Consider the following 113,693-nt stretch of genomic DNA (forward strand, 5'->3'; position numbering starts at 1 on the left):
CACACCGGGGTCCCCCAGCGGGACCACCGCCCAGGCGGTTCACACACCGATGGCCCATGGCTGCTGGGGACAGCGCTGGGACACCAAGGCACAGCACGGCCAGAGCTGTGCGGCTGCCAGGAACACGCTGCTCTGATCCCTCGCAGACCCGAAATCCCACCTGGCACCGTGCCGGGCTGCTGGGGGTATTTTAAGACCTGGGATTTAAATGGCAGATGGGTGCGGGCAGCACCAACACCCGCAGGAGCGTGCAGGCTGATGGCCTCTCCCCTGACACTGCTCACCGGGTCCTCCTGTCCCCCCCGTCCCCCCCGAACCGTGGCACAGCTGTGCAAATGCCCAACACTGCTGGATGTGGCAAAGCCCTGGTCACAGCCCCAGGAGGGGACAGGGATGACAACTGCCAGCTGAGCACTGGGTGGGTGCACTCCTCCCTGGGGTGCTGGCCTGAGGTTCGCCCCCCGCCCCCGCGCTTGCCCACCCACCTGCCCCCCCAGGGCCGGGGGCTCCTCCAGGCGCTGCTGCAGGTCGTGTTTCTCAGCTGACAGGGTTTCCACGAGCTGGTTGCTGGCAGCCAGCTCTCGGGTCAGCTCTTCGATCCTCCTGAGAGGGAGGAAAGGGGAGGGGATGCTCAGGCACTGGGATGGCCCCAGGGTGGCACTGGGGACAGCTGTGGGGAGCAATCTCTGGGGCAAAGCAGGGCGGCCTCAGGGCTGCTCCCCCTTCCCCACAGCCCAGCTCTCTCCCCTTGGGGTGAACTCCTCCGACCCCCGCCGTGGATGCCCACAGCCCCCTGGCCCTGCACAGCATAAGCCCCTTGGTAGTCCCCAGGTGGGGCACAGGGCACAGGCTGGCAGCACAGAGGGGACAGGTCCTGGCCACCCACCTCTGGGCCATGGCACTGCAACTGTCATCACTCCTGTCTTGCTCCTTCATCCTCGCAGCTTCCTTCAGCTTCCCTGCCAGCTCCTGGCATCGCTCCGCCTCGGCTCTGGCCAGCGCTGTGGCCTGCTCAGCCTCACTCCGTGCCAGCCTGGCCTCCTGCGTGGCAGTGGCGTGAGTCCCCAGACATTGGCCCCTGGCCCCCACCCTGGTCCCCACCACCCCCAGGCTCACCTCCTGCAGGAGCTGGATCTTGTTCTCCAGGAGCTCGTAGACATGCTCCGACTCCCGCTGTCGCTCTTCATACTGCTGCTGGAGCGCTGCCTGATGGCGGGTTGTCTGGTTCTCCGCAGCCACCCTGCCAGGCACAGCACGGCACGGAACGGCATGGCGTGACATGGCAAAGCATGGCACAGCATGGCGTGGCACAGCACGATGAGGTACAGCATGGTGAGGCCATGGCGTAGCATCTCACATGACATGGCGTGGCATGGCACTGCACAGTATTGCACAGCATGCTAAGGCATGGCATGGCACGTGACATGGCATAGCACGGCACAGTATGGCATGGTATGGCACAGCATGGCACAGCATGGCATGGCATGGCTTGGCAGGGTGCAGCGTGTCATGGCATGGCAGAGCATGGCCTCCCTTTGCAAAAGCACCCACTCCAAACCAGCTGGGCTGGGCGAGCTGTGCCATCCTGGGTTCCCCCAGCCCAGCTCCCCCCATGCCATGGGTGCTGCTTCTGCAGGACCCCCAGCCACGGTGTACTGTAACCTCCCAGTGCCGCTGCCCTGGGGACACAGCTCCTTGGCAACACTGGGTCACACTCAAGGTCTGAACCACCAAAGTAGTCCCCACATGCTCCCAAAACCAGCCCCCACCCCCCAGCTGCCATGCCCCTGCCCCCCCTGCCCAGCGGTGCCCCACTGCAGGACACCCACGCCACGGCCCCCGGGCACAGTGCTGCCCATCACCGCCAAACAGGTGCTGCCCTTTATTTTTGGCTGGCGCCAGGGCTGTAAGAGGAGCCCCGCGGGTGCCCAGCCCCATTGCAAACCCCTCCAGCCCCATTGCAAATCCCTTCGCTGCCCGCTGTGGGCAGGGTGCAGGCAGACAACCCCCATCCCCTGTGCAAGCACCGCAGACGGTGCATGGCTGCCACGTCCGCCCCAGAGTGAGGCGCTTGGCTGGCCCCACTCACCATGTGTTGTCCAGGGCTTGTTGCTTCTCCTGCAGCTCCCGCTTCAGGCTCTCCACCTCCACCTTCAGCTCAATGTTCTGTGGGGCAGGAGGGAGGTGGGCAGGATGCCCTCATGCTTGCCCAGACCCCCCAGTGCCACTGCCCATGGGAATGCATCAGAAGTGACATGGGGGTTCCCCACCCCACAGCAGGGCTTTGGGTGCTCCTGGCACTGAGTGGTGTTCTAGCCTGCCAGTGCTGGGACAGGGTGTATCCGCTCCGTCTGTCTGCACCCAAACTGGCACCACCACCCACCCCAGGCACCCCACCGGGCTGGGGACGCCCTCCCCGACCCTTTCCCCACTCCTGTCAAAGGCAGCAAGGGGCAAACTCCCACACAGCAGGTCCCCCAGCCCCAGTGCCGTGCCTGATGCCCTTCCTGGCATCCTGACCAGCTGCACTCCCCTGGCCTCATCCCTTCCCAGCAAAGAGAAAAAAAGAGAAAAACCCTGTCGGGCACCCATCCCTGTCCCCCATGGGCGCTCACCCGCCGGTAGACATCGTCCCGGCTGCCCTCGCCCTTCTGCTGGACGCGCTCCTCCAGAAAGTAGATGCGGAGCTTGAGGCTGAAATTCTCCTTCTTGAGGTCGTTGAGGTGCTGGGAGAGCGTGCGGTACCCGTTAGCCATGGCCGGCACTCCATGGGGGGTGCATCCCGGCACCCCTCACATGGCGCCGCCGGGGACACGGCCCAGGGTCCCTGCCCGCCTGCAGCTCCCACCGCTGGCCCTGCCACGGCCCCTTTCCTTTTTTTTTTTTTTTTTTTTTTGCCTCCCGGAGCTATTTGAGGAATCGCTGGAGCGGGGACAGGCGGGTGGTGAAACCCGAGCCCCGGCGGCCCCCGCGCCTCAGCCAGGAGGGCGGCGAGGGGGAGCGCGGCAGCCGGGGGCGGGGGCTGAGCCCCCTCTCCCCGTCCCACCGCCCTCTGCCCCGCGTCCCCCCTCCTGCCCTCCGCACCCCACTGGTGCACCCAGGGGATCCGGCATGTGTCCTGCGAACACCCCGGCGGGGCTGGTGGGGTCCTGGCGGTGCCACGGTGGGGTCCCAGCACCCCGCAGTCTCACCTGCTCGAAGTCCCGCAGGGTCTGCGTCTGGGCAAGGGGACCCATCTCCAGGTCCCGGAGGAGACACGTTTGCACCAAGGGGCCAGGCTGAGCCCCCGGGGGGCCATGGGACCCCCCCGGCTCAGCTGGCGTGGGGTCCTCGTCGCCCTCACCCCACGGCCTGTCTTGGGAAGCTGGGAGGGAGCGAGGGCAAGCGGCAGTCAGAGGAGCAAAGCAGCTGCTCCACACGCTGCCTGCCTCCGAGATGTCACCGGGAGGGACACCGGGACACCTCGGGGCCCGGCGAGCGCCGGCTCACCCTCGGCAGGGCACGGGAACAGGGTGTGCGGGGTACAGAGGGGCTCTTGGGGTGTCTTACCCGCCATGCAGCTGGCTCCGGGGAGCACGGCTGGCCCGTCGCCGCTGCAAGGGTCCCTGCGGAGAGGAGCACACGGCCGTGTCACACACGGCATCAGGGGGCCAGCCCCAGGGGCGCAGGGGGGCGTCCGTGCGCGCTGGGGGTGCCTCTGTGTGCTCCTGCAGCCGGGAGGCGTCTGCTCTAAGTGCAAAGACACAAGGCCCTGGGGGCCGTGCAGATGGCGGAGCCCCCTTAGGAGCACTTTAGCCCCATTAGCAGCCCTGGCAGGGCCACCTGAGCCCCCCCCGCGGGGAGGGGGTCTGGGTGCTGGCAGCGAGCAGGGGCTGCCTAAGGCAGGGCTGGTCCCAGCCGCTCTCCGAGGGGCCCAGTGCCTCCGTGCTGTCACAGCTCACCAGCTCCCCACCGCAGCTGCAACCAGGTTTATTTTCAGCTGAGAAGCGTGAGTCATTTCATGATTTAAAATAAAGAGGAAAAAAACCCAACAACCCACAAATAAAAAAAAACCTCAGATTTTTTTCCTTTAAATTAAAAAAAATATCGAAATACTTATTTACTAGTCTCAGTATGACAGCTTTTTAGTGGCATCCCATGAGCAGGGAGATGGGCACTCGGCCCCAGTGCCACAGTGGGCACAGTGCCCTGCCCACATGCATAAGGCTGAGCCCCAACGGCCCCAGAGGGCTAGCGCGTTCCTGTGGCACAGGCCATGGCAAGGCCCCTGGGGACATGTCCCCAGAGCTGGGCACACCACACCAGCACCCTTCAGGCAGGGGACACAGCACTGCCAGCCTGGGAGGGAGCAGAGGGTGGCAGCCACATGTTGCCACAGCCCCTGCAGCATCATGAGGGGAAACTGAGGCACAATGGCTTTAAACACACCAGCGCTGGCCAGGCATGGCCCTGTGCCCTGGCGGGCATCACAACCAGCATGATACCCAGAAGCACGGTACGTGGAGGCACAGCACCTGGAAGCGTGGTGCCCAGATGTGCAGTACCAGAGCTGCAGTACCCAGGAGCACAGTACCCAGAGGCACGATACCCAGAGGCACCCAGAGGTACAATAACCAGAAGCATGATGCCTGAGGAGACCCGATACCAGAGGCACAACACCCAAGGAGGCGTGATCTCTGGGGGCATGACACACCAGGAGGATCGACACCCAGCGGTGCGATACCCAGAGACAAAACATCCAAGAAGCCATGATACCCGGACTCAAGATGCACAAGGATGCACAATACTCAGGGAAGCACAGTATCCAGCAGCACGATATCCCAAGGCATGATATGCCAGGAAGCAAAATATCCAAAGAAACACAATACCCAGTGACATGACATCAAAGGAGGCATGACACCCAGAAGCATAACACCCAGAGACACAGCAATCAAGCAGGCATGACAGCCAAACGCCTGATGCCTGAGGAGAAGTGATACCCAGAGGCACAATACCCACGGGGACATAGTACAATACCTAAGGAGGTGCGATAGCCGGGGGTGCAACACTCAGGGAGGGCAATACCAGAGGAAGCACAAGACCCAAGGAGATTTAACACCTGGAGGGGTGATACCCAGACAGGAGGGTGACCAACCCCTGCAGCTCCAGCACCATGAGGGTTCCTCAGGGCCACCCCAAGGCAGAGCCAGCGTGGCATTGTGGCTGGCTATGGGCTCTGTGGTCAGCAAGCAGAGCACCTGGTTTCCCACAGCCCAACCAGCACACCCCAACACCAGGACTGAGAACCCCATGCCATGCCATGGGGACACTGGGACCAGCAGGAGCCCTGGGCTCTGCCGCAGCCAGAACCGGCTGGGCTGGGTGGAGGCTCCCCCCTCCCCATCCATGTGCCCAACACTGGGAATTTGTTTGCTGCGAAGAGGAGGCCACCGCAGTGCTGCTGGGGCTGCAGGAGGACAAGAGCCCTTTCATGCCGGCCATGCCACCCCGGGGCGTGGAGCAGAGCCACCGGCACAACGGAGCCAGAGAGGGGCACAGCCCTGGGGCCCCCCACCTGCTGGGCAGCACTTCCCACCCCAGTGTAGCACCAAGCCCTGGCATGAGGGGTGCCACGCGGCCCTGACTCAGAGCAGCCGCTGACTCACAGCATCTCCGTAGCATTGCACCAGGGCCACCACAGCTGCCTGCCGGCACCAGCACCCCAGGTGCCACCAGAGAGAGGGGAGAACGCAGAGGGGGCTACCAGGACCCTGACATGTGGCTGTGTGAAGGTGACCGCTGCCCCATGGGAGAGCATCCCCAAAGCGCCCAGCACCTCTCAATGCAAAACCAGCAACTCACCTCCTGCTACTGGATCACCTCCTGGACAGACAGATGGACAGAGGGATGGACGGCAGCCCCGTGCTCAACCACAGCCACTCCAGATGCCAGCGACTGTCTCCGGGCTGGCAGAGGGGCTGTGGCGAGGGCCAGGCGAGGCCAGGGCGAGCGCAGCAGCTCGGAGCCGGGATGCCGAGCGTGGCACAGCCTGGCTCCCCACTGACTCGTCGGCACAAATGTTTCAGCAGGGGCTGAGTTCCGCCACGGGGGAGGTGGAGCTGGGGACAGCCGGCCACGACCGCGGCGGCCGCCTGTGTGCCTGGGCGTTTGTGCATGGCGCACGGCGCACGGCACACGGCACGGCCACCCGCCACCCGCTCGCACGCAGGGCACGGCAACAAGGTCTCCATTGAGCGTGGCGGGATGGGGGGAGCCGGGGGCCGGCATTACCCACACTCCTGGCGAGGCCGGCTCCCGGCACAGCACCGCACGCGTGGCAGCCGGCACGGCTCCCGGGGCCCAGCAGCCCTGGCTGGGTGCCGGGACAAATGGTCTGGCCGGTGGCTCAGGCTGGAATTGGGGATGGGCAGACTCAGGGGAAGAGCAGGGAGGATGCAAACAGGGCTGGGGAGATGGGGCAAGCCAAGCGCCCCACGCCAGCACCCCAAACCACAGCCCTTCCCTCAGGGCCACCCTTGGCCCAGCACCTCCCAGCAAAACCCACCTGCCTGGTGCCCAAAGGAGAGCCCAGCACTGGTGCTGGTCCCAGCCCGGCCCCACAGGACCCTACAGCTCCAGCCTTCTCACTTGGCACAGCACACACCGCCCTGGCACCCCCAGCTCCTCATGGCACGGGGCAGCGAACACCCGTGTGCCCCCAATGCTGGACGAGGGACATTTGTTCCCTTCCTGCACACCGGCAGCTCCCCCAAAACCCCTGCCTGGATGCCCAGCAGCACTCCTGGGCTTGCCCGGCGTGGGCCCCAGCAAGCGGCCAGCCCGACTGGAAAGAGGGTGTCCCATAGCCCTGCCACCAGCACCAACCCTTGGGACGCAGCAGCAGGCGGGGGACACCCAAGGGGCATTGGGCTTGGGACAGGCAGCGTCCGGCCCCGCACAGCCCCGAGGGAACACGCCCGCATCCCACCCGCTTCCCGCCCACATCCCACCCGCATCCCGCCGCACGGCTGCCGGTTGGTACCTGGGCCTCAACCTGCCGCAGCATCGCCACAGCCCAGCGTGGGCACACGCAGCCCCCACGGGGGTCCCGGGCCCACGGACATCGCGACCCGCATCACTCACGGACAATCCCGACCCGCATCACTCACGGACACCCGCACCCACGGGTGACACCTGCACCCACGGGTGACACACACGCACGGACACGCTCCTCACCTCCGCCGCGGGGCTCGCATCCTGCCCCGCCGGGCACCGCCGCACCGGGCCGGGCAGCACCGGGCCGGGCACCGGCGGCACCGGGCGGCACCGGGCCGAGCCGGCGGGTCTCCGCAGGCGCTGCCGGGCCGCCCCAGCGTGCGCCGGGGGGACGGCTCTGCGGCACCGGCCGGCTCCGCCCGCCGCTGCATCTCCTCCTCCTCCTCCCTGCCTCCATCCTTCATCTATCCCTGCCTCCTTCCATCCTTCCTTACCTCCCTCCCTCCCTCCCTCCCTCCTTCTGACCCTCCCTCCTTCCTCCCCCACGCCGTCCCTCCCTCTGTCCCTTCCCCACTCCATCCATCCACCCCCCTCGCTCCCTCTCTCCATCTCCCCAGTCTGCCCCCCCCCGCCTCCAGCAGCCGGACTGTCCCCCAGGAACGATCCTCGATCCCTCCCTGGCACCCCCTAATCCTTCCTCCAACCTCACAGTCACTCCAAAAGACACCCCCCCACCCCCCCACCCCCAATTAGCCATGATCCCCCATAGCACCCCCAGCCATCCATCCTAACAGCCCAGTTGCCCGCTGTCCTCCTTATCATCCTCCAGCACCCTGATATTTCTTGGATGCCTCCATCCCAGCCTGATAACCCTAATCCCCTTTGTCACCCCCAGAGTCCCGTGAGCCCCCTGGGTACCCTTCCAGCCCCACAACACCCTCACTTGCTCTTTAATATTCCATGACTTCCCAGTCCTCCCCTGGGACATCCCTATCACCCTCGATCCCCCTTGAGCCCACCATCACCCTAACCCACCTTGAAAACCCACCATCTCAACCTAACAGCCCCTGTGTCCCCCACCCTTGCCTCTCCTTTGCCACTCCTCATCCCAACCCCAAGAGCCCCAGTCCCCTTTGACCCCCCTAACTCCTTTCCCTGCTTGATACCTCAGTCCCAGTGCTGCCCCTGCCCTCTCCCCCAGCCCCATCTACTCTGCAGGCACCCTCCTCACACACACCACTCCCCCATTGCCTGGCCTCACTCTCCTCCATCCTGCACCCACAGCCCTTCAGCCAGCTGTCCCCTGTGGGCTCCCACAGCTGCCACCAAGCAGAGCCTGTCCAGGAGCCTGGTGCTAACGGAGTCAGCAGCGGGGTGCTGTGTCCCCATAACCCCCACACTCCATCCTGGTCGTGGCTCATCAGCCACCACGACCCATTGCCCCCCCAGCACCCATCCCACTGGCCCTGTCAGCTTTGGGGTCCCCTCTAGCCAAGGGGCCCTTCCTGGGCACACAGGCTGGGACCAGACCCAAGTCTCTCTGTCTGGCTCTCTTGGAGGACCAGGAGTGGGGGGATACATGCCTGCCAGCACTGCCACCCCGCCAGCACCCCCCGCATCCCAGCAGGCCCCCGGCAAGGGACAGGGTGCCAGGGTGCCATGGTGCTGTGGGACCGTGCTTCTGGTGCTGCTCCCCAGGAGAGGGCACCAGCCGGCCGGGAAAAGCTGGCACATATGATGCTGCCGCAGTGGTGGCTTGGCTACGTGTGGCCCCCACACGAGTGGGCTGCAGGCAGGGGAGAGGGGTCATGGAGCGTCCAGAGGCGTTGGGCAAACCCAGGCCGTGCCGGCACGGGGAGTAGGGTGCTGGGCTGCTGGGTCGGCAGGCACCTTGAGCAAGGTCTTCGTGGTTAACGGAGATCGGGGCTGGCAGCAGGGCTGTGCCAAGGGCTGCGGGGCTGTGATCCAGCCACAGCACATTCCACAGCGTGGGGGCCCCCAGCCCATGCCACACTCGAGGCTGTGGAAAGGGAGCTCTGTCCCTGTCCCTGGGTCACACAGCACCACTGAAGGGCCGTTTCGGGACCTCGCTGAAGATTTCACCAGCTGCTGCCCTTGACCGCGTCACTCGCCCTGTGTCAGCTGCCCTGGACTTTCCCCACTCTGGCGTCACGGTTGTTCCCTGGCTGTGGCTGCAGCGTATGTAGCACCAGGGTATAGGTGGTGCCAGGGTGTACATTGCACTGGCCTATGTGGTGCTGGGGTGTTATTAGCGATGAGCTCTCCCACCTTGGCCATGCTGCCTATGGCGAGGGCAGCCATGCCAGCCACCTCCTGGCTGCTGGGGCAGGTCCTTCACTTGAGCTCTGCTGGGTTTAACAGCCTCTGGGACCACCCCAGGTCTCACACAGGGCAGTTTGGTCCAGGCCTGCTGCTTGGGACGTGCACAGCCTGGGGAAGGGCTCAGTCCTGTCAGGACCTTGCTTGGGAGCACTGTGTCCCTGCTGGCCACCCCCAGCACATGGATAGCAGTCAGCAAGGAAGGGCCAGATCCTGGTTCCCCCATGGGCAGGACCTGGGGTTCATCTGGCCCAGCTGTGCTGTGAGGGTTTGGCCCCATGAGCAAGGGGACACCCTCCATCCCTTGCCATCCACCATGCTGGGTTGTGCCTGGCTCCGGGGTGGCCCCACACTGTTCCCTCTAAAGGACCAGCACTTTCCCTCTCGAGGTCACTGGACACAGCCATGTGGCTCTTGCCCCATCGAGGGCGTCTGCTGGGTGGCTCCCGTGCACCCCACGTCATTGGGAGCCAGTGGCCAGGGCTGGCCCTATGTCCCCAGTCCCTTATCGGGGGCATTGCTCAACAGCAAGTGCGATGTCGGGGGTGGGCAGAGGCCATGGCACTGCCTCTGGGCTGTGGGGTCCGGGGAATCCCCATTCCTGGGTGAGCTGGGAGGGTATAGCCAGGCTCACCATGGGCTGGGGGCCAGCCTACTGCCCTGCCAGCAGCACCCCCAGCTTTGGAGAAAGCCACCCGCACCACCGTGGCTGCTGCCACCACCGTTCCCCTCCTGCCTCGCCGTGCTGCGACGCCCTGGGCGGGGAAACTGAGGCACGGCCGGGGTGCGCGGAGCTGGGGACACGCTGCCCCCCGCTCCCCCCGGCTTCGTGGCTCCCTGGCCCGGGGGCAGCGGGGTCCTGCCGGGACACCCCCTCCCCTCGCTTTGCGACTGTTGGGGAGCCCGGCTCAGCCTTGGCCCCTCTCCCCTCCGCCTGCTCCCTCTCTCCCTCCCTCCGGGGGTTGGGGGTGGGGGTGGTGGTGGGGGGGGGGGCGGGCGGGCTGGGGCGGGGAGGGGAAGGGAAGGAGGTGGGATTATGGAGACGGGACCCAATGAGCCCGAAAAACGTGCCCGGCTCGCAGCCCTTTTAGCGCGGCGGGCGGGCGGCAGCAGCCTCCCGGCGGCGTGCGGAGAGAGCCGGCACCCCCGCCCCGTCCCGTCCCGTCCCGTCCAGTGCCGTCCGGTGCCGTCCCCCGCCATGGCGCTGGGGAAGCTGCAGAAGGTGCTGATCAGCGACAGCCTGGACCCCTGCTGCCGGGAGATCCTGCAGGCCGGCGGCCTCCGGGTGCAGGAGAAGCCCGGCCTGAGCAAGGAGGAGCTGCTGCGGGAGATTCGGGTGAGCGGGGCGCAGCCAGGCTGCACCCACGGGGGGGTGGGGGCGTGAGGGGGCGCCGCTGGGAACGGCCTGTCCCGGGAGGCAGCGGACCCCCTTCGGCCAGGGGGGCCGGTCCCCGCCTCCCGTCTGATGCAAGAGCGCGGCCGGTTTCGCACGATCCCAGCCCCCGGCAGCGGCTGTCCCCAACCCGCCACCCACCCCCACCCCCGGGACCACCACCCCGGTCCCACCCGCCGTGTCTGTGCCCCCCGACCCAGGACTGCGATGGGCTCATCGTCCGCTCGGCCACCAAAGTCACGGCCGACGTGCTGGAGGCAGCGGAGAGGCTGCAGGTGGTGGGCAGAGCCGGCACCGGCGTGGACAACGTGGATGTGGAGGCGGCCACCAGGAAGGGTGTCCTGGTCATGAAGTAAGAGAAGGAGCACGGGGGGACATCCCTGCCTGCTTTCCTGGGGAGACACGGGAGGCTTCAGCAGGGTGCCCTCCCACCCATGGCACCCCCTGGCACCACCCTGTGGGCCTCCATCCCCACGGGGTACAGGTCCCCAGTGACACCACTCTCCATCCACAGCACACCCACTGGGAACAGCCTCAGTGCCGCCGAGCTCACCTGTGGGATGATCCTGTGCTTGGCCAGGTGAGCGTGGGGCAAGATGGGGGGGGATGGATGTGCACCCCATGGCCCCCTGCCCCCGCGCTGACTGCAGCCTCCCCTTTCAGGCAGATCCCGCAGGCAGCTGCCTCCATGAAGGAGGGCAAGTGGGACCGTAAGAAGGTAGGAGGCGGGTGCAGCACCCTGGGCAGGACAGGGCTGTGGGTGCCCGTGTGGGGTGCACTCGCTCACTCTCTGCCTTGCACCCTAGTACATGGGCATGGAGCTGAATGGGAAGACGCTGGGTGTGCTGGGGCTGGGGCGCATCGGCAGGGAGGTGGCCACCCGCATGCAGGCTTTCGGCATGAAGGTAAGGAGCCAGGGCAGGGAGGAGCGATGGAGAGTGGGGAACCCCCTGGCCCGGCCACAAGCATCATGCTAGGCTGCAGGAGCGAGCACCCGCTCTGCCTCAGACCATAGGCTACGACCCCATCATCACGCCCGAAACCTCAGCTGCCTTCGGTGTGGAGCAGCTGCCGCTGGAGCAGATCTGGCCCCGCTGTGACTTCATCACAGTGCACACACCGCTGCTGCCCTCCACCAAAGGTACAGGGTGGGCACTGGCGCAGGGGTATTTGGGGAGAGGAGGGACAGCCCCCCGCTACTCACAGCACTCCCTCCACAGGGCTCCTGAACGACAGCACCTTTGCCAAGTGCCGCCGTGGCGTGCAGGTGGTCAACTGCGCCCGTGGCGGCATCGTGGACGAGGGCGCGCTGCTGCGGGCGCTGCAGTCGGGGCAGTGCGGCGGGGCCGCCCTCGACGTCTTCACGCAGGTAAGCAGGGCCACAGGGACACCCTGAGCTCGGCTTTGGCTTAGCATCACCTTAACTCTGCCCAAGCCAGGCCATGGCAGCCCTGCAAAGCCTGCGGGACTGGGGTGAGCACAGCCCTGCCCCAGCTCCCCTCCTTGCAAGGGAAGAGGGGGTAAATGCCCCCCTGGGCTCCTGGGTGGGTGCGGGGGGCTGACAGCGGGATGGGGCTGTGTTGGCAGGAGCCCCCGAGGGACCGCGACCTGGTGAACCACCCCAACGTCATTTGCTGCCCACACCTGGGCGCCAGCACGCGGGAGGCGCAGAGCCGCTGTGGCAAGGAGATCGCCGTGCAGATCGTGGACATGGCCACGGGGAAGGGGCTGGCCGGCGTAGTGAGTCCCCCCACTGGGCACCTGACCTCCATGCCTCAGTTTCCCTGTTTGTAAAACATGGATGCGTTGGGAGCAACCCTGCGCACTCGCTGGTGGGTTCTCATCGCTCACCCCACTCCTCTTCACAGGTCAACGGGCAGGCTCTCAGCAAGGCTTTCGCACCCCAGACCAAGCCCTGGATCACCCTGGCCAGGGCCCTGGGCACGGTGCTGCGCGCAGCGGGCAAGCAAGCCCAGGGCAGCGTGCAGGTCTGCACCCTAGGTGAGCTGGGCAGGCTGCACCCCGTGTCTTGCTGCAGGGACCCCGATGGGTGGGCAGTGCAGCAGGGACTCACCAGGCTGGGCAGGTGGGAGGAGGGATGGACAGAAGGGTGGTTGATGGTGGGATGGGAGGATGATGGGAAAATGGGAGCGTCGGGGTATGGATGGGTGTATGGATGGGCGGGTGGAAGGACCAGCTCCAGGTTGGCTGCTTCAGTGCAAGGCAGGCCTCTCTGCTGCTGGCCCATCCATTCTCTGCCTCCTCCCTGTGCCCCAGGGACACCCCTGCGGGAGGCCGGGAGCTACCTGACGCCCGCCGTAGCTGCGGGCATGCTGGCTGGAGGGGCGCAGAAGGAGGTGACCCTGGTGAATGCCCTGCTGCTGGCCCAGGAGGCTGGGCTGAAGGTGTGTGGACAACTGGGTCTCCATGCATTAGCCTGGCACACCCAGACCCCATCCTTCCCGGGGATGCTCTGTGGGGCTGCTAATGCAGATCTCAGGCTGGGGGGCATTCCCTGCGGTGGCTTCTGAGGACACCCCCATGCCCTGCCACGTGCAGGACCTGGGTGCTGAGAGCTGCATCTCTCTGGCAGGTCACAACCACCCACGGCGATGTGGCCCCCGAGCCCGACAGCAGCACCGGCGTGCTGCAGGTGTCCCTGCAAGGCACCCCACACCGGGTGGTGGGGACAGTGCAGGGCAGCACCCCAGTGCTGCAGGAGCTCAATGGGGCCACCTTCAAGCAGCCAGCCCCACTGGCTGGCCCCCTCCTCATCTACAGAGCCAAAGCCTCCGAGCCCAGCACACTACCCACGCTCACCGGTGAGCTCCCACATCACCCCCGAGCAGGGGCTGCAGCCTGGAGGGACCCCGCATCCACCTCGGAGCCAAGCCCCTGCTGCAGCAGGGAGGGGGCAGATGTTGCATGGAGAGACAGGGATGGGGAGGCTTTGGCAAGGGGTTAGGGGCTTGAAGCAAAGGACTTGGGGTGGGGGAAAGGAATGACATTGTAAACCTTTTGAAGGGTGTTGAGGTGGGCAGAGCCCTGCTACCCACTGGGTGCTGGGGTGGGGGTGCAGCCTGCAGCCCCTAACACCTTTCCTCCTCTTCAGGGCTGCTGGGGAAGGCAGGGGTCCAGCTCCAGTCCTACCACAGCTCTGGCACGGTGGCGGGGGAGCAGTGGAGTGTCGTGGGGCTCTCGGCACCCCTGTCTGACCTCGGAGAGCTGAAGTCACGGGTCACGGAGGTCTTCCAGCTCCACCTGTAAACCCTGAGTGCCAGCAAGGATTCTCCCCATGGCCGCAGCACCCGGACTCCCTCCAGCCATGGGAGGATTGCACCTGGCTGCCCCCAGCCCCCATGCTGGGCTTGGGGTGGCCCCGTGCTCAATAAAGGGCCCAGGAGGAGAGAGCGTGTGATGCCTTGTCTCTGCAGTCCCTTGTCCTCAACCCCAGAGCTCCTTCAGGCTCTGTCCCTCCTGCCCCCCAGCCCCTCCGGCCCCGCTGCTGTTTGCTCAAGGGTACAAAGTGCTCTGCAGCTGCTGTGGCCCCGCCAAGGTCCCATCCGGCCATGGTCCCTTGCCAGGACACGGCCCAGAGAGCAGGCAGTGCTCCAATGGGGGCTGAGCCCTCCCATGAGCCCCTGCATTGCCTGCCCCATTCTGCCCCTGGGTATTCCCAAGGGGATGTTTCAATTTACCAACGTCACGGGGAAAATGGCATCTTGCCACCCCCAAGCTGGAGACTGGCGAGCTGGGGTTTACTTGGCTCCCTCAAAATGTCAGGGCACTCTCCCACCCTGGGGAAACAGGGGTACTGAGGCACATGTCCAACAGGACAGGCAGCTGTGTAGGGTGCCCATGGAATAAGTCCCCTAAGGGGCTGTGATCCAGCCCACAGGTGGTTGAGGGAAGGGCCCCGGGGCCGGAGGGGACCACTCGTGACCAGGAGCCAAAGCTGGGCTGCAGCCCCCTCTCATCCGCGCCTTTATTCCCCCATGCCAACCAGGCTCATGCAGGAAGTGCCACTGTCTCCACCAGCTCCAGGGCCTCAAGTGCCACCAGCCACTTCCCAGCCATCCAAGGTGAGGTTATCCGTGGAAGCCAGCCCCGGATTTGGGGATGAGCAGGGATGCCGGCAGGGAGTAGAGCATCCCCCTCCCTAGGGCTCACCGCTCTGGTCCCCCCTAGATGGGCTTCCTGGCATATTCCCGGCGGTACTTGTCATCCACCCGTGTCAGGTACCAGGTGCCGGGGAAGAGATCCGCCTGGGAGCCATGGGGAGCGTGGTCGGCTGCGAGGAGAGGGCAGTGATGCTCAGCAGGGCTGTGAGGTGCCAGTAGGAGGGTGTCGCATACCCCCAGCCCCACTCACCCAAGTGATGGGTTTCCTCCCGCCGCTTCATGATTTCGGCGAAGTCCTGCGGGGCCACGCGCTTGCGGGCATCCAGGCGAGCCGGCAGGTCAGCCAGGCTGGAAACCAGCTTGTCCAGGGGCGAGCCTGGTGGCAGGGATCCCCCAAGTGAGACAGCACCGCCGGTGGCCCTGGCCCTGCAGCCCCAAGCCCCCCTCTCCCGTGGGGCTCACCTGGGGCCGCATCCTGCGAGACGCGGAGGGAGAACATGCTGGCGGCCAGCCCCGAGCCATAAGAGAAGGCACCAATCCGGGAGCCAGCCAGGTCCCGTGCGGAGGACCTGTGGTGAGGGGTTAGGGGGGTTAGAGGGGATTTGGGGCTGGAGGGGGATGCAGGGCAGTGGGGCCAGTGTAGGGGGCTGCCTCCTGCCCCCTTCACAGGTGGAGGGGTCCTGGGACTCAGGGCCGTGTTGCTGAGGGTGCATGGCCCTGGAGTGCGGGGGTGCTGGGGAGCCCCAGGACAAGGCTTTTGTCCGTGCCCCCTGGTGCCTGGCCATTCCCATGGCTCCTTTGCCGTGGGGTCAGCCATTCTGCCAGGCATGACAACGGGGTTTTCATCCTCCTGGCGCTGACAGAAGGGCTTTATGCGCTGGCCCAGCTCCAGCGAGCTGGGGTGAAAAAGTTGTCAGGGAGATGGCACGGAGTGGGACACATCCATGCTGGGGATTATGTGCAATGAAAGTGTCAGGTCTCTGCTGGGGGGGGGCTGGGGGTATGAGTGTTGGTGCCTGTCCCCACAGCCAGCCAGGCCAGGGCCTGCCCTCCCCAAAATGACCTCCCCACCCCAAGCCAGCTCTCTGGGGGACTCACTGTGCCAGGAGGGAGGCCAGGCAGCCGTACATGGACGGTGTGTACATGTTGCCGTTACGGGAGGAGAGGAGCAGGGAGGGCTTGGTCTTCTGGTTGAAGATCTCCTGGCTGGCTGCCTGGAATGCCTTCTCCACCTCCTTGCTGGTGTAGGTGTCCTCCAGCTTCACGCCGCTGCCCAGAGAGAGTCCGGCTTGAACCCCACATGGGCCCATCCCTGGCTGGGATGGGGGATGGGGGACATGGCACGGGGACCCACCGAAAGGACTGCAGTCCCTTGTAGAGGCCAGCGGCCGTGTCGGGGTTGGGAGAGGCCAAGAAGTCATTCAGCAGCAGCCGCCCCACTGACTTCTGCACCAGCTTGCAGAAAGGTGTGTGGAAGATGACAAACTTGAAGTCATCAAGGGTGAAGGGCCTCTGGACTCCGGCTGGAAGGCAATGTGGGGCCGTCAGCATCTGGTAGGATTGCACGGGCACCCCAGGGGTGCCACCGCTTACCCTGCTGCCACTGGCTCTCCGCCTTTCGGCGGTACACGGCGTAGCAGCGGTCCAGCGCCCGCAGGTAGCACTGGATGGAGAGCTGCCCGTCCACCACTGGGTACTCAGAGGCCAGATCTGGCTTGTAGAAGTCATAGGCGTGCTCCATGTGGGTTCCTCGCAGGCCTGCGGGCACAGGGAGAGCCAGCTGTTGGGGAGCGTTGAGGGGTACCAGCTGGATGGTAAGCACCCACGGGTGCTGCCTGCTATGCCAGTACCAGCATCCACCAGCCTCCCTGGGTCACTCCATGGTGCCCACAGGGATGATGCCAGCCAGGGTCTTGGCGTACTCAGCACCGGGCAGTCACCAGGGCTGGCAGAGCCAGTGCTGCTAGAGCTGAGCAGCTCTGTCCGGGGCTGGGACATGGATGTATGGCCCCCAGGGTCAGCACCCACCAGCTCGCCATTCCCAGGATCTCACGACACCAACCTCTCTCCAGCACCAGCGGGGCATTGGGTCCCACCAGCATGGCGATGGCACCGGCACCTCCCGTGGGCCGCGCATTCCCCGTGGCGTAGACGGCGATGTCCCCACACACCACCACAGCGTAGCGACCTGGAGGAGGACAGGGGTGGTCAGCAGGGCCGTCAGTGGGTGGGAGCCCCCATCCCATGGTCCTCGTGTACACCCATCCCCATGCCAGCAGATGTCACGGACAAGGTGGGCAAGAAACAGGGGTGCTGGAGAGCCTGGAGGTGCAGTAGCTCCCTTTAAGGCTTGCCAGAGCATCTCTGGGCTTCAGGCCACCTCCTGCCTCCTTCCCCCATCCCATGGCACCCACCCAACACCCAGGCCCCCCAACCCCACGGCACAGTCCCTGCCCACACCCACCATCCCAGGCGCTGGACTCCACCCAGGCAGCGGCGTTGAAGAGCGAGGCCGTTCCCCCATAGCAGGCGTTGGTGGTGTCGATGCCTTCCACGTCAGTGTTGCCCGAGTCACGGAAAAGCTGCATGAGGACGGTTTTGACGGCCTTGGACTTGTCAATGACGGTCTCAGTGCCCACCTCCAGGCGGCCGATGGCATCCCAGGAGAGGCGCCCGCGCTCCACCAGCCGCTGCACCACCGTCAGGCACAGGGAGTTGATGTCCTCGTGGGCGGCGCAGAAGCCCATCTGCTGCTGGCCCAAGCCCCGCGTGTACTTGCCGGCCTCCACACCATCGTACTGCTCCAGCTCCTCCTGTTCCACATACTGGGCAGGGAAGTACACCTCCAGTGCCAGGATGCCCACGTCCTTGGGCCAGGTGCCTGTCCCAGCAGCGCTGGAGAGGCTGCAGGGCAGAGGGAGCAGCGACAGTCCTGTGGTGGCCCTGAGCTTCAGGGACAGGCGGTGGCCCCAGGGAAATGCCACCAGCAAGCACCCCAGGCTGTGAGCACCCCAAATCCCTGCTGGTTCCCTGTGCCTGGCAGTGCTGCGGGGAGGAGGGAGAGCATCCTCTTCCTCAGCAAGCACTGCCAGCTCCCCAACCCCCCTCCGCCCGGGTTATGCTTCCACCCCACCGGATCTGTGTGGGTGCTCACCATGCCCTCTGCATGGCCATGGGGTGCTGGGCTGCCCGGGGTGCCTGCTCCGGCCCCAGTGGTGCCCGCCTCACCCCCCAGCAGCGCGCGGCACGGCCAACCAAACGCAGCATCTTCGCTTCGGCCGCTGCACAAGCGGAGGGTCGGACGGTGGGACGGACAGCGGGATGGACCTTGCGCGGTCCTTTTATAAACTACGCGGGTGGCGCAGCACAGCCCTCACGGCCCTTATCAGCGTGCCGGACCCCGGCGCTCAAAGGTCACCAAGCGCCAGCCAACGCGACAGGGACAGCGGAGCAAGTGCTGGCTTTGGAGGGGGGAACTTGCAAGACGTCTCTCTCTTGTGCCCCAAAGCCTGGGGATGCACCCAGCTGGAGCTGCGGCTGAGCGGGATGGGCTCTCCTGCAGCCCCGGCTCCCCATGCCGTGGGGTGGCAACAGCTCCAGTGACCACGGCTCTCCGGCACGGCTGCGGTCACAGCGCGGTGTGAGAGGTGCTGTGTGGCCTCCCCGACTGCCCCCGCGGTCCTGGGGAGGGAGCAGAGGGCAGCCAGGGCTTTGGTGCCAGCACCATCCATGCTGCCCGGGTTGTGGCCCACCTCCGTCATGTGCTGTGGCTCCGGGGGGGAGGAAAAACCCGTGAGCTGAGTGAGGGCAGAGCCATCTTCAAAACAGCAGAGCAAACAGCCACGTGATGCCTGTGGCAACACGGCGGTGACACAAGAAGGGACCTTTGGTCCCAGTGCTGCTGTCAACATGTCCACGGGGCAGCATCGCAGCTCCTGGGCCCCTGTGGAGCTGTCTGCACCCCAGGGGGGGTACCCATCCCTACGCCTGCACACCCATGACAGCTCCCATCCCCACCCACATCAGTGCCCCAGGTGTCCTCCATGCCTGCATCCTGGGGACACTCCTGTCCCCCGCACCTGCACGCCAGAGACTCCTGTCCCATTTGGCACCAGAGGGCTGGGGATGAGCAAACATGAATGCCTGGCTGGGAGAGCCACCAGCCCCACGGCTCCTGGAGACTCACACCGAAACGGCTCCACCAGCACCAGCAGCGCAGATGCCCTCAGAAGATGGACGCTTGGGGAGCTGCAGCAGCGCCTACCTCTCCTTTGTCTGGACCAGCCCATGGCCTTGCACCAGCACCAAGCTCACACAGCACTTGCATGCTTCTTTTTTTATAGATGTATTTTTAGGAGTTAGGGGGAGAGGTGCAGAGGTGGCAAGGGAGGAGCACTGCCAGCATGGGGTCCCCCATGGGCCCAGGGGCTGTGCTCAGTGGGAGGGGGTGAAATTGAACTTGCAGATGAAGTGATGCTTCTGGGTGCAGTTGGCACTGGACCACATGGTGAAGTCTGACGGAGAGATGAGACAGGGGTTGGTGGGGGCCATGGCAAGGACAGGGGCACCAGCTCTGCCCACTGCAGCCCAGCAGGGGGGACAGGACCCGGAGGAGGGGGGGGGGGGGGGGGGGGGAGGGGGGACAGGACCCCGAGGAGGAGGGGGGGGGGGGGTGGGGGGAATGCCAGGTGAGACTGAGCGCTGGAGGTGGACGTGGGATCCAGGGACTCACCGCTGAGGTGGGTGAGCATGCCGCAGGTCCCTCCATGGGCACTGTTCCCAGCCAGCCCAGTGGCGATGCTGTATTTGTCCCCAGTCGCCCACTGCCAGGCCCGGTTCTGTGCAGGGAGAGGAGGGGTCAGAGGCACGGCCCCACTGCCCCCCAGCCCTCCACCGCCCCCCTGCCTCACCTTGTGCCCGTAGTGGAGGCCAAACCAGACGGGCTGCACGCGCTGGTAGTAGGAGATGACCTTCTTCAGGGTGGCCGCCTCCCGGGGCTCATCCACCCAGGCCAGGTGGCCATCAGCATGGCTGGCCTGGCACTGACTCTGTGGGGAGAGCCGTCAGTGCCGGGGCACCCCCAGGAGATGGGGGGTGTCCCCAGCCACCTGCATACCCCAGCAGGCTTACCTCGGCCTCATCCCAGCTCCGGAGCTGACGGAAGTACTTGAAGCAGCTGAGCTTGTAGTAGGACCAGCCCTTGGGGCAGTAGTTTATGTACCAGGCACCTGCGAAGGGACAGGCACAGGGAGGGATGGGGCACAACCGGTGCTGCCGGCCAGAGAGGAGTGTGGCTCCCTCCCGGCCCCGCTGCGAAAGCAGATGCCCCTGAGCCATGGGACTCACCAGCCGGCTGCAGGAGCCCCACGCAGCCCAGCAGCAGGAGGGTGAGTCTGGCCGCTGCCACCATCCTCCTTGCTCCTGGAAGCATTCCCTGTAAGAGCTCGGGGGGTCACACCAGGTCCCTCAGGGACAGAGGATGCCACCTGTGCCTGGGGGGTGCAAACCCACCCTGCTGTGGACTGAATCCGGCCGCTTTTGGTCAGCTGGAGGAGATGGCAGCCCTGGGGGCTGTGCTTCCCTCTCCCCTCCCTGGCACAGGTCACCCCCGTGCTCGCACCCCATCCCCCAAGCACTGCTCAGGGATCCCTGGCCCACACTGGCAGTGGGGTGTCCCAGCCCACCAGTCCCAGCCTCTGTGGGAGGCATCTGGGTGAGCCAAGCTGCTCTGCGGGGATATGGGGAGAGCGCTGGCACGGGTACGGGTGGAGGGACCCCTGCCCTGCCCTGGCATCGGCCAGCACAGCGATGGCGCAGGCACAGCCAGGGCCGGTGGAGCTGCAGGGACTACGTGCACAGCATCGCTTTCACCCGCCAAGCTCGTAGCCCTGCCAGACCCAGGCTGGGGAAGCAAACCGGCCACATCAGCGCAGTTCCCCTTTATCCGAGCTAATCCCTGGGCACCGGAGCCGATTTGCAGACTCAGATCGTCTTCCCCTCAAAGAAGCAGCGACAAAAGTCGATGTGGGGCTGAAAATTGCATCATTGCAGCCTGCCCCATCCAGCAAGGGCAGCGCTCAGCTCTCCTCGGAGCTGCCAGGGCTGGGACCTGCTCCTCCTCGCCCACAAGCCACCTCAGAGCATCCTGAGGCCCCAGCCGCCCCGTGGGGGTTCCCTTTCCCACCTGCTGTCCGGAGATCCAGAGGAATAACGGCTTCTTGTAGGTCATCGTGAAAGGAGAGGAGCTGCCCTTTATACCCCGCTGCTCACCAGCATCAGTGTTTGCCCAGCTCAGGTGATTCCCACCATAAAAATCTTACTGCTGTGTCCCCTTCATCCCCCCCACTTTGCTGGAAAGCTGCCCAGATCTCTGCTCTGTTTGCATTCAATGTTTCTCCAGAAAAGACAGGAAGAACCTCTCCTAGTTGGTCAATAAACCCCCTGCAATTAGCGTTAATTAATAACACAGACACAAACGCGACCTCGCAGCAGCGAGCAGCCTGGCATCGGGCAGAGATGCCCGCTGGCCCAGCCCTGGCTGGCCCAGGGGCTGGTGCGGGGGGGAGCCCCAGGGGAGGCTGCCCTGATCGCGGCCGGAGCATCCCTGTGGCGAGTGGCCGGGCCGTGGGTACCACCCGCTGGCGTTGCCGTGTCCCTGGCCGAGGGATGGCACCCGGCCGGGCCCCGCGCCCTGCCCAGCTCTGCTATGCGTCACCCACACACCGCCCTTGTTTGAACTGCCTGGGGACATTCGTCAGCTGGATGTGGGACCAGGGCATGTGGGAACAGCCTGCGGCCGGGGGCTGGCGGGCACCATCAGATAGCGGTGGGGGTGCCCAGGCCCCACGCCCAGCAGTGACGCAGGACGTCGTCAGTCTGCGTCCCTCCGGGAGGAAGGAGCATGTCCTGCAGCAGCAGCCCCCCACCGCCCCTGCCCCATGTGGCAGACCTGCAGCCCTGGCCCTTGGGAGGCTGCTCCTGGCACCGAGCCGCAGAGGAGGGCTGCCCCCAGCCCCAGCAGCCGGAGTTCTTTGGTGCAGTTGGGGACAGCCTGCTCCATCACAGTCCTCACTCCTCACCCCAGCGTGTCCTCCTGCACCTGTGGAAGGAGGCTGAAGCTCATCTACCCTACTGCTTCGACCATGCTGCTCGGGAGCAGCGCTTCGCTGGCTCCAAACATACCAAAGCAGCTTTGAAAGCTTTTCCTGCTGCCTGTCCCGTGGCCTCCTGCAAAGCTGCCAGCTCCTGCCCAGTGCCCTCCTGCTGCTGGCTACAGCCAATGCCCATCTCTCCTTCCCTCAGCCCTCTCAAAGGCCCTTGGAGGAGGCCACTGGGAGCTATGCAGGAGGCAGCTACCCATGGAGGATCCAGCCCCAGAGCGGAGCCCCACTTCCCCCAGCATGGAGGGCTTGTAGCTAGCTGAAGCTGTTACTTCAGGCTCACTCAAGCCTTGACCCCAGAGATCTTCCACGGCTCCTTTGTGGCAGCTTTTACCAAAACGCGCAGCCAGCGAGTGCTGCTACACCCACAGGGAGCAGCTCCACACCAGCGTGCAGAGGCAGGTTTGGCTTTTGCCCTGGGGAGGGAGGAGGATCAAACCCGTCTCCTTCGCCCACACAGCTGGGATATGGCTGCTGCTGCTCCTTCCCAACACTTCTCAAGGCTCAGCCAGCTTGCTAGGCACCCTCCGGGACCAAAGGGTAAAGCCTTCTTGTGTCCAAACACAGCTGCTGCCTGCTATCATTTCTCCTGGTAAAAACCCCAGCTTACACAGGGGATGAGCCACTCTGACTTTCCCCACTCAGAAAACCCTCCAAACACAGCAACTCCCGAGAAGACGCTACCCTCGTTTTACAAAAAAACAGGAAAATGTTCCCCAAAGGAGCCTGAGGCTACTCCATTATTCCTTGGTCAGATAAGGGATGCTCCAGCTCCCTGCCTGGCTGGTTCAGTTAGGCTTATTTGGATGCAACACAAGTCTTCACAAGCCCCTCGTCACCCTGGGCAGGGGAAGAGGCATGCGCCGTCCCCAAGGAGACGCAGTTTCAAGTCTCAGCCTGAGCACTCGCAAACTCGCTGCAGCTGCAGAGACACAGCAGAGCTCGCTAAACTTTGGCACAGATGTTCAACCTGTGGGAGAACATGGATGAAAGCTTCCCGGAGGTTTGTACTTGCCAAGCTGGCTCTACTAGAAGGTAAAGGAGCTGCACTGTTTGAATACTAAACCCTTAAAATGCCCCAAGCAGCTTTATTTCTGCTAAGCACCATAATTCAGCTACTGGCTTCATCTGAGAGCTGGAAACCAGCCAGGTGAGCACTAGTGCAGACCAAGGCTGCAGTGGCACCTCCTTGCTCAAAACCCAGGAAGGCAGCCATTGTCAATTTGTTGTCTAATTGTTCAAGCCAAACTTTTCCAGTCTGAAAACAGCACAGAGGAGCGATGATTCCCTGTTTCAGAGGCTGGAGAATCACGCATCTTCATGGGTCAGCTGCCCAGGCAAAGCCAGGGAGGCAGCCTCAGCTCCAGGGATGAGGGTCCTCCTCCCAGCTGGAAGAACAGCGAACAGCCCAGAGAAGCAAGCAGGACCTAAAAGGGCAAAGGAATCCAGCTCCACTAACCACTGCCTGACCCACAACCCTTCTAAAAGCCACACAAAAGCCTGAGCCCTTCTCTAGCTCCCAGACTCCCAGGCAAGCGAGAGCTCTTATTCAAAGCATCTCAAAAAGGCCCCATCCCGGTCCCTCCCTGTCCTTCCCAGTATACCCAGCTGCTTGTCTACCAATGTCCTCATTCTCAGCTAACCAAGAGACCCAGAATCCTCCTGCTACACCCAAGCCAGGCTGCTTTCAGCTCCCAGGCACAGCTCCCTTGGATGGAGCTGAGCGGTGAGGTTCATGCACTGCTGAGTCACAGCACAGAGCACCCTCGATCCCCAAAAGCTCTCTCCTGACACAGGTTGCGGAGGCCCCGACGAGCCCTCCCTTGCCAGGGGTCCGAACAGCTATTGAACACCAATGATTCACTTGCAATCCAGTGGCTCTGCTGCGATAGCTGGGAAGACTCAGCTCCTTGCTGGAGCTGAACTTGGCAAGAGATGCAAAGAATAATAAGAAGGGCTTCTACAGCTATGTCAACCAGAAAAGGAAGGTCAAAGAAAGTGTACTCCCACGGTAAGTAAGGCTGGCAAGCTGGTAACAACGGATGAGGAGAAGCCTGAGATACTCAAATTTTTGGCCTCAGTCTTCACTGGCAGTCTCTCTTCTCACACCTCTCAAGTGGATGGGCCACAAGACAGGGACCAGGGGAGCAAAGTCCCTCCCACTGTAAGAGAAGATCAGGTTCGTGACCACCTGAGGAACCTGAACATACATAAGTCTATGGGGCCTGATGAGATGCATCCCAGAGTCTTGAGGGAATTGGCTGAGGCAGTTGCCAAGGCACTCTCCATGATATTTGAAAAGGCATGGCAGTCAGGTGAAGTCCCTGGTGACTGGAAAAAGGGAAATATTGCACTCATTTTTAAAAAGGGTAGAAAGGAGGACCCTGTGGACCTGTCAGCCTCACCTCTGTGCCTGGAAGATCATGGAACTGATCCTCCTAGAAGCTCTGCTAAGTCACATGGAGGGCAGGGAGGTGATTTAGGACAGCCAGCATGGCTTCACCAAGGGCAAGTCCTGCCTGACCAACTCTATGATGGAGTGACTACATCAGTTGACATCAGAAGAGCTACCAATATCTATGTGGATTTCTGTAAGGCCTTTGACATGGTCCCCCACAACATCCTTTTCTCTAAGCTGAAAAGATACAGATTTGATGGGTTTGCTATTCAGTGGGTAAGGAATTGGTTGGATGGTGGCATCCAGAGGGTAGTGGTCAACAGCTCAATGTCCAGATGGAGATCAGTGACAAGTGGTGTCCCTTGGGGGTCCGCACTGGGACCAGTGCTGTTTACTATCTTCATCAACAACACAGACAGTGGGATCGAGGACACCCTCAGCAAGTCTGCCGATGACACCAAGCTGAGTGGTGCTGTTGACACGCCTGAGGGACGGGATGCCATCCAGAGGGATCTGGACAAGCTTGAGAATTGGGCCTGTGCAAACCTCATGAGGTTCAACAAGGCCAAGTGCAAGGTCCTGCACCTGGGTCGGGGCAATCCCCAATATCAATACAGGCTGGGGGATGAGGGGATTTGGATCAGCCTGCCGAGAAGGGCTTGGGTGTACTGCTGGACAAAAAGCTGAATATGAGCCAGCAACGTGTGCTCGCAGCCGAGAAGACCAACCATGTCCTGGGCTGCATCAAGAGAAGCGTGGCCAACAGGTCGAGGGAGGTGATTCTCCCCCTCTACTCTGCTCTGGTGAGACCCCACCTGCAGTGCTGCATCCAGCTCTGGGGCCCCCAGCACAAGACAGACAGGGACCTGCTCGAGTGGGTCCACAGGAGGGTCATGAAGATGATCAGGGGGCTGGAGCACCTCCCCTGTGAGGACAGGCTGAGAGAGTTGGGGTTGTTCAGCCTGGAGAAGAGAAGGCTCCAGGGAGACCTTATAGCGGCCTTCCAGTACTTCAAGGGGGCCTATGAGAAAGATGGGGGCAATCTTTTTAGCAGGGCCTGTTGCAAGAGGACAAGGACTAATGGTTTTAAACTAAAAGAGGGCAGATTTAGACTGGATATAAGGAAGAAATTTTTTACAGTGAGGGTGGTGAAACACTGCCACAGAGAGGTGGTAGAAGCCCCATCCCTGGAAACATTCGAGGTCAGGTTGGACGGGGCTCTGAGCAACCTGATCCAGCTAAAGATGTCCCTGCTCACTGCAGGGGGGCTGGACTAGATGGCCTTTAAAAGGTCCCTTCCAACCCAAACTATTTGTGATTCTAAGATACGACAAATGAAAACAGCAGCACACAGACGCCGGGCACATACTCTTTATTTTGGGGATAAAAATTGCTTATACATTTTGCAGAAACTATTTTCATAAAAGACCTTTATAAAAAATGTAAAAATAAGCAAATATTTTCCATTATTAATATAGGAAAATGCTGCTGTGTGAATGGTTACTCTACAACTTATGAGATAAAATACCACCTTAAGGAGATATTATCTTTACAAGTAGTTAAAAAAAAAAAAAAAAAAAGGCAGAGGGCCATCGTATTAACATGCCAGGCATGAAACTGGCTTCATTCCACAGAAAGCACTCATCTTGTAAAAGGTAGCCACATATATAAAAAGGCACTTGGTTATTTGGGGCTAACAAGGCAAAGCCCTTTGTTTCTTTAGCATCGATGTAGCAACACTTCATTATTTGCAGTGAAACACGTACCTGGACAGACCTCCAGGAGCTAGTAGGCTCCTGCCTGGACATCTGAGTCGGCTGCAGCTAAACTTCACAGGACACACTGCAGCGAGCACGCCGGGGAACGCTGTGTGCGTCGTAAAAAGCAGTAACTTCAGAATTAAAAACTTCAGCCCAAAACGATGGCCCCGGGAACCAGCTCCTCCTGAGGCCCTGCCTTCATGTACCACTGAGTCAAATCGAAATAAAAAGCTTTTACTCTTGATTAGAATGGAAACAAACATTGGAGAAAATACTGTACACGGTAGGATGCTGAATGGCCACTGCTCAGAGGGGAGCGGCCTTCTCTGTCCTTTGGCGGCAGCCGACAGCCCCGATCTCTTTGGAACACGTGTCTGCAGGGTTCCCCCGAAGAGGTAGGAGCAAACCATCCCCAGAAATGTTCACTTCGGCTGTTGACTGGTTCAGAGCCCTCCAAGGAAGCATTGCTCTTGCAGACAAAGCACGAAGAGCGGCTGCTTGTCTAAGGTCAGCGGCAGCTGGCTTCTGTAACTCCAAAAATATCGGGGGAGCTGCAGTACAAATGGCACTATTGTCCCACAGAGCACGTGGGGCACCTCAGTTGGAAAATCTCGATACAGGCTGAAGCTGAGAGCAGAGGACAGCCCCAAACCTGTTAACCAAACTGCATCAGGCAACAGTTTCTGAGCTATTTGGTCGGCTGCTTAAGTCCAGCTCCTGGCTTCAGGCACGCTGCTGCTGCTGGAAGCCTGCCCGGGCGTCAGTGCTGCAGCCTCCTTGTTGGGAGGGGAAGACAAGGCAGCCCTGCCCCAGGGCTGGAGCAAAAGGGACACTTTTCAAAGGGCTGGATGCCATGGCTGATGCAGAAGGACACACACTGAACATGTAACGACATCCTCAACACTTCTTGATAATACCATGAAGAGGCAGCATATGGTATCTGGGGGAGAGGACACACAGCCACTCTTGGATGGAGGAGAGGGGAGTACCATGCAAGAACGCTAGGAGCTTGTGTTACCAGGTTTTGAAACACCTGTGCTCATCCCAAGAGTTTCCCAAAAGGCCTGTATCAGCTGCAGGGCATCTCTTCCGGCACGGGAGCCCGTGAAGGCGGTGACAGACACACCTGGCAGGACAGGGGCATGGGGAGGGTAGTGTGTCAAAATGGTCAGGTGTGTCTTGGGGAAGACATACAACACGGGAGAGATGTACCTACTGTCCATCACAGGGGAAAGACCAGGTCAGACCAGCGTCTTCAGGAGGGGGGGAAAAAAATACTTAAGAGAAGACTATATGTGTGTATATAACCTCATAATACCCGGGGGGCAGGCAGTGAGAATGCTAAGGGGTTAGTGGGTTTGTACAAGGCAAAGGCTCTTGAAAAGGAAAGGGTGAAGCTGCGTGACAGAAAGTGTCACTTGACCTGCAGGTGTTTGGGAAGTCCAGCTCACTTGCCGAGCAAGGGCAGCCACGGGAAGGAGGGGTCTAGGAATGTGGTTGCAGCTCTGAGCTGTGTCAAGACAAGGCAACTTGAACTCCAGGAGAACGAGCAGAAGGTGCTTCAGAGAGAGGTTACGTGGGTAACAAAATAAGGATACAAAGCTGGTTTTGGCTAAATTTCTGGAGAAACGACCATGAGATGCATTAAGCTGAAGAGCTGTCTCCCCAGAGAAATGGTGGAACGTATTTAAAAGCAGACTGGAGAATCCAGTGCAGACAGCAATCACACCCAAGGCGCATGGGAGTTGGTTAGAAGTGACCCAGCTGGTCTTCTCCACCACCAGCTTCTACAGTTCTCTGTTTAGCATAAAAGCATACAAGCCTACAGCGACCACAGTCCCTCCAAGGGAAGAACAGCCTGGGCTCATTAAGACTCTTGGATACTATAATGGTTCTTCATTTCCATCCTGGAAGACCTTCATGAGTTCTGGAGTCTGCTTTTATCGGGCTTCACCTTGGCCAGCCTTCAGGCGTACACCTGCATGTTGTTCCGCTGCTGCTCTGTCATGTGAGCGGCCGCCGGCCCACGCTGGTTGTTACCGGGACTGGTTGCCACATCAGACCAGTCAGAGGCAGAGTGTGGGGAGGAGCTTGACCACTGGTCTGGAGATTCGGGCGACGGAGTCAGGTATGGGTGCTCCCCTTGTAAGTGCCGGTTGTGGCTAGGAGTCCGTTCTGTGGCCGAGGAGTAGCAGCTGTGCTGTGACGGAGGCGTGGGGTACTTCCCCATCGAGCTCTGGAACTGGTGGTAGGCTGGGAGGACCGTCTGAGCCACCTGCCCATCCTGCTGAGGAATGGCAGCCATGGAGAACGAGGCGCTTGGCAGCTGAGCTAAATCTGGTATCTGGTACATGGAGCTAAGAGGACCAGCCATATTCTGAGCACAGTTTGACTGGGCCTGCTGTGGCAGTGCTTGCTGGTTTATGCCACCCTTGGGAACCAGCTGGAAAGTCATGATAGGGGGCAGAGACTCCCTGGACACTCCCATGTGCTTTGTATCTGCTTGAACCAAACCACTCTGCTGAGCAACACTGGGATGGGAATGCATCACCTGCGGCACCATGCCAAACATCTCATTGTACTGGGACTCGTTCACCTCCATACGGTTCATCCACTCGGTGGACACGTTGGCTGGCCGGAGCCTGCCAAGCCCGCTGTTAGGAGGGGTGGTTCTGTGCTGTGAAAGCAGCTGGCTGACGGACGGGAGCACGGTGCTGGATCCACGTCCTAAGGGCTGCATCTCGTGGAGGCTGGAGAAAGACATCGTGTGCGCAGTCTGCACCGACGGAGCAGTCAGCAGCGAGCTGGGCGACGAGTGTAATACCCCCGGAGACGGCATCACAGGAGACGACGTTGGTTCGGATGCAAAAGCATGGGGCGATTCTAGGGAATCAACTGGTGACAGGGTCACTGAGCTCTCTGAAAACTGCCCTTTGCTCTCACTGAGGGACTTCTTCCTTCTCCTCTTTGCATCTTTGGTGAGGTTTGTGGGCACGATGCCTTTGGCATTCGGTTTTCGTGACTTCTTGCTTAACGAAGCATGCTTCAGATTGAGGAAGGACCTATTTGGGCCACAAATGACTGGGGAGAGGGCGGAGTTCAGCATGGCGCCGGGGTGCCCAGCGGGGCTGTGCGCCACGTTGTACTCGTTGAGAAGCTGCACTATGTCATGGTGCATCCGGTCCTGGGCCACATCTCGGGGCAGGCGGTCCATGTGGTCCGTGATGTCTCGATTGGCAAAATGCTCCAGCAAAATTTTTGCTGCTTCGAAACTGCCTTCCCGAGCGGCAAGGAAGAGCGGTGTCTCTTCCTGAAAATGCAGAGAATAAGTATTTTAGCGGCTTCGCTGTGGGGGAACTGACTTGCAGCTAACAATCCCTTAACGGTGCAGCAACACCTAGAAGCACTGTTTAATGCACTGTTGCATTAATTGTCTCCAAGAACAAGCCACACTGAGAGGTGCCCATTGAAAAAGGCAGATTACAGGAGACTATTTCATACACGGCAGTGGAGCACATAGGCTAAACCACCCACCAGAAGTGCACTATTCTGCCATGGGCCCTTGAAGGAACTGCGAAAGCACCTGGTACCTTTCTCCCATTGCCCCCTATGAAGGGCTAAAATAGCCCAGGAAAGAACTGCAGCTTGCCGGTAGCTCCAAAATCACTTGAGCAATACATAATAATCCAAAAAAGAAACCCCAGGCAGAGGAAAGAAATCAAGAATCAAAAACTAACAGTGAAGCTACAGGAGGTCTGCACAGTGCAGACTGTCTCTCAAATAAAAGGGCTTCTCCCCCATATCCACCCTGCGTTGAGATCGCTGGAAACATGACAGGACGTGACTGCTGCTGTGCTGCCAGATCTGCTCTCTGCTAACTGGAATCCAGTTGCTTGACACCCGCAGCACTTCACCCTGGTGCTCTCACACACCACTGGCTGTGCATTGCATTCCTTTTCCGCAAGAAAGGCAGGACAGCATTGATGCCCAGGACTTGGCCCAACAAGGAAGAGAACTGCTCTCCCATACCAGAAATCCTACAAGACATCCAGCACTTGGGTAGAGTTCCAGTCACAGCCAGGAAGGCCTGCACTGAGCACCCAGTTTAGAAAATCTGAACTTACTTCACTACCAACAGTGAAGAGATGCTTTGAGTTAGGAAGCACAGCCATGCTGAGCGCACCCAAACTGTACCTTGTTATCCTGCATGTCTCTGTTGGCTCCATTTTTCAGCAGCACTAGTGTTGCTTCCACGTTGTTGACAGCAGCAGCCCAGTGAAGAGCAGATTTACCTGCAGGGAAACCCAACAGCTTCAGTAACAAACTGAGGAGCTATTTGCTAAAGCACCAAGATGGACAGAGTGCACTGACGGAAAAAAGCAACTGCAGTGAAGCTCACAGCATGTGAACATGTCCTGAAGTCATGTTTACACTTTGGAAATCACCACACTGTGCCACACCCCTATGTTACCAACATGCAATGGGACCTTCAGCATTTGCTCTGGGATTTTTTTATTTTTATTTTTTTAAATAACCTGTGCAGAGAGACATGTCTGCAGTCTAGAAAATCCCAGCATACCCAACCCCATATTTCTTTTGCTTCTTTTCCAGGACTGTCTAACCAAGCCACTGTGCAGCAGCCTGCAGTTTATTACTTCCACAGGAGAGCCTGTGTCTGATTTAGCTACAGAATTTATGAGCAGCCCACACTCTGGGAGGGCAGAAGCCCACCCCTCCTTGCTTGCATCATGACAAATATTTGCCCAGCCCAGTAAGTCGTGTACACGTTACCGTGGTCATCTACAGCGTTCACGTCCGCCTGGCAGTTAATTAGCTCGGCCACCATTCCTTCCACAGCCAGACGTGCGGCCAGAATTAACGGGGTTGTTCCATCATTCATCCGAGCGTCCAAGTCCGTCACTCTGTTACGGATCAGGATCTGGACAACAGGGGAAGACAGACTTTTTTTCAATACCGCTGCAGACCACAACTGAGGATTTCGCAGAGACTCAGGAGAAACTTCATAAGGAAAAAGCAGCCTGAGCACTGAAACGCAAGGACCCACATAATAGATGACAGAGGCAAACAAATGACAGAGGCAAACGGACCAAATAAACACATGCCAGATGATCCATGTGTGCTGAGCTCTTCAAGCTATGAGTACCTGAGGAAACTGGATGTAAAACGGAGTTTTCCCTAGTCATCACACTGTGGAGAGCATGAGAGCAAGGCTGTGAGTGAAAAGAGCACAGCTTGGGCAGGCTCATGTAGTTACAGAGCACAGCTACTCTAAAAGGGTTGCTGTACCTGGAAGACACCCTGGGCATCAGCAGCTACAGCCGCGTGCAGGGGAGTCCGTCCCATGTTGTCCCGTGCATTAGCATCCGCACCAGCATCCAGCAAACGTTTTGCAGCATCTGCCCTTGAGTAACGGGCTGCTAAGTGCAGCGCCATCTCCCCTGTGCGGTCTGTTTGGGCCTGCAGGTTGGCGCCTTGATAGATCAAATCTGTTATTATATTTGCTGAGGAATCTTCTGCATCCTCATCATCCTCGCTGATATCAGAGCTGCCCACACGCAGAGATGCCAACATAAGTGGAGTACATCCATCTGCAACAGAAGAGATGATCTCATAGTAACCTGATGGTGACAGTAAAGGAAAGGAAACCCTCTCACAATCCTCTCCCCTCGAGCACCTACAGCTATAGACAATCCCTCCAGTCACTTTAACCCAGCCCTCTTCTCTTATCTTAAAGCCCAAGAGAGTTAGCGAATTGTTTTCCTTCCAAGCAGGACTTCAATACCTACTGCAACCCCAACAGAACTTAGATAGTTCTCAAATAAGTAAGGTCATCAAAAACCTAAAAAAAGTGGAAAACTTCCTCAAAATGTAAAGGCTAGCTAAATTCCTAGAGAGAAGCAAAGGCTATAAAAATCAAAGACTTCAGATGACTAAGTATAACGATTCATGTGGATGTTCTAATCACATACCTGGGGAAAAGAAACAATTGACAGAGAAAAATCAGTGGACAACTAGCCACCGATTATTGGTGGTATTTTGCAGATATTAACCTGAAATGAAATGCAGACAAAAGCTTTCATATCTATTACACACCAAAGTCTTCACTAAAAGGACCCTGAAGCTGTGACAGTCAAGCACTCAAAGCTGAAAAATGCCCCAGGATGACTGCCTGAACCAACCTCATCTTGCTTTTAGTAACGTCCATGACCAGATCCCTAAATGAACTGATCAAGCACACTTGGTACTTTCACAGAAGTACACCAGATAGGAAGGGACCATGGAACAGGACCTAACCCAGTATCATTCACTGGTGTACCAGCAGCATCCTACACATGCATAATGCCTTATTCCCCACGCACCCCTCCATCACAGCATGGACTGCCCAGGGATATAAACTGCTGGAAGTCTCACACAGTTTGAGTGCTTTGGAAGATACTGGACTCGTGTCTCTCCACAAGTCTCCAGTGATGGGACACATCCACAAAGGCTGAATTCACATTCATCCAACCAGGATCCTTGCATCGCCACTGGAAGTAGAAAGGCTCCTCCAAGCCCCTAATCTACCTTAGTTCCTCCCTTGGATGAACCTCCCTCTCTCTCTGCTGATCAGAGAGGGGGGTCCAGAAAAACTAGCTCATGCTGCTGATTCTTCACCCTTGTTAATAACCCCCCTTGATGCAATGTAATTAAGATTTAAAACATCTCCACATATTTTCAGCAACTCATCAAATGCCAAGTGCTTCAGTTTCAGCAGACTCTGGATGTTACAAGATATTCACTACCTAAAACCAAAGACTTCAACTGTAGACGCTAATGCTTGCTCACTGATTTTATTGCTTTACTCCACACACATCAAAGGCATCAAGAAAGTAATGGGAGTAAGATGAGAGCAGGAGTGAACCACTCTGTGCTAAGCACCCCACTGGAGCTCTGCAAAGGTGAACACAAATTTCTCACCAGCAGAAATTCAAGACAATCTTTCAGCAACTGCCTGATTTATTCCACAAACAGGGGACCTTCCTGGACCCTACGGACAACAGCTTCCCTGCCCACACAACTTGCAATCTACAGTGCACGACCTGTACCGAATGAAGTGCATGAGCCCTGCAGAAAGCCACATGGCAGAATTAGGATTCTGTGCAGATAATCAAGGCGATGATCTCCTATTGAAAGTCATACACAGAGCTCTAATGCCCTGCTCCCATTTCTCATCTTCTGATCACCTAGCTTTCCTGACTCTCTATTTTAGGGCAGTTCCAAAACTTTCTAGAAATCTCTCATTCTACCAGAGGGAACAGTGTCGAGCACTGCAGCAATGAGGGCCGTGGCCTCCAGGTCCGCTCCCCAGCCAGGCTGGCAGCAGCAGCATGCCCGCTCCTCCTAGTGGCCCACAATCACAGGACACACAGGCTTTCCCCCAGCTACTTTCTCAGGATTTGTTGGACGGCAGCGAAGCGTTGACATATGGGCCTGGGTTCAGTTCCAAGATCCAGTCCCGTCTATAGACCCTCTTGCCTGTTGTCCAAGGCTATACCTCCCTTTGTGCTCCTCCCTCCCACTGCTGGCTCTGCTTCCTTGTCCCAAATGAATACTTCTCAGTATTCAAGTCAGGCTGTGGTCTCCTCCGCACTGCCCCGACACAAAGAGCCGAGACACGGAGCACAGAAAGGAGCTTTCCTTTTCTCCAGCACCGCAGCCCTGGGAAAACCACTCACAGGAAAGGTCCTGCTTGCTCAATCACTGCAGTTGTCCGGGACAGATCATGCTTAGCTGCTCTACAGGGACACAGCTATAGTATGCGTTAAATCCTTGGAAAAAATAGCCGCCACCCTCCAAAAAGTCTCTCAGGTATGTGCAGCTTTTCAGAGCTTTGTAAGTTGGCCACACATGGGTAGTTTTATGAGGCTAGCGAAAAGCACACCCAGCTAGATCATGACAATTAAGTGCTTGATGGACTACCAGAAAAAAAGCTGTGGACACAATGTCTTTTTTCCTCCTTCCAGCTTGTTCTCTGAAATAGCTGGAAAAGAACCCAAAAGGATCCAGCTGGAGGCAGACACACGGCATGGAAAATTCCAGTTTGAACCACCGAAGTTTTAGTAACTGAAAAAGAGGGGCTTATAATAGGGACAGTTCACCAGTTTTAATTATAGGTGGTGTTACCAGTTATGCCTATAATTGCATTACCCTGGTTACACACTCACAATAACTCCAGTGAAAAGAATGTCCTCACCACTCTGGGGGACACAGAAAGAACAGCATGGGCAGACAAAGGTGACAGCAGCATTTTATAAAAACTCTTCTGTTTGCTGTCTTTCAAGAAGACGGCCCCTGAGTAAATCTAAAACTCGGAGCGAGATGGAAAAGCCAAAAGTTCACCGGATAGGCACAAGTGAAGGACTCATACAGACACAATATACTGAAAGCTGGGACGTAAAGAACCCACTGGCAAAGTCTCTAGGCAATCCTTCTGTAGGAGACTGGTCCTCTTAGATTCCCCTAAACTCGAGAGACTGCAGAAGGTGCTGGATTAAGAGAGGGAACAACCCCCCAGTACACAGAGACATTTCGCCTTGCCTCTCCTCTCTCTGGTAAACATCTCTACTGTTCTCCTGCCACCTGGACCTGTGGCCAGGATCTAACTCATCCAGCTTCACATGGCTCCAGCCCAGACACCTGCACCCAAGTCAGTCAGCCTCAACACCCTTTGTAACTAGGGGCAGCAAAGCACTACTGGAGTGTGAGCCATCTAGTCTTCAGGAGAATTCTCTTTGAGACAGAGATGAACTGCCTCTCAGAAATGCCTATTTCTTCCCTCTGTCTGCCTGCAAAGGAAGAGGAAGATGACCAGGGCAGATGAACAGCTACATTAACTGTGGGAATCCTACCCCTCCTTACCAACCCATTACTCTAACACTTCTCAGACTTTTAAAACGATTTCTTCCCCTGACAGTAACTCAGCTGCTTGCTTCTGATGCCACAGAGGGGGATAGCTTAGAGCAGCTTGCTGCAAGCTTCACAGTTACATCTGAATGGCAGGAAAGCAACTCACAGGTCAGTATTATTCCATTGCTATTGTTGGACAAAGCTTTGGGTGAACGTGAAAATAAGCAGTCTGAAGTCTTAAGAACATTACTGCTTGCACTTGGAAAGCTTTTAGCCCACCACACAACTAGAAGCTTCAATAGGGGAGATAAAGAAAAGCTTAAGTTTGGCAGAAACTGATGGTTTATGTTCTCACACTCTTTACACAGAAATCCCTCCTTCCCTGTGCTTTGCATTTAGGAGAGCTAACGGGTCAATGAGCAGAAAAGACAATAGAAGGGAACTGAGAGAACGGGTCCAGTCACCATTAAATTGCATGAAAATATTCCCACAAAATCCAGTAAAAAGCAGTTGCAGCAATATCATCAAAATCACCTCTCCGCATATGAACAAGCGCCATGCTTGCAGCTCTTCCAACCAGGATAAAGTTCTTGGTCAACATTCTCCTCTCAGACACAGGAATCAATTATTACCAGATGACCCACCCAGTCCCTCACCAGGTTACGCAGCGTTAGCGCTATACTTAAAAAAAAGCAGCAGAGCAGTCTTACTGCGTCTAGTCATTGGAGAAAGAGAGCAAGCCTGTGTGTGTGTGTGCAAGAAGTCTCCTTCAAAGTTCACACTTGTGTTACAAATTCAATCAGTTGATCGCTGTAAGCTGAGTATGTAAATCAGTGAACGAAAAAAATCATTAACAAGCTTGCTACATTGCTGCTCTGTTCCAGCACATCTGTTCCCGATGTCTCACACTGCTAATCAGGCTATACTATCTGCCAGAAGTCATCTTACTCAGGGAAAGGCCATCCTTGCTTCCACCGCAGATAACAGACACCTCAGGTATAAACCCTGTTAAATTGGTCCTTAGTGAAGTCTGCCACAAATCTCTGCAGTGATACAGCTGGAGAAGCTGAGGGTTATTTCCAGCACAGCCATGCATTCCAAATTTTGGTCACAATGACATTCTGACAGTATCTTTTAGGCACACACTGTTACAAAGGAGATCCTATGGCTGTAGGTCCTACAGGTGCTCACTAAGTGAACTCTTTTTCTCCTGGTTACGTGATATTCCATGTGCTACAGACCATGATCCAATCTCTCCAGCTTTCTTTTCTGGAGTGCACATGAGTGCTCCTTGAGTACCACAAAAATTCTGCTGGTGTTCCTGTACACTCCACATAATTTTTAAACATTGGCAGTCATCAGAGACAGGGGAGGTTGGTGGCTGGCTGGCAGAACACATGGACACCCAAGGGGACTGACCTGGCCCTCTGACATTGACATCCAGAACATCCACTTCTTGATCTGCTTGAGGTGGTGTAAGGGCTAGTGATGTGCTCCCACAGATGTCTGCTGCCTCCAAGTGCTGCTGTGTCCACTGGCGCTGATCTATCTGTTCATCACCTCCTGGGAGCAAGGCTTGATCCTCAGCCTGAGCACAGGGAATAAGCAGTTGCTTCAAAATGCTCATCAAATGGTAAAAGACACCGAAAGTTCCTGGGGTTTTCTTAGTTTTGTTGGGGTTTTTTGGTTTGGGGTTTTTGGTTTGGGTTTCTTTTTTTTTTTTATTTTAAGCTAATGACAGTCTCCATTTACCTCTGCTTGGCATTCTCAGCTTTCACACTCCCACCATACATTACCAGGCCTGAACCGCAAGACATTACACTACCATTAACCTTCTCTTCCGTTTGATGCAGCAGGGCCTGGGTAGGGAGGGGACACTGAACAGAAGTTACCTGGTTTCTCTACTGGCTGCAGTGGCAGTGTTAACCTGAGGCTTTGCTCCTCAGATATCATTACTTATTTATTACAAATCCTAAGCAAAGGGACAATTTTGAGCAAGGGGCATACTCTGGAATCTAACGCAGCCGTTTTCCTCACTAGCAGTTTCAGTTTCAGGTGATATTCAAGTCTTGGAGCAACTTACCTTTGCTCTCTTTGGCTGAGGTCCACCATCGCCTGCCCAGTGTTCAGTTGGTCCAGAATCAGCCAGGTTACCCTCTGGTATCTGGACTGACAGATTTCTAACAAACAAGGAGAACACATCACTTTGCAGGCTGACCAGGTGCTACTATTGCTACTTACACTAGCCTGCAGAGAGTAAGGATGGGATGCTTTTGTGTTTGGTAGCTTGCAAACAGAGAGACCAAGAAATTAGAGATCTCAGGCAGCCAACAGTGGCATTAAACACATTTAGAACTGCACACTCGGTTAATTCAGTGGAAAGCCAAAACCGCATAAATGGGATTCTTCTTCTGAAACTTTGCATTATTTCTGACTCTAACACATTGAGCTAGATGTATTAAAAATTCATTGTCACCTATCCACGTAAAAATGTCTCGCCTATTCCAGAAGGAAATTACGCAAACAGCATCAAACTGCTGAAATAAACAGAGTGTCAGAAAACCAAACATAACAAAGAGACCAGATTCCTTACTAGCACTTTATAGATTACAGCTAATTAAAGTTCTTCTGTCCAAAACAGATCTATTAAAGTTTAGGGAAATAGCCTAAGAAGTTCTAGCTTAAAAGGCAGCTTTCTCTATGGAGTCAAGTGCCTTTAATGAAAGATTTATACACCACATTCTCAAAATCCTCTAACACACTAGTAAACACATTGTCAGCGGCCTAAACGCAAACTTACTTGAGCCCAACAGCATCTTCCCCAACTGGCTCTCTGCGCTTATGATTACTGGGATCCCTGCGCAGAATAAAGCCCTCCGGGAGCCACAGCGAACCATGCTTGCGCTTACGCTTTGCCATCATCACACCCAAGAGAAGGATTAAGAGGATGATCAAAGCTGCCACAGCAAGTAGGTAAAGCAACTGGGTCTTCGGTGGTAACAAGGGTTCACCTAAAAATTCCAGTTAAAATACAACGAGATTAACAAAGTAGAGGCAACGATCTTCAATCTACATTCTTACTCCTCCCCACACAGAGCGTACTGTCTCTATACTGTGATGCATTTAGAGCACAGGGTTGAGGAAGTTTAGGCTCTGCTGCAACTGCTGTAAGAATACACCCTATCTTTCTGGCTTCCCTTGATCTTGTTTCTCAAAATATTTTTTAGAGTATATGACTGCTGAACTGAAGATCTTGCTCCTTCCTCCAGAGTCCTGCTGAACGAAGACAGCCACCCTGAATCAGTGTAGAGAGCGCTGATCTAGACAAAAACATGAGCACGACCCAACCAGGAATAGCGATATTACCAATCTAGCACGAGGTTGCAGCTGAGCCTCAGACTGAGGGATAGGGGAGCAGAAACCAAAGGGATTACATATAGCTAAAGGAGAAAACATCTGGGAGATCGAGGAATGCCCCCCACTCTTTCTCTCTAATGGCACCTCTTTTCATTTAATTCATGGCTTGGAGCACATGAATGGTTTTTAACGCAGACAAGATCACTGCAGTGTGTAGCACTCTGCTGCATCACATGAGAGACTACTGTTTCTACAGGTATTAAAATGACTGGGCTCCAAACTTAAATGCCCTGCCTTACTAACCAGACATCCCCTCAGAACAGAACAAGCATATTGCACATACATACTTCTACAACTGGGGATGAATAGGTTTGCTTCCAGAAACCATACAAACAGTGAGACATATGAAGATGATGATCAATAATCTGAGCATGAATTTTGCAAACCCAAGTTTGATGACTGCCTTCCTCCACAAGCAATTTTCCCTCTGCAATTACGTACTTTGGACAGACACGAAAGGATAGGGCAACATGCCCTTGATGGCCTGAGCAGCTAAGAGTGCTGCAGCAGCTTCTGTGTTCTGAAAGCATTGCTCCGAATCCTCTGCACACTGACGGTTGTCAATCTCCAGAAATACCCTGGTGCTGCAGAGACACAGTAAGAGGGCACAGAAGTCAGTCACAGAAACTTTTGCCAAAGCACAAGGTCAAACTGCAGCCTTTTAAGTTAACCTTTCCACCCCAGCACTGAATTTGGCAGTTGCAATAGCTTTACATTTCCCCATGAAAAACCAGACTACAGCCCTAAAAGGTCCAGAATGCCCCAGACACCTACAAGCAAGAGCTACCAGCACAGCAAGGCCAGAGGAACACAAAGGCATCCACTCACCCAATGACCTCTTGCTCTAGTTCTCTGCGCTTGCGAATGACCACAAGCGATCGTCGACTCCGTGCTGCTGATTTCTCCCCATAGTACGGGAACACCATGGGGTTTCCCTGGGAGTCCAGCTTGATCCTCAGATTGGTGTGCAGGAGAGTTCCCAAAGTGCGCAGGAAGCTGCGAACATCACCCAGCAGCTCGTCAGGGGGCATCAAGACCACAATAATTAGGGTCCCTTCTGCCAACTTCTCAGCTTTGTCACCAGCACAGTCCAGTCCATCCCAGCCACACTCCTCACTATTACAGCCCTGGTCACAGCGGCCATCAGCGTAGTGATCTGCACAATACTTGTCATACCTAGAACAGTGAAAGGGTTACAGGCAGCATATAGGACATACACATTGGGTGCAGTACACCCACAGCCTAGCAAGGCCTTACACTCTTCATAATCATTTGAGGTAAAATAACACTTATATTCAAAATATAAGGAGAAGAAATAAAACCCCGAGATAAGCTTGCCATCTGGCAGAGCGGAAGGAGGAAGCACAGAACACCCTAAGAACAAGTGGTTCAATTCTGGTACCACTGGAACAGAACTGCTTGTTCTGTTTCCTAAGACAAAGCTGTAACACCTCCTGCCTCACCAAGAATCATCACAGCAAAGCTGTAGCATTTACCACAAATAACTGAAGAGAAAGAAGTGCCACAACAAACAAGCTGAAAAACACATTCAGAGGCAGCAAATATATCTGGGATAAAAATACAGGTATTGCTGCTACGGAGTGAAATTCAGGACAGGAGGCAGCACTACTAAAATCTAGTACAAGGTGAAATGCCTCCTATTTAAATTTCCACAGAAAGCAGGGCACGTCCATCAAGCCAGTTAACACACCACCATTGCTCAGGCTATCAACTTTGTTCATAGCATACAAATTCCAGAACTTCTTTCCAAAAACAGACGAAAAGTACACAAAGCAGCAGAAACTCCTTGATGCCAAACTTTCAGCAAGAGCAAGGACCAGCAACAGAAACAACGGAAGAGATGGGAGCAGCAGGCATGAAGCACACCAACTACTGAAAGCGCTAGCAGGACATCTATTAGTGACACAGAGAAACCACTCTCAGGATCAAGCCTTACTTGCACGTTTTGCTGTTTTGCTGACATTCAAAGTTGTCAAACAGGCACTCGGGTGTGTTGCAGAACTCATCACACTGTCCATTGAAAAGCATCCAGCAGCGCAACGAAGAGGAGCAGTTGGCCCAAGGATCTTCCATTGTCAGGGAGCAGTCGCCTCCATCCCACTGGCAGGCATGAGTGTTACAGTCTTCATCACAATAGCCATCTTTTGCTTTTTCCGCACACTGGGAATCCAAACATCCTTGGGGCTCTGGGCTGAAAGTTACAGGCTGTTCACACTGGCTGCCTTGGGTGTGAACAGGGCACTGACAATAATAGTAAGGAGGCTGAGAATGAGGGTGGCAGCTTCCACCATTCTGGCAGGGGGCACTGGCACAACCCGTGTTTGTCTGGCATTCCTCTCCCACAGACAGCTTGGGGCAATAGCACCGCGGACCAGAAGATGTCTGGATGCACTGCTCCCCTTTCTTGCATTTCACTTGTCCACAAGTACTGTGGCTGCTGAACTCACATTTTGCTCCAGAATAACCCTATAGAGGGGAAAAAAAAAAGCAAAACAACCAGGCTCATAAACTTATTCCTCAATGCCCTGAGGGCTGGAGGCAAGGTGTCACGTGCAAACCCCTTCTCCCCCATAATTCCTCTAGCCTCATGGCAGGAGCCATGATTTTCTGGATCTAGCCTCGGGGATAAACTAGGAACTCACAAGGCTCCGTTACATTTTGAAATGGACTTAGAAGACCCAAGAACAAGGGGAATCTTGCAGTGAGCACAGAGAACACAGGACAGCAAAAAACCTGTCAAAATTTAATGTTAGGTTTAAGACAGAAAAGCCAGCTATCCTGCCTGAACAGCAGAACTGGCTGGGGTAACAAGAGGCAGCATCACTCTCCTAGAGCACCTGGAAGTCCTGGGTTTCCCAGCAAAGTAGATAAACTAAAGGATGTGGGCAGAGACTGTCCAAGAACACAGCTTTGCATGTAATACAGAAAAGATAACCTTCACCTACAGCGGACCAGTGAAGCCAACGAGACTGTGGCCAGAGAACACTACAGCTGAGGCAGGCAACCCAGTTCCAAGATACTGTGCTTACCGGAGGACACTGGCAGATGAACCCATCTGGCATATTGCTGGCAACAGCACAGGTACCTCCATTCTGACAAGGCTTCCGGGGACACACATCGATTACACTCTCACAGTGACGACCTGAGATGTAGACACATGGGGAGAAGAGAGCAGAGAAATATGTGTGTGTGGGCACATCAAAAAGCCATCACAAAACTAAACACTTCAATGAAAAGCCAACGAGCTGAACGCTCCAGTGAGACCTTCCCCTCAGAACAGGCAGAGAACATCTCTCCAAATAATACATGCTCTCTAAGTAGCTGCCTAAGTAGTGGTAGAGGAAAACACAACCCCAGAATCCACAGGGTGTATTTGGAGACAGCCCATCTTGTCTGCCTCGGAAGGCACAACCCTAGAATCCACAGGGTGCATTTGGAGACAGCCCATCTTGTCTGCCTCCTCAAGAATGCATGCAACCCAGCATGAAGACAGAATTTGCTGCTGTCACCCTCAAGTCAGCCAAGCACAGAGGCCAAAGGTGCTGTACCCCATCATCAATTTGGGGGTTCCTACGATTTCTTTACTTTTTGAGAGATGCTCAATGAGTCCAAAGGCAACTAACCATGAATGAACAACCCTCAGGACTAGAGGCAACATGAGTGAACAGGATAAGCAAGTGGACTCTCCTCAGATTGATCAGCTCGACAGAGGTCTTAGCGCACTGACTAGCATTTGCAGCAGTTCCCAGACTCAAACTCTGACAGCAGACTTTAAAAAGATGAGGATGACCTAAGCATGACTTGGACCCCCTAGGAACACATTAATAGAAGTCTCCACACATGTGCAGCCGAGACTGCTCACAGACAGGAGCAGACAGGGCAGGATGGCCCACGGAGTCCTGGCACCCTATCAGTCACAAACCACAGCAAAGCCACCCCGCCCCCTCCCAGGCAGAAGGGTCAATGTGGAATGCACACAAGACGAACAGCCAGAGGAAGAAGCATGCTCCCCCTCTGTGCCTAACATTTCCAGACAGATTTCATGTCTGAGACACAGCAGCTCCTCCTGCTCCTCCTAGGGTGCAGCAGGTCTGCTGCAAGTTCCAGCAACCCTTCCACGAGAGCCAGAAGCAGCATGAGGCATAATTCATAAAAGCAAGCTTGACAGATGGGCTTAAATATAAATCTATCTGATGAGCCGCGCTGGTGTCCCACTAGCTAGCCTGGCTCCACTTCCCTCATACGACGCTTTTAGGAACTTCTTTTGTCTGTCTAGGTAATGCATTCAAAAACTACTACATGAACAGTTCAAATGTATGTCTTTGTGATTTCTTCGCATCTGACAATCACAAATTTAGCGGCAAATCACAGCATCTTTAAATTTAAAAAAAAAACCAAGTAAAAACTTCTGGTAAAGCATGCAGAGAAGGTCATTGGTAAGCAGGGAAAGCGAAAGGTTTTAACAAAGGAAAACTCAATACATAATAAGTTACACTGACATGGAAACTGGAAAGCTGAAAGTTAAGACACATCTGGAGACTATTAGCCCAAACTCATGCCCAGTGGGAGGCAGAAAGCAGAACAGCAGCAATGCTAACAAAGAAGAGATCTAGAGAGAGTGAGACATAAGTTTGCGCAGTGTGAAATTCTTGCAACGTTGTGATTCAAAGTTGGATTGTGGAAGGATCACATCACTAAGCTAGGAATGTACAGTTTGTCTCTGCATAGAATATTCCATCCTGACCACATCACCAATGTAAGGAAGAAAGGGAGCGAGGAGTAGAAAAGGAGGCCAAAAGCTAATTATGGATACTATGACACTGATTTACAGAGAAAATCCGTATGCTGCTTTTCAAAAGGAAAAGCCATGGAGAAGCTGACATGTGAACAGTCACTTCCAACATTAGAAATGTGAAATTACGAAGGAGAGAAAAGTATCACAGAAAAAAAATCCTGGCAGCCAAGTGTCTCAGGAGATTCCTTTGTCTGAGACAGCTCTGGAAGCCAAATTTCTTAGAAGGTTTAAATGAAAGATCGGTTTAAAAACTGAGAGATGGTGTAGGGAAACAATCAGATATTGTAAAGGGAAGTGACTAGATAACATGACTGCCAGAAAGGGAAAGAATGACCATTTTTCAAGATATTACTCTGAAATTGGAAGCATGTTTATAACTACGCACCAGTAAAAGCACTACGACAGATGCACGTGTAATCATTTATCAGCTGAACACAGTCCAAACTTCCACGAGGGTTACAAGGACTAGATAGGCACTCGTTGATATCACCCTCGCATCGCTCGCCTGCGAAGCCTGGGAGACAAATACAGCTGTAGCCCCCGATCTGGTCAATACACTGCCCTCCATTAAAGCAGCGAGGTACTCCTGAGTCTGAAACACAGTCATCGACGTTCTCCTCACAGATACGGCCTGTCAAGACAGTAAAAAGTAACAACGTGAGGATACGGTTTCATGGCCTCATTTCCTACACTGCTCATCAAGTTTTAAGACCATGTCACACACAGTCCCCGATACAAACAGGTAAAGATCCCAGCTCAACGCAATCCATACCCCGTGCAGACAGACAGCCTCAGACCAGACCTAGGGAGCATGTGTTTTAGATCCAGGCTGTTCTCAATGGTAGGTCATACTGGTATTTAGCAGCTTTCATACTTGACTTAATTTAAGGGCATAATTAAAAACACGAAAAGAAAACAAAACCAAAAAAGATGCACTCATTTTAGCTCTGCGACTGAACATAGCCAGAGAGCCCTGTGCTGCCCTTGCAGCGAGGCTGCGAGCTTCCCACCATTCATTTAACTTGGTGGTTATCCTGAAACTTGGCAAACAGCATTTGCAGCAGCATCATTAAAACAAGCAATAACACACCAACACAAAGGCAACTGGGATAACACACAGATTGCTGGCCAGCACGCCATTCCTGCAGTTTGACTTCTGGGGTCCTACAGTAACCTCTCAGCACTGGCTGAGGATGGCAGTTTCTCCCGCTCGCTATGGGGTCCCCTTTCAAGAGACAATGTCTGGTACTGGTTCTGCCTTCACTGCACAGTGTAACAGATGAAATGGGATAGAGAGGGTAAGTTGAGCAAGGAGTTTTGTTTGTTAATACAGTTGATTCATCTGGAGCAAATAAAAGTCATTCACCTAAACATGGAGGATGCTTACACTGTCATCAGCAAAGTATCCATTTCAAACTGGGCCAGGAACAAAAGCTAAGTCTTAATATCATAAGTAAGTGTATTAATTTTCTCTAATTCCTTTCATTTACAAAAAAAAAAATTGTCATATCGAAAAGGTAATTAATCTCAACAAATAAAACTGAAGAATTAAAAGCAGTACATTCAGAATCTCTGAAAGGAGGGTGAGTGCTTTAGTACAACACAAATTCTGGCAATGCAGTAACTGATACATAAATACACACTTTGATGCAGAGACATAAGATGCAACTTTTTTTTTTTTTTTTTTTAAATTGGAGGACCAAATTAAGAACAATACATGAAGAATTACTAATGCAATGATTTAAAATGAAATAAACACTTATCCAGACTGAGGAGGTGTGCTGACAGCCACACAAAAGTGAATGAACTGGTAATATGCATAGGGAAGAGGCAAATACATCAGATTCTTTTATAATTTTACTTAAATTTACTGCATGAACCAAGAATTTAGTTCTATCTGACACACATCTGGAGATTTTGCCTACATTGAGATGACACACTTCAGAAAGAAAAAGTAAGTTCAGAGGAATGTAAAATCTTTAAGTGTCTTGAGAAATAAACTTAAGGAAAAAAGTCAAGTGAGAAAGCATTCACTGATGGGTTAAAATGTGCAGTTCTGAATATTTTCAAAGGTAGAAGTCAGGGCCATCAGGTCAGATATAACAGGGAAATGGAAGGTTAGGTTTCAGGAAAAAGGACGTTAAACAGGCTGTGGAATCATACTTAATGAAAACCACCATTATGTAGCTGTGGGCTTTTTTTTTTTTAAAAAAAAAGAGCTTTTAATAAAAGAGCTCAAATTTGCTGAAATAATTTAAGCTAGCCTAGAGGCACTGAACTACTTTTCCACAAAAGACTCCAGGACAGAGGACAATGCAGGGCTAAAATTTAAACAAGTAAAGGACACTGGAAATTATGCAAGAACTAAGCAAGTTTTCTGTATATTTCATAGCATCTTGGCAAAAAAGAAGCCTTGGATTTACTATATCAAAACAGATAGGGTTGGGAGAGTCCGTAATGGTAATCACATCCATCCCCCTTGCCAAAGATGGATCATACATTCCCAAAGGACACTGTTATGACCTATTCCTTTAAAAATAAAAAAAAAATTTAAAAAATAAAAAAAAAGCAGCATTTATTTTTAAAGAGCAAATATGTATCTCAAGGGATTCAGTGCACTTTGGGAACATTCTTCAAAGAAAACAACACATTCCCTTTAGACTCTGCGTCATGAAACCAGTAGTCAGAAAGGAAAATTCACTCTTGTGACATTCACTTAATTGCTGAGCTTCATACCCCGAGTTCCTGGTGGACAGGAGCACTTGAAATGATTAACGAGGTCTATACATGTTCCTCCGTTCTGGCAGGGCTGAAACTGGCACTCGTCCACTTCATATTCGCAGTTGACACCCTGGTATCCAGGAACACACTGCCAGTATAAAGGTAAATGTGAATAATCTTCTCATAACAGATACATCAGTAGACATCAGAGAAAGGCTAACACAGACAAAAGGAGCCCTCCGTAGGACACATTATGACTGCCTTTGCAGCTATACAACCACACGTGATTTCAAGGGCTGCACAGCCAGCCAGCTGAAGCACACAACTTAACCATGCGACTGCTCAACAGCACACTGCATGTTTGAGTCTGAGTGACTTTATTCCTGCAAAATACAGCAACCAAATCCTGACACCCTTTAGCACTGGGACTGGCTTAGTAGTTTTGACTTAAGGTTTACATAAAACTCATCCTTTCCTTCTGGGCATGAGCTTCCAAGGTGCTCTACCATTCTGAAAAAGCTTAGGAAGGTTGCTATCCCATCATTTCACAGTCTACGCTGCTCTCTGCATCAGCTGTAGAAAAGAGAAGGCAGTGGAAGGCATCTCCCGCCCTGAAAAGCAAGGGATACTTTGCCCATCCAAGAGGGAGAATAGAACATTCCTTTAATGCATTCTAGATACATTCTAATATAAACCACACCTTGTGCAAAAAAATCTTTCAAGATAAGAACACCATCTCCAAAGAGGCAAGGAGTTCAAATGCCCATCACCCACACCTCCTTACCATCACACCCCTAATTCAGTCTTAAAAGCCTCTCAGGAGCACTGCTTCTGCCACAGCTAAATTAAAAATTCTTTCCAGGTGCAGGTTGGTTTTAATCCCTCTTTGAAGCTACCCTACCACTTGCATGTGTTTCTGATTTCTTTTGGTTCCTTTGCATTACAATGCTCTAAATATTTAGACCTCTTCCTACTAAACCACCATGCATTACCTCGCACTGGTATCCACCCAGGTGATCCCGGCAGGTAGCACCATTCTGGCAGGGGCTGGAGTCACACTCATCCAGCTGCACCTCACAGTAACTGCCAGTGTAACCCACCTGGCACTGACAGTGGTGCGTGTTTCCAACATTGAGGCAATGACCAGAGTGCTGGCACAACTGGTCTACTGGGACACCTGAAACAAAATTAGATGAAGTGACCAAACACGTAAAACACACTTGCCACCAGTGCTGGTAGCTCAGCCAGGAATGAATATAGCTAGGCCCAACAAATTGAAAAGTTGAAACTCAAAAATTTGAAGAGTTACTCTTTAAATTACGGTAGGTCAGAACCACAGCTGGCTTCCAAACGAAGTCATTGCTCTGTCCCCTTTGGATCATCAGCATCAACACTGGCACGAAGCATTTGCATTGCTGTATTATTTTACTGCTGGCTGGTGAATACACATCTGAAGTACTACTGTTGCAGTACAAAGGTTCAACATTTGTACCTAGAATGTCTGCAAAAGGTACGGGAGCTTGACACCCTTCTCCTTTGACACTGAATCTGCTTGTTTGGATTTCCTGGACTGAAAATAGCATGACACTGTTCATCAGCCTGGGCTACAAGACACCTTCCAGGAAGAAATTCACTTGTAAACCGAATCTTTCGCACGTACATCATCTGAAGCAGGAAATTACTACTTTGGGGGGGCCATGGTATTACCTATATAGCTAAATAGTGCACTCAGTAGCCAGCATTCTTTGCGAAAATACTTATCATGAGTTACAAGATGCCTTTCTTGTACAAGAACAACATGTCTTAAACCTGGCCTGCCTGGGATTTAGCAGACAGGCAAAAATAGCTGATGTATTTTCCAAAAAGGCAGTCCACATAAAACCATATTACTGAAACTTTGAGACTTCATAAAATATTTAATTCTTCTTTTCTAGTATTTTTATGGTAGAAGCTAGCTTCTTATGTCAGGGAGAATCAAGAAAGCTTTGACTCCCAAATACAACCTTGCAGAGTTTTTTAGCTTAGAAGTGATCATGATCGACCACCTAGAGGCAAAGCTCTCTGTGATTTCCAATGCATGCCGTGTTCACAGGCATATGGAGAAAGGAGGTGCAGATGAACGATGCATGGGGAAATGTTTTCAGTTAAAGCACAGAGAATGCTTATTTACCCCTCTGTGAAGCTGCCACTTGACATGAGACATTGGGCACATCACAGTAAGCACCAGTCCAGCCAGACGGACAGACGCATCGAGTTTGGGCTCCGTTCTGGACGCACGTGCCTTTATTCTTACAGGGAGACTTGCTGCACAGATCCACAAGCGCCTGGAGAGAAAAAAAACCCACAACATGACATAGGGCAAGCACAGTAAGAGACACTACTCAGAGTACAAGTTCAAGAAGCAAAGAAAGGAAGCTCTGCAAAACTGTTTCCATGTAGCACTGGGAAGAAAGGGACAGTACTTCCCAAGCTTAAGCCAGGTGCTTCACTAACAGTCTCAAGAGCTTGTACGCCTGGCAAAGTGCAAATGCACAGAGAAGTAAACCCCAGATGGCAGCATCATTTCAAAAGTAAGCTGATCCTCACACCTCGCTATGCAGAGCAATCTTTGGCTGGCTGCGCCTGAGAAAATTCAGTTTCATCTCAAACTAGGCTTCTAGTGCCCCACTAGTAGGAGGCTTCCAGCTATCAACAGTAAGAAATGCCCTTTCTTCTCCCAAACTCACCCCCACTTGACTGCTTTTTGAGGATGACAGATGTGTTCCACATTTTGATCTTTGCATTTCCTTTCTGTCATTAGCTCACCATACCCGCTTTTGGCCCCATTTGCTCTAGTATGGTCTCTCTGAGTTTTCTTCTGAGATTCAACTGGTTTCTGAACTGAAGATGGGCCAAAGTATACTGCTTTTCTTGAGTCCTTATATAAAAACCCAGTTTCCAAACAGAGACTAAAAGTCAGTAAATCATCATATGAAAGTGCAGTGAGGACCCAAAATAACTCTGACCTAATATAAACCAGCCACTAACCATCATTTCCTTTTTGAGCACTTAGTCTTCAAAGTAATACTGCTATTTGATTGATTTCAAGCTGACTTGAGGGAAGGATGAGGTTTTTAAAGCGAGTAGTACTGAACTTTGGCTGTAAAATGCAATTTCAATTGCAGAAAGTTCTGCTTTTCAGATGCAAACTGTCTCCTCACAAAGATTAAAGTAGAAAAATCTGTGCTTTCACAAGCAACCAAAAAGAAACTTGGAATTAAGTTTTATCACATGTAGTTGAGCGTGAAGAAGAAAAACGCCAAGCCTCTTGCTTCTGCATTTGTAATGAGCTGCTGACTGTTTTACATGCAAATTCTATAACTTATGAATCATTGTCTGATTTTGTGCTGCTTATTTAGCTTTGCTAATTAGGTCAAGCTAGTTTACCACTAAGACAAGAACTACAGTGTAGCTGTAATCTATAAATCTCTCCAATATAGCTTTGAATAGTACTTATAAATTTAGAAAGTTCTGATTCCTTGTATAAAGTGAGTAAGACATTGTGATCAAACTTCTCTGAAGATAAAGAAGACTTTCTGAGAATCCACAACATTTAATTTGGGCACAGGAACGTTAATTCTTTTCTCAAGTGAAAACAAAGCAAACATAACAGAAGAGGAACTACTGAACTTCACAGTACTTTACGATCACTCTCAATGCTAATTCTCCCAATGAGGTTTAAGCGGTGTGCTCAGAATGCATAATCAGGGTAGCAGAGGGTTGGTTTTTTATATCACTTCATTACTTTGCATTCACTTCCTCCATTAGCAATACCTAGAAGCAGACCTGACAATTTAATGTCTAGCAATACACTTCTGGAAAAGCACTTCCCCCACTGCCACTAAAATGCTTCTTCTAACACCCACTGCTTTACAAAGACACATTGGCACGAAAGACAGTCGCAAAATTCTTACAGAACTGTAGTGTTTTTCAGTAGTTTAAGAAATTAACTTTTTTTGGTTTAAATGGACGCACTCAGACTGCTTATGAAGGAAGCTGATATATTGTTTACTGTTCCAAAGCCAGAAATAGTCTCAAATCATTCTTGCTGTTTTGATAAGCATAGAATACCAAGAAAAAAACCTCTGATTTGAAAAATTAAATCAACATTCTGTTTCCACTGTGATATGCCAAGTTTAAAGTTTTAAATAGGTACTAGTCAGTCATTTACAGTACGGGTTTGCAGGTCCTATGCTCGACTATGGAAAACTGTAAATTGCCTGAACTTAAGTGTGCAAGTGAGGCTAGAGCTTTTTCTTGAGGTTGTGAACAGCACAATCACATCAGTTACCGCCCCAAAATATTTTCTGTCTTCTTAGGAAAAAAAAAATCTACAATCAACCTGGAATAACTACACCTCCCTATAAAAAAATAAACTAGTTAAATCAAGGTCTTACTAATCAGACTGATATTCTGCTTTTTGTTTCGTGTGTGTGTTGTGGTTTTTTTAACACAGGACTCTGCCTCCAGTCAGGACAACTTTATGCTTCAAACAAAATGCAGCCATTTCCAAAGCTAACAGCTGTTTTTCATTTAAGAGGAAAACTAATCTAGAAACTTCCAACGACACCTGTCCTCATAAATAACCAAGCATCTTTCTCTTCCTTGCAAACATTTTTGATTTCCAGAGTTCTGAACAGGGACACCTGCTCTGCCAGAGGTGCTGGATTTATGTCTCCCTGGGCTAACGGGCCAACCACCTCTTACCAGAACTGAAGGAACAAGACCTCTGCCACGTTTGGCACCTCACATCTAACTCGGTCACTCCTGCTGCTGGACAGTTCGTTCAACAGTGCCCTGTGCAAAACAGGCAAGCAAACATCACCCACCTTACAGTTCTTCCCAGTATAACCCAAAGGACATATACATCGGTATGTGCCCAGGCTGTCCACGCAAGAGCCTTTGTTCAGGCAAGGGTGTGAATCGCACTCATTAATTTCGGTGAGGCAGAAGGGTCCTGTAAACCCCACTGGACACTGGCAAGTAAAGGAATTGATCCCATCCACACAAGTACCTCCATTGAAACAGGAGCTGCAAGAGAGCAAGAACAAAGCACGACTGAGACAAAATGCAGTTAGCTCACAGCCAAAACAGCACGTAAATATTACTGAAATGAGAGAGAAAACCAGATTACAGGATCTTCTGACCACTGGTAAGTTCCTGCTAAAGAAGCATAAATCAGATAACAGCAATTCAAGGGGACTCCAGTTCACCCTCCAGCTCACTGTCTTTTACCTTGGCAGGCGAAGAAGGTAAAGCAGGTTTCAATGAGTCATTACCAATGGAGGTAACATTTAATGAAATCTTCCCAGCTTCAATGTGACCACAAACAGTACTGTAGCAGGTAGGCGTGTGGCTTGCTCAAACTGATAAATTTTATACAGATTTTATTACAAATTACAATTGTATTACAAATTATGAGAAACAAAACAATTTGCCTTTTTTTTTAAAGCTTCAAAGGAGTCACAGGTATGTTTTCTCAAGGAAAAAGTTCACATAACATGCAAAACACAAGGATGTTTTTCATTGAAATCATGTGGAAATATTGGTATTGCTAAATCTTTTCCTCCTCTTCTCATGAGAACCTGAAGCCCTTGATTTGTAAAACTACTCCCTGGCAGAATTCAGATCAAAGATATTAACCCCCCTCCCCCCAATCTTCTGGTCATAAGAAATTCTGCCAGATTAGGTGTCCTATGGAGAAGGACTGGGAAAGTTAGAAGAACACTCCTCATGCAAAACTGACTCCTTTTTCCTTCTTAAAAAATGCCTGCCAGGAAGCTCCTGCTCCTCTGAAAATAACCCTAGATCAAACTCAAGATGACCAGTTTGATAAAGCACTAGAAACAAATTCATGCTTGTTACCTGTTTTGTGCACTGGCAAAGGATACTTCCAGGAGAGAAGTCACTGACTCATCTCCTTGGACTTCTAGTGCAAGTTTTAAGCATCTAAATTCTGGCTGTAATTACAGCAGAGATGTCAACATTAACCTATTTATCAGAGATGTAGGCTGAATTCTGTTTTGCAGGGAGCAGAAACTACTGTTTACATTCATGGCAAAACAAGGAAGAGAAGACAGAAGAACTGTCAATCACTTGGCACATTTCACTGAAATCAGGTACTCATCTCCAAAAGGAGATAGCACTCTCTCATAGGTGGCTTCTCACACAAGACACAGAAGAATTATTTGAATTGAATTCAAATTAGCCAACCATCACGGTGCTCTTAAGTATAGCTCAGTAAATTTTGGTTGAGAAGGTGTGACTGGTTTAGCTTGGCAGAGCGTTGAAAATTGCTACATCCTTCATTCATACCTGCAAGACTGGTTTCTGTCCTGACTGATAACAAAAACAAAAACAGGATGAACCTCAACTAAGAACCAGGCATTCTGCTAAAACAGCCAACATACTTCACTTGATTAAACAACTGTTGTGCAAATTAAACACGCCCTCATCAGTGACACAATCCTGTTCTTAAGCAAAAGATGTTAAAATACTTCCTCCCCCACAAATGCAATTTTATAAAAGATAAGAAAGAACTTTTCTTTGTGTGCAGAAAACACATGAGAATACCAAAAGCTTTGCATTTAGGCACCTTATTTGTTTCTGGTAACTAGACTAGAACAGACTGGTTTTCAATTTTTTTCTAACCATTTTGAGCTTCATTAGAAATTGTTTCCATTTGAGAATCTGAACCTACTTACATCAGTCCTAACAAAGCTTAAAATAAATACGCAGGCAGATGATGGAACAGGGGGTTAACTCTCAAAGAGCTTTTAAACTACCAAGTGAACCATTTATATAAGGACTGGCTGTTGAGCATTTTAACTCAGTTCCACACCTCTCCCTTAGAATGACCTCAGGTTTTATCTCAACACTGCTAAACCACATCCACTTTGTGAGCATTAAAAGATCTCTGGTGATTAAACCTTTCCACTACAGAATTTGCGGATTTAGTGTTCTTCCAATTTTTGCAGCTTTTGTATTCTCAACACAGTAACTGTTCATAACCAGTCACTTATTTCCCATCCTCTATATGACAGTGGTCTTATAAAAACATAAATTATGTTTTAATAAGCTAGCATCTATTACTGTCTTAACATTTGTTAAACACTGTCATATTCCTCCTATAATGGAGCCAAGCTTCTAATTAGTTGTGCAAGTTGAAGACCAACTTTGGCAGGCAACTGTCTCAGCTGGTATCCCGCACAAGGTAAGCCAGTTTTCTTTGCACGAATCACAAGTAGGCCTCAGTGACAAAAGGCAGGAAAACGGATTCTCATCGTTAAAAACTGCTCCTCAGTAGGACTGACTCCAAGCCACAAGCACACACTGTGTGGCTCCTTAGCGCAGCAGCACCATGAAGTCAGCTCACCTCTCGGTGCATTCATCAATATTGTTCTCGCAGTTGGTTCCCTCAAACCCAGGCTGACACTTGCACGTGTAGCTGTTGACGTAGTGGGTGCACGTGCCTCCATTCCTGCATGGTTCGCTCAGACATTCATTGGTATCTGTTTGACATTTATCTCCATGAAATCCAGGTAGGCAGATGCATGAGAAAGAGTTTATCCCATCCACACATGAAGCTCCGTTTTGGCAGGGATCTAAGACAGAAGCATTACAATAAGCGTTAAATTGGGTAACAGTCAAACACCAGGCCTAGAGTAGTAGCTTTTAGGAAAAAAAGCATCACATAGCCCAGAGTGTGACAGACTACTGACAAGTTTTTCTGAGCCCCTTTATGGAAGAGAGAATTGCAAAGCATTATCAATAATGAATTCAGAAGAAGGTGTGGATCAAGACCAAGCTTCAGGGCCTAAAGGCTTCTTTGCTGGGAATTGTTCAACCAAAACCAACAAAACCAGACCCAAACGTCTCTGGTTTAAAATTCAAACTCGGCTTTTTTTTTTGACAAATGCCTGCTGATAAAGACAATGCAAACAGCACAGCTGTTTCTTCTTCCTTACCAAGTCTTACGAATTCGTAAGAGAACTTGGCCTGTTCTCTCTTTTCCAGACGCGGCTCAACACACCAGAGAACTTGTGTGCTTAATTTTAAGCATGAAAGCAGTTCAGTCAAATCAAATGCACATGAGTATATTAGCGTACATATATGAGCACTTATGCATTACTGAGCACTTAGCATTTTTCCTGGTATCAAAAGCTGATTGGGGAAAGGCTAGCAGAAAAGCTCACAAATTCATACACCACCTTGGATTCTTCTCACTTCTGCATTTCTTCACATTTTCTTATCCCTACCATGGTCTTGCTACTTGTGTATCACCATTTTTTGGTCTAAGCCACCCCCTGCTACAGTATTCCTTCTACTTCCACATGTACCAATCTGCCTGAAAGACCTCTGCTATTCAGTAGTTTCTTCCTGCTTTTCTCCTTCCACTTTCGGATTTAAGACCCACATTCCTCTGTTGGACACTGCCTTTGAAGCCAGATTCCTTTTCTACTCTGCATTCCTTAGACCAAAAGCCTACATATATGAAGGTAGGGAAGGAAATTAGGAGGGGAGAGGAAAAGGGGAGACAGGAAGGGGGATGAAAAAAAGGTTACAGAGCATCTTTTTTAACCTATGATTATCTTTAAGTATTACTAAAATACAAACTTGAAAATGCAAATAGACTCCATTAAAAATCTGTAATTCAACCTACAAGATCATTCTGTTCACTGGTAAATGAAGAAAACAGATGTGAAAGGTAATTAAAGCTCATTTACTGACTGACAAATACACTCACATGATAAAAATTTGTGTTATAAGAGACACACCTGCATCCATTTAAAGGTCATCTGACTACTGCAGAGAAAAAGCACATTCAAAGTGAGACCCCTGGCAGTATAAAATGTTGTGTCTGTGGCAGCCAGCCATTTATGACCCAAGCCAAAAGCGGCGCATTAATTTTCTGTGCCGCACATTTACTGACAGAAAAAGGAGACTCGAGTATCAACTTTTCAATAAGTTCTTGTCATTGGAGGGTTTGTTTGCTTCATAGATTAAAGACATTTGGCTCAAGCCATGGAAGGTTTTTGTTATGTTAAATGAAATCAGCTGTAGCAGTAATTTGAAATTCTTCTTCAACCTCACGGGTGTGCTGCCTAACAGACAACACAGCATGAATCTCACAGCTCTCTGAACACTTAGGAACACAGAGAGATTTCCCAGCTGTTCAAGAAAGATGAACACTTAAAAAATGTTTTTATCTTCAGACAGCCACATAAAAACTAACAGGACAGGCAATAATTCTGTTGGCTTCAATAAGCAAAGCTGTGGGTCAATGCACCATGACCATTTTTGTACTGTACCTGTTTGCTCAGAAAGAGGCAATCAAAAGCTCAGGCTGAGCCAGATGTCTTAGAAGTTCTTTCAGCAGTGCTGCTTTGGGGTCTGCCACGGTAACTTTTGCTAACAGACTTGTTTGGATCCTTCTCTACAGCAGTCACAAATTTATTTTTTTTCCAATGCAAAACACAACTCTCTAAATTCATACCTAAATCTTTAACGCTTTGGTTTGTTTTTAAGCTATTCTAATAAAAAGCACGAGGTTTTGTGGGTTTTTTTGGTTGGGGGAGGTGTGTTTGGTTTTTTTGTTGTTGTTTTTTTTTACAGAGCCAGCAAAATAAAAGCTTACAACATTGCGAACTCCTCCAAGGTCTGATAAAGCACTTTTCAAATAGTAACAGAGGAATTTTTAAACACATGACACTTCTCAAGAGACTCTGATTTTATCTGATGATGATAAAGAATATGCCCAGCAAGAAAAAGAAATTAGTATGTATTTGGTTTCCCTTGTAAACAGCAGTGCCAAGGGCACAAAATTAACATTTGCTTTCTTGTAATCAGTGCATGGGCTATCCTCCTGCAGCTGATACCTATTCTGGAACAGAGGGCCTTCCTGCTGCTTAATTGGCTCTCAAATATGGATTAACTGGAACAGCAACAGGACCCACTCTTTCCAGAATATTAGTGTCAGAGACCTTTCAGGAAAGGCTGCTATACCCTAGATTCCCACCACACCTCAATCAAGCTTAACGCTGAAATACAGGTAAGCCCTGCAGTGTTACTTTAACTTGGCGTATTAAAATTTCAGGCAAATGTAATTCTTCATTTAACAGTGCTCCTTATTAAAGTATGTAAACTCTAAGGACCTTTTCAAGCTAAGAGCCTGGGAACAACTCCTGCTGTCAGTTAAAACACTGTAGTCCATTTCCAGGAGCTGAACGTGACTAACTTCGACTGCCTCAAACATGCAAGTCTTACAAAGCTGAGGTTTGGGGCTTTTTCTTTTTGGTAAGAGATTACAAAAGAACTTGCTGTAACTCAAATAGCAGTCATCAATAGCAGAGCAAAATTATTTCTAGGAAAAACTGGAAAACACAGAACAATCTGCTAATACTCACTTGAAAGGCAGTCATCAATGTTACTGTCACAGTCTCCTCCAGTGAAGCCTGGCCGACATTCACACAGGTAACTGCCTTGAATATTATGGCACAGAGCATGATTTTTGCAGGGCTTTGAGAGACATTCGTCAATATCCACTGTACACCTCTCCCCTGAAACATGGAGAGTCCAGAAGTAAGACCCCTCACAAGGCAATGGTCAAAAGACTCAATGCCAATACTGCTCAGCATTGAAAGTACAGTATGTTCCCCATTCACATTACCTTCCCAGCCAGGGGCACATTGGCAGGTGTAGCCTTCTGAGTCAGGAGATTCTTGGCAAATTCCCGAGTTCTCACAAGGATCAGGGGAACAAGGAGCAACCACTACCTGGCAGTTCACACCTGGAGAGCAGAAGGGGAAAAAAACAGGAGAGTAGGTTGCTAAGACCTTGGTCCTTCTTGGAAGAATCAACAAAAAGATTGTAACTTGCATGATTATCCTACACCGCAGTGGACACCATTTCCACACTTGAAAAATCTCAGCAGAAGGAAAAGGAGATCAGAGCCCTCCTCATGGGCTCAGTGGGTACAAGCAGCCATCAGCCATGGTAATTCCAAGTTTAATGCCCCTTCAGTAAGTGCATTTATATATCTCAGTCTAACCTTCTTATAGAGAAAATTAAGCTGAGCTGCCACCAGGACATTTCTTAATGAGTCCAAACAAGGCTTAGATATGGTCTTCCTAGGTGTTCTACTACCATATCGTGTCTACATGAACTGACTAATTTAACTTCATACAACCATGGCACTTCCCCTCCTGATTCCTACTTCCATGAAGTTTAATGAAAAGATTAAAATGGCACTAAGGGTGCAATGAAGTGGAAAGGAAAAAGAGAACAGAAACTTCTCTCTGAATTTTCACCTTTGAATCCTTTCCTACAGGTACATCTATATCCATTCAACAGATCCTCACAAGTTCCTCCATTCTGGCACGGGTTTGATTTACATTCATTCCCTTCTGTTGAACAGTAATCTCCTATCCAGCCTGGGTCGCAGACACACTTGTACCTTTAAAGACAAAACCAGTAATTTTAGAGCATTCTGAAGTAACTCCTCTACCAGTCTCCTGCAGATTAGTTTTGGGAGAGAAAACCAGAAGACCTCTCTTCAGGAAAGCCCCAAATTACATTTAGATTGCCTACTCCAGCTGTATAGCTTTGAAAATACTGAAAATAAACCCTCCCTTAAAAACACAGTTCCCTCCAGTACAGTTTTCACAAAGGGCTCAGTCAACCAGCAATATGTTTCTGCTTTGATAAGACCATCTCAACACATTTAAACAATGACAGAAAAAAAAGTTTTAAAAAAGTGGAGGCGAACAATAGGTCCCAAAGATAACTAGACTGATTTAATACAAATTAGTGGTTACAAATGAAAACAGCTGGCTGGGAGAAGAAGCAATCTTCTCCATCATGTTTCAGAACGTGAAGTAGAGCAGCACTCCACCCATATGACGTAGAACCAAGGACTTGGTGAATCACCCTGGACTCAGGCCACACAACACACACACTGGCCTCCCTCCCCGTCATGCAAACAAAACTTATTTTATCTGGTACTGAGCGTCAAGTGTACATGGGCATAAATATGAACGCAGGTGACAGATGATAGACAAGATGAAACAAAACTTTTGTTTCCCATGCTTACACAGAGGCTGAATTAGCGATAGAGGCAGCCTTCCTGCCAGCTCCGTTGGAAGTGCTGAATCCTGCCCTACAGAGCCACCCACAGTGGTAAATCACTTCCTTGCCCAAGTGCTGACAACACTTTCCAGGACGCAGAACGCATCTGGGAGGCACTGCTATTTCACGAGCAGTCGGGAAGTTCCACAGACACAAGCCCTACCTCCCCAAACCTGTTGCCTCCACAGGAACTGCACTCCAAACTTATCATTACCAAAAAGAGGTCTGATTCAGGCCTCCTGAAATCAGTCTTTGGTCTTCCTGGATGGGAAGATTCAGAAGCAACTACTGCCATCAAAATAGCCAGGAAGAGCTTTCCTTTCTTCTCTCAAGCATGCAACAATGTGACTAACGCTGACGAAATCTCAGCCTCGGACAAACTGTTCTAAGTCAAATATTGCTCTATTTCCTAGTGTCAAAAGTTCTCTGCATGTTCCTTAATACAGAATACTTGGGTAGCAAGAACAGCACTAGCCAACAAAGATAGTCTCCACACTCAACATTTTAGAGTTTGATGGAACAGATAGCTGGTCCTCCCCAAAGATTCAATTTGGAACCATCTCTGTATTTTAATTGCATTCACTCTACTCACTTGAATTGCCAAACCCTCCCTAGACAGTGGCAGTCCACCCTGTGCTACATGCCCATGCAAATACAGCAAAGAATACAATGTGGGACAGAAAAACCTATGTTGAAACAGCACAGACCACAGCTGGTGACTAAAGGTCTACACCTTACTGTGATTATGTCATGGGCAGCAGGTAAATCTGGATCCTAACCCGAGAAATCAGAAAAAAAAAATCAGAAACCTCAAGATGGAACTCCAGACAAAGCAAAGAAAAAAAAAGTACAGAAGGCAGCAGGTAAGTTTAATGTGACAAGAACTACTTACCCAGTAGTAATATGTGTGCAGTTGCCATGTACACAGGGATTGCTAAGACAGCCATCTGCCTGTGACTGACAGCGAGGATGATGGTAACCTTCAGGACATACACACCGAAAGCCATTGACTTCATTTATACATGTTCCACCATTATGACATGGGCTGGATGTGCATTCATCAATGTCCACATTACAGCGTGGGCCTAGAAGAAAACCCAGTACTTATTAAGTAGTATTTCTTATAAGAACATTTGCTTTGCATGTCCGCAAGAACATATACTGCGACACAACTCAGTAAAGCCAATGCAGCAGGACAGAGCTTGCATGCCTCTGTGCTTTAACTGAAGACAAGAGAAGTGTTTTTGGAAGATGCAGCACTTTTCTGTGCCTAGAAAACAGCACTTACACTCAACAAGTATTTACAAACCATTCAAGAATCTCAACAGAATTCCACTAAAAATCACTGGTTAATATTCATTAGGAAGGCAAAAATCAGTCAACTGTATCATGCTTGGAACAAACCTCTTGAGCTTCACTTGTCATTGCCCTGCTCTTCTGCTTTAAAAGTACCTATCCTTTGAACAACCAATACTGCCACACTGTCTGCAGCAAATATAGTTCCTGTGGTTTATTGCGCAAAAGGGACTCTAAAAAACACCGCTTCCTGTTTTGCCTGCCTCCGATTACGACTGCAAGATCCTTGAAGTGGTGACCATAAGATCTCGTGAGGCTGGAAAACTAAACAAAGTGAATGCTGCAGTAAGTTGAAAGCATTTTTAACATAAGGAAAGGACACAATAATAAGACCCCATGCAAGCCAGCTCTTTAAATACTGGAATATGCTAATTCATCATATTTTTAACATCATGATGGTGAGAAGTCCAGTAGGATAACAAATACGGTTTGCCAGCAACAAAGCACACTGAAAGGCAGGAGTGATCAAGATCATGCCTCTTCCTGTTCTGGGGACTAGAGTACCACCATGCCAGAGCCAAAGGAAGGAAAGAGCGTCAGAAGTTTAGAAAGACGCCGAGAGAAAAAGCACAAGACACATGAAACCTCTTAGTGCTATTTCTAATGCATTTCAGATCAATTCTAATTAGAATCATTCAGTAATAAACAGTAACAAACGTGATGAGAAAACTGTTATAAACAGTACCAATGGCCTTATAACAATTATTTTATGAGTGTATTACCCTACATGGCTCAAAACATATTAAGTCCATTATAAACAGTGTTGAGATGTGCTTTAGTCATCGGAAATAGTCTTGATGTAGATCTACAGCTCTAAGCATGGATCAAAAAATGCCTAAAAGCTTCTTTTTTCAGCCCTGCTTTTACTGTATTGGATAAGCCTTTATAACTTAAAAAGGAGACGGAACAGACCACACTATAAAAGAAAAGTACTGAAAAAAAGCAGGTTATTCAGTTGGAGACTTCAGAGTGGAGAGCAGCTCATTAGAACACTCAGTTAATGCTTCGCTTTCACAAAAAGAGAAATACTGTTCATGGTCAAAGCCCAAGGTGCTGTCTAATCAAACATCTCTCTATATTGTCCACAATCTCTCTCTCCCTGGAAAGAAGCTGTAAATAATAAACCGAAGTCACATGGGTTTATTTGTTATAAAACCAAGAACCATGAATTGGACGTAATTACCTAACAAGAATGGCATTTTGCAGCACAGTTTAGGCCATTTTTCTGCTCGGTAGAACTTGCTGTAATGTAAGACGCTGAGATTCAAAGATTAGAAGGATATACCGAGATACTAACTCAACCCCTTGCAGTCAGTATGAAAAGAACAACTTCCTTAGCTACCCGGATAACTATCCTGAAAACAACTCAAAGCTATTGGGTAGCTGACTTTACCTGTAAATCCAGGTTTGCAAGCACAATTGTAGCGATTAATGCCATCAATACAGTCCCCGTGAATGCATGGGTTACTTGCACAGTCATCAAAGTTATTTTCACAGTTCACTCCTGGAAAAATAAAGTCAGAAGAATAATGAGGCCAAATCTTACAAAGATGACAACAAAACTATTTCCCAGAAATAGCCAAATTAAGAATCCCACCTGCTTCAAAGTTACACATGCATTGGAGCAACTTAAACAGGTGATGATGCAGAAGCACTGCGACACCAGGGAATGTCACCTGAGTCACTGGGTGTTGACTGAACATGACTCTGAACTTGTACTAAGTGTTTAAACAAAAAAATAAACCATTTTGAACACCATGTCTATTTTTTTTCTGCATGCTTGAATTTTGGGAGTAGAGAGGAGGTAAATTCTTCCAAGACCAGCTGCAGTACCAGTGAGAGTTAGGCAATCCACACAAATGCAGGAAAATTCAGCAACAAAAAGCAATATGAAAATGATACTCTCATACCACAAGCTTAGCTCTCTATGCAAATTTAGCACACACCAGAGCACACATAAGAAACAATTAAATGCTCGAATTTTGTTAGAATCCAATCCTTCCACTTGTGCTTTATGTACCTGAAGTGCCCGGCAAACAGTTGCATTGGTAGCCGTTCACCAAATCAATGCAGCGCCCTTGATGGAGGCAAGGATTGCTGTGGCATTCATCTATCTGCTCACTGCATATGGCACCCATGTAGCCAGGATTGCATATACATGTGTATGAATCAATTCCATCTTGACATTCCCCATGGTGGCAAGGATCAGGATCACAGTTGTTGATATTCTCCTCACACAGAAGGCCAGTAAAACCTAAGGAAAAATCATGAACAGGAGTAATTAAGAAGTTAACTGGTATGATGCTGCAATGAATATAACGCAAATATAGAAAGAATCACATTAAGAATCAGCGAAGTGGCAGACAGCACAAAGGGTAACTGGGCATCTCAACTGCTGCTCATTTTCCAGCCCTGGAAAACAACACACTTCCACTGCACACAGCGTTACAGAACATCTTGCATGGAGAATCCTGGCATTGGAAGTGGTTACCTTCAGTTTATTCAGAACAGTAGCAAAGAGATGAAACATGTAAATCACCATGAGAAATATTTACTCGCATCAATATAAACTATCTGAAGGCATTCTCCTGTCATTACTTCCTCTAAACAATACCAGGGGCGGTTGACTTTTTTAGTACGAGAAATTACTGCAAAGACGCTGCAGAAACCTTCCCAAGGGAACTCCCTTGGCTCAGGTCAAAGCTTCTGCAGCTCCGCTTACTGAAATTTTCTTGACCCTCTCATTAGAAAATGTTTCAGTAACTCCAATCAAGCACCAACGGCAAATTCATGGAAGACTGCATGCAACCTCTTCAGTTAGGAGCAATGAAACAAGCAGCAATTTGGCCTGTTTCATTCTGCTTCAGCTGGGAAACATCCTGAGCAACACAAAAGGACAGGATCTATTCACCAGAAGGGCTAAAACAATGGTTCAGGAAGCAGAGAGCAGCAGACAACTCCCTCAAGAGCCCTGTTTTCCATGACAGAGCAGAACTATATGAAATGGGGACAATTTAAATGAATGGTTTTCAGAGATGAGGTTTTGGAGCAACAGCTCACGCTGCCTTCCAGCAGCTGAAGATTAGCAAGGTAGAACTTCAAATTTCAGACACCAACTGAGACTGATACAAACCAAGCTGCAGGGAATTTCAACAGCTGAAGAGTGATTCTCACCTGAGTATTATAAGTAGATAACAGGCTCCCCATTTTTCATACAGGTTTGTGGTTATTTCTCTGGTCAAACATACCAGGTGACGGCTAACATTTCCAAGTTCTGCGAACGTATGCATGGATGAATGGGTGTGGAAGTAGGTGGGGAGAGGGAAGGGAAGCTAGTTAGAGAGATGGATATAAAAAGATGTTAGGGAAGGAAGAAAAACAAACCGATAAGAGGACGAACAGTGGCAAAAAAAAAAAAAAAGAGGACATAGGCAAGGAAAAGAGGAAAGACCTAAGATAACTCAAGAAAAGAAAAGCCATGATCTACCACTGGGAAGGAGAAGTGGAATAATGCCAGAAGGGAAAGAAAAGACAAAAAGCAAGCAGTAAATAGAGCTATCTGTACAGCATTTGGCCAAACATTTTGCAGTTTCAATCACTTCGGCAGCTGGTGATTACCATTCAGGGAACACATACCACTCATAATGTGAGATTAATAGAGCAAGAACATACTCGAACATTATTCTCCAGTAACTGTCCTGCCCCACTGATGAATTCCACATTTCAGTCTTGTAGAAGGTTGTCAATATTAAATATAATACTTAACATACATTTGTTCAAAAATTATTACCTTGCCTCCTACTGTAGCTCAACTGAATCACTTAAAGATCAGATTTATTCCTCACTCTCTTAACTGAACATACCTTACCGAGATACGATTTCCCTCTTTGCACACAAGAGTTAGACTAGAAAAAAACCACTGGAATATAGAACACAACAATCCCTCAGACAGGATAGAAAAAAGCCCTAGTACAGAGTCCCTCTTCCATTTTCAGCTGAAGTACTAACGAAGGATTTTACCAAGAGCTGCTGCTTCAGTAACAATCGTTTGGTTGCTTTCAGCCTGTTCCTTGAAAATGCTCCATACATCATGTGCCTTCATGGAAGTAGTCGTCTTCCCTCCTCCTCTGGGAAACCCAGGTTTTCTGTACTGAGGTGGTTCCAGTAGTTTAGTGCCCAAATTCAGAACATGCTTTTCAAGGTGCAGCTCTTCACATTGTCCTCCACTACACGACCCAAACCCCTTCTAGGCCTAATAAGCTCTGCTCTCTCGCTCAATGAAAGCAACCAGACCACACACCAGCTTGAGAAAGACCTTCTAAGAGCTTCCAAGTTGGGAGAAGATTTGAGATTTTTCTTCTTTTTGCAAGTGCCAGCTTATACTGTCCCATGTAGTAATGAAAAGGAGAATTCTGACAACAATAGTTATTCCTCTCCTGATTAGAACTACTGCATTCCCCTATTTCCAACAAATCCATTGTTTCTTCAGGCATTTCAGGGAAGGGGGAGAGGGGGGGTGTGAAAAGACTGGGGAGGAATTTTTAGGCTAATCTCTGCTATATTCAGTACAGTGCAGAATAAATTAGTGAAGTGGAATTTGCCTTAACAATTTGATTATTGGAATGATTCAAAATAAGAAAAATTGCACCTAAGTCTAGCCAACCTAACAGCACATTTCTGGGACAAAGGTAGCTCCAGGAATTGTCCAGCCTTTTCCTAATGGAAGAGTTCAATCCAGTGCATTCCACGCCTGAACCTGCATCATGAGCAACACATCAAGCACCATTAACTGAAAGCAACCAAAAGTTGTTCCTTACTGAGAATCAGAGTGTAACAGCTCTGAACCCTCTCATTCGACCAGACAAAATATATCTACATCACTCCTAGAGGTCTGAAGACAAGAAAATCCCATAATTAAACCTGACACTTCTAAATGTGTAATTAAGCAAGCAGTAAAGGAATTTAGTGCATTCAAAAAAAAACCCAACAAAAACAAACCAACCAAAAACCACCTCAGTTCCATCCACAGCTCTGTCAAAATTTCTGTATGATGCTTGACAAATCATTTTAACTACATTCTGGCAAGCAGCTACTGTGTGGTATTTCTTCCAGCAGACACAATTTTTACTGCATTTCAATCTTCTACTTTTGACATAAAATAGCCTGACGCAACAGAACTCCAAATATGCAGTAGCACTGCTCTGTTCACCTCTTGTTGTTCAACTGCATACTACATAATCCAACTTGGAAGCGAAAGGCTTTCTGTACTTAAATACTATTCTCTGCCACAAAGGAGTAGACAAAGCTTTGCAACAAACAAGCAGCATTTCAGAGAACGAAAGAAAGAACACTGACACTTCTTTGACCCCCCCTTTATGTATTAGGTATAGGTTACACGCGATGTCCAGTCCAGGGGCTCTGAACACCAGACTAACCTGTGGCACACTGGCACTCATAGCCATTGGGATGGTCGATACATTTGGCTCCATTGAGACATGGTGTGCTGGAGCAGTCATCTATGTCAATCTGACACACGGCACCACTGAATCCTGAAAGGCAGAAAAAAGATGAAAATCCAGAAGTAATTTCAACTCGTTAATCTAAACAGCTGCACTGTTAGGAGTTATTTATTAGCAAATCCTTAAAACCACCCAAATATAGGCTCAGAAAATCTAAACTCAATTGCTTCATTAAGCACACACACACCACACCCTGGGTGGATTGGATCCTCTTCCAAACCGCCAGCCAAAACATAGTTTCTATCCTCCAGGTCAAAGGAGCCTCAGCTTGAAAACTCAGATGGCCAAGTTAAACAGAAATAAAGCAGACGGAGCACAAGTGATGTCCACCACTAGACAGTATGCCTGTCTATAAAACTGAGAGGCCACCAAAAAAACTTACAAGTAATCAAAACAAGTAACTTCAAAGGAAACAATAATGCATACATCACTAAAGCCTTCAGACTAGAATTACTATAGCAGTGTGGAATGTGGTACAACACAGCGCCATATCTATACACTTCGTGAAATAGTTAAACTAATAACAGGTTATGTCAGAAGATGCAGACCCTTAGGCGCTTCAAGGAAAAAAAACATAAAAAACTCCAGGAATGTTTCTTGGAGGAAAGAAACAAAGGAGGAGCCAGAATACCATCACTCGTAAGAAGCGATGCAGAGCAGGCTTTTGTCAAGTACGTTCTGAAGTCAAAACTTCTTGTAAGCCATCAGGAAAACAAGTGACATTTACCCTATAGCTAACATCGATCCCTCAGCTCAGCATTTATCCTTCTTTTCTAAAGTGGAGACCCAATCCACCTCCCTCCTCATGCAAGCAACATAAACTACATCAATGCAAAAATGGCTTCTGCCTAAAAACCTCAGAAAAAGACAAAACGCATGCAGAGGCTCTCATTTTAAAAAAGTATTTAGAATTACTCACCTATATCTCACTATGATCCCCACAATAACAGAAGTTCATGCTGCCAACTACCCTTTAAGATGAGATATCCAACCGTACCTTTCTCAACACTTACCTGGTTACAGGCGCAATACTATTGCAACCAATATATGTCTATTCTTATTTAGCAGTGATTGCAACTCACAAACAGATGCTGCACTAAGGCAACAGAAACTCACAAGAAACATACCACCCACAATCTCTCACTGGTTATCTATGCAGTTCTTGGTAAGGTGCAGCAGGAAAAGCTTCCAGAAATAAGTACTTACCAGGAGGACAGACACAGAGGAAGCGGTTGACCTTATCAAGACACTCTCCGTTGTTCACACAGGGATTACTTAGACACTCATCAATATCTTCTTCACAGTGAACACCTTTAAAACCTGTTTAAAAAAAAAAAATAAGAGGAGGTGACTGAAGGCCTTAGAAAGTACCCTTGAAAGTGTAACTGCCTCTTAGACCAGCGCTGAAAGTCTAAGCCTAGTTTCACTGCAAGTTTGCACTTTGGACAGAACCTATGAGGTAAGAATACACACCAGAGGTTAAAAAGGGGATGCTGAATGAGTATCTTTCACCCTTGCTGAACATGCTCACTTACTCAGTGGTAACAGGAGAAGTCTGTGTTGAATTCACATCTAATGTTTTCTTCCACTTGATGAGAAGGGATTATGTTTTAACACTTCGGAAGATATCAATATATTTGGATATGCACCAATATAAGGTACAAGGTAAAGAAACCAACAGCAGACAACTTTAGCTCAAGGCTTTTTACCTAATGACAGGCTAAAAGAAAAACATTAAGAAGGGTGAAATACTTGGGACTAGAGTTCTGGGACTAGAGTTCTACCTTTCAAAACAGATTAGATATTAATAAAAACTGATTCTAGTTCTCATGGTATCAGCTGATCACCTGCAGGGGTCACAATTCTTTCATTATACCTCATAAGACTGTGCAACTGGCAACTTGCACTCTTCTTTCTTTACTGCCTTCTATCAGAAAGCAAAAGAGCAGACTACATAGGTCATTGGCATGCTGGACATGTAAATTTTACAGGCACAATTACAATCAAGTAACGTTTTCACAGTTATTTCCTCAGGTCAATGGGAGCTTGCATCATTTGGGGTATTTCAAGCAGAGAAAAAAAAAAACCCAAACACTATTACCCAGAATCATTATATATATATCTCAAAATAAAGTCACTCTTTTATTTGCACCTGCTTTGCTTTCACAAACCTAAGTTTCTCCACATACACTTTAGCAGGTATAGCAACGAGTACGTTCTCATATACTCCAGCTCAGAATGCTAACTTCCTTCTACATGCTGATGTACAGAGTGGTTTCTTTCTCAGTCCTTTAATTGCTTTCTCCCTCCCACACGCAAATGCCAAGTCCTCTTGGCTGGTGGCACCACAGCAAGCTCTCTCTCACCATTTCATTTAGCCTCACCCCTTTGCAATTTCGTGTTCCACCTCAGCAGAGCTGGCAACCCTCCCTGTGCTCTGCCTTCTGATTTTTCCTTTGCTGGAAGCCCTGTCTTTGTCGGAAACTCTCCTCACCTGGCATACAGAGACATGTGAATCCTCCGATTTTATCCAGGCAGGTGGCATCGTTTTGGCATGGATTCGAATGACATTCATTGATGTCCATTTCGCAGCGAGGTCCTGTGTAGCCCTTCAGACACTCACAGTGGAAAGAGCCTTCTGTGTTCACACATTTTCCAGCATGTTCACATGGATTGCTGTTTGCTGCAAGAAAAATGTACATGTGTGCATGTCAAAACCTCTCTTCAGAGCAGGAAAGCCACAGCATTCTTTACTAGTCATAGTCTTTTTCAGTGGTTGTTTCTGGCTAGTCATACCAGGGAAAGACTGTTCATCCTTCTGGGGAAAGGCTACTGTGATTGAAGGAAACTTGTGGCAGCTACTGGCGTGTCAGAAGCAAAAAGAAAGATTGTTGTTATTACCAATGGACCAAAGGAGCAACTCTGGTCCATACTGGGATTAGAGAATTAATGATGCTTTCAAGGCCTTATCTCTAGATCGTCTTTTACATTTACTTCACTCCTGAGGCTGCCAAGATGCCACCACAGCCACAAAACAACCAAACCAGTCCTTCATGTGTTTTCAAACAAGGAACAGCACTCTTGTCCAAGGCACACTGAGGAATGAAATTCAAAGAAGTGCTTCTTTCCCATACTTCCATGAGCACTGGTTAGGCATTATCTTCATGCATTACACTCTAGAAGCAGGAACCAGTGCTCACAAAACTATAAGCAAGTCTGTGAGAGTCCAGCTAATCCCCAAAACAACACAGCAGCATGGTATCAGAGAACTACAGCTTTAAAAGCCCACGTGGTCGCCAGTCTCGGAAGGCACTCCAAAGATCAGCCACATTCTGGCTGTCAAACAGCCTTGATGTATTTCTACCCAGGCAGGAGCTGCAACAACTCCCACACAAACTGCAGTACTTTCACTGTACACTGCAGTTCTAAGGGTAAGCTGAATTATCGCATCTGTTTGCACGCATTCCTCGCACAATGCTATAGCCCTCTTGCACAACGAAGAATAGTTAAGCATCTTACTGCTTTTCATATTCCAGAAGCTCGCAGTTCAAACATGGACAGCTATTCTTACTCATCCCTTTGCCCCAAGTCTCACACAAGATTTAAAACTCATCTAAAGACACTGAAATGGAAGGGGGGGGAGCAGGAAAGGAGTCGCACTTACATTGAGAAGCTATGATAAAATGTGTATTTTGCCCCTCTGTTAGGTCATAAAGCAAATGACCCAACTCCCTGTTCGTGTACTCACAAATGGCAAAAAGAAACTTACCCATTGCACATTCATCCACATCCTCAGTGCAGTCTGCTCCCTTATGGCCCTGAGGGCAGGTGCAGATATAGTGTCCGTTCACAGGATTGGTATCACACAGGGCACCCTTCTGGCACGGATTGCTAACACATGCATCATCCAAGTGGCACAGAAGACCTAGAGAAGCATCCGAGCGTTTATTCAAAAAAGTGAGATATAGCAGTCACACTGTACGTTACACAATTAAATCCTCCGTCCTGATATTTCAAAGAGACTTCCACAGCCAGAAGCTTGAGCAGTATATCTTACAGGCTTCAACCGATAGACTACCACAGGGATTTCACCACATGCTTATAAAACATTATATTTAAACATAAATTCTATGACTTCAGAGGTGTCTCCAGCACTTCTGGAGCAGTACAATGGCTTACCATTACCAAAATTTCCTCCTTGGAGCAGTTAACTAACTCTTCTCTCTAACCAGTGTGATGATTGTTCTGACTTTGGAAAACACAGGTCCACACAAAGCTCACTTTCTTAATTCAGATATGATGATCTCTTGTATTTCTGGGTAGTAGTTAGAAGACCACCTTATTTTCACCTACCCTACAATGGCAAATTTCCCACTATACCAGTAAGAGCATCCTCACTCACGCAAAAATATCTAAATTTGCCTTCTAGACTTTTAAGTACAATTATCATAAGTGGCACAGAGCAAGCCACCCTCATGCATAACTTCTCAGGCAAATACAGGTTATCCTAAGGGACAGAAAAAGATCTGCTTTCCTTGCAATCTAAACTGTAGTAAGTTTGTCTTCCAGCCTAATACAAATACTTCTTTGTCCCAGGCTACAGAGGTTTAAATGGGTTTTGCTCGTGAACAGCATGTCGCCTTTTGTTCTTCCTGGTTTGGTCACAAAGTGTGTAAAATAAACACATCACTTTAAGCAAATGCATAAACTTCAGGAAGCACCTTCTATTAAGCGCCAGCGCTATGCAAGTTTTCTGTCCTTACCTGCCTTTCCTTCCGGACAAATGCATGAAAAAGAAGCCACTCGATCAATACAAGTAGATCCATTAGCACAGGAGGCAGTGAAGCAATCGTCAATGTTCTTACTGCAGTCGTCCCCGCTCCACCCATTGACGCAGACACAGGCATAGCCTCCATTGTGGTTGGTGCAGGTACCTCCATTCTGACAAGCATTGGGCTGGAGCTGACATTCATCAACGTCTTCAGTGCAAAACTGGCCTGATGCACAGAAAGAAACACGTTTAGTAAAAGTTCAGACAATCAGACACAAGAAGATTCTTGCACAGACAACATAACCAAGGGAAACACTGCAGTCCAGCTTGATTACCACTTGTTATTTCTAGGACATTCAAGACTGAGAACTTCCACCAACACTGGTGTCAAATTAGGCAAAGACAACTAGCAGCCCTAAGTGACCCCAAAGCAGGAGCTGAACTGCGAATAACTTTGAAAAGGCACCGGGTGAGAGCCAGCAGACAGCCTGCAGTATACGAATCTGTGAGGATGCGAGAAGCAGAAAGAATGAAGGCCTGCCTGCTGCGTACCCGGAAGGATTAAGAAGAGAGAAGATGGCCTCACAAAAAAATCTTGGCCAAAGCTGTGTCAACAGGCCAGCAGCAAAGTAACTCTTGCCAGGAGAACTTAATTCTTTCCTATATAATTATACAATGAAGATTACCTGATGAGGACGAATAGTATTCTTGAGACTTTTCTACCTAAAATACTCATTTTCCTTCCACTAGGTATCTCCAGACAACCACACATAGCTGGGGTTTTCTTGGTTGTTGGTTGCTTTTTGGTTTTGGTTTGTTTGGTTTTTTTCAGAGACAAAATAAATACTTTAACAAAATGCTTTAATGACTGGAGATACTGGAGGAAAGAAAACAAATTTACAGTGTTTTAGGGATTTTTAAGGAAAAGGACCACTGGATGACTAAGTATGAAGTCAGTTTCAAGGGATACTGAATTTCACAGTCACATCTATAGGAAGCTCTGCAATTCACATTTACTAAAGTATTTATTTATCCAAATCCATCTGGCTTTGACATCAAGATCTGGAGAACCACTTGCACTTGCATCAATATATTGTTTCAACACTTACTCATCTTACTGATTAAAGCTGCACAGTTTACTTTTAAGCTGAAATTTTTTAGCTTAAGTTTCAAGTCATTCCTTCTTATTTTGAGTTTCTCAAACAGAAAAAACCTATGGCAAAGCACCAGCTAACTTCTTCCCAGGGTGGCATATGGGTGCACATGTGAAACCACAGAGTACTGGTCACAGTCCATAATCTTCTTTTTGATAAACTATTTCTCCCCTTTCTGTTAGTTAAGAACTCTCTAGCACTGAATGCTTATTTTTCGGTTTTGAGGGTTTTTTTCCCACACTTCCTTATAACTTGCTTTTACCACCCTTCCTAAAATTTTGATAAGATGTATGCAGCACCAGAAGGCTGCCCTTTATCAGAGAATAAGATTAGATTTGTTTGATGTGACCTTTTTTTCCCCCCGCTCCAGCTGACACCATCACCTCCCTCAATAGCTTGCAGCAGCTTTCCACTATTTGGGTCAAGACTCTTAAGTAACTGTGTTGCTACCAAGATCCTCCCACTCGTCATCTCCAGCTACTGTATCAGATGCACACTTACATTTGCCTGGAATTTCCCCTGTATTCCAAGAATGAGAAATTCAAGAGCAGGCCACAGATCTTCCTTGCCAACTTGCCTGGGCTCCAGTTTATTCAGGTTTGCCAATTTAAAAACACTTACTAGATGTTGCTTAACAGTCACCTTGTTTATTAAAGGCGCAGAAATTATGGTGGAAGCGCACACACACCCCCTCCTCCAATACACAGAACTGAAATATTGTTGGCAGGAATGTAAAAATGTTCAGTCTTAACCATCTCCATCCCAAATCACAATTCCTTTTTTTTTCTTTTTTCAAAGTACTTAAATAGATCTTAGCCTTTGGTCCTGTGAGCCCTGGATTTTTTTCCCTTAGTGGCAAAGAAATAATATTATTACAAAAAAATAAAGTTGCACAACTGACTTTGTTCTGTGCATGTTGTGTTCCTTTGTCCACTAGGACAACTTCAAAATAAGGATTTTATCACTTGAAAAAACGTAATAAAATGTTAACAGTAATAATAATAACAATAGAGTTTTCAGAACTAATCCTCACTTCCCAGTTTACTTAGTAGAACACTTAGGGGAAATCTAACGCTTCATATTGTTATCTGCAAAACATAGCTCTCCACATTATGAAAAAATAAAGCTATGCATTTGTCATAATAGAAGTTGTTTGTTCATTAGCTTTCGATATTAGCTTATCAGTAACCAAACTGAAAGGAGTCAGTTATCTCAGACTGGTTCCTAGTAGTCGTGCGTATCTCACAACTCAACACAACTGACTTCCTTTAAAAAAAAAAAAAAATCAAGATGCTATTTGCTTATTATTAAAAGTGATTTTCCTTCTTTTCTTGGAGGGAGCCCAACCCAGCTCAAAGAGCGTACGAACACTCACCCGTAGCGCAATCATTTTGCAGAAGCGCTCTTGCAGCATTTACATCCTCCTTTTGACTGCAGCCAATTTAAACTCGGTATCACCAAAGCGTGAATAGTTTTCAGCGCTGAAGTTGTCACACCACTCTGGATTGTTATGCCCCTCTCAAAATCACTTGCCTTCCAATTGGCTGAATAGAACTGATGAAATGTAACGTTTTGTGGGGTGCTTTTTGGTGGATTGGGGGGGGTGTGTGTGCATATTTGTGGTTTGTCTTTTTTTTAAGCAAAGATGGGCAAACTACTCCCTCATATAAATTCTCTGGGTTTGTTTTTAACTTCCTATTTCAAGTATCATTAGTAATATCAACACTTAGGATTTTTTTTTTTAAATTTTTTTTCCTAGCACTTACTCTGCACTTCTAGAAAGGACAGTACCAAATGACATCACTGATGTCCTTGCAACAACCCTATGTCCTAGGCTATCCCATATTTCAGCCATCCTAAACTAAAATAAACTTTTAAAAGGTATATCAATGTTTCCACAAGAGGAGAAAAAAAAAGCACAGCTTAAGCTTCTTTGAGTAATTCAACTGTATTTCAAGAATATACCACGTTTGAGCTCCTTAAATTTAATCTTCACTTAGCTTCTCAGATTTCTAATGCTCCTTTTGCAGCTACCAGATCACAATCATATTTGTGTTTAATTATGAACATGAATCAAACAGAGATCCATCTTAATGCAGTCAGTTTTAAAAACAAAGGAAACTCAACTCAGTAAGAGGGGTGTAAATGAGCAATTAACTATTGCATTTTACTATTGAGTATCTTAATGAAAAAAACTTGTTCTTTATTGGAGTTATAATTGAAATCCAGACTTAACTTCTGGGCAAAAATATATGAATCAAAAGCAACAAAAGGCAAGCAGAATATGTACTCAGTTTCATCACTATCAGGCAATGCAAGTGAAACAGTTTTTGAAAGATTTTTGGAACTATGTTTTAAAGTACTACAAATCCCAGACTAAAGTCCAAGGCGCTCGCATTTCTTAACTGGAGCTGGTGAATTGGCAAGAACACAAAGCAATTTCAAGTTCACTGAAAATGCTTGAGCCCTTACTGCTGAAGTGGGGCTTGAGTGGCTTGGAAATGCATTCCATAGCCCAAAGTCTTCAAAAGAGAGAAATAAAGGGGCTTTAGGTGTGGTGATTGGGTGCGGTTTGGGGTTTTTAGGTACCCTATGGTTGCTCATACGGTGCTTTTTAATCTTTAGGTGTTAACAACATGGAATGAATGGTCAATGCTGTAATTCTTCAACACATTTTTTGGAAGGATTTCTTTTGTTTGGGTTTTTTTTGTTGTTGCTGTTATTTGTTTGGTTGGGTGGGGTTTTTTTCCTGTTGTCTGTTTTCTTGGGTTCTTTTCCCCAGAAACCAGCACACACACTTGTAAATGGCTTTCAGACTGCCCTCCCTCGAAGCAGCATCGTCACTTAATTCTTAGCGGGACTGCAGAATGGCCACAACCTCTCATTCTCTCAAAAGGGCCGATTTGCCCTCAGTAGAGGCTTCAACTCCTTGTGCCAATGAGAGAAATAAGATTAATATTTTGGGCTGCAAAGAAAAGATTCGATGCTTCTTTTGTTAGCAATTTAGGTCTTCAATGTAGTGTCTGTCCTGGGAGCTTCCTGAATGACTTTCTCATGACAGAGACAGAAGTCTCTTTCAGTGTCAGACATAAAACAGGACTTAATTCCAAAACTTCTCAATGAATATCCTGCACAAGACTTCTCTCTGCCACATTAGTTAGGTAGATTTAAATCAAATGAGACAAAAGATCTTTGAAACAGTTTACTTAAGGGATGCTGCTTTGACTTAATTGTAACTGAACCAAGTATGTATATTTGTAACTATGTATCTGGTAAGCTTGTTTTCTGCTTGTTAAGAATTTTAGGAAGAATCAAGTCTTTCATTCATAGAACTGAAATTCAACTTCCAAGTGCAAACTCCATTATGAATTGTGCAGCATAATACACATCTTCATAACCCTAGTGCTTCTGAATGCCACAATCACTGCAGCTAAATGTTAATTCATTTAGCTGCAAGTTTATGCAGGTATTTCTTTTCTTGTGCTCCTGCTAGTTTCAATTACATTTCTAAAAGAAACATAGTAAAAATAGGGTGACCTAGTGAAGGCAGGCACAAAGACACTAACTGCACAATATTTTTATGGAAATGTAGAAACATACATACAAAAGACAACAAGAAAGGAAACACAAATTACTGCAAGGAGCTAATAAAAGCCTAACCTGACCTTGATATTTGCAGAGCCTGGGAAATCAGCAAAATGCCAACTCAGGTTCTAAGTGACCTTGTACAAAGTAAACAGCTAGTACGTGTGGTATTTCAAAATTGAAAACTAGAAGTAGAAAAAGGGAACAGCCTTCAACTCTTACCACTTTTTGCCCACTATGAAACTAAGTTACTTCCTGCATATTTCCCCTCAGAAAAGCCATATAGAGTAAGACAGACATGTTTGCTGCTTTGATTGCTCCCATTTTCAGACCAGCAGGAATTGGACAGGAACTCTAGGAGCTTCTCTTTAGGCAGAAGTGGGATGCAGTGGTTCAAGGCCCCTCAAGTAGTTGTACCAGATTTCATTGATGAGAAACAGCCAACCCCTTCTCCTAGAAGTCTTTATGTTAAAAAGAAAATAAAGCCTGATTTAGAAAGGTAAGGCAGATAGCACATAAAATGAGTACAATCCTACACTGTAAAAGTGGAGTATTAGCTTGAGCAAATAAGAAATCAAAACAGTCACCCTGGGAAGCAGCAACAGACACCTCCAAATGCTGATCCTACCGAACCATACAGGCTTTGCATAAACCCCAATTCCAACTGCACTGATCCTGCAGCTGAATGCAGTTCCTTCAGTCAGTTCAATCAGAGGTCTTCGTCTTTGGCAAAGCAGACTTTCCATAAAGGAGAAAGTTTTCTTGGCCTCTTAACAACTCTCCAGCAGGAAAGACTGCTGATGCACAGCTGGAGCATCAGAGGCCAAAGCTTCTGAGCAGAGATCTCGCATCCAGTTTAAGCACTGAAAACATTTAGTAGGACAAAGGATGCAAATACCTTCCTGTGCCTTGAGAAAAAAAAAAAAATCAGTTCCTTGAAAACAGCTGGGAGGAGACAGCAATGTCCATTTCTCTGAAAACCACCACAACAGCACTGGACTCAGAATATAATAAATGTATAAAATAAGCCAGTGAGAATCAAGTTGGTCCTCAAGGTTCTAAGAGACTCAATGGAAGAGAAGCATCAGGTTTCAAGCAGCTCTTACGTCCCCATCGTCTCAGGACCTCTCCAGAAGTTTGTCACTTATTTCAGACTAGTGAGCTCTTGCCCGTGTACTGCAGCACTAGCTGTCTTAAAAGGGTAATCTGGGAACTATAAACCAGATCTAGACAGAAACTCTCTTAAAGAGTAATTTAATTTACAAAGTATTCCAAAGATTGCTGTATGGTTTTTGAATACAATCAGTGTAGGTAAAGAAAGCAAGGCTCCTTAGAACTGTTTATATTTTTTTCTCCAAGTTTCAAAGGACTACTAAGTGAGAAGGTGAACAGCACCTTATCAAGACTCAAGAATGGGCTCAGAGATAAGGAACAGTATTTGTATAAATGACCAAATCTAATCATGGCAGAAGGTTAGCAGTGCCACACGGCAAGGGACCATGCTGTTTCTTCCCCTCTCAAACCACACGTGTGTATATTCAGGATGCCGACTGGCAGACCGCAGCTAGCTGGTGAAGGACATTTCTCTGTCCAGTTCTTTCTTGTAACACAAGGAAAATGTCTGCATTGACAGTGGAACCCAGTGCACGTTGTTCAGTCAGGTCGAAGCTCAGTTTCCTTAAGCTGCTGTGTGAGTCTCCTCAGCCAATGGAAAAAGTAAAGGAAAAATTGCATGGAACCATAGGCAAATGTAAAATGGTGTTTATGAAAAACACTTTAGCTCCCACATTTTTGAATTGTGTATTTGTAAAAACATTCAATCAATCTTTAACCTGCAGAACTATCCATACTCCTTGAAAAAACTAAGTTACAATTAATAAATATATACAGGCACTGGAGCATTTAACTGATGGCCTGGAAGGCGAGGAACAGTAGGCAGTGGTACCTTCAACAAAATAATATTTATATTATTCAAGAGGATGCCAGGGAATTTCAGATTCAGCCAAGCAAGGTTGCTGGGGAGTGCAACAGCAGACAAGGCTTGATGCATGAATGCCAAGCAAAATGCAAAGGCAAATAGACTTCTTGTAGAAGGTTTAGGCTAGGCAGTCCTTGAGGAAACACTTCAGCTTCCCTGGAAGAGTTCAGTGGGAACTTCTGCTCAATCACAGTTTTAATCAAACAATAAACATCACTGACAAGACATTTGACCACAAGGAATAATAACTAATGCAAACAGTCGTTGTTATGCAATAGCAATGGCATAGCCTGAGTCTGGAATACGTTTTGCCATATTGAAGCCACCACCTCTGAATAAAGACACTGAAAAAGGGTAGAGTTCAGTCTGACAGACCGATGGAGAGAAGAACTTCATAAGAGACTTACAAAGCAATTGTTACCCACAAAGGGAGAAAGGCAGACAATAAAACGTGTAATACAGCAGTTACGGCAGGGAATATACAATGTGTGGCAAAGCATTCAAAAGAAAATACTTTATCATTTACATAATTTGCTTTATCAACACAAGGTATGTCAAAGCAAAGAACTTCAAACTTCTCTGAAAGAGACAACATCTTTATACAGACAAGAACATCCAGAGCAATAAACAAGTAGTATTGAAAGAAAGTGCTCTCAAGTGTGATGTCCAGATCACATCCGAATTCCAACAAAGTCATGTCCACAGCTTCCTGCAGGCAATCCAATGACCGCTGCTTCCAGCTCCAAGGATGGCTTCAGGCACACACGGAATTCAATGGACTACACTGTTCACATCGGCAAAAAGTGCCCCCAGTTGCATGTGTGTTTAGTAAAGGTGGTCTCTGCTTAAGCATTACAGCAGTTTCCTCTGAAAAAAGGGCTGAAGTCAAATATTTCTTCCCTTGCAGGAGCCTTCTAAAAAAAAAAAGTGTGCCTTCCCCAGGACTTCACAGCATCTTTCTCCCATTTGAAATACAGATCTACAGACCAGCAAAGCAGTAGCAGCCACTCTCAAGCCTCAGGTGTTAGGGTTTTGGTTTTGCTTTTAATACCCATTTAATACTAGTATCTTGGGCAATGTCAAATGCCACATGCGATATCATAAAATGTAAGAGCTTAATACAGAATTTGAATAATTGAAGACGAATCTACAATTGTAGCGAGCAGAGTAAACATCTGTGTTTATTTTAGGCTAATATGGTGGAGAAAAGAGTTTAATTTCATAACCACACTAGGAAGCATGTAGTGGAACTAATGGGCTTTTACAAGGGATTTTACAACCCCCAAATACAAAACTCTGGGCTTTAAGAGACTTACGCACGCCCTGATCCATTAAATACTGCCCTAAATCACTCCCCACAGACCGCTGGGTAGAGAGGGCAGTCCTGACAGAGCTCTTCAGAGGCAGTAATAAAAATCAACAGAACAAAATTAAAAATTTTCATCATTAATGATAGACTAACAACAGACTGGTTTAACACGACAGTGGTAGGTGAAATGACTGGGGACAGCAGCAGGATAGAGAAGTAACCAAAAGGAAATACACATCACCAAGCTACTCTCCATTTTGCCCTTCTCTTCACCTCTTCTGGAAAACCCAGTGAATCAGCGAAATACCTAACAAGTGAAGAGAACTGCAAGGCAAAAATGTAACAGTTGGAGCCAAGCCTTACAATAGAAGTTTCATATTCTCAAGCTATCTCAGCAGGCATCTTCAGTAATTATCCAAAGACAAATCACCTCATTCTAAGCACAATGGAAGGGACAGAAACTGCCAGAAACAAGTCAGCTGCAGATAAAACAACTGTTACCTATTAGCCTGGTCTCACAGCACACATCAACCAACCCAGCCTCGCCAGAGTGGTCTAGCCTACTTTGTTTCAGTGCCAAACACAAGCAAGATGTACCGAAAACTTAACGACAGCTCCACTAGAGATTATTTGGCACATTTGATCACAAACAGTACTTCCCAGCCTCAAAAGTCACCAGAGGTGCAAGGGAAGAGGCAGCAGCGTGGTCTAAATTGGATGCTGTCATTCTGTCATCGGATCAGTTCAGCTGTTAACACCTCAGGTGTTTTATTACAGCTACCTCCTAACCAAGGCTCGCTGTTGGGAAATGGAAAGCAGCACGAAACACACGGGAGGTTGTGGCAGGTGTTCCAGAACCCATCCTGGATGAGGCACTAACAGTGTAACTTTTAATACCTCTGAAATCAAACTTCTCTCCACAGCACTAGAATCAAGTACCACAAGAGAAACAAATAACATCCAGGATAAAGTTAGTTTGTGTCCGATGCTTCTAATCATTTGTACACTCAAAACTTAGAGCTGCCAGCTCCGGAGGCTGCCACGTGCTCCCTGCTCCCTTTGTATCTGCCAGTTCAAACATGAAGGAAGAAAAAGAATCATAATCCCTCTTGGCCTCTTTCAGAGAGCTGTCTCTTGGAGATACTACTGTAGTGACAGCAAATCACCAGCTGACTTGCCAAGTCTGGCATAGACGGATCTCAGCCAGTACCAAAGCGGATACTCTGCTTTTTAATAAAGTCTGGAAAAGCACCAGAAAGTCTACCATTGCTACACCACTTGGAAGGATGACTGCACTTCTTGCAGGAGTCTGGCCCAGCCTTCCTGTGCTAATACAAAAGGAAAGACCGCTCTTTGCACATTATGCATGCACACACCAACCAGAATCAGAAAAAAAGCGTAACTCCAGCGGTGCTCTCTGGCCAGTAATAAGCAATGTTCTATAAGACAACAGCAAGGCTGTATATTCCATCATTTAGGAGACGGGCATGTTCAATATTTATGACCCATGCCATCTAGCATCAGTTAGTTCCTCTACATTTCAAGCCTGTAAGTATTCCAGCAAGGCAGTATCTTTTTTGAACTTTAAGTTAACATGACTTGTTACTGTATACTTTGTGATACCCAAGCTGAGGCAAGTGGTATTTGGCAAAGAAAGTTCTAAAACACAAAATACCAGAGCATACGATCTTACATAAAAATGTTAAACATTAGCCTTTTGATGTTTATCCTCCCTTCTAGCAAAGAAAAAGTCACGTCTGCCCAGAGTTTAAGTCTGGGATTGTCAAAGAAAACCAAGGTAGGGAGCAAATATTACTCTCATTAAATAGGAATCGAACCCTTAACTCCCCCCCTTTGAAGCCTCCTGCCTAAAGCTCTGCAGAAAAAGTAACCCTTGTGCTAGTGTTTAAGAGCATATGACCGAGCTAACAGCTATTTTAATTAAAAAGCAGAGCCCTGCTGCCTGAAGAGCTTTTCTGCTCAAGACAAACATTTGCTCCTTAAGCTAGCTCCCAATGCTGGAGTTATTTGGTGGAGTCAGCTGTTAGCACACTGTGCTTCCCTTGAGATAAAGGTCGCCTGGATTTTAAAATATACAGTTCACTGGAGCCCCCTTTTCAGGGGAAAACAAAGCCTAAATAAATACAAGTGCCATGGGAGTCCTGCCTTCCCAGCCACAGGGGTAGAAATAATGAAAGGAGCCAAGCCTGCAACTGACGCACTACAATGTACATCTTCCAAAACCCACCTAAGTGCGGACATAGTGTGTCCCCTAAACCCAGAGATTCATCCCACAGCTCCTGATGCAGCAGTTCAGGAGTAAACTGTGCAAAGGACTTAATTCAATGGAGGATATGAATCTTAATCTCTCCTGTGCACCATTCCTGAAAGGTGATTTGGGCCAAACGCAGATTCATGATGATGCTCTGAAACACTGCAAACTTTCCACAGTGAAGTAGGAATCCTTCTCAGTCAAGAAAAGGAAAAAACATTTACAGCATTTTATACTGTTAGTCACTTTAGTACCCAAATTCTTAAGTCATCTTTCTTGACACAAAGCTGTGTAGGTTAGATCAACAGAGTAAACAGGTGCATTTTAAACAAAGCCTTGTTTCTTTATACGAATTGTAGTCCGGAACGACTGAGCAGCCTTTAAATTCTCAGATAGTTTCACCATGTCCTGTGGAAGGACACCCAAACCTTCCACAAGGCTTTACAGCCCTGGACTGCCATCACTTCCTCTGCATATGCTCACCCATGAGACCACACTGTGAATTTTAATTCCTGATCCAGACAAAAAAAAAAAAAAAAAAAAAGGCAGCCGGACAGGATTTTTTACCAGATTAGTGAGTTAAAATGGCACACTCCAACAAATACCAAAGCCAGCTCAGGGGAAGGGGAAGAGTGGCTGGGAGCAGGGAGAGAAGGCAAAGATACCTTCGTCCTCAGACCGCAGTGAGCCCATCAGGCTGGTTTAACTGCTGCAGAACAGCAGCACAAAGCAGAGTCTTCACATGGCACAGACATTAGCCAGGACTTTTGGCTAATTTTGACTCAAATCACACTTAAAACACACCAAATTCTCTGGCCTGCCATGCACAGAGGAATAGACTCCAGTCTTTCACAAAAGCATCCTGATCTACTTCCAAGAAAAGGTGAGCTTTGTTACACATCTGTAACATCATGCCTTGAAATGACCCAACAAACACTGGTTCTGACAAAGGATTTAGCCTGGGACAAGATAAAGTCATCCTTAAACAAACAAACAAACCAATCAGTTAACATTCAGCAACAGGAAAGATGTGGGGTAGTTTCACCAAACATATCCAAGATTGTCTTGCCAGTTACAAGTTGATGACGTCGACATTCACTGTAACCCTATGAAACACGAGAACTTTGAAGGTGACAAAAACATTAGTGACAGCAGGAATTTCTCATCATTGTTTCTGAAAGGCAAGATTTTATCTTTCCGGAAAAAGCAGCAAAATGAGAAAGAGAAGGCACGCACTTCAACAAAAAAGGTGCAGCGAGCTCTTGTTTGAGGAGTAGGAAATTAGACCAAAATCAAACAGCATCTCAAAAGCTAGTTTCTAGTAGCAAGCAGAAAAAATACTTTTTAAAAAATGCATAGTTATGTGGTCCAGCTTACCACCTGTCAGGGAATTACAAGAGGCAGATGGTCACCAAAAGGAATTGGGATAGATTCTGTTTCAGTAAAGGATGCTTCAATATTACTTTACACAAAACTATTTTTCATCAGATGCAGTACAGCTCCTTGATTTTTCTAGCACGGAATGGGACTGGTTTCTCCATGCCATGAAGCACAAAGTATTTTAACAAACATACTAAATCATCATCCACAGCATGAAGATTAAATAAAGACTAAAACTGCAAACAGAGTAACTTAAACTTCTCCAACATTACGTGACAAGTATTTGAAAGAAGAGACTGCAGAAGAACTGTTATGAAGACAGCACAACTACATTGTTAAGCATTTTTAGAAAATTTAACATCCTTTAGGTTTTGGCTGACGTTTACTTACAAACACATGTATTCGGGCCCTGTTGTTTTGGTTGGGTGTTTTGTTTTTTAAGCAGCACACAATGTCCTCTAACCTCAAGGTCTCATTAGAAGCTGTTGATTTCCTGAAGTGTTCACTCTCTCACAGTTCGACACTGTTGGGCTATAAGCATTTATCAGCACAGATTCCAAAAGCGTTGTTTGCTCAGCTCTTCCCTCTTCACTTACCTTAGAGATGATTTACAATGTTATAAACCATGTTAGTGCAAACGATAGACCTGCACTTACACAATATTTCCTTATTACCAAGTAACTCATTTTTTATTGTCGTTTACTCCTGTCAGCATCAGATGCAGCTTAATCTTGAAAAAAAGTCGTATCTCTCTCCAAATTATTCTAGCAGTCCTCCATCCACCTTTCCTATTGTGTGCCCTGCCTCAGTGTCACATCTCATGTCCCCAAGCTGGACATGTACTGTTACCCTGAACCTTCTTGGTCTTTCATTCAGAGAAACAAGCTTCATTTAAGAAAATCTCCCAAGATGACAAAGCAGAGTCACTGCTGAGATGACCTGCAGGACCACAATAGAACAAGAGGCATTCAGATGACTTGCAAGACATTTGTCCACTCGCACCACATGGCTGCATTCACTGTGGTGCTGGACAGTACTTCAGGGCATCATGGGACATCACTTGCACACACATTTATCAGGCAAAAGGAACATTACAGATACAATAATAGAATTCTTAAAGGCCAGCTGGCCAAGAGCATTTCACTGCACAGGCTTTCAAGGAAAGCAACATAGAGAAAGGCCCCAAACACAGCCCCCCGTTCCCATCACGATCCTTTATCCTTCAGACACTCAGAGTAGGTGTTACACTGCAGAGGAATGGCTATCGCTGAGGCATCCTGTGGATGCACAGAGCTACTGTCCTACATGTGTCAAACATACGCCAGTATGAACATGCATAGCTACTTCTGAAGTTACTCATGCTTTAGTTTGAGCACTGAAACCAGCACTGTTGATTTCAGACAAGACAGTTCAGTTCCCCAAAGGTTCTAACGTTCATTATTCAAACAGCCAAGCTGCTCTTTCCTAAATGGAGACACCAGTTTTAGTTCCAAACTGACCTGATTCTTGAAGTCTAGAAAGTCAATGGCCTGGAGAAGCCATCATCTAAAACCACTGCTGCACTGATAACCTTAAATTCACCATAAACAACGGAAATTCTCAGAAAGCTCATTCCATTAAATTGTTTTAGAAAGCCATGGGAAACATAAGGCTTGGGGAGTTCCTCTTTCTTTCCAGGGTTTCACTGAAGGGAAGCATCCTTCGTACACACAAAGTTTTCTGGAGAGACTGATCACACAGAACAAAGATAGCACAAGACTAGGCCACAACATGGGTCTAATGATTTTTCCCAACGCTAGTCAGTTAGAGCCCAGAAGAGGTTCAGAGAGGGAACCACCACAACTGCATTACAAAGAACTTCAGTGGTTAATCAGAGAGACAATCTACCACAAAACCAAACAGAATCACAGCCCATTACCACCAAGGTCTTTTCCAGGTGAGTTGCAGAAGTCATCCCTAGTTGACAGCAGCTATCCACCCAAATCCTGAAAGCCAAGCTTAGTCTATGATGCCCCTACAAAGCAAAATAATCCCTTGTAGACTATATTCTCACACTGTACACACTCATGACCCATCATATCCTCTATGCTTCGAGTATAAGCCTGAGATTAATTTACTACTGACAGATGGTAGAAGCCATAACAAGGTTTACAATTTCTGTGGCATGGAGCAAGACTTTAGGGATGACTGAAGGGTCACTGGCTCCACATAAGCTCTCTTCATGTTTTCCTTTGCAGGTTTCACTTTCTGCAGACTTTAAGGACATACGGACAGCGAAGCAGTATAGAAGCAAGGGTACTCGCTCATTAAGGGAGGACTAATTTTCTCCTATTTACACCTAGTTTCAAAAAGCTATGCAAGCAGTAGTGCATTTCACTCCTACGTGGTTTTAAAAAAAATATATATTCTTAAATGAAGTTAAGTTAATGAGGGTTCTTAACTGTCAGCCTCCTTCGCAGTTAATGACAACTTGTTTATAATGAGAATGATGCTCTCTGAGGAAAAAAAGCTAGAACAATGGAAAACCTCTGGTCTCTAGTAATCACTCTCCTCACAGTGCATTCATCTGAACTACCAATCAGTACAGATGTTCTGGTTTCAAACACAGTATTTTCTAGATGCAGAGAAAAATGTGCTCAAGTTTCTTCACAATCTGAGAAGCTAGTTCAAGCTTAGTTCCAAAATAAGTCCCAATTTACTTTGTGAAAGGAAAAATGCAAATTTGAGTCCATATCTCAGTTTTCCAGTTTTAGGGCTGGTTTTTTACCTATATTTTGAAAGAAGGGCAAAAAGTACAAAGTTCACTCAACTGAAAAAGTGTGCCAGCTAAGAATGATTAGTATGACTCAAAAAAAAAATCACCCCAAAACCGAAGGTATTTGTTTATTTTTGAGGTATGGAGACATTTTGTGACTAAAGATGACTGAATTTCCTGTAAGCTGCTTCCTTACATCATGTATAATTTCCCCCTACAGACTCGGAGTAAAGCAGACTCATTTATGAAGCAAAAGCAACTTTGCTAGTCAGAGAGCTCCAGATAAAAATCAGTCACAGCAGGAAAACAACAGTAGCAAAAACATAAGCTTCCCATACATACACTACTTCTCTTCCCTCCCTTTCTCCCACATATGCCTCCTTTCAGATCTACCCTGTTCCTCAGCAGCATTACTATTATCTACATGAGAATCACTATCACAGCTTAAAATATCCCCAAATGTATCAGCAAACACTGCTATATGCACACACAGAGCCATGTTTTGTACTTCTGGAAAACACATATCCTCTTACAAAGCACTCCGTGCAAGGAGAAGTGCAGCTCTGACAGCCACACTGCATTGCGGCTCAGGAATCACGGTACCTGTCTGCCACCACACGCACATAATCCTGCAATCCTGCCCGGTGCAATGGGAAATTGCCCTCCGCTGTGGCGGCTTTGATGCAAACAGTGTTGTTTTAAGGGTTCCACTGACACCCGCCCCCCCAGGGCTGCAGAACAAGAAACAGATGAGAGATGCATTCAGCCATATGCAACTCCAGCCGTACACTGGGTGAGGGCCAGAAGTCCTGCATTTGTGGTCTGTAGCACGTACCTGTCCATTGCGGTGGGCAGCGGCAATTGTACGTGTTGACACCGTCCACACATATACCCCCATTTTGGCAGTTGTGATTTGGGCAGTCGTCAACATTGTGCCCGCAGACGCTTCCGTCGAAACCTGGACAAAGCAGAAACACAGCAGATTTGAGATGGGCTTCGAGCCTCTTTTGAAGAGAATTCACCCTTCATGCAGCATCCCTCCTTTTATTTTTCTTAAACACTCGCCCTGTTAACCTAATCCTGACGAACCTCAGTGTAGCATGCTGACCAGAGACTTTGTTGAATGCTTTTGCTGATAGCATGCAGGTCAGATTACACAGTTAAAACACTACTACCTTGGGCAGATGGCCAAGTATGTTTTCACCAAAAAGACAAGGGTAATTTTTCTTTAAGTGACTAATGAGCACTGTCATTCAAAGCAAACAAAGTGAAGACCAAGACATTTAGTTTACTGTAAGGTAAGGTCATCACTGTCCAACAAGCAGCAGTTACAGCATCAGCCAGGACAAGTTTCTCCCCTGGCAAAAGAGTGCCTGGCTTTCACTTCATTAATACCTCAGCAGAGTTCATATGCCTTGGCTATGTCAAAGAAAGATCTTCTGTGTTTGAAAATGAGCTTCCAGATTCCTGATTTGGCCCTCTTCAATGTTAGATAAGTCAGTCAACCAACAAATCAACCACCACCCAAGCGATGCTTATACACTAAGCCCTGACTGAAAAGCAGAAGAAACCAGATACTCTTCCTTGATGAAAATCAAGGCTCTCAATGAATGTAGCCACACTGGCAAAATACCCTTGCTAGATCTCCCTCTCCTTTCAAATAAGGAGAAGTGGGGACATTAGGGAAGGGAGCCATCAATAATCCATCTTCCCCTCAATTTCCCCTGCTGATTTACTTCATGCTTCGTTAAATAAACCTGCCATTTCTGCTGAATGAGAGCACTATTTATCAAAGCACAAGTGGGTGCATGCTAATGTGGATGGAGTAAATGATTCCAGAAAACACATGTTAATTTAAAACATCGGCTCTGCCTCTTCACAGCTTTGGAACGTAATATTAACATGACACAGTCCTCTCATCCAAAATTATGCTTTAACCCCTCTACTTTTGATGCCCTGTTCCAGACGCTTCCATAACGTCTGTGTCAAGTCACATCTAAGCAACATCTGGTCTAACGCAGATCGTGCTGCGTGTCAGATGAGACGGAGACTGCAAAGCTCTGACGCAGCTTCTCCAGACTACCACTACTGTCAAGAGACTTGAGACTATTCATACGCATTCCCACTGCTTGAACTTCTCCAATACTACAGGTAAGAGTCAGAAGCAAAGATGGGTGATGTTGCCAAGCAGTGTCGAATGCATCAGCATCTATCAGCAAGGAAGAACAGACTCAAACGGGGAGGGGGGGGGGGGGGGGAGACCCTCCAAAAAAAAAAAAACCAAAAAAAACCAACCAAAAAAAGAAGACACCCCTCCGACCCCAAAAAAAGACCCCCCCCAAAAAAAGACGCCCCCCCCAAAAAAAAGACGCCCCCCCCAAAAAAGACGCCCCCCCCCAAAAAAGACGCCCCCCCCCAAAAAAGACGCCCCCCCCCAAAAAAGACGCCCCCCCCCAAAAAAGACGCCCCCCCCCAAAAAAGACGCCCCCCCCAAAAAAAAGACGCCCCCAAAAAAAAGACGCCCCCCCCAAAAAAGACGCCCCCCCCAAAAAAGACGCCCCCCCCAAAAAAAGACGCCCCCCCCCCCAAAAAAGACGCCCCCCCCCCCCCCAAAAAAGACGCCCCCCCCCCCCCCCCAAAAAAGACGCCCCCCCCCCCCCCCCCAAAAAAAGAGAAGACCTGCAATATTACCCTGTCCCTTCAAAGCCCTTCCCACCTTCACCCATGATCCTGCAAATTTCATGGCAGCAGGGAAGGTTAAAACGAAGGGGACATATAACATTGTTGGTCTGAATCCTAATCATCACTACAGCACCTTCCTGGCAAAAGCTGGTGAGGAACAACTACCAAGGAATACAATTAGTATGAGATCACTATGTTTAAAACTCTATAAAGCTACCATGCGTGACCAAAGAAAGGCTCAGCTGTAAAACACAGCGGTGTCCTATCAGCTTACTTTTCAGCTGAGGAGAATCATCCCACTGACTGCATTCATGCCAGCAATGCGATCAACATGGAAATACACCCAGAACCACAAATGTGAAAGGTTTAATTTCTTAACCTTTCAGCTTGGACAATATGAAGACCTACCCTACCTTTCTAGTAAACTAGTTCCTGACTAGTTTACTAGCAGGCATTTATTTAAAACTATCTCACTGTACTGCACACAAATTTAAAGCAGACCAATGATTCTGAGTAATAATAAAGTGTGGAAGTCCTGCTAATACTAAAACCTCATCAAGCCACTGTACATTTTCACATTTTAACCAGCTATACTAGCATCTAGGAGCTAGACCTCAAGCATCTCATGCAAATGTAGAAAACCATCAATCCCACACTAAAAGCTGGAGGATACCAGTAGTGACAGTAGAATAGCAACAAAAAGAGCTTACAAAAAAAAGCGATGTAGTAAAAGGTTCAAGAGAAACGACACACAGCCAAGTGTGCTCAGTCAAGAGGCATCTCCAAGGGAAAGGGAATCAGGAAGGGTTGAAAAGGTGAAGATGACACTACTTTGAATGCACAGCTGAAGAAAACACAAATTTCCTTTTTGGTAACTTCCCAACTCCCAAATTCCCTTTAAATTTGTCTTACTCTGAAAAACAACTTTTGGCTTCATTTCAGAACATCTAAAAACATGATTTCTGTGTCCTCTTCAAGTCCAACTTACACTGCAATATTGCAATCGCCTTAATTTGTAAATAAAACTGTCCTACTTAAGTTTAGCTTTCATTCTTAAAATCAGTCCTTTAGAGTCATGGTTGATTGGGCCAACACACCTACGTTTGAGCATGACAAGCACAAAGTTGCTCCAAGACATGTAAGCTTTTCTTAAGCTGGGTCCCAGGATCTGATTTAGCAGTTACACAACCTAAGTCTTTTGCAGAAAGCCAGAGAGTTCACTGTTTTGATATATTTGTACACCTGACACTGTTTCCTGTTCCCCCCTGTGCTGGGACTTGCATGTTGTCCTTTGCTTTCTCCCTCCAAGAGAAAACAGTTTGCAATACATATCCTGACTTTTGCTCCCTGTCTCCAAGCACATCAAACCAAGGAACAAGAACCTCAAGGGGAAAAGCGTTCCCACTGATAACGGCATGTTGTTCCTCCTCTAGTACACAGACGGATGCAAGCAGATAACTTTACTCCTATGTCATCTGAATTCTCCACCCCATTCCAGAGCACCATATCCAATTCCCTCCAAATCTTAATCCTTAGCCTTATTTCAACCTATAAACCACCCCTCAGACTTTCTGCAGGACCAGTTAGTTGTTAGTAGTAATCAGAAACTATACTTGAATGAAAATGTCAGGTTATTGCCAGATTTAGGGCCTGCTGACAAGAAATTGGGGAATTCAACACAGTGTTAAAACTGACCTGCATCATTTTAACACAGAAGTAAAGCTCTGCATACCAGGTGCCCCACAGCAGTTGCCTGCATGCAATTCCGGCCGTTCAGCTTTTTGAAATAATGCGGGGTGGGCTACTCCATGTAAGCAAGCCAGCTCGCGGGGAGCAGAGGCACACACGCCACCCCAAGACCACCACCATGCAGAACCTCACACCCCACAAGCAGCAGTCCACCCCTAATCGCAGCAAGCAGGGTCTCCCCCACAACGGGAAATGCAGCACGCCTGTTCGACCCCCTTCATGATGCTCACCGTGCGGCACAGCGTGACGTTCCGCTACGAACCGCGTGAGGCTACTTCCTCTTCCCAGGAAGTGTTCCAGCTCTCATAAACAGCCCGCTCCAGCCTGACAGATCGTTTCCTGAACAAGCCCTTAGAATTCCCTGGGGTCCTTATCTTAGTTAATGGGTAATTATTTTGATGGATAACAATGAATAATCACTTTCCCAGCTAAGAACTTCCTCTATTGACTTGTTTAACATTCCGTTAAAGGTTAGTTGCCAAATGAACTCCTTTTTTGTCAAATATTTGTAACTATGAGCTCATTCTTACATTTAAAGGAGTTGTTAAATGCTTCAGGTTAAGTCTCTTTCACAGTATTTTTTTTTTTTACTATGACTCTCTGTTATGATTGACCTAACATGCTCACTTGTCTACAATCTTGTTTCTAGCTAAATCAAAGTCCAGAGGAAAAATGATTACGCCAGACAGATAGAAAACAAGAAGTTACCTTTCATACAGATGTAATACTGACAGTACCTAACTCTTCACTTACACTTGGCATCAAATGCTGACCTCTTCTAACGTGACCTCATGAATGACCTAATGCAAGATTTGTTTGTATAAATCCGCAAGTGAAATGGGAACCTGAGAATTTAAAATAGCAGCTTGACTACACTGTGGATAAACAGTACTTGCACTACTGTAGAAAAAGCCGCTGTGATGTGAAACTCCAGGTTATAGGCTTTTTCCATATTTTCAAGCTCTGATTCTCATGTATCTGTATGTACAAAAAAATGAAATTCACTCAAAAGCAAAGAAGAAAACAGCTACAGGAAACAAGCACAATCAGTTTGTTCAAAGTAGTTTCACAGGTCACAAGATGAAAAGTCCTATCAAAACCCATTCCAGCAGTTCAAGATGTAACTGCCTCCTGCCTCTATGGTCAAAACATCTTAAGGCAGTCCAGAAGGAAGGGCTAGAGCAATTCCATTTATAGTCACAGTATCATCGGCATTGCTCCAATTCAGAGAATGAGTCTAAAGAGGAATTTCTAGTCCATACTCTTGGCACTCTCTTCCAGATGAGAGGCCTTGTTCACATCTTCCCTGGGTGTGACAGACCACCATTTCTCTTCTCTCTGTTGACCTTTCCCTCCCAGACAGAGCCTTTTCCAACACTTCAGAATTTTTATGCTGCATGCTTAGCTGCAAAGGGAAAGAAATGGCCGGGTGTCTTGCCTTTACCGAAGAGTTTAATGCAAGCATTTTGACCTCTTCAACCTCTCTCTTTTTTTGCTGTTTTTCAAATGACTAGTTTTAAAAATCAAGCTAGCAAAAGAACATGGCCAACTTAAACAAATACAGGAAATACAGAAATGAAGGCTCTCAAAGCCGCATTAACTCACCCCCACTATACACGTTGTGTAACAAGGCCAAAAAAGCAGCTAATAATCCAAAACGTGTGTGAGCAGTGTGGGTGTGTAACTGTTACTATAGTAATCTCATTTTCATTTCCTGACCGTAGTTTAGCCAGCCCACACACTTGTCTAAGGGAAAATGTGCTTCTACCCAGTCTCGTGTCCCTATTAAGAGTCATGAAATCAAACTGTCTTATCAGCTTTACAGGATCAAGTCTTTCCAACTTCATCTTCCTCTCTTCTTCCCCCCTCACCACACTGCTTCTGCATGAGATCTTAAACTCCTTGAACTGGCTAAACAGATCTGACTAAGAAATTCTGAATTTGAGATCAAGCCTGTTAATCCAGAGATACTTAGTTTACGATTTCATTTTAAAAAGATGCAAAGCAGGAAAGCAATAAATTCCCTGAGAGCAACTGTTAGTTAAGATCCAGCATTTTCAAAGAACCTGCATGTTCAAGCACTGTTTCTTCAAGCATAGTTAGAAATGGTTGCTTTCACACAAAAATAAAGATGATACATCCTTCTATTTTAAGATCCACTATCCTAAATTCTTCAAAGTCACATGCTTGCTCAGACAACCCAGAAAGTGTTGTGCAGGCACTAGCTAAGGTTGGCAATGTACATTTAAGGTCATTTGAGCCAACGCTTCAAGACAAAGGTTATTTTTCACAAGTTCTAAATGCTCTTTCCGCACATACCTGTAACTCCAGATGATCCTCATGAGAACGCAGTCACTCTACATTCGTCCTAAACAGTATATAGCAGCTACATCTTTTACATAAATAACAACAGAAAAATGCTTAAGGGAAGAGAGTTTACTTTTCTAGATTACCACACACCAAGTGTTCATGTGCCAAACTGCAATACACTCAAGTAGGAAGTCTAGTCAAAAGCATTTCCAAACAATCAGTTTCCCATGGACTGAATTACTCAGTAAAAAAATATCAGCCTTAAAAAAAAACCCTGATATGCAAAGATGACTCATACTGCCCCATGGTCAGTATAACAAGTGGATGGGGAGGAGCCGGACAGGATGAGACCCCACCAGGGTCCCAACCAGGTGACATATGGTCATTTGTAGAGACAGGTGCCTTGGAGACTGGAGCCCAGCTTGACACATAAAACCAATACAGCCCGTGATCCTGAGTAAGCACCCCATCCCTGCTGTGGATGAACTCAGGGCAGCTAACAGTGTCAGAAACAAGCAAGCATAATTTATCTGGAGGTATTACAGGACAAAAAGAGTGTGGCGAGTTGGAAATTATATCTCATAAGATTTGGAGGAACTGGAGAAGAAAAAGGAAGGGAATAGAGCCCAATATATTTTAGGGATAAAGACTGAGAAGACACATGTTCATCTTCACTCAAGCACCGAAGTTAACTGTGGCCTTTTCTGACACAAGACCATGTATTTGTAGAGGTTTACGTTCATGGAATTTTTCATTCCAAATGGGCATTAGGAGATAATCACCCTAATCTCCTTGATTCTACCTCATAGTTCTTACCTATTTGATTCTCTGCCTCTAACTGGGTTCCAAAGAAATCTGTCATTTCTAGCCTTCTTCCCTTCCATATTATGAAATCCTGACACTCAGAAATTGACATCCTAGCAGAGCTTCCTGCCTGGCTGAGATTTCTCCCTTCAACCTTACGTTACACAAATATCACACAGAAACTCCAAGAGAAGTTTTCAGAACACAGACAGGAATGCAGTGACAAGACTACAAAACCAAGCACTTTGAAGAAGCATCATTTACCTGGCAGACAGTTGCACTCAAAGGCGAAGTCACTCGTTTGATGACAAGTTCCTCCATTCATGCAGGGTGACGGGGAACACGGCACATACACGCTCTCACAGCGATGCCCTGTATAGCCTGGCTTGCACTGGCATCGGTATGAACCGGGCAAATTGACACAGGTCCCACCATGTTGACAAAGGCCTGGTGTGGCACATTCATTCACATCTATCTCGCACTTCTGGCCAGTGTAGCCGGACAGACAGATGCAGGAGAACTTATTTCCAGATACAGTACATGTACTTCCATTGGCACACGGCTGAGACACACAGGCATCAATCCACTGGCAACCCTTTCCTGTAGGATCAAGACAGAGCACTCCATTAATGAAAAGTTATTTCAATGGAAAATACTATTTCCTTCATGCTACCTCAAAATGATTGGTGTACTAAATCTTAACACTATTACAGGAAAATTTATACCTGCATTTTACAGAATTATATTTGAAACAAAGATCAATTTGCAGTTACGCTACGAAGTCATTCTATTTATAGGGCAGCAGCAAGATACAGAATGTTGTGATTTATAAAAATAACCCATGACCTGAAGTCATATTGCACACTGACAGTCACTCTTCTTCTACGTCCCCTTCCAAGAATGAAAAGAGTAAGTTTCCATGCTTCCCCTCAGGCACTCAATTACAGTTTTCCCATAGAAAGATTTTGCTGACCAAATTTACTTCATTTTTTCTAGAAGGTGACTGAATTCAAAGTGCAACAGCCACTCCAGAGTAGCTTCTGCACTCAGTTTTCCCACATGGACTACCCCACAAGATCCAAATGTCTTTCTGCTTACGTGTAAAGGGTAGGGAGGTTGATCCCCTAACTCCTTTCCTTTTTTTGGTCATGAAGTCATTCAGACTTCTTCTCATTTCCTGTGCTGGAGCTAGCAAATTTGAGAGCATATTGCCACTGCCCCAGAACATTCCAGGGTGAATTAATCCACAAAGGAGGGAGTCTGGAGGTACAAACGCAGAACCCCACCTGTGTAACCTGGAGGACAGACACACTCATACGTTTCCTGGCCGTGGGGATGACAAGTTCCTCCGTTCAGGCAGGGCTGGGACACATAGCAGAGGTGTGATTCAGAGTATTGACAATCCTCTCCTGTGAACCCTGGAGCACATTTGCAGGTAGCCTTTCCTATCAGAGATGTAGTTTCACAAGTTCCCCCGTTCTTACAGGTATTGCTGTCGCAGGGGTTTCTGTACTGACAGTAGTCTCCAAGAAAGCCTTCTCGACACCTGCAACAGAGAAGAAATTACTTGCAGCACATTCACTTGAAGCCTTGCTGTCCTGGGAAGATACCAGGAATGAAGTCCCATGACCATCGAAAGTCTTAGAATTTGCCATAATTAATGGTAACACTAACAGACCCAAATGCTGATGTCATAGATGTAACAGGGCCTTCCTCTGGGATTGTCCCAAACGAGACCACTGAAAACTTGCGTTCAAATTGTGAAATCGCTCACTACAAAATAAATAAATACTGCATACAATCAGAATTACATCAAATGCAGGAATTTATTCTTGCACTCCCCTTCAAAACTTGAGTAAAAGCCTAAGTGTTAAAGAACTGCTGAGTAACAATTAATTCCTTGCACCTACTCCCATTCTAATAAGCATCCTTTTTTAGAAGAAAACCAGGCAGTTTCAGTAACAGGTTTCAACACCAGGTATTATCCATCTTCCAAAATATTTATAAACCTTGTACAAATGCAGTGTCTGAGGGCCTGAAGATCTGTAGCAGATTTTCTCCACAACACTCCCGTGAGACAGGAATATACTGTTATCCTCGTGTTGATAAGTGCATCTGGGACTGTGACATGCTTAAGTCTGCACTCAACTAGCAACACAAGCACTGAAGTCAGGTCTCCCACGCCCCTGGCTAGCACCCTAACGACAAGGTCACTGTTCCTCTGTCTCCCACAGAAAAACGAGTACACACACGCTATCTACAACTATGGTAATATTTTATACAAAGATCTGTGATTGCAGAATAATTGCAGTTATTTGTCTCTAACCTAAACTTATGTCAATACAGTCTGACTACACTTGTCAGCTGTAATCCATCTTTTAACTGGCCTTTGTACCACGAATTTTCCATTTAACTTCCAGCAACACAGGATCCAGGCAAGCAAGCCTGCAAACCCCACCTTTGTGTCACCCATAGTTCCATTTGCTTCTTTCAGGTAGGAGAAAGCTGCAAGAGTATATGCTGGATAAAAATAACACCTAACACACAGAACAGGACTATCCACTTGCAGTTTCTTCTACAATGCACAGCTGCATGCTTCAATTGGTAAGTAACCAAAGATACAGTCAGCCTAGGAAAAAAAACGTCTATTTTACTGCAAAAAATTCAAAGGCGGACATTAGATATGCGTCGTGTCTAATGACGCACCTAACAGAATAGGTGCAATTATCAAATCAATAAATTACTCAAATCTAAAGGAGACAATTCCAACTGCAAGAAATACACAAAGTCTCTAGTTAGCCCCCAGACAAGAATGTAACAGTAAAGAGACTGCCTTTTCCTTATGCACTTAAAAGTGTACAGTGGATTGAAAAAAAAAAAAAAAAAACCAAAAAAACACACACCCAAAAAAACCCACTAAAACCACCACACCTAAGTGGACAGGCCTTAAAATTCAGTTTAAAAATCAAAGAACGGTCAGGAAGCTGTGTTTTAAACAGAATACTACAGGGATCTGCCTTTGTTCCTATGCTATTCAACACTTCTATCAATGAATAGCAATGGAAACATCAAAGCTGGTCAAACATGTAGGTAGAACAGAAGACAAGTTCTTGGTAGAGAGTAGTAACATGAACCGCCTAACAAGGCAGCACACAAAGTGCACTTTAGCACTGCAAAGTCATACATCTAGAAACAAAACACATACACACACCCCCCCCCCCAAAAAAAAAAAAAGAAGAGATTGATCTGGGAAAGACAGACTTGCTCTGGGGGCTCCCAACAGTCAGCTGAACATGAATTTCAGGCGTGACAGTTCGGTCAGGAATACTTTAGATGTACAAACAGCAAATACCAAGCAGGAGTAAATGGGATTATGCTGCACCCAATACTTGCATGGCACAACCATTACTGTACCATTACATCAGTTCTGGTGTCTGCTCTTTAAGAAGGAAGAGCTGAATTGCATTCAAAGAAGCCAACAGTAATGATTAATAGAAAACTCTTGACACAATTAAAAGCTCAGGCAGCTCAGTCTATTTATTAAAGGGAAAAGGAAAGGAGACAGTTAATCAGAAGCTCCAAGTACGCACAAAGAAACTCAGATTTAGCAATAATTCCCAATCTAGAAGGTACAAGGATAACAGAACTGAGCAGTTACAAGTTCAAGCCAGATAAATGCAAATTAGAAATATCTTTATCTTCAGACACGGACTTACAGCAGTGGAGAGAAACAACTGGAACAACACATTTAAGGCTGCAGTGGAATTTCTCCATCACTCACGCTTGTTTAAAAGCACACCAGGATTGGCTGTTTCAGAAAGAGTATGCACGCTAGTTCAAACACAGCTATTCAGAGAGGTTATTATCCAAGTTACGCAAGGGGTCATTACTAGATGACCACAACTGTTTTTTCTCATGTTAAAATTTATTAACTAGTTTTAACCATATGTCTAAAGCAGGAAAGTCATATAATAGATGTGCATAATCGTAATTTACCATTCACCACACCCAAATTAGGCTACTTTTACCATACCTTAATACTTTCAACTTCATACCCAGGAACAGACATGAAAGAAGAGTTTTCGCACAGCAAGGCAGGATTAATAAAGTCACAAAAAGCAAATCCTGAGACAATACCATTTGCAGAATATCCTCTGCCTCTTGTGCCATCCTTGGTGTAACAACTGAAGGTTTTCAGTCAGCATGAGCTGCTGCCATGTCACACGAGAGGCAATCTTCGGCTATTCTGGGCCTAAACCATGGCGGTTCTATAGGCTTCCTTTAACATCCCAAATCCCTCCTCAATACAGAGGTTAGAAATCAGTCCAAACGCCAGCGGGCTACAGCACGGCTTTGCAGGAGCTCAATCACATAGAAATCTGGCACCCAGCAAAGACGGCTGTGCCAGAAGCTGGAGGACTGCTCGACTCCCACGGCATTCAAGCCTGCACACGATGCACTGGCTAGCTCTGCTCAGAGACAGTCTGGATAACAACAGTTAAATTGTGTTTCTGGACATCTATATGCAGCTGATGAATGTGTGAAGTCAAATTGAACTTCGGTCCCAGAAGGCTTAAAAGATGTCATTATAGGGATTTCTTCTGGTTTCACCACCACTAGTGATGGGGAGGGTTTGGGCAGCTCAGCTGCCTTCAGTGTCAGCAGTACACCAAGCTCCTCGGACTAACAGCAGCAGGCACAGGCTATGCACTTGTAGTTGTCTCCATCATGAAAGAAAGAGCAACAAACCAGAACTTCACAAAACCCCACCTAAGGCACCTCAGCAGGCAAACAAGAGGTCCTCCAACACCACCCACCACTCCAACACATACAAAATAAACCAAAACACACCGAAAAGATAAGTCCTAAAGTGCTTTTTCATTGAAAGGCTGGAAAACAAACTAGAAAGTCTAGAAGAACATCTCATGTTTTGCCCACAAGTAAATAAACCACCAAAATATGCCTTCTCTCCCACCCCCCCAACACCCAGGGATACTGGAAGGTGCATTTAACTGTTGCCCCTAGGTAAAGGGGAGGAGGGAGCCTACACACTGATTCGGAGTAAAAAAGGAAAGCTGAGACCTGTGCTCTAAGACGACACTCACCACCACCACCACCCACAAATGGCCCAGCATTTTGTACACAAATGTTCTGGTACAAAGTTGAAGAGCGCTCCAAGACCAGGCTTGTTCCGCTATCTTCTGAGGCTAATCAGAAAAACATGAGGGAGCACTCCAGCAGGGAACACCAAACGCTCTTTTAACTTTAGCTCTTTACATTTGGAAGGACAAAGCCTTACAGAATATGCCAGAGGGAACATGCCTGCCTGTGGAAAGATGGTAGGTCAGGTATACACAGCCCTTGTACCCACCATTTTGTTCTCCTGGAGAAGTGCTTGGTCGCACAGTTATGCAATTTTCCCCTCCAGCAATTCAGCGCAATCCTTTTTGAATGTTAAAGAACAAAAAACCTACAGTCCAGATTTTCAACCATGTCTCCTGTCATCAACATTTCTAGGCACAAATACTAGTAATTTAGTTCTAAATGTTGGCGTAGGCAAAACTGCAAATATTTGCCCCGATTCATGTTGAGCACCGCATTGTTGCTCTAAAAATAGAGGCAAACACTGAAAAAGCGGGGTCTAAGTCCAGACTTTTTTAAAGGATATGATTATCCTCAACAGCAACTCCAGCTTCCCACCACCCCTGCTCTGCTCTCATCCCAACCTACTCTTTCAAGTTCTCTTTAGAAGAAAAAAAAAAAAAGCCACTTGTCTACAGAGCAGCTTAAAATTGTAGCAGCTTGTGTCAGCTCCAAATGACATGCTCAGAACAGGAAACCAAATCTTTTCCAAATAAAAGCCACTGTTTCTCCTCAGTTTTCCATCTAACACTCAGAAACAGAAACAGGAAGATGAAGTTTGTTCTGGCACTTTCTGGAAGCACATGAGGTCTCTTAACCTACTTCAACAGGAATTTAATCTTTTAAGAACAAATTTCACATACAACTTAATTCAAATCATGATTTCTGAAAGCTAGAGAGTTTGAAATGGGAAAATGTCCTGTGGGCTGCATCAGCTATGCAGCTGCTTCTAATTAAAGCTTCTCCTTTACTCTCTCTGGGCTACTTTCCAGCACAAATACTTTAGTCAGAGCTCAGCCCTTTTTTTTTTTTTTTTTTTTTCCCTCCTCCTTCTTTTCAGCTCCAGCCTGCCTTTGCCTTAGCTCAGGCTCTCATGGAGCTGAACAAGAGACGTAAAAACAAAACAAAGGTATTTATCCAAATTTGAAGTATCCACATAGCCGCATTCACTCTAACAACACTATAAAGTGAAAGCAGAAGACTCACAAAAGCTGCATTTTTGTCTCTTCTGCCACAAAACTACATTGAATACTCCCAATACTTAGTTCTCTCTTGCTTTCAAAAGACTTCTGGAAAATATGTCTGGCCTGGTGGAAAAACCTCCTCATCTGTCATACTGTATTTCCTTGGGCACATTCATAAGACAGTCTCTTCAAATGCACCTTATAGACTGTTTTAACCAGTCTTCCAGATGTTTGATTTTCATGGGAGTTTCCTATTCAGGCCCAGTGATATCATCTGGAGATGCACAGAAGGAAGCAGATGGTTTTAATTTAAAACACGGAGGGAAGAATTTCCTAGTAGTCTTGCTTCTCCCCCCCTCAACCCAACACTCCCTTCACTTGGATTGGAAGATGCTTTAACAGAGGGGGGGGGGGGGGGGGGGGAAATGCAGTCTGATGACTAACGTGAGAAGGGTCTCAGCTATTTTGCTACAGATTTTAACCAGACTTCCCTCTGCCTCTTGGGTTCTGACTCCCACACCTACACCTCCTCTCAGGAGGGAGAACAGGATTCTCTGGTTAGCTTTACAAACGCTCCTTCCCATGTCTCAAGGCTCCCATTTATGCGTCATACTTTGAATGCAAACTATGGGATGGGACGGCCTCTCTGTTGTGCATTTAAAGCAGTAGACAGCTATTGTTTCTAGTCCACAGAAAGCCCTTCCACAGTGTACCACTCCACAGTATACCAAGGATTAACAGCAACCAAATTCTGAACGGGCAAGGTTTAGTTCAGCTTTTTCTGACCATCGGAGCTCCGAACAGCTTTTGGTCTGCACAAGTAAATCACAATAGAAAATTTTGATTGAGTGACTCAAATCACCACTCTGTTCCCAGATTTGAAGCTAAAAGTGTGTGTACTCTTCTGTTTTTCCTCTGCCCTAGTCTCCAGGGTCTCCTTTAACTTCTGAAAGGAGACAGAAGGAAATAGGAAAGGGCAGCCCATTCTCAGAAAGGGACAACTTTTCAACTTTTGCATTTAGCCTCTTCTGGAAAACTCTCAGACCTCATCCTGCTCCAAGGTCTCCTATGGGTATTCCCCATTCACTGTTCTAGGAGTGACTAGTCTCTCGAGATAGTTCCTAAGATTCTGCTGCAGTCTCAGAAGCAGTTCTGCAGTCTAGGATCTTGCCTTCAGCCCCAAAAGTCCTCTTAAATCCAATTTAAAATTCATTTGTGAAGATCCAGTTGGAAAGTAAGGTAGGTCAAAAACCTGGCAAGTGGGCTGGAGTTACTGAGGGTTAGATCTGGGACAGAAGCCCCTTCCTGCCACGCTGTTGCTGCTTTGAGCTTAGCACGCTTTGAGGTCCTCCTGTTGCCACCCTGCAGATAAGAGGGAAAAACTCTTTCCCTCAATGTAAAAGTGTGCACAAACTTCTGCACACAGCGAGGAAAACTCTGCCCACCGAAGAGGCACAGAAGCACACAAAGCTGCACAGATCCTGACAGCTTTGGGCATGAAAGGATATGCTGAAGGAGACTGTCCTTTCGGCATCAGCCAACGTCAGCAGTCTCCCCTTTTGACTAAGCACAGCAAACAAATCATGGTTGCCACTGGTTTGGGTTTTTGGGTTTTTTTTTGGTTTGATTCTTTGGTTTGGTTTCTTTTTTTTTTTAATCATCAGCACCTGACAAAAGACATTAGAGTTAAAGCAGTACTTCAGTTTATACAGAGGTACCCATATCCCTTCTGGACACACAATATGCAACAGTCCTAAGGTGAAAAATCCAATCTTACAAACCTACAAAGCACAAGAAGTAGCAAAGCCCAGTTTCGTCCCTAAACCTTGGAGCACCCCTACCCCAACTCCCTTCCTTCTCACTTCTGCTTCTCTCCCTGGCAGTCTTGCTTCTGCTCCCTGTCACTGGGGCACAGGGGAGGGAAGTTGGGAGAGGCCACAGCTGCCAAACATGGGGAAACCAGTTAAAATACTCTCCACTTCAGGGCCCTGCCCCAGTCTAAGCACAGAGGGACTGATCAATCCTGTGTCCACCTGCAGCAGAGCAGACACTCTGCTCAAAAGACAGCAGGCAGCGTTGCCAAAATCTCTGCTCTGCTTGTCCTTGAAACAGCTCCCTTTACCCACAACTTCTTGGCCTGCCTGAAACTGCAGAAACACTGCAAGTTAGCAGTACTATCCCCCAGACGCTTCCTGCTACTACTTTCCCAGTCATCTAACAGCAGGGAGATGAGAAAGGACTTTCCTGTGATGTTCACAATTGGCATTAAGCAACAACCAACTGTTACCCTGCTTCTCTGCTGGATATAAGAGTATGCAAGGTGGCTCCTTCATGCTTAACACCTCAATGTGCAAAAGGCTGCCTGGAGATGCTTTGAAGGGGAAAAAACCCCCACAACAGCAAAAAAACAAAAACAAAAACAAAAACAACCCCACCACAGTGCAATGCAAAGTCAAACCCCAAAGTGAAACTGCCCTTTGTCAAAGCAGGACCCAGAAAGCTTGGAATGACAGGTTCCCTTCACACTGCTACTGCAGATGTGGCCATATTCCTTGGAATAAGGTCTGCATCCTCATCACTCCAGTCACTGAATGCGTGTAGAAAGATCTCTCAAACAAAAATTCTGACCTTGGAAGACGCAAACACAGGAATGTGTAATTTTCTAAATATAAAATCAAGGTCAAAGAAGGTCGGCAATTCTATCAAACAGTGCCACAAAATGACAGCCATGGGCCAGCAGCGTCACCAGGGGAACAGAGCTACTTAAAGGGCGCTTGCAAGAGCAATCTGATAAAGATCCAACTCCGATTTCCTTACAAGGGTCACAATTGCTGTTCCCATAGTAGAAGCCAAATGCACCAGAATAAAGGTCTCTTAGCAGAAAACTAGCTTTCTCTTTTAATGAAGTACTTGCTATAGGATTTTCTGACAAAGCAAGCTGTTTCAGCACTAAGCTGTCGCTTGCCGCTTTGCCAAATATCTAGACTAGATATTTTGCTTATCAGGGCTTATGTTATGTATGTCTTATTCATCACATATTACTATCTCTGATGCAGGTTCTCCCTCAGCTGTTCCCTTATTTCTTACAGACAGCAAGATTGACTAGATGGACTGACCACATGCTAGAACAAACAACTTGGCCGAGAGGAGGTACAGAAAGAGGAAGAGAGCCTATTATAACAACTTATTGCCCAGCAGAGGAAGTACTGCAGAAAACTCGAAAAAGTGGAAGGGGTGGAGATTTAGTTCATCAGTGAGCGATCCTGCAGAGCTAGAAGCCAAGCCACTTGCTTTAGTAACAAGTTCAGTTTCCTGAACAAAACATTTCTACTCTTACAGCCATCAAAAATTCAGAAAGTCATTTAGGTTGCTACACCAGACAGAAAGTTCCTTTATTCAGAGTTCCTCATAGTGCAGGAAAGCAAAAAAAAAAAAAAAAAAGGTAAAACCCAAACAGGATGCTAAGAAGCAGCCTGCTAAAGGTATAGTCTCCACAATTGAGGGGTTTTTTGCTACTTTTTCCTTCCTTTCTTAAAAGAAAAAAAAAAAAAAAAAAAAATCTAAGAGTGGTCAAAGCTGCAACTATGATAAGGGAACTGCATCAAGATCTGGACTGCATTACAAATACTCAACAGAAGTTAAAGGTATTCAGACAAACCAACAAAATTTTTTTTTTAATTTATTTTTTACAGTCTAAGAGATGGTTAAGAGGAACATGCAAGTTGGAGAAAACATCCTTAGGGAGGTACAAGCAGCACCAACATCAATACCAGTATTGTTTATTACCTTCATCGTGACCCACATACTTTGGCTCCAGACTAACATGCTTAAGTCTGCATCAGAAAGACCTACTAACGTCACACAATTTCTTGTTTCAGTCTTAAAATACAAGTGAAAAGCAGGAAAAGTTCCAGCATTCTTTTCAGAAGGGCAGCTCATTTCTGTTGACAGGAATATAAAGCCATGGAAAGGAGAAGACTATGAAGCAGTAATAGTTAAAAATTTGAAAAAAACCCAACAGGGAATAATAAGTTACATATTTGCCTTTCTATGGGCTTTCTGCACACCAGGTATTGATTTGAAACTGAGAAGAATCTCAAATTAGATTATGATTTTCCCTTTGTGTGCTACAGGTGCAATTTAAGTATATAAAGTTTTAGGTACCGCATTAACAGAAAGAACTAAGGGTTGTGGCTACAGAAGACGGATGTGTAGAAAAGGGTGAAGAGTGGAGCTGTGTGTTAACCAAGCTAAATCGACAAGACAAAACTCACTATTATTTAAAGAATTAAGAAAATTATTATTTAAAGCATTATTTTATTATTAAAAAATATTATTTAAAGCATTAAGAGGAACTTAGCATGCTAGAAAATGGCACAACTTGCACTGCTGCAGTAAACAAGGTTTAGAAAACTATCCATTTACTGCAGGTGTAGTAAATTAACCTTGACAAAGAAGAAGTGTTTATCTTTTTGCAAAATATCACTTCATAAAAAAAAAAATCTAAATACTGCAGCTTGAAAGATGAAATGCATTTAAATAGATGCAATATCATTCTCCTGACACCACATACTCCACCAAAGCTCCTGATCAGCTTCCTGTGCAGCAGCAAAGTGAAGGCACCATTGAAGATGGGTGTCAACATTTACCGAAATCAATTACTTGATAAAGACAAATGTGGGTGTTTGGGGTTTTTTGTTTTTGCAACTCCCACATATTACATTCTCTCCAGCATGTGGAAGGGAACCAGCACACTTTAGAGTACAGAGCAGTTCTGGAAAAAACTCATAAAAATATTCAAACTGGGGCTGAAGCTCCATAAAGTAAGGCAAGCTATAAGATGGAGAGCAAGTTCCAACTTAACTTGTGGGTTTGGAAGCCATGTACAGAGTTTACCTCTATGATTGCTTTGGCCTCGTTTCCTAACCTCATGCAAAGAAATCAAACTGATGAGATACAAACCCAAAAATCTGAACAAGAATTCCACATTTCTTACGTTACAAAAAGCTAACACATAAGAATCAATGCATTCTGAAGAAACACCAATTGTGCTAAAACAGTTATGCTGATTGCACCCGATAAGAAAATCACATTTCCTTTCCTGAATGAAAGAAGATTAGTAATAAAGTTTATTAGAAATGAATACAACTTACTTGCAATATCCTGTACCATTTTGATATGGAATGCACTTCCCCTCATTAACACACGGCTTGGAATCATCCATACACTGCAAAGCTGAAAGAAAAGAAAACAACAGTCAAATCAGTAGCCATACATGTCAAGCCAAAGCTTCATTAGCATATTTTGAGGAATGAAAATCTTCTGGTAGAAAATTTTATATGGCTGGAATGAAAACAAAGACACTATCACATAGTTTAATTTAATATCTGGCAGCATAAACAGAGCCAGACTGAAAGAGGAATCAAATACAGATTTGCTCATCAGGCAACTACACGTTTCCAGAATTTCTTTTAGGTAGATTTTCAAAGCAAAGCATGCAGTATTTTCAGCAAGCTACAGACATTTGTGCCAGACCTCGCGTATTTTGGATTAAGTGTCACCAACTACTACTTTCTGATGAGAATTCTGAAATTCTCTGAAATACGAGGCAACTACTCCTAAGCCTTTTCTCACTATATTTTGTCTCATTCTTGCCTTCTTTTCTACTATCTCTCGGGTCACCTGGCACTGAAATAGGGGCATCTGTCCCTCATAAGCTCACCCACTGTACGTTTCTAGAAATCCAGAATTCGCTGCAACACCGTTACTGTTGTGGCACTCTGATTTCAGTCAGGATTGTGTTTGGGAATAAGTGAAAACATCAGAGATGTTACTTTCAGCAAAGAATTTTGTATTTCTAAGGAGGAGATACTCTGTAGCTCAAACTTGACATTTCCAGCATTATGTTTCAAAAAAGGCATTAGGTACGACACAGTTCAGGGCCAGTCAATTTTTATCCAAGTCTACTGGAAGCAAAATATCACCTCCAGCTCTGGCGAGGGCCCATCTCTTGCTGTGGCAATTTCTGAAGTGACCAGAAGGGCAAGAACTATGGAAACCCTGCAGGAGCATGGGGCACTCTAGAACCACAAAAACTTAGCCTGTCCACCTAGACCACAGTCTGCCATTTGAGCAGCACCAAACTAGTGGATAAAGCCCTCTGAACCAGACGATCTGCATCCTATCCTAAACTTACCCACATACCGAGACATAACAAGCTCTTCCCAGCCTCCAGTTGTGTCTCCAGGCCCCCAAACACACACGCTTCTGTGCCTTTACGTTCCCTATTTCAACAACCTTGCTGCATTTGGGAAAATGTTTAACCAATCTTAAAGGCACCTACAGGCGTCAATAATATCCAACCACCTGAACTGCCTGCTTGTGTACTGGCGGGGTAGGGTAGATTGCCATTTTATTTTTAAGGATGTTTTCCTTTCCTCAAGAGGTATTAAATTTTCAATACAAATTCAGCAAGGGGCATCAGGGAAAACTGGTCCAAACCACCACCAAAGTTTATATGCTGGTGACTAAGGAATGAGGCTCAGAAACAGAAGAGTTAACACATCGGTTCCGCTAAGCTCTCCCTGCAACCAGCCCAAATTCAGTCCAGCAATTAGACAGCTTGGAACAGACTCCAGTTACTGCTATCCAGGGCTTGAAGTAACCCTGGAGAACAGAAACAGGTCACGTGTACTACGAGGTACTATAGAAGCATTTCACGCTTGCAATCCCTATACAGAACACAGTTAAATTAAACCCAGTTGCTCAGGAAAATTATCAATATTTCCCATAATATGAGTGCGCCTGTTCACTTGATTTCTGGAAAAGGGGCACTTGGACTGTGCTGCTTCTGCAGAGCTCTCAGGAAACGAACAAAATTCCACTCTGAGCCCCTTTCAGATAACCCCTGAGGTCAGGGTTACTAAGCGACAGAAATATTAACACAGATTTTGCATGGCATTCTCCCCCACAGCGGTCAAAACCACTGACACAGATTTGCACCTGTCTGACAATTTTTATCGCATTTAACGGCAACATCCACGAGGCTTCAACTCCAAACTTCATCTGCTTCTGTCTAATACTATAGCAGCTTGTTTTCACAGCAAGGATTATCTCCAGTTCGCATAGTTCTGTTACACTGTTCAAGACAAACTGCAAAAGGACCTGTAATGATTCCGACCTCTCTTACCACTTATGCTACTCCAGGGAAATGGAGGAAGGTTAAAACGAGCCTTACCACATCTCAGAGAACCAGGAGGAGAAGCAGACATGGTATTCTCACCTCACTACCTTGAATTTTCATTCTTTTCACACCAATCAAGTCAGTGAAGCAAATACTCAGAGGATTATTTCTTTTGTGCCCATGCTTTCAAATACAATTTTGTAATCTCTTCGAGTACCCACATCCCCAGTGAGAACTGAGCAGCCAGCTGATTTTGTAACCCGCATAGTAAAAGCTTAACTAGCACTTGGCCAAAAACACCTCCCAGCACAACTGAACAGAGGGGTACAAGAGGGTGACTGCTTTCGGGGTTGCAGCAAGGATCCGAATCAGTGATTCCTGTTTAGCTTGCTAGGCCAAACGCAGACACAGCAGAGAGGCTTTAGTAAAGTAATGATTAATTTTCTCATGGTTTTTGACAAATTATTCCTGCCTTGAACTGCTGTTTAGCAGGTCATTAAACTACTACTAGTCCTTAGAATTCTTTAACAGAGACACATAGTGAATGGGGCAAGGCAAGCAGCTAAATATATATGTATTTATATAGTAATTTAGAAGCGAAAGAAGCTAAGAAAACAAAAGCAAAAAGACTCTTTGGAACTTTTGCAATTTAAGACTAAAATAGGCTGAATAGAAACACACTGAAATGCAACTAAAGCTGAAGTGCATGTAAATGTAACCATATCCTATATTAAAATGAGTATTAAAAAGTAACATGACCACTTCTCTTTAAAAAAAAAAAAAAAAGAAATCACAAGGGAAATTGAAGACTACAGTTCTCACAGTAGAATTAGCATTTCTGTGCACAAAGAACTGTCTTCCTGTATTTCACGATATCTTTAACAATTTCACAACACATGCAAAACCAAGGCATTTCAACATGATGGACTTCAAAAGCTACTTTTCTGCTACTCTACCATGTTGTGCCTAAGAGTTAGCAGTATCAGAAACTTTACCTTCTACTTCAGCCAGATAAAAAGCATGTTTTGCTACATCCTTTATGTTAACTGAAAGTACTTTGGTGTGTACAGCATGAGAAGACAGCCTTGTCTTGAAAAGATAAGGCCACTTTTCTAGAAGCCACATATAGATAGTATCAGAGTGCTCTCAAGGCGTTGAGTCTAACAGGCTGCTTTTCAGAGTTTTCTGGACTTGCTCTAGCTTGTCAAAGCCACCAAGACTATCAGAAGCTGGGTTAGCCCAGACCAAGCACAAGCAGCAATGTTTCAAGTCCTTGCACTCTTATGCAGTGGAAGGCTCGCTCTGGTACGCCAGCAGGTCATCAAGGGGAAATCCCATGGCTTTTTAAATGTATTGAACTGCTTCAGGGTTTTTATCAGTCCTTTGGGGCATATTATGGGAATATTGGGAAGACAACCCATGATTATCGAAAGACTGGCTTGCTTCTTATGAAGTGGGCAGGCTACCACTTGATGAAAGAAGTACCCAATTTCTAGCACACATCATAGCCAAGTTTGAAAGGGCTCTAGGTGCACATGAGATCAATGTCATTAGTTACACTACCCAGCCTAGAGTCCATACAAAACCTTGCACATGCCTGCAATTAGACACAAATTCTAACCCAACATTTAACTAGCCTACCAGGACTATTTCCCAAGGCCAAAGGGGAAATACAGGTAGCCACTGCTGTAAAACAGGCACAAGCAGAAAGCATTACTTAGAGAAACGCTATAGGAAGTGCTGCGATTCTCAACATTGGAATCCACCAAAGCTCACACTTAACTGGAGAACAATTTCACCCAAGTTTTATCTTTTTGGCTAAAGAGACAGTTAAAGCAAATCTAGGAGGAAAAGAAAAGTTGTGTTTCTGCCTCATTGTTCTTTAGGATGCCAAGATGATCTGGAAGCTGTGATTTCGTTTCTATACTTCATCTGCCCACTATAAATTCAGATACTTTCTAGGCTAGAAAATTAATAGTGAAGGATTAAAATCAGAAGCTGTAAGTGTCAGAGTTCGGCTTTTAAGAGAGAAGACTGCTATAGGGAAACACAGCCACAGCCAGAGAAAATCTGAAAGGGCTTTGTTGTAAATACTAAAAGGAAAGTAGTGCCAATAAACTCCTCACCCACAAGTTCAGAAAAAGTCAAGCAGAAACAAAAATCCAAAATACCAAAACAATTAATGCTGTGAGGAAGAGACATTATAAAGCTGGTTTCCTGTAGCTTTGCGGTTGATTATCCTGCATCTAAGAAGGTGCAGGCTCTGACCAAAGGTTTTAATTTAAATAAGGGAAGAGCAATATTCTGGTAGAGAACACAGCTGAGCTGCTGGTACAGCTTTTCCCTTGGGAGGACACGATATGGGTGGGTCTCTCCTCCTTCTGTCCATAAATTTTCCATTAAATTCACAGAAACTCAGTATCTTAAGAACCTAGATCTCTGTCATATTTGGTTGAAACTTGTCCATAGGTTCAAAAGCTGTCTTGTGGAAGAGGGTGGAGAACAACCTACATGAACACAGAAGAAAAGTCAGGCTAAAAACACATTAAAGACTAGAAAGAAAACTAAAGGACAAAATTAGTTTCAATAACCTTTATGTCGTCAGTGGATTTTCTGTCTCGATTGACATTCATGAGAAATAGCCTGTCATTTCAACTGTGTTACCCATTACATATGAAGAGAAAGGAGGAAAAAGGATACAAAGCCCTCAAACAGCAGCAACACAGGATGCATGGGAACTCCTCACAGAAGCTCAGGCTGCTTGCCAGAGGTGGATCTGCTCTGAAGAGGATGACTATCAGCACAGTCAGAAACACCAGCTACACTACAAATCAAGGGGTCTCAAATTCCAAGAGAGGGAAACCAGCTTCTGATTCCCTTCAGGAAAAACAGGGTGTGAAAAAAAGCAGTGAAGAGAAAATGCTGAAACGTGAGGTACGATTCTGGAGGAAGACTGGTAGGTCCTCAATGTGCAGAAAGGGACACAGCAGCACCTCATACCACACAAACAGCTGCTGAAAAAGCTGGTAAGGAATAAGCAGCACTGCTCATATGGAGAGAATACCCAAAGATAACCAAATTTTGGAGGAAAACCACAAAGGAGTGATAACTAATTACGCTATTCACTAATCTCAACAGATTACAGTTTCAGTGAGATTATGTACCACGGAAGAACTCACCAGTAAATAAGTGCTAGCTGAAAATACAAAAGTAGCTTTTCCTTTTTTTTCTAAAGAACAGATCACCCCATGGCAGCCACCTGAAGGGGGGAGGAAACAAACCACTAAAAAACCTTACTGTGAAAAAGCAATAAAGCCTTATCTTCAGCTCAGATTTAGAAAACATTAACATTCGGGGAATTTAAACAAGCTGACCAGTTTGCACTTCACAGACAGAGGGTAGTACTTAAGGACAAAGCTTGCCTATAAGGCATAGAAATCATCTGTAAAGTAAAAATGCTTTAATTGGATTCTTAAGACATCTTCACTGTTTTTACACACAAAAGCCTGAAATCAATTGGATAATGCAAGACCCATAACTGAGAAGCTGAGCAGAGCTCAGAGGCGTGTGAAGGCACTCAGCCAACGTCCTGTACCTTTTGGGAAGAGAAAACCCCAATGTCTAAACTGGTTTTTCTCATTAGCTTTTCTAGGCTTTGTAAGACAAGCATTAAAAATTAAAAAAAAAAAAAAAAAAGGAAGGAAAAAACCCATGGCATTTAGAAGAACAAGCCTGCAAGAAGAAGAAATTTTGCTTCAGAAGTTCACCAGGTTTTCTGAACTCAAGAGAGCAAACAGCAAACCTGACACACAAAACTGCACGCCTTGCCATTATGTGTTTCAAGCCTCTCCTCCAAATGTCTAGGAACCGGGAAAAACTACTGACTGAGCCTCCTAAGAACAGAACTGGGAACTGCCGTGCAAATTCGCAGTTACAGTTGAAGTCTTTCCGTCCTTGGGGTCTTAGGCCTAGGAAGCTCAGGAGGACTGTTATTTCTACCAGATGCAGCTACAGTTCGTGTGACACTGTTCCTGGTGAAGAACTACAAGTTATAATACATACTGAACTCAGGATGAACTCATAATACAGTTTGAAAGTCTGTCCAGCACCATATTCTCCCTTTCCTTGCACAGCTACTGTTCCCTGCCTTCCCCCATTTTCAGTTTTCCAAACAAAGCCAAAATGCCTAAAAACCAGAACAGCAACATAAAGCATTTAGTTAAAAAAAAAAGTTTTCAACAAAAAAACGTAGGGAAGGCAATTAAAGAGCTGAAGGGGTATTGGTGTTTCCATGGCAATCTTGCAGACGGGGGAAGCCATGCTCGTGTCTTCTCCAAAGTTTTCTGTCATTCTCTAGCACTAAATCTTTATTAATTTGAGCGTTAAGCATGTTTGCCTGTGCAGAAATGCTAGCCCGCTACTTGTGCTGAGCGGCGCTTCCGCAGCCGTCCAGAGTGATGTCAGAGAAACGAGATGAAGACTTGCTGCATGGAACAAACAGCAGACGCCCGTGCCATTTTGAGATACAAAGCTCTTTTTTCATCCTCATAGCGGGCTAAAAAAAGGACATGTGCCCTAGGAACAGACTATTTTCTAAACAGAACAAATGATTATTTCTGCAGCTCCCATGACTGTGTTTAGACCGATATAAGCCCTGTTTCTCTAGATGAGCACTGGCAGCCCTTGACTTCTGTTGGCAAGAAGATTTCAGAGTGAACTTATAGAAACTAATATAACTACACAAAAGGACTTTTTAACGCAGATGTTTAGGGAAGCTCTTTTTTCCCCAACATGGATGATATTTCCCTAACGTGTCCCAAAAGAGGGGTGAGAATTAATAATCACTGTATCATTCCTCGGCTTTGCAGCCGTTAGCCAAGAGTCCAAACTTAAAGAAAATAACATTACGTCTGAAGTCACAAATTGCGACTGTTTGGTTTTGCTGTGAAGTAAAACTCCCAAGTCCAGAAGAAATGGGCTGCCAGGAATCCTCCTGCTGCTCTTTCACCTACTCCTTGCCCTGGGTTCAGACCCCAGCCACTGGTCCCCTCTCACAGATGCCATTTTTGAAAATGGGAGAAGCTGAACAGGACCAGAGCATACTGAAGAGAAATACCCACTTATTGCAACAGCAGCAAGACACCTAAAAAAAGGGAAGGTGACAAAAATCCAACCCACCCACTGTAAGAGATTCAAATGCCAAATGCCACCAGAGGCATAAGTCCTCTTTTCCCAAGGATTCAAGTCCTGAGAACGTCAGCAAGATGATCTTCAGGTATTTCTAATCTGACTAAGCTATGCCCTGAAGGAACCGACATGAGTTAGCCAGATTTCTCATCACGGTCCCTTTTGAAAGTCTAAATCAGCATCTTTGATAAGAACAAATTTGATAGACAGTAACACCTTCAAAAGATCAAGCAAAACTTGCTCTTCCATAAGCGAATCTGTATCAAGCAGACCGGCACTGTCAGCGTTATCTAAAGTCCCCAAAAGTTTCACTGTTTGAACACCAAAAATCTCAAACTGCAGTCCACATCCACGGACTACCTTTGTGCTACTTTAGACTAAAAACGTATTGCAACCTGTCACAAACACGGGCTGATAGTCAACAGCAACCTGGTGGAGCTGGGCTTAGCAAAACCCAAGTGTTAAAAATGACAATGGGTCATTACGGTGGGCTTTACTAGTGACGATTCCTGTCTCCCCCCTGTCGGATCTGAAGAGGAGCAAATCGTCCACCGCAATTACCAGGAGAGTATCCTCACCAAAAGCGCAGGTGTTGCTGCCCCACCCCAGCTTACTGCAACTTCAACGGCAGCCTTTTGCAAAACTAAACAACGGCTCAACTGGAAAAGCAAGTTGCTACACCATTAGGCTTGCATGATGAGGCACAGTTGAGTAGTCCAAACCATAGAGCTTGGTGCATCCAGGAGCCTCCTATTTATTGACCAAGAGGGCTGACATCAGATATACCTGCCCTCTCTTGCACAAGAGCATCAAGACAGTTGAATATGCACCTGAAAATACCCTTTCGGTGACTTCATCTTTCCCTTTCCCATTAATCCAAGCCGCAGCTCCCACTCCCAAAAACCAGATGCAGGTCAGTATCTCACGAACAATAGGAGGCATTTTCAGTCCAGATTTGTCATCTCTGACAACCAGCCTTTGTTTAGCACTGGGAAGAGACTTCACCCACAATGCCAAAAAGTTCTGCAGCATGGGAAGACCTAGACCAGCCGGGAAGGTATCCCATACCCAGTCGAGTGACAAGTGACACCACAGCTACTTCTCTCAGCCCCTGTCAGAGAAGGAACTGGCAGGGCTAGCAATAAGCTGACAAATTGCTGGTATGAAGGTGCAGTTTAACTAAGTGGACTCAACATTTAGTCTTTGCAAAAATAGTATTTCGTTGTCTTACTGGACTGTGTGAGCCATTTCCAGAAATAACAGTTCTACTATGCACCACATCTCTATCCCATATACAAGAAAATGTATTTCTGAATTTATAAGGCACCTACTCCTGAAAGGCTCCTTATTTTTCCAGTCCCTCTTGAGCAAACCTGGCTAAAAGACATTCAGGGAACAGCTTTTTTTGACTCCAACCATCTTCTTGCAACATATGAGTAAAACTAAGTAAGTCAGATTTCAGAGGGGGTTACTGGGAAAAGAGACCAATAAACCAACATTTCTCCCAGGAGAAAAATAATAATCACTTCAAAGTCAAAACAGACAGATTGATTAACCCGACCGCTCTGTATCCAAGCCAGCGGTAGCAGTCGAAACTCTGCAGACGCCAGCTTCCACTCCTAACCATATCAAAGAATAAAATCACTGAAATTATCAGTGTCTCGCTTGGTCACACACTAAACAACCTCCACTGCCACTTTCTCCCACCACTGCACTCTTCACAAGTCACCTGAAGAGCAATCCCGCCTCTCAGGAGTGAAAAAGAAGAAAGAATGAGAAGTCATGTAAGTAATCAATGACTCCTGCTCCTCGACAGCTTTAAGGTGCTGCAAGGCTGCACATGCTTTACTCCAGGAGCAGGACTGCTGCTGGGAGAGGCGTGAAATCCAACAGAACCCAACAGCGAAGGCTGCGGACCGCGTTCTCCAGCCCGGCTGTAAAACACTCCGCAAACGCCAACACGTAACAGGGGATGAAACGCCGCAGCCCCTTCGGATGTGCACACATGGCTTCATCACGCCTGAACTGACTAACAGCTAAAGGGGGAGGACATGCAGAAATTCCTTCTGTGTGTGGAGATGCGCCCTCAACAAAGAGGCTGGAACGAAGGGGATGCACAGCCGTTCTGAGCGATGGAAAGCAGTAAACCACTTTCTCCCGCGTTCCGAAATCAAAGCCCCTCCAGCACTCGAGCCGCCGTTACCACAGCACGGATACCACCGCCGCGCACCGCCCGTGCAGCGCGGCTCCCATTTCGGCTGCCCGTTACGTGGAAGCCCCCGCCGCTCGGAACGGAGCCCGAAGCCCCGCCGCGGTCCGCACCCCCGGGAGCCCCCGCCACCCCCGGGAGCCCGGCTCGGGGGGAGGGGGGCCCGCTCCACACGAAGAGGCGGCGGCCCCCGCCGGGCCACCCCCCACGCGATGACACCCCACGCCCGGTCGCTGCGGTCCCGCCGCCGCCACCCCCCGTCCCACCCCCGCCCACACCGACCCGCGTCCCCTTCCCCGGCCGGCCCGAGGGGGAGGAAGGTGACACCGACGCCGGGCTGGCCGGGAGAGGGGCCGGTCCTCCCCCGTGGCGCCGGGCCGGGCAAGGGGCGGCTCCGGGCAGCCCCTCAGCCTCCCCGCGAGGAGCCGCCGCGCACCGCCTCAGCCCCACAGGCCCTCCCGTCACTCACCGGCCGCGGGCTCGGCGCGGCTGAGCACGGCCAGCACCAGGCCGAGGAGGGCGGCGAGCGCTGGCCCCGCTCCGCGGGCCATGGCCACGGCCGCTCCCGCCGCCGCCACTGGCACGGCGCGACGCGACGCGGAAGGATCTGCCCGGCCGGCGATGGCGCCCGCGGCAGCCCCGCGCGGAGGGAGACGTCCAAGACGCACCGCCCCCGCTTCCTCCGCCGCGCCGCCCGCCATGCCCCGCCCCTCCCGCCCGCCGCCAGGGGGCGCCTGCCCGGGCACCGCGGGGCGGGGCCGGGCCGGGGCGGCGGGGATGGCGGGCGGGGGTACCCCGGGGGGGATGGCGCGGCGCGGCGCTCCACCTGCCGTGCAGGCCGGGCCGCTGCCCTGCCCTTCGCTCGGGCGGGGGGTGTGCAGGCAGCTGCCGGGCAGGGGGACATGGAGCGGTGCCCGGGGGCAGGCACTCGAAGACAGCCCGGTGGGAAGGGGCGGCTGTGGAGCAGGGGTGCGAGCCCCCCGCCCCACGC

At 47.8% G+C, this 113,693-nt stretch overlaps 4 protein-coding genes across 4 annotated transcripts; 1 reads left to right on the forward strand and 3 right to left on the reverse strand.

Annotated features, from left to right (window-relative positions):
• The first annotated feature begins 10,513 nt into the window (after nucleotides 1–10,513).
• On the forward strand, nucleotides 10,514–13,975 carry PHGDH (phosphoglycerate dehydrogenase). Its single transcript, XM_086462528.1, has 12 exons — nucleotides 10,514–10,651; nucleotides 10,909–11,060; nucleotides 11,223–11,288; nucleotides 11,372–11,426; nucleotides 11,515–11,613; nucleotides 11,717–11,849; nucleotides 11,929–12,077; nucleotides 12,296–12,448; nucleotides 12,577–12,709; nucleotides 12,986–13,113; nucleotides 13,302–13,530; nucleotides 13,821–13,975. The coding sequence occupies exons 1-12, from the start codon at nucleotides 10,514–10,516 to the stop codon at nucleotides 13,973–13,975; spliced, it is 1,590 nt and encodes a 529-aa protein (XP_086318654.1).
• Nucleotides 13,976–14,892: 917 nt separating this feature from the next.
• HMGCS2 (3-hydroxy-3-methylglutaryl-CoA synthase 2) lies at nucleotides 14,893–18,096 on the reverse strand. Its single transcript, XM_086462529.1, has 9 exons — nucleotides 17,984–18,096; nucleotides 17,294–17,733; nucleotides 16,892–17,017; nucleotides 16,423–16,587; nucleotides 16,184–16,352; nucleotides 15,928–16,098; nucleotides 15,292–15,398; nucleotides 15,080–15,205; nucleotides 14,893–14,999 (listed from the first exon to the last, which is right to left on the reverse strand). The coding sequence occupies exons 1-9, from the start codon at nucleotides 18,094–18,096 to the stop codon at nucleotides 14,893–14,895; spliced, it is 1,524 nt and encodes a 507-aa protein (XP_086318655.1).
• Nucleotides 18,097–19,263: 1,167 nt separating this feature from the next.
• On the reverse strand, nucleotides 19,264–20,260 carry REG4 (regenerating family member 4). The gene is made up of 5 exons (XM_086463393.1): nucleotides 20,176–20,260; nucleotides 19,960–20,057; nucleotides 19,740–19,877; nucleotides 19,562–19,667; nucleotides 19,264–19,343 (listed from the first exon to the last, which is right to left on the reverse strand). Exons 1-5 carry the CDS (start codon nucleotides 20,258–20,260, stop codon nucleotides 19,264–19,266), a joined length of 507 nt encoding a protein of 168 aa, XP_086319519.1.
• A 7,853-nt stretch (nucleotides 20,261–28,113) lies between these two features.
• NOTCH2 (notch receptor 2) lies at nucleotides 28,114–113,253 on the reverse strand. Its single transcript, XM_086462531.1, has 33 exons — nucleotides 113,172–113,253; nucleotides 103,277–103,358; nucleotides 93,084–93,343; nucleotides 92,062–92,397; nucleotides 85,088–85,210; nucleotides 69,812–70,045; nucleotides 68,818–68,973; nucleotides 67,543–67,731; nucleotides 66,255–66,368; nucleotides 64,965–65,078; nucleotides 61,550–61,783; nucleotides 60,923–61,033; nucleotides 59,066–59,258; nucleotides 57,357–57,502; nucleotides 56,717–56,836; nucleotides 56,454–56,606; nucleotides 53,423–53,651; nucleotides 50,877–51,078; nucleotides 48,179–48,332; nucleotides 47,001–47,185; nucleotides 46,024–46,156; nucleotides 43,673–43,918; nucleotides 41,522–41,634; nucleotides 40,429–40,958; nucleotides 39,300–39,647; nucleotides 38,913–39,055; nucleotides 37,855–38,065; nucleotides 37,138–37,234; nucleotides 36,474–36,642; nucleotides 31,455–31,756; nucleotides 30,939–31,086; nucleotides 30,342–30,439; nucleotides 28,114–29,457 (listed from the first exon to the last, which is right to left on the reverse strand). Exons 1-33 carry the CDS (start codon nucleotides 113,251–113,253, stop codon nucleotides 28,114–28,116), a joined length of 7,299 nt encoding a protein of 2,432 aa, XP_086318657.1.
• Nucleotides 113,254–113,693: the final 440 nt, after the last annotated feature.

This window comes from Leptosomus discolor, chromosome 3 (assembly GCF_034619465.1).
Source record: "Leptosomus discolor isolate bLepDis1 chromosome 3, bLepDis1.hap2, whole genome shotgun sequence".
NCBI classification, from domain to species: domain Eukaryota; kingdom Metazoa; phylum Chordata; class Aves; order Leptosomiformes; family Leptosomidae; genus Leptosomus; species Leptosomus discolor.

What these genes read in the sequence shown, in the direction of transcription:
- PHGDH (XM_086462528.1), top strand. Translation starts at nt 10,514, where the DNA reads ATGGCGCTGGGGAAGCTGCAGAAGGTGCTGATCAGCGACAGCCTGGAC. An exon ending in ATGATCCTGTGCTTGGCCAG is followed by an intron (nt 11,289 to 11,371) that starts GTGAGCGTGGGG and finishes CTCCCCTTTCAG; the next exon opens with GCAGATCCCGCAGGCAGCTG. An exon ending in CCCAGGAGGCTGGGCTGAAG is followed by an intron (nt 13,114 to 13,301) that starts GTGTGTGGACAA and finishes TCTCTCTGGCAG; the next exon opens with GTCACAACCACCCACGGCGA.
- HMGCS2 (XM_086462529.1), bottom strand. Translation starts at nt 18,096, where the DNA reads ATGCTGCGTTTGGTTGGCCGTGCCGCGCGCTGCTGGGGGGTGAGGCGG. An exon ending in GGAGTCCAGCGCCTGGGATG is followed by an intron (nt 17,018 to 17,293) that starts GTGGGTGTGGGC and finishes GTCCTCCTCCAG; the next exon opens with GTCGCTACGCTGTGGTGGTG. An exon ending in CTGGCCTCCCTCCTGGCACA is followed by an intron (nt 15,399 to 15,927) that starts GTGAGTCCCCCA and finishes CCCTCACCACAG; the next exon opens with GTCCTCCGCACGGGACCTGG.
- REG4 (XM_086463393.1), bottom strand. Translation starts at nt 20,260, where the DNA reads ATGCTTCCAGGAGCAAGGAGGATGGTGGCAGCGGCCAGACTCACCCTC. An exon ending in GGAGCTGGGATGAGGCCGAG is followed by an intron (nt 19,878 to 19,959) that starts GTAAGCCTGCTG and finishes CTCTCCCCACAG; the next exon opens with AGTCAGTGCCAGGCCAGCCA. An exon ending in CATGCTCACCCACCTCAGCG is followed by an intron (nt 19,344 to 19,561) that starts GTGAGTCCCTGG and finishes TCTCTCCGTCAG; the next exon opens with ACTTCACCATGTGGTCCAGT.
- NOTCH2 (XM_086462531.1), bottom strand. Translation starts at nt 113,253, where the DNA reads ATGGCCCGCGGAGCGGGGCCAGCGCTCGCCGCCCTCCTCGGCCTGGTG. An exon ending in CACATGTCTCTGTATGCCAG is followed by an intron (nt 66,369 to 67,542) that starts GTGAGGAGAGTT and finishes TTTTTTAAACAG; the next exon opens with GTTTTAAAGGTGTTCACTGT. An exon ending in TTGCAAACCTGGATTTACAG is followed by an intron (nt 59,259 to 60,922) that starts GTAAAGTCAGCT and finishes GTTTTCTTCTAG; the next exon opens with GCCCACGCTGTAATGTGGAC.